The sequence below is a fragment of the Bos javanicus genome, chromosome 14 (assembly GCF_032452875.1).
Source record: "Bos javanicus breed banteng chromosome 14, ARS-OSU_banteng_1.0, whole genome shotgun sequence".
NCBI classification, from domain to species: domain Eukaryota; kingdom Metazoa; phylum Chordata; class Mammalia; order Artiodactyla; family Bovidae; genus Bos; species Bos javanicus.
Genome location: NC_083881.1, coordinates 69665285 through 69809463, shown reverse-complemented (window position 1 = coordinate 69809463; position 144179 = coordinate 69665285). Strand labels below are relative to the sequence as shown.

Genomic DNA, 144179 nt, shown 5'->3' with positions numbered 1-144179 from the left:
CTGACTATTTTTTTCTGTCATTCCTTTTCATTCTAGCTCCATAACTATTTGTTGGCAATTTTGTGGGGTTTTTCGGAAATATTTGACTGCAATAAACAGGTGAATTATGAATAAAGCTAAGTTAGGCTCCATTTCAGGCACGTGTGTGTGCTCAGTTGTGTCAGACTCTTTTGCGACCCCATAGACTGTGGCCTACCAGGCTCCTCTGTCCATGGAATTTTCCAGGCAAACATACTGGAGCAGGTGACCATTTCCTACTCCAGGGGATCTCCCTGACCTATGGATCAAACCTCAGTCTCCTACATTGGCAGGTGGATTCTTTTGCATTGAGCTACCTGGGAAGTCCTTCTCTAGTTCCTCAACCACCGATCAAACCTAGGAGTGTGGGGTCTTAGCCACTGGGCCACCAGGGAAGGTCCCTCAAGCCTCACTTTTACTTATGGTATTTGCCAGTGAAAGCTTTGTGAACCTGGATGTAGATGAAGCAGTATGACCGCTTTGATAAAAGGTTTAGGCGTTTCTTGTATGCAGTCCTGGTTCTTCCATTAGCACTTATTTTCCTCTCTTGTCTTTGTGTTGGTTCTAAAACCACTGCTAGAGTTAATGTTAGAGCCTCTCTGAGTGTTTCCAGCTGCAATTTTGTTACCTGCTTTTTTGAGTTATGCAGTCCTAAGTAAGAGAGAAGACCTCACTTAGCAAGTGAACTATGGCTGGCATTTTGTAATCAGGTGAAGTGGTAAGGGTGTGATGATAGGAATTGGGGCCCATGTAATTTTTTTTAAAGGAAGAAATTTATCATAGATTCCTTGGGAGAAATTAATTCTACTTGTCCCCTGCTGAAAGTCCATTTTGATTATGAGGCTGTTTGTATGACTTACCTGTTTTTTTGTTTGTTTGTTTGTTTTTTAAGAACAAACCTATTTCCCCCACAATCTTGAGTGGAATTACTTCCTCCTGGTTTCTTAACGTATTTTTTAGTTTTGCTATTCATGAGCTGATTTATTCTCGTTAATCGAGACCTTTACCACTGTTTATTTCATTTTACCAAGCCTTTACTGAGAACTCATTTTAAATGAAGTATGGCCTTTTCCAGAGAGCAGGTGAAAGTAGAGAACTGTCAATTGGAGTTTATTGTTTATCCCAGTAATAGCTTCCCAAGAGCCCAGTGGAGGAAGTATTGCCCGCTTTTTATAGCTAGGGAAACTGACACTTCGAGGTTTTGTGTTAAGTTAGAAATGGCAGCATTTGAACCTGAGTCTGATTGCAAACATCCTGCTTGTTAACTAGGGGATAAAATTCTAGAATTTGTAAAGATGATTTGAGCATGGGTTTGCCTATTTAAATAGGTTATCTCCCTTATAAATTTATATTCTGTTTCCTGAGACTATAATATTCAGGAGGAAAGAGAAGTTAATTTTGTAAAATTTCAATCCAGTTGTAGGGTATTACATCCGTATATGCTGTTTGACATTATTAGGAAATGCCATTTCACTAGTGCAGCTTTACAACATCACAGTAAAAAAAGAAAAATCACTAAACCACTCTTGTCTGTCCATCCAAGTGTTAGCAGGAGTGTGTCTTTCTGTGTGTGTGTTTCACCACTTCGTGATGAGAGTGAACCATACATGTTTGTGTGGGCGTGCTACTAACACGGTAACAGTGGCCTATTTTTCCCATATATTAAAGATGGACGTAATAGCCTTACTGGCAGAGTGCTAAGAACACGAGCTCTGGGGTCCGATTTCCTGGGGGTGAATTTACTGGACCTGCAGCCTCAGTTTCCCCACCTTGAAATGCACGTAACTATTGTAAGGAATAGTGCTGTGGTTCACTATTCAGACTGTGCCACTCAGCCACTGTCTGCCCAACCGTGCACTCTCCAGTGTAGGCTGGGTTGTTGAGAGTCGTGGAAAAGAAAGCCAGCTGCCAATGACTAAAAGGACTTCCTTATTGATTTAGGACCTTATTTAAACTATTTTACACCTAAATATTTTTTTCTAACCTTGTGTGAGACTGGGTATAGGCCTTTTAACATGTCAGCTACATGTTAGTACAGGTAAACTTAAGGGTTAATTTAGCTTCTCCATTGTAAAATTGTGTGAATGTGGTTCATTCTGCGCTTATGTGCTTGTTTTTATAGTATTTATTTTTAATTGATTGTTTTGCAATATTGATTTCTGTCATACATCAACATGAATAGCCATAGGTGTACTGATGTCGTCTCCCTCTTGAGTCTCCTCCCACCCATTCCCACCCCTCCAGGTTACCGCAGAGCCCCAGTCTGAGTTCCCTGAGTCATACAGCAAATTCCCATTGGCTCTTTATCGACTTATGTTAATTATGTGCAACCATGCTCCCCTCTCCATTTCTCTCTCCCTCCTCCCCCACCCTTCGTCCATAAGTCTGTTCTCCATGTGTGCATCTCCATCGCTGCTCTTTGAACAGGTTCGTCAGTGCCATCCTTTTAGATTCCATATATATGCATTCATATATGATATTTGATTTTTTGACTTCACTCTGTATAATAGGCTCTAGGTTCATCCACCTCATTAGAACTGACTCAAGTGCATTCCTTTTTTGGGCTGAGTAATATCCCCTTGTATATATGTACCACAACTTTATCCATTCATCTGGCGATGGACATCTAGGTTGCTTCCATGTTCCAGCTGTTGTAAATAGTGCTGCAATGAACATTGAAATACACATGTCTTTTTCAGTTTTGGTTTCTTCAGAGTCTATGCCCTAGAAGTGGTATTGCTGGGTAATATGGTGGCTTATTTGGTTTTTCATTTTAAAAAATGTTGTTTTGGTTTCGCTGGGTCTTCGTTGCTGCGAGAAGTCTTTCTCTAGTTGCGGTGTCTGGACTTCTCATTGTGGTCACTTGTTACAGAGTGTGGCCTCTGGAGCACAGGCTTGGTAGAGGCTCGGGGGCGTAGTTACTCTGATGCGTGTGGCATCTTCTAGAGCAGAACCTGTGTCCCCTGCATAAGCAGGCAGATTCTTAATCACTGGACTACCAGGGAAGTCCACTTGTTTGTTATGATTAGTTGAACTGGATCTTTGTGGTCGCACACACCTTCACACACCTTCGTTGCCCTTCTTAAAAAAATAGAGGCAAATGCTGAATCCTCCCTGCTATCTTTTTGCATATGAAAGGGATTTAAAATATCACCTAGGTAAGCTGGGTTACTAGTTGACCTTGTTAGCTGAAGTGGGGAAGAAATTATATTTGGCACCACACGGCCATGATGTGAGCCAAATCAGCCAGTAGTCTGGTTTGTGGTGTGTAATAAGTTAAAGTGACTGGAAATGCTGTATATTCTTGGCCAGCACTCAGAGTTGTTATGTTAATTTTATGTGGTTTATTTTGATTACAAAATAGTTTACTTTTAAAATGTGAGTTTGGGAATTCTAGGATAGTTGTTTTGTTGTAGAAGGCTTTGGAAAACATTATCATGGAGTCTGTCTTTCCTAATTTGTTTATCCCATATAAATGTCTTTTTCTAAGGTAGAAATTTTTCTTTTATTTTGCTTTGGCCCCTACTTCCAGCTTATTTCTTCAGAGGTATAATTGACTTGTCAGTTCTGTGCTTTTGTTAACAATAATACCTCCTGAAGTAATAGTTGTTAGGACGAATCTCATTTTTCTCTCCCTCTTAGAAAGTGTAGGCTTCTGCGGAAGAGTTAAAACTGCAGATATATGTTCCCCAGCATTTATTATAAAAAAAGTCTTTGTTGCTTTTAATCTTACATTATTTTATAGTGGCATTCTTATTTGCTTCTTTCAAAGCTTACTTTAAAATATAGCAGATTATTTATACAACCTGTTTCATTTTTTTATTTTATTTTATTTTGGCCACTCAGTGTGGCTTGAGGGATCTTAGTTCCCTGACCAGGGATTGAACTGTGCCCCCTGCAGTGGAAACACAGAGTCCTGTCCACTGGACTGCCAGGGAATTCCCTAGAACCCGTTTTTTTAAATTATGCGACTCATATAAGGGTAATTTATCACTTTCCCATTTTTCCTTCACATAATTATAGGAAATTCAGTTCTTATTTGGAGCACTGTTTCAACTTTTTTGTGGTCTATTCCTTTGTTCCTTTAGCACAGGAATTTTATTGAAAAATGTCTGGCAATATAGGCAGCTGTGTTAGACTATAAAAAAGTAAACAGTAGAAGGGGAAGAAGCAAACTTTGTCTTTGGGAGGAGGTGGGGGGCTACTGTTTAATGGCAATGAAAAATGGCTTTGAGTTGGAATTTTAAATTGTGATGAAATTTTAACATGGCTTAAATTTAGTTGCTCCACAATGCCTTTGTTTTATATGTGTGCTTTCTCTTCGAAACTAAAAACTTGTTTTAAACTAGTTTTAAAAAGATGCTATTTACCAGGGAAAATTGAGTGTTCTGAAATGAAATGTGTCGCCTTTCAGGCCATCAGAAAAGGGAACTTCTTTTGAATGGATCAATTGATACTGATGTGCTCTGTAAAATTCCTCTCTGAATTCTGCCTTCAGATAGTATAAGCATGGGTTAAGTCCTGAAATCTGTTTCATCGACGTGGCACCCTCTGTTCAACTACCAACGAGGTCTCCGAACGTCTCCGAGTTCTGTGTAAATGCAGCCCTAGCTCAGTTGTAGCCTGAAATGCTCGTTTTGTTCCCACATGTCTGGCTTTACCCTTCTGCGTTTCCTCACAGCGTGTCTAATTTGTAGAGCTGGCCAAGCCTGTTGGTGCTGTTGTGGCCGCCTCGAGGGCAGAATGACTAAGTTGCATGACGAACCATAAATCAGGAGGCACAGACTCATCTTTCCTTCCCTCAAGATCAGACGCGTAGCAGGTCATTCAGTATATAATTATGAATTGATAGGAGAAAGAATCGGTACTAAACGTGTTTTTCTCACTCTCCTGTATGTGTTATTCATGTTACATTCTGGTAAGAATTACTCAAAACTGAATGAATCTTCCGAAGACAGTGGTGTGGGTGAGTGGGTGGTTTGGGCATGCAGGAGGTTGGGTGACTTTTAAAACTTGCTAGGAGCTCAGAGCTGCTGATCTTCCTGGTGTGTGATGACTTGAAGGGAAACATGTTGGGACATGTTATGCGGAACCAGGTTAGCCAAATGTCTACAACACATTCTTAATTCAAAAAGTTGCGTTCGGTAAAATAATTCTTCAGGTGCAGATCTATTCTACACATACAGGGTATTCACGTTGTTACTTCTGATCTTTTTCACTTGGCTTTCATATATGTATTTGTTAATTATTATTTTGTTACATGTATTATTCCAAAAGTAGTTTCCATAGGTTGGTTTTAGACTTAAACTAGATAAAATGCCTTCTCAGCTTTAGTACAACTGAGAGGATGTCTGCTTACATGTAATCCAAGTATTCTCAGGTTCAGACTGTAGTTCAGACAGGATCATGACCCCTGCTAGAGAATTTAGTCACTTAGTCCTCTTTTCTGTTTGTTGGTTTTCAAACTTTAAATTTTTAATTTCGTATTGGAGCATAGCCTATCAGCAGTGTTGTGGTAGTTTCAGGTTAACAATGAAGGGACTCAGCCATACATATACATGTCATATATGCATTTAGAAAGCTTCTCACAAACTGTTGCTCAAAACAAATTAAACAGAGCTGCTTATCTCAGGGCGGCGAATTGCATACACATAGTCAAGTCAGAACTGTATGATAATTTCAGCTCCATCACCTGCCAGCTGGAAAACTTGAGTGAGTTACAGAACTGCTCTCCATCCTACTTTCGTCATCTGTTTGGTTTCACTGTTATCCACCTGGCAGGGGTACTGCAAACGTATAGGAGGAAATAGTGTTTGGCACAAAATGGTGTTTAATAAATATCACCATTTATGTCAGTAGAATCTTAGAAGTTAATAGGTGCTGTGGTAGATGGAAAGAGATCAGAGGAAAGGAAACCTGTGCTCAGGAAATGCAAAGTAGAGTTGACGAGAGTCATATTAATATTGTATAGAAATAGTATCTAATCAACTCAGATTGATGGTTGTGACCTCTAGCAGTTAAAGGAGGCTTTGGGGCTGAGTGGGAGTGACCCATGGTCTAATTTGGTTAAAGGATTATGAAGATAAGAGGATTTTATAGGGGAGTTACCTGAGCAAAGGTGAGAAGGCTTATGCCTCTTGTCATTTACAGAAGAGAAAAAACTGGTTTGAGTGGAACATACTCTCCCCAGCCAATTCCTTCAAAGTTTAATTTCCCCCCAAAATTCTGTTTAGGAATAGAAAGTTACAATGTGGCAAATATTTCTGCAGCATTCTCTATTTTTGGCACTTTTATTTTTCCAAATCAGAAGTTAGCAATCCTATTCACTCGAGGGCTAGAGAGGCCATGTTTTAGATTTTGGAGGCCACATACAATCTCTTCTCATTGTTTCTTTACAATCCCTTTAAAAACAGGAAAACCATACTTTTCTCTGGGCTGCCCCAAAATTGAGTGAGGGTCAAGGGCTGCCTTTTGCTGTGTTTTCATCCATGTTCCTTAAGGTATAGGGTGTGTGTCTGTGTGTCTCTGCTGATCGGAGTTTTGCCACAGCATCTAACTGCCTTATGCAGTGTTTCCTTGGTCACATATCTTCAAACTTTCTGTCCAGTAATGATCTCCTACATATAAAACTTTTCTCTGAATCAGTAGTAAGGGGTTAAGTTGCCACTCTTTGGAGCTGTTAGCTTTTAATGATGTTTTTCAACCGGGGCTAGATTTTGCCCACCTGGGGACACTTGGCAAAAATCTGGAGACTTCTGGGCGGGGGGAGACATTTTTAATTGTTAAAACTGGGAGTAGGTAGAGGTTGGCATGGTACTAAAAATCCTATAGTACCCAAGACACCATCCCCACTCCCAACAAAGATTTATCTGCCCTACATACCACTGATACTGAGGTTGAGAAACCCTGCCTTTATGGTGGATGGCATTGGTCTGTTTCTTGGATATGCTTCTCTTTACTTCATTGTAGGCCCTTACAAGAGGGAAAGTGTTATAAGAATTGCAGGGTTCCAGACAATTGGTGGCATAGTTTACATGATACATTATGGCTAGTCACAGCTCTTATTTCTTAGTTCTGTAAAGGCTCTTCAAGTCCCTCCCATCTCCCCAGAAAACTTAGGGCAGTTGTCTTCCTAAAGCATCTTCATCCTTTGGCTCCAGTTTTTCTGTCCTGTCATTACATTCTTTGAAAATGACCCAGAATTAATACATACAGTACAGTTTGCCAATGATGATCATTTTTTAAAAGCTTATTTTGCATTGGGGCGTAGACAAACAATGTTGTGATAGTCCCAGGTAGCAGGGAAGGGACTCGGCCACACACATACATGGATCCATTCTCCCCCAAACTGCCCTCCCATCCAGGCTTCCACGTAACATGGAGCAGAGTTCCCTATGCTATACAGTAGGCCCTTGTTGGTTATCCGTTTTAAATATAGTAGTGTATCCAGGCAACTGTAAGTTCATTCTCTAAGTGTGTGAGTCTTTCTGTTTTATAAGTTCATTTGTATCATTTCTTTTTAGATTCTGTATATAAGGGATGTCATCCGTAGATCTCCTTCTCTTACTTCATTCAGTATGACAGTCTCTAGGCCCCTCCACGTTGCTGCAAATGGCATTACTTCATTCTTTTAGTGGTCGAGGGATATTCCACGGTATAAATGTGCCACATCCTCTTTGTCCATTCCTCTGTTAAGGAGCATTTAGGCTGCTTCCAGGCTATCAGGTTGCTATTGTCAGCAGTGCTCCAGTGAACGTTGGGGTGCATGTATCCTTTCAGATCATGTTTTTCCTCAAATATACGTGCTCAGCGCTTCAACTGAGCACACACAACCACGTTCTGTTTGGGGGCTTCCCAGGTGGCGCTCGTGGTAAAGAACCCGCCTGCCAATGCAGGAGACGGACTCGGGTTTGATCCCTGGGTCGGGGAGCTCCCCTGGAGAAGAGAATGGCAACCCACTCCAGTATTCTCACCTGGAGAATCCCATGGACAGAGGAGCCTGGTAGGCTACAGTCCATAGGGTCACACAGGATCAGACGCAACTGAAGCGACTCAGTACGCACAAGCACGAACATAGGGCCAAGAGTGGGATTGCAGGGTCATGTGGTAGCACTGTTTCTTAGTTTTTTTTAAAGGAATCTCCCTACTGTTCTCCTTAGTGGCTGCATCAATTTACATTCCCACCAACAGTATAGGAGGGTCCTTCTCTCCACACCCTCTCCAGCATTTATTGTTTCTGGATTTTTTGATGATACCCGTTCTGGCTGGTGTGAGGTGATATCTCATTGTGGTTTTGTAGTTTTGATTCACATTTCTGTAATCATTAGTGATGTTGAACATCTTTTCGTGTGTCTCGGCCATCTGTATGTGTCCTTTGGCGAAATGTCTATTTAGGTCTTCTGCCCATTTGTTGATTGACTTGTTTGTTTTGATGTTGTTAAGCATCATGAGCTGTTTGTAAATTTTGGAAACCAGTCTGTTGACAGTCATATCATTTGCAAATTTTCTCTCCCAGTCTGTGGGTTGCCTTTTTGTTTTGTTGTTTCCTTTGCTGTGCAGAAGCTTTTGAGTTGAAGTAGGTCCCATTTCTTTACTTTTGTTTTTATTTCCATTATTCTGGTAGATGGGTCGAAAAATGATACTGCTGCAGTTTATGTCAGAAAGTGTTCTGCCAATGTTTTCCTCTTAAGAGTTTTATTGTGTCTTGTCTTATATTTAGGTCGTTAATCCATTTGGGGCTTCTTTTTGTGTATGGTGTTAAAGAATAATCTAATTTCATTTTTTTACAAGTAGTTGTCCAGTTTTCCCAGCACCATCTGTTGAAGAGACTGTTTCCAACATCGTGTAGTCTCGCCTCCTTTGTCATAGATTGACCAAGGACAATCATTTTAATGACCCCGGTCAGAGGTCATTACTCGGTTGCTTGAACATCTCCTGGGGATTGATTTTCTAATCCCTCGGTGGGCAGCACATTTATTTCATCACCCGGTGATTAATGTAAAGGGTGAGGCTACAGGGGGAATGCAGAAATTATCTACCATTTTAGCTTGATTATCCTATGAGTATACAAATAGGCATCTGATGAGCTCAGATGTTTTTTTAGTCATAAATGTGACCCTCTCAAAGTGTCCTTATCATGGGTTATGAAAGTTGGTCACCTAAAATCAGGGAGCTTCAAGTATTAAATGCCTGCTTTGTGTCCTCAGCTTGTTTTATCTCATTTAATTTTCACAAAAGTCCAGGAGGGTAAAGGTGATCACAGCTTTGGCTTTACAAATGGCATGAAGTTTAGTGGGGTTAAGTAATTTGCCAAGGAACATATGGTTGCCTTTCTACATGTAGTATTTTTAACTACAGAGAAATATAACTGGTGAGAGACAACAGAAAAATGAATTTGCCTAGTGTGGGGAAAAGCAATGCAATGTCTCTTTACTGGAGAAGGGAAAGAGGAAGCTGATGGGAATGAAATAGAAAAGGATGTTGAATTGAGAACAGAAAAGAATATTACCCATTCAGAAGACTGACTATGATTCTTGGTGGGAAAGACATCTCTGAGTTGTTTTTACATTGTATCCTCTTTGTTCACAGTTAAATGGTACCTACTTTTATTAATATTTGTCTTCATTTTTTACCCATATTACAAAATACCAGTCAGAAAACATTTTTATAAAACACTTTAACAACCACCACGCAGATGGCTGTTTTCATTTTAAACGTGAGAAAAGGTAGTCCTATAGTATTATTTGTTGTGTGCATTGTACTTCACTATAAAGCTTATAACAGTGAATTCATGACAAAGTGACTATAGCCCTGAAACTTGAAAATAAAAGAAACAAACCATTTTAATGACTGTTGGCTTTCTAAGGTAACTATTTTGACAAAGTCACATGCTTTAGACTGCAAATTCATAAAACCTGGCAGAAACCTCTTTTGGTTGCATCTTCAACACAGCTTGAGCCATGCATTTCCTAAAAGCCGTGTTTCCTGGCTTATCCAGACAGTGTACTCATTTGATCAGAAGTCACATTGGTCACTGTTGGCCCTGAGTACTTGAGTTGTTTCTACACATCTACTCTGAAAAGACAAGCATTTGTTGCCATCTAAGATAGCTGTGTTGTGGGACTCCAAAAATCTTGTAAAAAGGACTTCAGGATAAAAATAGTATCAGAGATACAATGTTGTCAGTAATCTGAAAAGTTTTTGAACATTAGGCTTAAAGCCATTCAATACCTTGTGATTTTGGTAGATGTAACTATATCTTTAGGTCAGCATGGTTGTTGCTGGTATGTGCTGTAAAGGTAAGGTAGGGATTCTGTTAATTTCACTGTGTACTTCATGGTTTGACAGTAAAGTGCTCATTATTCATGCATTCGCTACCCCTCAATAAACATTTTATTCCTGGTATTATTCCTCAGGACAGAGTTGATTTGGCCATCTTAGTCCAAAGGGGCAATTGGATACTTCAGGAACTGTGGGTGAAGTCCAGACTGATGGGAAGCAACTATTCTGAGATTTCAAAGAATTTTCAATCCAGATGCATTTTACTTCTTGGCTCCATGACAGTTTAATTTGGGGTTAAAAGCAAGCTCATTTTACCTCCCCAAAAGATTTCCTTAACTGAATTTCCCAGGTTTAAATTTTGAGAAGAATAGTTCAGCCTCCCGGTATGGAGCATCTCAAGTTGAAGATATGGGAAATATAATCTTAGCAATGATTTCAGACCCTTATAGTAAGTATTGGTGTTAAAACAATGGGGGCCTAGAATCTGATCCCATCCACTTATCCTCACCTGTGCTTCTGAGTCCTGTTCTGCCCCACCCACGCACTCATAGCTTTCTCTCCAGCTTAATGGATGACTTGTATGTTCTCATTTTAGATCACAGGTTTTCAGATCCAGAGAGAGTAAATTACAAATTTGAAAGTGGCACTTGGTAAGTACTTGCATACTACTCCATTGGAGTCTTTCAATGTGTTTGTATTCATATTGTGGTTTTAACTCCCCTTATATTTTAGTGACTTTACTGACCCTTTTGGCTATCCATTTTCTACTATTACATCATTCATTAAAGGAGATTGTGATTTAAAGTGTGCTTGGATGTTGGGATTAACATTTAATGAAATATTTGTATCCTTAGTCACTATGACCTTAGGGACCTCTTGTGTTCCTATCTGTGATTTTGATTTTAGCCTCTCTGAACTGTCCATCCTCACTGGAAAATTTCCAAGGGGAAAAAATCACAGGGCTTAAAAGAGTTCACAAGGTTTTTACTGAGATAATTTTAAGTATGTTCTATCAGCTCCTACTTTAAAGCACAGGAAATAATTGGGGAGAAGTATGAAATGGTGGCATCTCTGTTTGTGATCACAGGTAGACCTATTTGTACATCACTGCACTGGCTTGCATGAGATTACTTGGTGCCTGAAGTGAGCAGAAACTTCTGACATCTTTGCCCACTAGAGAGACACTGAGGCCTATTTAGTTGTGGGAAAAGTGACTCATTAAGAAAATGTCCTCAGAGTACTGAAAATAAAAATATGGGAGGAATAGAACATCAAAAGATGTCAAAATATAGAACAGGTGATTTACAAATGACTCATTAAGGTATGGGAACTCCCAAGCATTTTCATAAACACTCTGATGCCTCCCTGTTTGATAGGGGAGATATTTTAATGGCAGGCTTCTGACCACGTGCACGCATTACTGATGTGGGTTAATTACCAGCTTTATGGGAATCTTAAGTTTTTGTGGTCAAGCTGGATCTAAACCCCACTGGTGTACTGGCCAGATGAGAGAATGGATTTAAACCTATGCTTCTCAGCTCTAGGAAGTTACAGGCCATCAGGGTGTTGGGAGGATTGTTCTTCCTCTGAATTGATCTCGGGTTCTTGTGAGAACAAGGAAGCAGCAACTTAGCTGATAGGTGGTTTGCTGGGTGAGCAGGCCGTGCTGAACTTGCATAGGCAGTTGCCTTTGTGAAGTTACCCACCTAAAGAATACTTTGAACTATATACCCAGAGAATTTTTGAAGTTATGAAGTACAGTGGGCAGATGACAAGTCTGTCTGAACTCCAAATGAAGAATAGCTCAAGTGCAGATAGGCCAGTTGTCTTAGGAGGGGTAGTAGGTCAGACTGCCTAGTGTTAATCATGTGAGCTGAAGTTCTGCTTGATCCACAGCAGCAAGATGGAACTTATTGATGACAACACAGTAGTCAGGGCACGAGGTTTACCATGGCAGTCTTCGGATCAAGATATTGCAAGATTCTTCAAAGGACTCAATATTGCCAAGTTGGTTTTCCTTAATCTCTATTTGACTTAACAGTCCCAAGGGGATAAATAGATGTTGTGTCATTTTCCTCCTCACTGTTATTTTTTTTTCCCCCATTGTTTTCTGTTCGGTTATTTTTCAAAGGGGCGGTGCAGCACTTTGTCTGAATGCCCAGGGTCGGAGGAACGGAGAAGCCCTGGTTAGGTTTGTGAGCGAGGAGCACAGAGACCTAGCTCTGCAGAGACACAAGCACCACATGGGGAGCCGGTACATCGAGGTACGTGCTCAGCCTGACAGGTGATGCCTGACAAGCCTGGCGTCTTGAACAAGTGTGCACATCAGAAGGCTCAGAAACTGCATTTCATTTCCTTTTATCTTTCCTTAGGTTTACAAAGCAACAGGTGAAGATTTTCTTAAAATTGCTGGTGGTGAGTACCTTTTCATACAATGTGGCTGTGTTGAGAAGGATCTAAAATTTTGCTTATATACCAAAGGCAGATAAATATAATCGTGAATGTTTTTTTACTCCCAATGAAACATGGGAGTTGACTTTTATTCTTTTGATAGAAGGAAGAAATATCCAATAGTATCAGGTAGTGTACTGTGTAACACTTATCCTAAGGCTTAAGTCAACCAAATGTAGTTAAATAGCAATTAAACATACTTATACAAAGGCCAAAGGGTACATGTAAAGTCATGTACAAAGGGAAAGAGCAGTTCATGAAAGAAATTAAATAGTCTGAAAACTTTCAAACAGCCATAACGGCTGTACCCGAATACCTGGAATTGTTGCATATCTGCTTCTAATTTTTTTATCAACTTCATAACTCATCAGTGGCGAGGAACATGGTAGCTTTCTGGCTTCTAGTATTTTAGAATATGTGATGTTTGAAGTAACATGGTCAAAAAGAAGTAGGAATAGGAAGTCTTTATCTAATTCTGGAGTGATTTGTAACTGTAAAACCTAAAAATAATAGATACATATAAAGTATCAACTGTGGTTTGTCCAACAGATGTTTTTCTTTGCTCATATTGCTTTAATCTCCTTTCTCCTTTTAGTATATTATGAATATCTTCTTAAATATCTCAGTGTTCCTCAGTGCTCATTGCCAGGCTTCCCAGGTGGCGCTAGTGGTAAAGAATCCACCTGCCAATAAGGAGAGGCGCAAGATAAGGGGTTGATCCCTGGGTCAGGAAGATCCCCTGGAGAAGGAAATGGCAACCGACTGCAGTATTCTTGCCCAGAAAATCTCATGGACATAGGAGCCTGGTGGGCTACAGTCCATGGGGTCACAAAGAGTTGGACACGACTTAGCACGCACATGGAATTATATTTACCATAATTTTTTATGAAAACAATCGTATTGGAAACAAGCTCCCATTGCCCAACTTTTCACTCTATAAGTATGTTGCAGTGAATATGTTTGTATCTCTGTATGTGCCACTCATTAGGATAAATTCCTAAAAATGGGATAACTAGATCAAAGAATATGGACATCTTAAGGGTTTTTGACACATATTGCCAAAATATGCTAAGGTGGCTTTCACTTAAATACAGAGAACTTTTATACCCTTTCATTATAATTTTATTATTTATCCCTGATAAAAGTCTTTACAACTGTAAAACTTGTAGTAACAACATTCTGTTAATACAATTTGCTGATATATATCTTGCACTTATTTCTTGAAATAAACCAAGGCTTCCAAATTAAAAACTTCAAGTTTAATAGGGTTTCCAGTGTTTGATATTCATTGGGGATAAAGTATATTTGGAAGTCCTGACCATAAAGCTATGGTCCTGAGGTTCCATAGTAGGTAACATTGTACATCGCAGGTGGCAAAGTTGACTGAGTGTTTATTTGAGTATTTGCTACAAGGCAGCATTGTACAAAATGCTTCATGTTCAGCAGAGTATTGATAAATGTTGAAACTAGCTGCCATATGTGTTCATTATCCTCTCTACTTGAGTATGTTTGGACCTTTCCTAATAAGTAATTAGGAAAACAATAACAAAACTCACTAAATGCTTTGTATGTAATCACTTACTCTCATAATTTATGAGGTAGGTAATTTTACTCCCATTTTACAGATGAGCAAACTGAGGTACAGAGATTAAACTTGACTGAGGTCACAGCCTGGAAAATGATAAAGCCACAGTTGTACCCAGGCATTCTAGCTTCAGAGTCTGTGCCCTTAACCACCATGACTAGTTACTTCTTCAAGAATATGATTGTTGGTCCATGATTTAACTGCTACTTTCCTAAATTAAGAGAGGCAGTTTTTGAAAAGGGTGGAGGGGAAAGTTTCAAATTAATTGGAAGCTAGTTCTGATTCCTGGAATGTTACTATGAATTCTTTGGGTAGTGCAGGTCTTAATTATAAATTCAGGACATTGCCAAAGATTTCATCATTTTAATTTTGGTGAAGTTGATGTCTTTAACCGTTTGTCCCTGTGCTTCCTGCTGTTTGTGTTCCCAGGTACATCCAATGAGGTGGCCCAGTTTCTCTCCAAGGAAAACCAAGTCATTGTCCGCATGCGGGGGCTCCCCTTCACGGCCACGGCTGATGAAGTGGTGGCCTTCTTTGGACAGCATTGCCCCATCACTGGGGGGAAGGAAGGCATCCTCTTTGTTACCTACCCGGATGGTAGGCCCACAGGGGATGCTTTTGTCCTCTTCGCTTGCGAGGAATACGCACAGAACGCACTGAGGAAGCATAAAGACTTGTTGGGTAAAAGATACATCGAACTCTTCAGGAGCACAGCAGCTGAAGTTCAGCAGGTTGGTGGCTTTGCCTTATTTCTATCCTCTTTTTGTTTGATTTATTTTTTAACTGAAATATAGTTCATTTGCAATGTTTTAGGTATATAGCAAAGCAATTCAGTTATATATATATATATTCTTTTTCAGATTTTTTCCATTATAAGGTATTACAAGACATTGAATATAATTTCTATTCATTATTTCGGATCCTACATTATTTGGTGTGCTAAAATAAAACTTGGAAATAAAATTTGGAAATTACAGAAAGTAAAAGCACGTGAAAAAAGTCTTATTCTGTAACTAAATGAGAGCCACTATTATCTTAATATACACACAAAAAAATTCAGTCTTTAATTCTATGTCTAACAGCAGCATATAATTCATTTAGAAAGTCTATTGTGCCAGGGTTTTTTTTTTTCCTATCATTAGAAATTTCTAGGTAAACATGCTAATAAAACGGTCAGTTTCTGATTGATTTCTTTAGAACTGGATATAGGGAAATAAGGTTTTAATGTCTTGCCAAATTTATTTCCCAAAAGGCTTGATCACTTTCTTGCTGCTGGGAGAGTGCAAAGTGTCCTTTTGTCCTGCTGCTGTTCATCCCTTTCAGAATTGAGCACTCTTTTTGAGACACGGACGGAGCAGTCAATTCCTGAAAACATGCCAAGATCCGAGCATAAAACTGTCTCTAGGGTCTCAAGCCTTTCAGCTGTTCTTCTTGACTTACAAGCTGATCATTTCACTTCAGGGGTCAGTTAGCTTTGCACCTGAGATCATGTAGACTGTTTCACATGGCTCTTCAACTTATTCTACTTGATTCGATAGTAGGATATAGTCATTTCAGTGATTTTCTTTGGTCTTTTTTGCAAGCAGTTCAGACACTGACTCTACCGTTATTTCAGTGAGTTCCTAAAATGATTTTGTCTAGCTTCGCAAAGCCCATTGTAATGATTTAAAATAATTCTCCAAAGTTAAATAGAGCCATCATCTGCTAGAATATCAGACTGATTTTTGTGCTCAAATAAATGTAAGGGAAATGTTAAATTTACTCTGTGTTCTATTGTACTGGTGCTCTTGAATCTTAAACTATGAGCATACTTGTAGTATAATCAATTGTACTTGTTGAAAGTGAGTATCATAAATTCTGAATCTCTAAAATATGCTGAGCATGCTCAAGGCTTAAAACATCCTGCCCAAACTAGAGGGCGGGGGGTGAAATTTTTATTTTAGATCTTTAATTCAAAAGAACTGTTTCATGGAAATCATCCCCTAGAATGTATTACCCCAGAGCCTTGGCTGCTGCTGCTGCTACTGCTGCTAAGTCACTTCAGTCGTGTCCGACTCTGTGTGACCCCATAGATGGCAGCCCACCAGGCTTCCCCGTGCCTGGGATTCTCCAGGCAAGAACACTGGAGTGGGTTACCATTTCCTTCTCCAATGCATGAAAGTGAAAAGGGAAAGTGAAGTCGCTCAGTCGTGTCTGACCCTCAATGACCCCATGAACTGCAGCCCACCAGGCTCCTCCATCCATGGGATTTTCCAGGCAAGAGTACTGGAGTGGGGTGCCACTGTCTTCTCCAGCTACTGTTTGTTTATTGGCTTGGATGTAGAGTGTGCTATCTCTATGACTTTGCCATAGGTGGTTTTGAGTGTAGGGGGAAGTTTTCTCTTTCCTGCCTCCCATCTCTAATAATTTATTTTAATATGTACTGAAGTAGTCTTAGACTTTCTGCTTTCTTTGTTACTAATAATCACTTGGGAACTTTTTACTCTCCTTCTATTTGGCAGGTACTGTAGGTGCTAGACCATTTCCTGTCCCAAGTTTGTTTATAACCACATTTGTTTTCTATTCATGTTCTTCCCCCTAATGTTTGTACTGTGTCTGGATTGTTTGTATATTTTCTTAAAGTCTTGCTTTCTCTTTGGCTGTGTTGTGTTTACTTTTTATTATTGTCACCTCTTATTCACCTAGCAATTGGACAGGCTGTGAGTGAGGAAGTTAGGGCAGTCTGGGGGGAGTTCATGGATTGTCTTATATTTTTAGTTATGAGCTGGTAACTAGTTGGGCTTCTCTCATAGCTCAGTCGGTAAAGAATCTGCCTGCAATGCAGGAGACCTGGGTTCAATTCCTGGGTTGGGAAGATCCCCTGGAGAAGGAAATGGCAACCCACTCCAGTATTCTTGCCTGGAGAATCCCATGGACAGAGGAGCCTGGTGGGCTGCAGTCCATGGGGTCCCAAGAGTCAGACATGACTTAGCGAATAGACCACCACCACATGAGCTGATAAAGGCTACAGTGGTAAATGGCTCAGAAATCTTGGGGATTCCACACATGGCATTTAGGCATACGCTAAACTACAACAAAAGTAGACAACAACCTTGTAACATGAGTTTTGCCTGGGAGCAATTCTTTCTCCATTCCAAAATGTACCTGACCTCTCATCCATTCTCAAGAGAGCTGAATTCCATGAATTTAAAAGATAGGATCCTCTCTTTTGCCACTGTCTCGAATTCATATGGAAATTGACTTTTTATTTTCACTAATAGATTTTTTTTTCAGGTTTATGTTATCCAGGCATTCTGCTTTACATATCATTATAAATGTGACATATTTTAATGTAATTGAGTCACTATTTGACCTGTGGTTCCTCTACTGGGTCGTTTTCTTTATAGTCTTGGGTTTGGAGGTGGAATGTGAAGATAATATTGACAGCACTATTTAATGAAATGAAATCTAGTGGGTTGTCCATAAGTCCACATTTTAACAATATGTCCTGAAAAGCAGCAGACTTGAGTACTTTCTCAAAGCAGATAGTGATGCATTTGTCTGTGGGAGAGGATGAGGGTGGGATGATTTGGGAGAATGGCATTGAAACATGTATATTATCATATGTGAAACTAATCGCCAGTCCAGGTTCGATGCATGATACAGGGTGCTCAGGGCTGGTGCACTGAGATGACCCAGGAGGGTTGGTATGAGGAGGGAGGGGGAAAAAAAAAGTCCTTAATCTAAGTTCATTGTGTTGTGTGTGGCATATACCTCAGAATGCCTCTAACAAAAGTGGGCTCACAATCTCCCAGCTGAAAACCATGAACGACTTTCTCTATGAGTGCTTCTCAAACTTTATTATGCTGGTTGATCACCCGGGGATCTTGTTAAACTGCAGACCCATACGGACCAGGTTGGGGTGGAGCTGAGAGGATGCATTTCTAGCCATTCCCCAGGGACGCCAGCCCTGGCCTGCAGGCAGCATTGCAGTAACAAAGCTCTAAATGACTTCTGTTTTGCTTTGAGCACAGGTGCTGAATCGATTCTCCTCGGCTCCTCTCATTCCACTTCCAACCCCTCCCATTATTCCAGTACTACCTCAGCAGTTTGTGCCCCCTACAAACATTAGAGACTGTATACGCCTTCGAGGTCTTCCCTATGCAGCCACAATTGAGGATATCCTTGACTTCCTGGGGGAGTTTTCCACCGATATCCGAACTCATGGGGTCCACATGGTATTGAACCACCAGGTAAGAAAATCACTTACTGGAAAACTGATTTGCTGCTTCTTATTAAAGACACTCTTCAGTAAACAAGTAACAATTGTTCATCTGTTTGTATAGTAAGTTTTGCAGGAAAAATTTAACTATAAATGCAAGAGATCTTTTAAGATGAGCTCCAGAAAGAATGCTGGAGTTGGTACAGTAATTCAGATTCAGCTCTGATTTCATTATCACATACGTCCACCAAGTCATCAATAGCATCAGGTCGGAGAAAAAGACGTTATCAGCATTTTACTACTGCAACTACTGAATTCTGCTGGAGTGAGAAAGCAATCATAGACAACATTTAAAAGCAATGAACATGTCTGTGCTCCTAAGTATTTTGTATCCATAGATGATTTATAAATGGCTTATTTCATGTAGCTATCAAATCACATTTAGTAGAGTGCAAACTCAGAAAGAACTTGTGTCTATACCACTTGGAACAGTATGTGATCATAAAAGACATTCAAATGTGTTAGTGTATTTGCGTGTGTGCTAAGTCATTTCAGTCGTGTCCAACTCTTTGCAACCCACCCAACTTCAGCCCGCCAAGCTCCTATGTCCATGGGATTCTCCAGTCAAGAACACTGGAGCGAGTTGCCATGCCCTCCTCCAGGGGATCTTCCCGAGCCAGGGGTCAAACCTGCGTCTCTTACGTCTCCTGCTTTGGCAGGCGGGTCTTTACCATTGGCGCCATAGTTGTTGAGAATCCTCTGTGGAAAATCTAGCCAGATTCGTATAGTATGCAATATATATTCTAAGAGTATTAAAAATAGGTATCGGCTTGGTATCTCTTGCTCTTTAAATAAAATTAATTATATTAGTTGCTGGGCAATTTGCCAGTATGTTGTGTTATCATACAGAACTCTAAATACCCATATAGCATGTAATTCTAATGAACGTTTTGGAACTGTTTATTAAAAAGCCAAGTTGTATTAATTTTTGAAAATATGTTTTCTGTGCATTATAGTCTGAATATAGGTTTGTATTAGAAATACCCACTTTTTCTAAACTGCTAGTTTCCCACTTTCTGTTTTCTTATGAAGATGGGTCACATTCATAACCATAGTCCTGTCTCACTGGAAAGTGCCTGCCACTGGGTATAGGGAACCAGAAGATACTGAGTCCCTTGTTAATGCGCCACACTAACACGTGCTCACTCTCACGTCACTTTTGAGCTATGTAACTTTTTATCCAACTAGGACTCCTTTCAGCATGTTTCTCTGATGGGAGGCCTTTTGAATCAAATTCCCCACAATTCAGCATCACCAGAGAATTGTTTGGGTTCTGAGTCACCATTTCTAGTAATCTAGGGGCTGTTGTTACTCTTTGATTAATAACCGTGGACAGATTGGCCTCTCATTGACCCTTGTGACCTACTGTGATTGCACCTGGGAGAAGTGCTTCTTTGATGATGGACAAGCTCTTAGCTGCCTCAAAGATGTTAGTTTTCCATCTTGGACTGGGTTTCCCTGGTGTCCTTAATTTCCCTGGTATGGTAACTCTGATGGTAACTTGCATGGTAATCATTTGCCATAACTAGTCCCTTAGAGACTTTAAAGAAACCCATAAAATAAAAAAAGGAGTCTTATAAGCCAGTTGTATCTTTCTTTCTCTGCCATAAAATGTCTATGCTAAATAAGACTAAGGCATTCTGGTCCTGTGTCGCAGAGATCCACCAGCTTTGTTTTAAATAGGATTTTTAGGAAGCTGTTAGTAACAGAGGAAATGTCTGTAAATACCTGTTGGCCAAGGTTTAAAATGGAGATGCAAAGGAAGAGGTGAGAGAAGGGCCCCCGCGCAGTGCTGGTGCTCCAACTCTGGCCACCCTTCGCCATGCTCTGCAACCCCAGCTCCTCCCCTTCTTCCCTGTCTACAGGCCACACCCCAATCTAGACCGGCTTCAGGGAGGAGGAAAAGGGATGTTACAGGTCAGTGAGGGACAGACTTGAGAGCCCATAGAGAACACTGGTTTGTTCATTTTCATGTAGGAGGATGGGTAAGGCTCTAATACTGGTTCTGTTACTAGCTTTTCTCAGTTGAGTGAGATTTAATCAGATTTTTCAGAAAGGGAAAAACCCAGTGTACAATCCTATAGTTTGAAACCGCAGTCACAAGGAGACCCTTTCAAAAACCCATAAATCTAATTCTAGTTGATAAAAACCCAAAAAGGATCACTTTCAGCTATGAGCTCTCAAAACTTATTTCTTCAAGGTTTTGTGGGCAATTCTGTTGATTAGGTGATGAAACATAAGTCAGGTTTCAGTAGATCTTACTGTCACCCAGATTTTGTGGCTAAAATGTCTGTACCATGGGTGATTGTCACTGTGCATGTTTTGTAAGCAACCACTTCCTTGTTGAAGGAGACAGTCTCCTTTTGTTTTTATTCTTCCTTACGCGCTCAGGGCCGCCCGTCAGGAGATGCCTTTATCCAGATGAAGTCTGCGGACAGAGCATTTATGGCTGCACAGAAGTGTCATAAAAAAACCATGAAGGACAGATATGTTGAAGTCTTTCAGTGTTCAGCTGAGGAGATGAACTTTGTGTTAATGGGGGGCACTTTAAATCGAAATGGCTTATCCCCACCGCCATGTAAGTTACCATGTAAGTTTTTCTTGGGTCTTGGCGCTATTCTACGCTGTATGCTGGTAGGTGCTTAAGCTGCTTTCATAACTTTCTGTGCCCCTGGTTCTTTCTAAGGCAGGTGAGGTGGTTACATAAGGCTTTCCCATCTGGAATCGGTAGTATCTGGTAATCATTTAAGACCTTGGTTGTGGACACCCATAATTAGAGATGCTACATATACCTCCTTTCAAATTATATTCTTGCTTTTCCAGTGATAAGCACTTGATTTCTGGAGCTTAGTGTGCTCAAGATAAGCACTGACTCTGGGAGGCAACCTGGCTATGTAGATATTTTAATACGCATTTAAAGGTAAAATAAATATAACAGATCCTTTTTGTTTTTTTCCCGCAACATATTGTGGGTTTTGTTTTTTTTTTTTTTTAAAGCAAAGGGTGATTTGATGCCCATTTTGCATTTTTAATTTTTTGAGCATTAAGTATTTTGGGGGAAAGATAACCTGAAGAGCATCTCTCTTGCTCTCCGGGATATCTGGAATGAGCAGCTTAGTAAAAACTAAAATGCGTAAATGAATTAGCCAAAGTTACCATTGGATCACAGGATCAGTGCTTAAATCAGGCCGTGCTGTTGCTCACTGGCACCTGGGTGCAAGCCATCTGGAATCCTGTCTGAGAGGAATAAGCCCTTTAGCATGGAGACCAACTTCCGGTTCATGACTAAGGAACCTTTGGGGATCTGATGTTCAAAACTTGAATTTCCTGACAAAGTTTTCAGTTTTGAATAAGACTTTTTCTTAGGAAGTATGTTGGGTATGTTTAAAGAATGTAGCACTCAAAGTATAGTCCAAAGATAACTAAGAAAGTGAACTGGATGGTGTGCTTGATTCCAATAAAATGTGGAGTGTTAAGACATCACTTTCTAGTAAAGAGGAATCCATACCAATAAACCTATTTGATAAACTATTTTTCATAGAACATTTGGTAGGGCTTAATCCTTTATTGCCCTTGGAATTCCTAAATGCTAATATTCCATTTATCTGCTGCTTGCTGTTGGTGAATATCTAAGAATTGATCACTAATGACTATAAAGTTTAAAACATTCTTATTGGGCTGAAGTGGATATCTTAATGCAATCTGTTGTGTGTTTCCTGTCCATAAACCACTGATAATATCAGTAACTTTTACAGTTTCCTTTATTGCTAATCTATCAAGCATTGTAAGATAAGGGAAATTCTCCATCATGTATAACCCCAGTTCTTTTACTGTGATACATTTTTACTTCTCTCTTCCTAGTGGAAAAAAATGGTCATTACAGGCTCCATAAGACTTGCATTTCTCTTTCCCCCATCACAAACCCTAAAATAATAATTTTTCAAAATTTAAATGCATTTTTACATAAAAACTTACTTCCGTATTTTTACTAACTTCTAAAGATTTTAATTAAAATTCAGCTGTTTGTCATTTTAGTGGAAGAGTTTGCTACTTTAAAAAAATTAGAACCAATTTTTGCATCTCTTATGCTTGTTCTGGTGGTTGAGTCGCTTAGTCATGTCCGACTCTTGCGACCCGTTGGACTGTAGCCTGCTAGGCTCCTGTGTCCGTGGAAATTCTCCAGGCAAGAGTACTGGAGTGGGTTGCCATTTCTCTCTCCAGGGATGCCTGTTCTACTGCACTTATTTTTTTCTGCCAACTCACTTTAGATGACCCTCTCTTTATGACTTAGGCATCTCAGGTCTGTTTGCCCTTTCTCTGGACTTTTTAGGCCAGGGATCATACTTTTAAAATTATCTACACACTAGGTATCTAACATGTAACAGTTTTTGATGGATATGAAGGAGGCACCCCAAAATTGAATATGAGATCAATATGTTAGTCTTGGGTTTTTGGTTTGTTTGGAGGGGTTGGGGTTTTTTGGTTTTGTTTGTTTGTTTTTGGCTGCACTGCTTGGCTTGCGGGATCTCAGTTCCCCAGCCAGGGACTGACCCAGGCCACAGCAGTGAAAGCCCAGAATACTAACCACTAGGCCCCCAGGGCACTCTCAGGTCTCGGATTTGTGTACCCTTATTCAGCTAACTTACTCATCTCCATAGACATACAGAAACCTCTAAGAGCCAAAGACAGTAGAGATTTTCATGTGAAAAGTTATCCATTGGGCCTCAGCTGTTTGCAAAATATATTAGGTGATCCTAGGTTTGCAAAGTGAAGTCAGGGACCCCACATTCAGGCCACCGCTCGGTTATCTCTGCTGTTGGGTGCAGGTGTCCTGGAGAGTGGTGCTCATCCCATACATTAAAGCTAGGGACCAGCAAGTGGTCTGACTTAAGTGAGTTGCTGTCTTCAAAGACTTTGCATAGCCAGAAGACAAAAAATCCAGTCCTTTCTAATCTAATCTGAATCCACTTTTCATCAGCTGCCTCTCAGGAAGACTTACACATATTATTTCTTCAGGGTTCTTTTTCAAGGAATCTGACTTATTTCTTTTTTTTTTGCACTGGTCTGAAGATGTCGATTAGTTTTGAAAACCCATATTCTGGGTGCCTCGAAGGGTGCACAATACAGAGATAATCTGCTTGTTTTAGGTCACTTTGCTCTGTCACAGTCTATGCTTTGGCATAGCACACGGTCCTGATGAATAGTATTTTACCCTGACTGTCCTCATGCTGTGCTGTAGAGTCGAATTCTCTCCATACTGGCAGTATAGCTCTCAAAAGGGAAAAAAAAGAAAGCTTTTAGTTTGAAGCTACACGAGATGTCAGTCTGTCCCATGTTTCTTTCCTCAAAGAGTGAGTTTGTGGTTTCTTGCACTTAGGAGCAGGGTTAAAAAAAAAAAAATGTGTCATGAAATTTTGAGAAGACTTAAAAGTCCACTTGGAACTGTTTTTTTTCCCCCAAATTTCAAGCTAAGAACCATTCTTTAGGTAGATGGAGTGTGTGAGATTTGAGATTGCTCCTACATATTATCTATGTAATCAAAAGGCAGTTGCTTGGGATGGTATACAGAACTGGTCTCTTTCTTTCAAATGTGTGTATGGAAGGGCGACCTCATGGCCTCAGTGCTTCCATGTGTCAATATCACTAATATATCTCAAGGTCTCTCTCTGTTTGTTTAGGCCTGTCCCCTCCCTCCTACACATTTCCAGCTCCCGCAGCAGTTATTCCTACTGAAGCTGCCATTTACCAGCCCTCAGTGCTCCTGAACCCACGAGCGCTGCAGCCCTCCACAGCGTACTACCCCGCGGGCACCCAGCTCTTCATGAACTACACGGCGTACTACCCCAGGTAAGGCTCACAGGAACAAAGGACTCCTTTGACAGCCGCCGCCTGAGTCCACAAAAGAATGTTGCCCGCCACATGGAAGGTTAGCATGGCAGGCTGCAGTTTCTGGTCATACATATCTCTGTCCAAGAAGGTTGTTTCAAGACAACCAGAATGTTTATTTTTTTATCCATGTCTTATTGACAGCATAGTCTTTTAGATTACTTATGTATACAATTTCCCTTTTTCCTTTTGTTTTAGGGCTGTTCGTGAGTTAGCCCAGTAATCATTATAAAAGAGTGACAGTATCAAGTGAATGAATTACAAAACGAGAAAATCTGTGGTGAGGGCAGTTCATTTTTAAGAATTCATGTCAGCCCAAAATAGATGAAAGCTGTTTTAAATTTTGTAGGGCTTGTATTCTTTCCCCTCTAAGTCTTTACTAACAAGTCCAGAATGAGATTTTTCAGTACTTTCTTGGACTCAACATATTTTAAATCTGATTGCTTTTAGTTGTTCTCAATTTCTTGGAGGCAACAGGATATAATGGAGAGAGTTCGTCAGTCTCATCTCTTCTTCTACCTGCAGCAGTTCACTTAACCTTTCTGGTTCTTAAACAGTGATGGGATCAGCCATGTTTCTGGAGTCCCTGAGTCCTTCCCAGGTCTGATTGCCTGTGATTCTAACTTGGATATAGAATGTCCTCTCATTCTCAATCTTTTCAAAAAAAAATTTTTTTAAGTCTTGTGTTTAGTTACTAACCAGTTCACTTTATTAAAATAAAAATTTTACTTTGGCACAAGCAATATTGCTCACATTTTTTCCTAAGGTACATAAGGGCCTTGTTTTTGCCTTCTCAAGCTATTTAAAATAGATGCGTTGAATACATCCACCAATGTACCTGTGAGGTTTTGGCCTGGAACTTACCTGTCTGATCTCTAGAGTTATGTCACACTGTGGCTTTTTATTTTTGTTGCTTGTTTATTTGGCTGGGGAATTTCGTTGGCCTTGTGGCATGGCTTTCGGGATCTTAGTTTCCCGACTAGGGATCAAACCTGAGTCCCCTGCAGTGGGGTGTGGCGTCCTAGCCACTGGGCCACCAGGGGATTCCCTGTCCCGCTGTATTTCCGTGCCCTCTCCATCTACGGTTTCCTCAGAGGGAGCAAGAACATTGAGATCTTGGTAGCATTGAAGCTTGCAGCCAATAAATGTACTTTTTTAGGAATTTTAAAAACTTTCATTCTTGTTTTTAAATGGAAAATATTGAAAATTTTCTTTATTGGGGAAGAACAGTGAGAAAGCCATGATAATCATCAGCTGACCATCTGGAAAATTTGAAAAGGCCCAGAAGCGTGAGCAGTTGTTCTTGGTTGAGTACTGTGTCAGGCACCCACTCCAGTCCCAATCTGTCAGCTTCTCTGGAGCCTGTGACAGGCACTTGCTGGTAGCGGCTCTGGTTATAAGAAAGATCTTGGTCTTCCTTTCTCGTGCCATCAGAATGCCAGGAGTGGGGTGCTCCGTGCCCCTGGGTGTCGGGGGCACTTTCTTGTGCCTGTAATACACTTGGAGAGCCTCCAATTCCATCATTGCCTTGCTCTCTGGACACTGTTAAAAGAAGGAATCTCTTAGAAATAGTTTCCCATCATAGTGAGTTGGGAGCGTAAGTCTGGAACTGAAGCCCCAAAGGCAAGAGAAACTGATTTATGGCTTAATAGTTCCTGTAATTTTTTTCTACTAGTAGTTTTAAAGTTTGTAATGTCCTCCTTAGTAAGTCTAAGAGGATAGAAGTAGTGAGTAAAAGTAGATTCAGATTTTACATGACTCTAAGTCCAAAAGTAACCTCAGTTATCAATTTGAGAACATACACATTTATGTGCTTGTAAATAATGTGACATGCTAACATATGTTTGGTTGGTTTTTTTCAACTTGCCAGTATGTCACTGACTTCTTGCCTGAGGAATATCTGCAAATTTACCTCACTCTTGTAACTTCCCATAACTAACAAGTTACTTCGCATTCATGTAACTTTCTAAGAATGAAAATATGTCATAATTTTAAAATTCCTGTATTTTTATAGACATCTAATTGTATCTTTCTCTATTAAACCTCATACTGATCGTTAAATACTTCTTGGGAACAATTTCACAAAAGTGGGATTTTTAAATCATGCTTGTGTGTTGTATTTAAATTAATATTTCCAAATAACTCCTAGTATGTTTCATTATTTGAATTTTCATGTCCCTCATTCTAGGAAATTATATACACAAACAGTGTTCAAACATTGGAATGTTCTGTTAACCAGACTTAAAGTCTGATATAATCTAAAAAAATATTCCAAAAGCCATCAAATATTTCATAGTTTTGGGAGAACGCCACTAATTTCTAACCTCACATGACTGTAAGGCATTTGAGACTCTGTAATATAAATGTTGAAAGCATATTTTGGCTTATTTACTGATGTGTAGGAAAATGGGAGATAGTATACTTCAGGCTAAAACAGGATATTAAATCGGAAGCTCTGGAGTTTGTCTCTTTTCAAATTAGAAATAAATTTAAGTTCCCTCCACTTAAAAAAAAAAACTTTATTGACGTATAGTTGATTTACAGTGTTGTTTATCTCTGCTGTACGACAAAGTGATTAGTTATACACATTTTCTTTTTCTTGTTCTTTTCCATTATGGTTTATCATAGGATGTTGTCCCTCCACTTTTTAAATGAAAGCTGTCTGTCTGACTTCAAATTAATGCCATATGTTCATTACTTTAAAGATGCTAACATATTTTGCAAACTTTTAAAAGCAGGCCCCTCAGAAAATGATACTGATTTTTACCTGTTTTTAATTAATTTATCTGGGCAAGCTGTTATTCAGTACCTCTGTGTGCAACACATTTGGAATATTAGGGTTAATAAAATATGAACTCTTTCTGCCATAGGGTAGCTAACAGAATTCATCCCTGTGCAAAGTCAGTGACTTCAAAGGGCTCCTTCTGCTAGAGGGCATTTGTTCTTGTTTTACGTCCTCCTACTTGGTGTATCTTCCAGTGGGTATTGCTCTGAGAATATACTGATAGCATCTCTCACTGTAAGGATTTGGATTACTTGAGGAACATGTAAGGAAAAGAGCAATGAACCAGTTAATTGCTTTTTGTTTAACTAGATGAGTTTTTAGCAGTCTAAATGTGTGGCTGTGACAGCAGCATTTTGAAGAGCTAGTGAAATTAAAACAAGTGGTTCTGTTTGCTGCTTAAGAACATTGGTTTTTTCTTTCTCCACTTGAAAGAAGGTTTCAGGAACCCGGTATGCCAGAGCTTAGCCTAGGATACAAAAGAAGTGTTGATGCCCACCCTGCTTATCACTCAAAACTTCTCTCCCATTACACCTTTTCTCTCCTATTACATAAAGTCCTACCTTTTGTTCTGACCTCTCATTTTTCTTAGAAAAGAATATTCTCTTTTGCATCAGAGCTATAAGCACAGGTAAGAAACATGCTAGATCTTCAGCTAAATGTCATATAATTTAAAGAAAGATGGATTAACATAAATGTCTTGTGTATATCCATTGCCTCACCTTTTGTAGGACATATAACTAATAACATATTCACTTTGAACCAAAGTAGAGGGCAAGGGGGTGGTTGACATTTTTAATGAGGGATGCTTTATTTGCATGCCCACAAGAAAGGGTGGGGTTGGATGAGGGATCCTTTTATTTTGGGGGATAACCCATTATGTGAAACCAGCTCCTTTCTAGCCAAGCATTAAATACTAATAGTGAGACATTCTACAGTGCTTGGTTTGTCATGTCATTTTTGTATTCTCTCCTGAAATTCTTTGTACTTGAACCAAAAGAATACCAACCCTCTGAGAGATGCCTGCATTTGCTGTTTTGAAAAACTTGGCTTTCTTGTTCCAGTCTCCTTTGTTTTACTGAGATAAATGTAGGTTCACACGCCATGTAACAAACAGTACAGAGGCCTTCCATATACACCTGAACTTGTTTCGTCACTAAGTTGTGTCCGACTCTTCGTGACCCCATGGACTGTAGCCCACCAGGCTCCTCTGTCCATGGATTTCTCAGGAAAGAATACTAGAATGGGTTGCCATTTCCTTCTCCAGGGGATCTTCCTGACCCAGGGACTGAGCCATGTCTCCTGCTTGGCAGGAAGATTCTTCTCCACTGAGCCACTGGGGAAGCCAGATTTACTTGCTGAAAGCTTTCTGATAGGACCAAGAAAAAGAAAGAATTCTTGTTTTAAAAATGTCTTTTTATTTTATAACAAATACTTAGTGTCACAAATGCAAGCTGGAACTCAGCGTGCAATAAAATGACACTAGAATGTTGGAAAATGTGATATTCATGCAATATCAGGCAATGCAATAATAAAGAAGCACCAGATAATTTGCTGGTGGAAACAGCTTTGTTTTTCTTTCCCAATTTGAATGTCATTTCTAAATGACATAAGCAAGAACTGTTGTGGGCCATAGAGTATACTGTCAGTGCCTGAGAATTCAGTGTAGTTTCATGGAAGAAATAGTTGTTTACTAAAGACCTTATATAATGAGTAACTCAGGGAATTTAAAATATACTTAAAATTCTTAACTTCAAGGAAAAAACTTTACTCAGAACACTTAATTGATTTCAATATATAAAGTTTTTTTCCCCGATTCTTTTTCTTAAAAATGTTATTTTCAAGCATAGCTTTTAAAAAACCTATGACAGAAATTTTCAAACAAGTAATTTGGGAATATATCTATTACTCAATATTTTGCCAATCTGGTGTCGTCATATTGAGGACATTTTAAAGCACAGAAACCCAGACATCATTTCTTTCACGTGTCGCTGTTTATGTGCCCCGTGTATCTCTAAGCGCCTTATTCTTAAGTGTTAATGCTGTTGTTGCACTCATGCTCAGCTGTGTTCTACTCTTCTCAACCCCGTGGACTACAGCCCATCAGGCTCCTCTGTCCATGAGATTCTCCAGGCAAGAATCCTGGAGTAGGTTGCATTTCCTACTCCAGGGGATCTTCCTGACTCAGGGATCGAACCCATATCTCGTGTCTCCTGCGTTGGCAGGCAGATTCTTCATTACTGTGCCACCTGAGAAGCCCTTAAGTATTGATAACTTTAGTTAAAGCAGATAAACTTAACTAGAACACGTATGCCTATCTTGATAAACAAAATAAGCCTCTTTTGCCTCCCCTGCCCTATGTAAGCATTTCCTTGGTATATATTTACTGCACTGAAGTAGGGTTAAAGGAAAAACTGACATTTGTCTATGAATTTATTTAATAATAGAGTATTGACTTTTTATTTCATTTAAGTTCAAAATAAACCATAATAACCACAAAACTAGAATGGGATTGCTTCTAGACAGGGTGTGATTTGGGGGGAAAGAAGGTGGTGGAGCCCTCCTGCTTGCTTTTATTGTGCCTTTCAATGTTGTCCTCAGTTCCTATTCAAAAATAAGACAGAAGTGCATTTAAAAAACAAAAACCCAAAAGTAGTTTCCAAAATAATAGCTTTTGTAAATGTGCCTCTCTGGAAATTGTTGTAACATAGCATGGATCACAGTGTGTTTTGCTTGCTTCTTCAGCTACAGCTTTTCCTCAGAATACTACTTTTTAAACTGTCGTTCTCAAAATATGTAAGATCAGTTATCATTCTATGCTTTAAATCAAGCAAAAAGATTACTTTTAAAATAATTTCTGGTGTTGGATGTAGTTTTCAAATGTAAAAGGAAGCTTTGTGGGGACAATTCTTGTTTTGAGTAAGAAGTCTGTAACTTTACTATGTGTTTGGAACATATTATGATAAATGTAGTAGGGGGTTTAAATTTTTGTAATCTTTAACGTAATTGGAGTAAATTTAAGTTTAGCTACCAAACAATTTGACAGTACCTAAATTTGCTTACTATTTTGGTGAAATAGATTCTCAAAAGATTTCTTTATTCCTTCCAAAGTGTTTTTATATTTGTTGGTTACTTAAACTTTCTCCAGGAGGTAGATGCACTTGGAAAGAGAGACTTGTAGCCTTTAAGAAGAGCTAACAGAAATGGAGGATCCGTGTGTACTGCCCAGTCCATCTACATGAGTTTTTTTTTTTTTTTTTTAACATGAGTATTAAGCTCAAAAGAATGTTGCAAAGTCAGCCTTCTTGAGACTGTTCACTTCAGATGAACAAGTTAGTTCAGAAATTTCCAAATGAAAATTGATTCCAGCCTTTACACTTGCTAGGATTAAAACGTTGTTTCTCCAGTCACTTTCCAAATATAGGGTCTTTATGTCACTAGGGGCGTTCATAACTGTTAAACAAGACTCAGTGTGGTAATTTTGCAAGGAAGTAGAAACCAGATTTCTTTTTGTAAGACTCCTCAGGATGTTTTCTGTGTTAATGTGTTGATGTATTGTGACTCATTCAGAGGAGAGTATATTCTCTTCTCTAATTTTCTTTTCCCTTAACCTCTTTCTCTAATAAGGTAGGTAATGCTTTTGATCTCTGTCCTCTAGAGAAGTATGACGAGTCATCACATTGTTTTGTCATGCTATAACTACTTCTACTTTGGAATGCTATCCGTGTTGCCAATGTTTAGTAATTTGTAATTGTTAAATGAAAGAGTATTGTATTATGAGAACTGTTTTCAAAAGAGTATATAGTTTTCTTGGTTGTTAGACACCTTGGCCTTCACTGTTTTCATATATCTTTCCCTGTGCTGAAAAAGAATTTGCAGTGATGTATTAGGATACAGAGTATTTGAAAAAAAATTGTGATATAAATTAAGACTTGATTAAAAATATAAGATAGGAAATGTTTGATAGTCTGGCAATTAAATTAATCTTAGGCGATTAATATTGGCATAACAATCATGGGCTTTGGGCAGGAGGAAACTTGAATTGCACACTCATAATTTCAAAGGAAAGAAAGTCATAAATTTCTCAGGGAAATCAAGTTTTTCTCCACATTGAGTTTGAGAGTTATTACTCAAATCCATAGAACGTGGAGTGCTCCCATGGAGGAGATCTTCCACTTTATAACTCACGTGTTTGACTCCAGCCACAAGTATACATATATCCCCTCCCTCTGAGCCTCACTCCAGAAGGTTCTTAACACGATCTCAGGGTCACCTGCTGACTGAGTCTCAGCAGCAGTGTCTGCATAACTGTGATGCTCTAGTAGTCTTTTGAAAATAAACCTTCGAGGAGAACCCCCCACCATGCTGTTTTCTTTTTCTCTTCATTTCTTCTCACCTCCCCTCGGGTCTTTGCTGGTTCAGGCAGCCCCAGCAGGGTTTCTTAGCAGTTCAAGGTCAGTCTCCTTGTTAGTTTATACAGTCTCTGCATGCCCTGTAGGAACTCGGCGTTCAGTGTTAGGCTGACTCATTCATTTGGACCCTAACCCTTGGGTTCTTTTGTGGTTTTATCAGTTTTTTAATCTTGGCAGCTTTTGAGTACCGGTTACATTATTGGTACTATGTCCATCTGAGACTTTTTTTTTTTGCAGAGTGTTGGGATCTTAAGTTTCCCAACCAAGGGATTGATCCCATACCCCCCTGCAATGGAAACACAGTCTTAACCACTGAACCACTAGGGAAGTGCTTCTAACAATTTAATTTCAGAGTAACCGCTAGAAGAACCATGGTGTCCATTAGTAACAACTCAAGTTCACTTCCCTTCTACCCACTTTACTTGCCCCTTCTACATCCCTAAATAACTACTAATATATTTTCTGTTTCTATGAATTTGCCTGTTCAGATGTTTCATATAAACAGAATAACGCCATTTGTGGTCTTTCATGACTAGTTTCTTTGATTTAGCCTGTTTTTGAGGTTCATTCACGTTGTAATATGGATCAACAGTTTTCATTCCTTTTTATGGTTAAGCAGTATTCCATTGTAGGAGTATACAACATTGAGTTTATCATCAGCTGTCAGACACTTGGAGTTGTTTATTCTATTAATAATGCTGTATACATCTGCATTCAGGTTTTTGTGTGGACCTAGATTTTCAGCTTTCTTTAGTTAGGTATGTACATAGGAGTAGAATTGCTGGGTCATATGGTAACTTTACGTTTAACTTTTCAGAAACAGCCAAACTGTTTTCCAAAGGGGCTTCACCATCTTAACATTCCCATTAACAATGTTTTGGCATTTTTCCTTTCTTTACATCCTTTTCAGCTCTTTTAACTATTTTCATGGGTGTGGATTTGCTGTCTCATTATGGTTTTAATTTACATTTATTTAACTATTGATTTTGAGCAACTTTATACATGCTTACTAGCCATTCACACGTTTTCTTTGGAGAAAAGTTTATTGAAGTCCTTTGTACATTTTTTAATTGAGCAATTTTTCTTACTGTTTTTTAGTTGTAAAGTTTCTGTATATATTCTAAGTAGGACATCTTATATGACTTACAAATATTTTCTTCCAGTCTGTGGGTTGTCTTTTCATTTTCTTCATGATGTCCTTTAAAGCACAAAAGTTTTTAAGTTTTGGTGGGTTTTGTTTCTGGCCATGCCACATAGTAAAAGCATGGATTCCTAACAATTGGATCACCAGAATAAAAAAGTCAAAGTAGAAAGTGTTAGTTGCTCAGTCATGTCTGACTGTTTGTGACCCCTTGGTATGTCCATGGAATTCTCCAAGCCAGAATACTGGAGTAGGTAGCCTTTCCCTTCTCCAGGGGATCTTCCCAACCGATGGATCGAACCGAGGTCTCCTGCATTGCAGGCAGATTCTTTATCATCTGAACTACCAGGGACTAATTCCCCAAAAGTTTTAAATTTTGATGCAGTTCAACTTATTTCTTCTTTTCTCACTTGTACTTTTGTCATATAGAATGCAAGGTCATGAAAATGTATTACTACATATTCTTATAAGAGTTTTGTTGTGTTAGCTCTTGTACTTAGGTGTATTATCCATCTTGAATTAGTTTTTTATACAGAGTAAGGTAAAAGTCTAAATTCATCCTTTTGCATGTGAACATTTCACTGTTCAGCACCATTTACTGAAGAGAGTTATTTTCTCATCAAATTGTCTTAGAACTCTTGTCAAAAATCAGTTGACCAGGGACTTCGGTTGAGTCCTGTGGTTGACTCCATGCTTTCATTGCTGAGGGCCTTGGGTTCCATCCTTGGTCTGGGAACTGGGATCCCATGGGCAAACAAACGAGTAAATAAATTGACCATAAATGTAAGAGTTTATTTCTGGCCTCTCAAATTCTATTCCATTGATCTTTGCCTACCGTTATGGAGGTACCACACCAAAGTTTAGTAAAGTTTTTAGGAAATTCAAAATACTTTGCTCTTTTTCAAGAAAGTTTGGCTGTTCTTGGTCATTTGTAATTCCATATATGTTTTAGCTTCAGTTTTGTTGATGTCTGGGGGAAAAAAAAAGAATATGATAGCTATTACATCAAATCTATACAATTTAGAGTATTGCCATTTCAACAAAATTAAATGGTCTGTTTATGAACATGGACTGTCTTTCCATTTATTTTGATGACTTCTATTTTTTAACAGTGTTTCATAGTTTTTAGTGTGTAAGTCTTGCTGTTCCTTTGTCACTTTTTTTGTAATATTTTGTTCTTTTAATGCTGTTGTGAATGATTGCTTTCCTTATTTCATTTTTAGGTTGTTCATTGTAGTGTATGTATATATGTGAAAGTCGATCAGTCGTGTCCAACTCTTTGCAACCCCATAGACTGTATATATAGTCCACGGAATTTTCCAGGCCAGAATACTGGAGTGGGTAGCCTTTCCCTTCTCTAGGGCAACCCAGGGATTGAACCCAGGTCTCCCATATTGCAGGTGGATTCTTTACCAGCTGAGCCACAAGGGAAGCCCTATTGTAGTATACAGAAATGTAATTGATTTATTTTGTGCATTGATCTTATATTTCTAACCTTGCTGCTTTGAATGAATGCTGCCTGTATGGGGGGAAGCATTGAGCTAGGAGGTAAGAAGTCTGGGTAGTTCTTTGGTTTTGTGAAGAGCTAACTGGTTGTGTGACCTTCGGGAAATCATTTAACTCTTAGTTTCCGTTTCTACCTCTGTGAAAACAAGAAGGTGTGGCTGAATGATGGCTAAAGTCCCTCTCAGCCCTAAAGATCAGCATTCCCTCTCTGCTCTCACAGTTATACATGGATTGACTTTTGGTCTCTAAACAGACTCTCCTTGGAGAGAGTTGTAAAAATCTCTCCAAGTAACTCAAATATGCAGATGAGTTGAGAATTACTGTTTTAGAGACTTAGATTATGGGCAGCTTGATGTCAAGTAATATTTTCAGGCTTCCATATTTTAGATATGATGAAATGGAAGAATGGGGATGGAAATAGCAAGAGTGAGAATAATAACAGAACAACAAATTACTGCGTTTTATGGTTTGTGGAGTATTTCGATACGTTAAGTCATTGATGCTGAAGGACAATTCTGTGAAACTAGGAAATGTTTTCATTCCCATTTAAGAAATGATAAAATTAAGTGACTTGTTCAGGCTTACTGTGCTAGTAAAATGGAGGCTAGGATTGGATTCACCATCTGGTATCATTCCTGTTAACCCATCAGTTAGGATTATGTAGGCTAGATAATCTCAATTTTTAGTCCCTTTCATTATGTCTTTAGTCTTTGAAGTGGATAATTACCTACTTAGAATGATTTGTGTTAATAATCTAAAGCTGTGTATCTTTAGTGCTCTTTTAAGCTAATGACTTATAAAAAAAATCCCTATGCATATATGAGTATCGGGCAACTAATTGTGAAAAACAGATTGGTATGGGACATGGTGAAACTAATTTCATAATATGGTAATCATTTGAGTTACTACATAAAGAATGATTAGTTATTCACGTGGCTTGTGTTTCTTGGCGGTAATTGTTGCAGATACACTAAAAGGACCCACCATCAGTTTCCCCTCATGTTAATGGTGGTTAATGTAATTTGTTATGCATCCCTTCCAGTTTACCAATACACACTTTTTTTTTTTTCAGTTCAGTTGGGAGAAATAACTCATGGGTGCTATAGCACTTTGCTCTCACGTTGTTCTGTACTTAACTGTGTTGTGCATCTGCTGTATACAGGGATAGAACAGTGTGTGCTTTGGAGCAATCATTTTGTATACCTTTTGGTCTCTGGCTATGGTTTCTGTTATTCCTCTGCGTTCATGACTTTCCTTGCCTTAGTATTCCTGGTAACTAGCCAGTTAATCATCAGTGAGCTGGGCTTTGGAAGTGGTGCTTTGTGGTTGAGTGGCTGCAGAAGTTTCCTTCTCTCCTTCCTTCTCTAAGAATCTCAGACAGAACCGGATCTTTGGGGACACCTTGCATTTAACTCCGCATTAACCCTTCTGTCTTTCTTTCCAACTTTGGGCTTTTGTAGAAACGGGGGACAGAATAGTTGTGGTGTACTTACCTGCCTTGGGAGAGAGAACTGAGAATTCTAAGAAGGGTCACCTTGAGAAAGTGTTTCTTTAAGTAACTATTGTGTTTAGAGTAAATATTAGACATTGTCTGTTTCTATTGGTTCATTGTGCTTTCTCTCCCTTTAGCCCCCCAGGTTCGCCCAATAGTCTTGGCTACTTCCCTACAGCTGCTAATCTTAGCGGTGTCCCTCCACAGCCTGGCACGGTGGTCAGAATGCAGGGCCTGGCCTACAATACTGGAGTTAAGGAAATTCTTAACTTCTTCCAAGGTTACCAGGTCAGTACCTTGAAGAAGAAAAATACTCAGTGCCCTTATTACTTAAGCTGATGTGCCTAAAGAATGCAGCCAGGATATTCTCTGACACTCATGTGTACAAACGCTTTTAAATAGATTTGCTTTATGAAGAACCAGAGTCGGGGGATTCGTTATCTGAGTGCTTACTTCAAACTCATCTAGGGCTCTTCCATGCTATTTTAATTACTTCCACTTAATTTTAGGTGCTTTTCTTTTTCTCTCTTTCAGTTGGGCTACTTTGAGAAAGCTGTTTCTGCACACAGTGGTGTGGGTCTTTCCATCTAGAATAAGATTGGCTAAGAAGGAATTTTCTTCAAAGTCAAATTGTTGACTAACGAAAAAATAGAGTTTGAGTATTTAAAAAGTAGTCTGAGTCCTTTCTGCCTGGTATGGAAGAAACAAGGGTGACTCAATGAATCTTTAGATGGTAACTCTTTTGAAAAGAGCTGTAGGAAGTGTTTCTTTTATGATAACTAATGAAACTGATTTTTACTCTGTCCCATTTTTCTAACGCTACCTGTGTCCATCAGTTGTTCTTTGATTTTTGGTAAGAGCTTGTTAAAAGCAAGCAAAGTCTTCTCATTCTCATCTCACCTGAGAGGATACTTTTCCTTCCTTAAATCACATGGTTAGACCCAAACTCCTTCTTCCCTACAATGTCTAAAAATCAGTATCTTGCAGTCTTTACTTGCACTAAAAGCAAAAATGGTCTTTCCTCTTGGAGCTGAGCCTTGCTTGAGTCATTAGTTGAGAAGCACTTGTAGGCCTAATCATCAAGTCCTGAAGCGTTAACCGTACAACACGGTAAGGGTGTTGCCCGCAGGCGCAGTTACACTCACACTCCTAGAATAGGTTTACAAGGTTGGTATCCATGAACCATGGAGTCGCAAAGAGTTGGACATGACTTGGCGACTGAACAACAACAACAAATCCATAAATTGTGGAGGATTGTGGAGCTCAGCTAAAGCAATGTCAGTGGGGATGCCCCAAACCTACCAAGTTACCATCATGGGATATTTTTTGACAATTGAAGAAAATCTATGTCTGATAGTGAAAGACTGAATGAAATTGGACAAAAGTTATGTTTTGTTACTGCTTGGCTTAGCACATTCTTTGCAGACATAAGCTATTTTTCAGAGATCAGCAGATACTTTGCTTCTTCCCTACCTGTTGGAATCCTTTGGAATGGTAAATAGTTGCTTCCCAAACTTCATATCTGATTCACTAGATTACGAAGAGAGAATTTTACCAATGGCTATTGAAAAGATAAAATCACATGGAGAATACATTTGAGTTTTGTGTTTTCTCCCATGATTTTCCAGTTGTTTTGACTAATTTTTATTACATTCAAACTGAATAGCATTAAGTGGTCATACATATAAACTGTATGAGAGTAAACAAAACTGCTCTTCTTACGGGTATTCATTAAACCACAAACACATAATAGTAGTTATTTCTAGATTTATGGCTAAAAGATTTACAGGCTTCAAAATTAAGATAAACTACTACAGATTGAAGTTATTTTATCTTCTAGTAGCCTCTAGGGAATTATTCAGTGTTGGAGCAGACCTAGTATAATCAGAAGCAAAAAGATTCTGCAAAGCTATTTTGTCTCAAGGCATTTGCCTTCATTTCTGAAGTGCTTGGAATTTATGAACTGGATAGATAAATTAGGATTACATAGGAACCTCAGTTATCTAATTCAGCATATCAAATTATTCTTGAATAGTTTTAAGGTAGTTAAAATGCATACATTCAAAATCTTTTGTATATAATCTAATTTCATGTCACGCTTACATAAAAGTTTATATCTTCTGCTGTCTTTAAGAGTCCTTGCCTTCTTATTCTTTTTGCCTTTTCTCAGTTATTTTAGTAATGGCCACTCACCATGAAGCTCTAGGTTCTTTTAGATATGTCTTTGTCACAAAATAAAAATATCAATGGATGACTTTTTAAAAAAAATTGTTCTGAAGTGTAATCTTTATGTCTGTCTTTATATATGGGGCCTTTATTGCTGTTGCTTATTTATTGGGAGGTTTTCATTTGATTTCTGGTTACTTAAAATTTATCCTACATAATTACATAATTTATTTATGTAGGTAATAATACCAAATCCTTGGTAATAATTGTTTGAATGAATGAAATCTCTTTATGGTTTCTGATTCTGTCTTTTAAAACATACATATATATAATAATGGCATATGTCATTTTTATAAATGTTACTTTTAATTTTTAGATATATGGTTCCCCTTTCCTCAGCAAAATTCTTTCTATAAAACTACTCCCACTTAATTTTTCCTTAATTGATTTGGGGTTGAAGGGGCTGGAAAGGGCTGATTTACAAAAAGAGAAGAATTGTGATACTAAAGCAAGATGCAGGATATAGGTTCTGCTATCAAATCTGCATTTTTGTAAATTAACCTGAGTGAGGCCCATTTTGATAAGTGAAATTAATAGAATGAGAATTTATGAAGGCAAACTACTATAAAAATATTTAGTGATGAGGATATCATTCTGTTCGTGGAAATAAATCTTTGTCTTTACTTTAGTTGATGGACCTCTTATTCTGAAATGGGCTCTTAGGTATCCTTATATTAGTCCTTTAACTTTTTCATTTGCCCTTTGCATTAACCTTTGCTGTCAGTGGCTTTGCATTTTCAATAGTGCTAATTTTTTTTTCTCCTCCAAGTACTGACTTTAATCATTATCTCTTTGGGCCACTTACTGCTTTTAACTTGCTGCACTGCTGAGAGAACTAGATTGATATTACAAATATAGCTAATGCTTGTGGTGTCATGGAAACTGTATTGTTAACAAGATCTGAATTGTTTGGTAATGTTGTGGTACTCTGTTCTTTTTCTGTCTGCATGTTCATCTAACTTCCCGCTTAGAAGAGATTTATATGATATTTAGACATGTTAAGTAAGAAACGATTTGAGATTCACAGTTACGTAGATGTCTTGTATCAGCGTTGTTTCCTATGGTTTTAATGTCCTGTATATAATTCAGTTGGTAGAACTATTCAGTTGAAATACTAACCGTCTGTAGTGATAGTTTGTCCATCTTTTGATCCTGTTTGTTTTAACTTGCATTTTAGTATGCAACCGAGGATGGACTTGTACACACAAGTGACCAGGCCAGGACTCTATCCAAAGAATGGGTTTGTATTTAAGGGCCCCAGCAGTTAGATCATCCTCAGAAAAGAAGGTAAGGCTCCATGCTGTGGAAGTTAAATTATAAAGGGCCTAACAAACAGAGATCAAGAATCTTGATGTTTTTTAAGTCAGGTGGGACTTCTCTTCCCTTTATGTGATATAAGAAATGACAGAAATCTTGGAAGGAATGGAGACTGAAGTTAAGATTGTCGTCTAAGTGTAGTATCTAAGCAATATATATGGAAACGGTTGTATGTTATTTTGGCATAGGGAAAACTTTTCCATTTGGAAATTATTTTAAAGTATACAGTTAAATGATATTTAGTGTATTTGCAATATTGCGCGACCACTATTTCTGTCTAGTTCCAAAACATTTTTATCAACTCTGAAAGAAAATCCCATACCCATTAAGCAATAGCTCCCAGTTTTCCCTCCCAATAGACCCGGCAACCAATCTACTTCATTTCACATGTTTTTGAGGTTTATCCATGTTATAGTATGTATCAGTACTTCATTCCTATTTTTGTGACTGATTAATATTCCATTGTATCAGGTCAGAATTAATATTCTGGCTCGATGGACATGAGTTTCAGCAAGCTCCAAGAGTTGGTGATGGACAGGGAAGCCTGGCGTGCTGCAGTCCATGAGGTCACAAAAAGTCAGACACTACTGAGTGAACTGAATATTCCATTGTATGGCTATATGAGATTTTTTTTTTCCCCCATATATCTATTGATGGGTTTATGGGCTAATTCCACCTTCTGGGTATTGTAAATAGTGCTGATATGAATAATTATGTACAAATATTTGAATATTTTAAATTATTTTGGGTATATATTTAGGAATAGAAACACTGAGTCATATGATAACTCTATTAAGTTGGTTATACTTTTTTTCCTAGTTTCTCTTTTCTAAAGTTGTAGTAAAATAATATATAACATAATACGATTTTAATCATTTTTTAAGTGTACAGTTCATGGCATTAAGTACATCCACATTGTTTGCAACATCTAGCTCCTGAACTTTTTACCTTCTCATGCTGAACTCTAAATAACATTAAACATAATCTCCTATTCCTCTTTCCCTAGCTCCCTGGAAACCATTATTCTCTTTTATGTTTCTGTGCACTTGACTATTGTAGTTACCTTATAAATGGAATAACACAGTATTTGTTCTTTCATGGCTGACTTATTTCACTTAGCCTAATGTTTTTTAAAGTTCATCTGGGTATACTTTTAAGTATGCCTCATTCCAAAATGATTGCAAGGTTTTTGTTGCATGTCTTCCTCCTCTTCTAAAACTAAACCTAGAGGAAAAGGATTCTGATAGCTTTTTGAATAATTTTTTCTCCCTACTAATTCAGTTCAGTTCAGTCGCTCAGTCGTGTCTGACTCTTTGCAACCCCATGAATCGCAGCACGCCAGGCCTCCCTGTTCATCACCAACTCCTGGAGTTCACTCAAACTCATGTGCATCGAGTCAGTGATGTCATTCAGCCATCTCATCCTCTGTCATCCCCTTCTCCTCCTGCCCCCAATCCCTTCCAGCATCAGAGTCTTTTCCAATGAGTCAACTCTTCGCATGAGGTAGCCAAAGTATTGGAGTTTCAGCTTCAGCATCAGTTCTTCCAATGAACAACACCCAGGACTGATCTCCTTTAGGATGGACTGGTTGGATCTCCTTGCAGTCCAAGGGACTCTCAAGAGTCTTCTCCAACACCACAGTTCAAAAGCATCAATTCTTCAGTGCTCAGCTTTCTTCACAGTCCAACTCTAACACCCATACATGACCACTGGAAAAACCATAGCCTTGACTAGACGGACCTTTGTTGGCAAAGTAATGTCTCTGCTTTTGAATATGCTATCTAGGTTGATCATAACTTTCCTTCCAAGGAGTAAGCGTCTTTTAACTTCATGGCTGCAGTCACCATCTGCAGTGATTTTGGAGCCCAAAAAAATAAAGTCTGACACTGTTTCCACTGTTCTCCCCATCTATTTGCCATGAAGTGATGGGACCAGATGCCATGATCTTCATTTTCTAAATGTTGAGATTTAAGCCAACTTTTTCACTCTCCTCTTTCACTTTCATCAAGAAGCTTTTTAGTTCCTCTTCACTTTCTGCCATAAGGGTGGTGTCATCTGCATATCTGAGGTTATTGATATTTCTCCCAGCAATCTTGATTCCAGCTTGTGCTTCTTCCAGCCCAGCATTTCTCATGATGTACTCTGCATATAAGTTAAATTAACCTTCCCTTAAAAAATATTAACATTGTGTGTGAATCTCCTTAAAAGAGCTAGTTATAAGGAAGGACATGGTCAGGAATTAGTGCGGCTTCTTTCTTTTTTTTGTTGTTTTTTTTAATTGGGTTACTGAAATTGGTTTGTTGGCATGTCATTTTCAAATTTTTTGGTAACCATTTTCATGGCCAAAGACTATGTGGGCTTCAATCACATGGATTCTAAATTAGAAAAAAATGTTGTCATTGCAGTGTTGTGTTTGAGAAAATGACAGTTGGGGGTCTTAGTCTATCACTCTGAAGTTGTAGAAGCCCCAGTTCTGGATTGGAAGTGTTGATTCTCTGCCATTTTCAGTGAGGTTTCAAGATGCTGTCAAAGGGCCCACATCCATGGTAATGTGAATGAATTTTCTGGTCCACAGCCCAGCCCACTGCGTTTTCTAGCACACGGCGATGAGAGCACTTCAGGTGTTCTTTGTTCATCTCCCTGATGCTGCCTGTGAACTTGACCAGCATACTGTGCACAAAGTACGTGTTTTGAATAAGGAATGCCTAGAATTGGGGAATTCTCTGGTCGTCTAATGGTTAGGGCTTGACACTTGCACTGCCAGAACCCAAATTCGATCCCTGATCAGGGAGCTAGATCCCAGAAGCCTCACGACCAGAAAAAAACTGACTAGAAGTGCGACGTTTTGAAATATCCTAAATTGACTATGACCATTACTCAGTACCTCTAATTCTATCCTGCTGCTGCTAAGTCACTTCAGTCGTGTCCGACTCTGTGCAACCCCATAGACGGCAGCCCACCAGGCTCCCTTGTCCCCGGGATTCTCCAGGCAAGAACACTGGAGTGGGTTGCCATTTCCTTCTCCAAATTCTATCCTAATGTTTGTATATTTGGGGTCATGGTAGGATAACAAATCAGGTCCTTTGTTAAAGTCCAGGCTCTTGCATTTAACATCAGATTAATCTGCCTTTATATTGAGGATTTTTAAAAACTCACATGGAGTACTGTATGAAATACTTGGCATAAGTTATCTCATTTAATTATATCAACAACCTTGGGAAGTAAGGATCATAAAAGTATTTGTGCTCCTTGTAAAGAATTTGAAACATATAGACAGTTACAAGGAAATCAGTAATCATCCCACCGTCTAGAAATAGCTACAGTGAATGATTCTTTTCAAATTCTTTTTTTATATGCCCTCTAGGAATTTTGAACCTGTTTCTTTCCCCTTAACCTGTTACTGTGACTGTATATTTGTATATTTTTCTCCTCATCCACATGCATATTAAATTCATTATCATTAGTCATCTTTGACACCAATAGAGTGGCTTGTGCTCTGAGAGCACTTTTATATCTGCAGTCTCACTGGAGTTTCAGCACAGCCCTGTGAGGGCTCAGGACATGTACCTTGGCCCCATGTGTCAGAGGAGATGAAATCCAGAGGGATTAGACGATTTTCACAAGTCGTACAACTAGTGACCAAGCTGATCAAAGACCCACAGCTTCAGCTTCACTCTTGGTGCTCTGGGCAAATGAGAGCACAGCAGTGTTCGCGTTGAACTGAACAGTGATGCAGAATGTCTACATCCTAATTCCTGGAACCCGTGTCTTTTGCCTTACCTCCCAAAAGATGTAATTAAGGATCTCGAGAGGAGGAGTTTATTTTGGATTACCTGGGTGGACCCTAAGCGCGATTATAAGAAAGAGACAGACAGAGATCAGGTAGACACATGAGAGAGGAGGTGGAGGTATAACTACGAGAGATTACAATCAGGTGGATGCAAGGCACGGAACACCTGTAGTCAGCAGAACTTGGAAGAGGCCAAAAGTAGATTTTTTCCTGCACCCTACCCTCTGGAGGGTGTGCGGCCTGGCTGACACCTTCATTTCTGACCTCTGGCCTCCAGAATTGTTAAGAACAAATTTCCCCTTGTTTTAAGTAACCAGTTTGTAGTAATTTGTTACAGTAGCCACAGGAAACTAGTATGTTGCTGTAAAAATTCACTGAAAGAACAATGTCACTGCTGGTTATAGAATCAGATAAAGGTAACCAAAGCCCATGGTGAGGCCTGGTAAAGAAGTCACACTGTCTGTCTTTTCCTGTAGCCTTGTCATCTCAAAGGAGCCTATATTTGCAGACTGCCCCCCAAAAGATAATGCCTGCTTTTTTGGTCCTAGGAAACCCCTAAGGACAGCTCACAGGCTATTGAAGATGCCCAAGGGGCACTTCAGAGAAGGAGGTTGTGATGACTGGCTGGAAAAATGTCTCCTCACATGGCCAGAGTTCTTGTCGCCCCAACTTTCACTGTGAGCTTCAAGTCTCACACTCTTAGGATCTCAAAGGGCAGGGTCAGCTCATAAATTTAAATTTGTCAACAAGTGCTCCCTAACTATATTTACAACTACATTTTGCATACATAAGGAGATGATAATTCTTTAGAGGGGACAGTTCCCTTCTTTGTAAAAATTGGGGAAAAAAATAACTTCTACATATGTAACATTTTTGGGTGTTAAGAATCAGGTGGATTAATGAGTATAAAGTTACACAAACTAAGGTTCTTTCTGTATACAAGTACCTATTTTGTTGCTATGATCACAATAATCATTACAGGGGCAGACTACTATCTACATTGCAGACTTATTCAGGTTTTACTAGTGTTTTCGTTAATGTCCTTTTTCTACTCCAGGATCCAGTCTAAGATTTCACATTTAGTTGGTTGTCTCTTTGGTGTCCTCTGGCCTGTGTTAGTGTCCCAGTCTTAGGTTGTTTTCTTGGCCTTGACAGTTCTGCTTTATACTGCTCTTGAAGTCTTGTGGGCTGTCCTTTAGTTGGATTTAATTTTTTCTTGTGGTTAGACTGGGGTAGTAGGTGTTAAGACAGAGTACATGGAAGTGAAGATCCCTCCCATGAAGTTTCATGGCGACCTCCCTGCTGGTATCAATTTTGATCTCTTGGCAAATGGCTTCATCCATTCAGGCTGTCTTAACACAATTCTGTGGACTTGGCTGGCTTATAAACGACAAACGTTTAGTCTCTCACAGGGTTCTGAAAGCTGGAAAGTCCAAGATTAAGTGCTTCTAGTTTCCTTGTGTGTGTGTGTGTGTGTGTGAAAAGTTTTGTCTGTATACAAGGTATTTTTGGAAGCTCTTGTAATACATTAAGCCTGGTATTGTCACAGCCCCTAAGTTTTATGGAAAACAAAACAAAACAAATCTCAGTGTAGCTCTCATTTGAATAGGTGTGTGTTTTCTCTTTTTTTGGCTACACTGGGTCTTTGTTGCTGTACTCGGGCTTTCTCTGGTTGCAGTGATTAGAGGCTACTTTCCAGACTTCACGTTTCGGTGGCTTCCCTTGTGCTGAGCACAGGCTCCGTGCGCTCGGGCCTCAGCAGTTGCAATGGCAATCCCAGCAGTAGGGGCTGGCGGGCGGTAGCTGTGGCACATGGGCTTAGTCGCCCTGCAGCGTGTGGGATCTTCTGCAGCAGGGATCGAACCTGCGTCTCCTGCTTTACTTGGTGAATTCTTAACCATGGGGCCTCCAGGAAGTCCTGAAGGGTAGTTTTTTTATTTTTGGTCTCTTAAATATATAGTTTGGATTACTTTGTGGATTGAAAAAAAAGTTGTTTTTTTCTTTTGGATCAATATAGTGGCTGATATTTTAGTTTCTGGCCCAAAAATTCAAGATATCTTTTGAATAAAAAGAGCAGCTTTGAAAATTGGACAAAACTTCTCTCTTCCTCCTCCAACTAGGATTATAAAAATGGGCCAGAATGACAAATATTGATTCTTTTGACTCAACTGACAAACAGCCTTTCTTTGATTAAAGAATTTGAGTTACGGGTTTTATTTTATCTTAAAGGAAGAAGAAACTGTTCTTCTGTCCTAATAAAAGATCCCAACTATGAATTATACTTTTCAGAAGAGAGATGTCAAAATTACTGGGAGGAAATGAAATATTACAACTACACACAGTCCCCTACTTACGAACAAGTTCTGTTCCGAGAGTACTTTTTTTTAAGTCCAGTTTGTTAGTAAGTCCAACAAAGTTAGCCTAGATACCCAACTAACACAGTTAGCTATATAGTACGGTACTATAATAGGCTTATAATGCTTTTCACACAAATAATACATAAAAAACAAACATGAGAAATAAAACATTTTCTGTCTTACCATACAGTGCCTTGAAAAGTACAGCAGTACAGTAGGGCAGCTGGCACACGGGCTGGCGTGGAGTGAGCAGACAAGGGCAGCTACTGACCAGAGGAGGGACGGGAGGTGGGGCAGCCGAAGGACTGGCAGCAATAGGAGACGTAGGGCAAGCTGCAGCTTCCCTCGTACACCTGACGCTGATGGCACAGGATCTGGTTCTTTGCTGGATTAGCTTCTGTCTACCCTGTTGAAAAAAAACGATCCAGCGACGTCTGGCTACTAGCTGTTTTTTCTCGTCATAGATGACACAGTAGCGCTGGATTGCATTCTGAATGGCTGCTGCAAACTCCTGCTGTGCCTCAAAGACTAACGGTGCCTCCTCAAATAAACAAAATCCCCTCGCCACCTCCTGCGTCGTGAATCTCTTCAGTTCTCTGTTTACTTCTTCCCTCTTTTCTCTCTTTGTCCTTTCTCTGGGCTTCCAGTGCCATCAGGTCTCTAACACACGTTTGCATCTTTGAAAGTTTGCAATTTGAAGGTTCTTATGTAGGGGACTCAGTGTAATCAGAATTACAGGCATTTTTTTCTTTTTAAGGGATGTAGGTTCATTCCATAGGACATGACACCAGTTGGTGAAACCAAATATCTTAAAAGAATTCTTTGTAAATGTACATAGAACTTTTAATGACAACTTAGTGCAAAATACAGCATTATATGTTTTGACGCAGATCTTACTAGAAAGGAAAGACAAATATGCAGTTGTACCTTAAAAATTGTCTTTGCATAAGAGTATTTGCTTTTCTGCAGCTATAGAGGAATATGAAACATTTTCTCCTTATCCGTCTGAGATTTTCTTTTGTTGTTGTTGTTGTTGACAGCTAGGAATCTACAGTTGCATTGCTAAATTCTAAAATTCCATTGGATACCATGGGGATTAAAAGGCAGGTCTGAGAAAGTTAAGCTTTTAATTTTTTCAGAACTTGTCCACATTTTCACAAAACATGAAGGTATAACTTTCAGCATCTACAGTGATTTCCTACTGGAATACTAGTAGTCTGGGCTGAGAATGAGGAAGGTGAATTCATTGACTCTGATAACAGACAGGTCCATAGTTGACCAACTTGGCTGCGTCCAAGGCCTCTCTCAGCCCAGCTCTCTTTGTGCCACACTTGCAGCAAATCATGGCTGGCCACCATTCCATTGCTGAGTCCAGAGGAAGCCAGGGCTTAAGTGTCACTGGCCTCACCTTAAGTCCCTCTCTGAAACCATTGTGGCCAAGGACACACAGGACTCTAATGGGCTATATCTGGGTCACTTGTTGGGCTCAGTGGTAAAGTTGCCTCTTTATGGCCTTGAGATTGGGGGCGGGGCAGTCATTTAAGGAAAATCAGGTGCTATGGCCAAAAGATAGACAAAATAGATATTGGACAACAGTAATAATGTCGGGTCATTGATAGAGATTTTCGTATCCAAATTTAGTATCCAAAGAGCAGGTTTCAATGCATAGTATTTTAAAGCTAAGTGCTAAATTATGGTCCCTTTGAAAACCACATTTAAAAATGAATTCTAACAAAGAAACAAAAGTTTCTCTATTCTTAAGAGTACCTGAATCTAAATCTGTATTCCAGTTTTGAAATCTTTTTTTTTTTTTTTTGGTCTATATGCTGAGTCTTAGTTGTGGCACACAGGATTTTGATTTTCATTGCAGTGTGCAAACTCCTAATTGTGGCATGTGGGACCTGGTTCCCTGACCAGGGATCGAACCCCGGGCCCTCTGCATTGGGAGCACAGTCTTAGCCACTGGACTACCACGGAAGTCCCAGAATCTGCTTTTAAAACAAATCTAGGATTAACCACAATTACAAATTGGCCATATGAACAGAACTAAACTCTGAAGAACTGTATTTCTATCTTTATTTCTGTTTCTCATTTATATGTGAAAGTATACACATGCCTAGTTAGTTTTCATTTTAAAGATTGTGTGTGGGATATAAGTAAATAGCACAGAAGAACCAATTTGCATTCATATTCTAGATCTTCCAATTGGCTTAATTGCTCTGTGCCTCAGGTTTCCCATCTGTAAAATGGGGGTGACATGGCAATATAATAGGGTGGTTGTAAGGATGAAATAGTCCACATAAAGGTGGTTTTTATAGATTAGTCACTGACATATAGAACTTTTTTGCTACAGTGTCATTATTTAGTGCTTTTTTTTTTTCTTTCTTTTGGCCACACCATTTGACATGTGTGGTTAATTCTCCCACCAGCTATGAAACTGTGCCCCCTGCTTTGAAAGCATGGAGTCTTAACCACTGGACCACCAGGGGAGTCCCCTCTCGGTGCTTCTTACTGATACAAATATTCTTGTTTGAATTTTTTTGGAAATTTCTTACATTAGAATTTAATATCAAATTTTTGTCTTAATGGCTCGATTTATTTAAAAAATATTATTGAACCTCCACTATCACTAAAATGCTCGGATAACCTGGGGACCCAGAATAAGGAATGAAGAGAATAGTCTCCTCACAAAAGATTTAAGTGGGGAGGTAAAAACACACATTATTCCATGCATGATAATATGGCTAGGGTATTGTAGAAATGCCAGTTATCACATAAACTTCACTTGTCAGCAGTGTATTCCCTGAGAATTTGCTGTGTAAATACCAATTATGTCTGTGTAAAATAAAAATTTGGAATCCTTTTAAGACTTTTAGACCTTTTAGAATTCAGAATCTTTTTTACGGCAACTAAGAATTGTAAAATTGAGAAACTATAATTTTTTCTTTTGTTCTTTTTTTTTTTCAGTGTTTGAAAGATGTATGGGGATCTTGAAACCTTCAGACATAAGACAACTTCCAGCAACTTCAGGAGAAGTTTGTCTACACTCAGGCTGCAGTATTTTCAGCAAACATCATTGGACGGTGGGCGAATGCCCTGTCTTTTGGTGGAATGAAAAATTTGAGCCAGTGAAGCCAAATTCTCATTGCAAGCAGCATGCTTGGCTCCTTGCTCACTGCAAACAGGCATTTAAAATGTGAATTTGAAATCGGGTGTCTCCACTACTACCAGCTAATATGGCATCATAGGTGTTTCCTAAGTTTTAAGTCTTGGGGGAAAAAATACTCCACTGACATCTGCCATCTCCACCAGGAACTCTTTTATGGAAGCTCCATTTTTGTGTGTTCCCACTCTTCTTCCCATCTTCTGCACAATCATGTGCTCTTCTGAAGTAAGAATAAGGTCTTGGAGTATGTAAGTCCCAGACTTACAGCAAGAAATGGCTCTTGGCCATCACAATGTCTTACAGTTAAAAGCCACCAAAAACTATTTTTAAAACACCTTGGAAAAGTGAGAAGAAATGGCACACCCATCACAAAACATACATAGTTTAAAAGTTGCATTTTTTTTCTCAGTGGGTATCAGTTGTAAATAAAAATGAACTAGGGGCCAAAATATAAAACCAAAAATGAAGCAGCTATGTGTAGTTATTAATTTCTAGTTTGAACTGTAACTGAATACTGTGGCTTCGTATGTATTATTTTATACTGTACTTTTCCCGTTATTGATGCTTCGGACTTTAATAAGAAATTCCATAGTTTTTAATATCACAAATGAGAATATTTGAACAATGTATTCTAGAAAGCAATATACTAACTGAAGTGAATGCTTGTATATAATAAGATAGCCTTAATCCTTTTTCTCTAATGCCTTAACTGTCGAATAATTAAAACTTTTAAAAAGCCTAGGGTTATAGTCAGCATGCTAGACTGAGAGGTGAACACTGATGTGATGAGAACAGGTGCTGCTGTCGGTGTGTGGCACTGTGGTTTAGCTGTGTTTATGCTCCAGAAGTGCAATAGTAGACACTAGCTACGTAGTACTGCTGCCTCGTGTAACTCCAAAGAGAAAAACCGAATTTGATTAACCGAGTGCACATGTTCCTTTAAGTTCCTCTTAATGTCCTTAGCTTGAATGCAATGCCATACAGATTTATGTGGCTGCTATTTTTATTTACTTTGCATTATTTTGATTAATACCTTAAATGGAAAGCCAAACAGTCCCTCTTCACTGACCAGTAATGTCCATTTAACTGCAGTAGGAAAAATAAGAAAAACCATGTTGTGTGAAAATTGGTGATAACTGGCACTTAAGATCATAAAAATAGTTCTTTATACTTGGCTGCCTTAAGATGCTGTTTGCCCAGAGCTCTGAAAGACTTTAAGATAGGCAGTAATACTACAATACTACTGAATTTTTGTAGAATTGTTACATTTGATAATAAAACTTGCCTGTTTAATCTCAATGTTTGCATTCTGTTTTGTAATTAGAAGAGTTAAGGGTAACAGATGAAGGGTGTGGTGGGTAAAGCCATCTTTTCCTGAGGTGGTAGGATATTTCCTTAAGTTACTGTGAGTGTTTGTAGGTGTGCTCTGTCGTGTCTGATTCTTTGCGACCCCATGAACTGTAGCCCGCCAGGCTCCTCTGTCATGGAATTTTCCAGGGAAGAATACTGGATTGGGTCGCTATTTCCTTTTCCAGGGGATCCTCCTGACCCAGGGAATCGAACCTGCATATCCCGTACTTCCTGCATTACAGGCAGATTATTTATTGCTAAAACACAGGGGAAGCTATCAATGATTAATGCACTCCAGATACAGATTAAACAACCAGGCTTAGAGTATAAATCATTGAGACTTTGCTCCAAAAATTCTTAAAACTGTAGTCATACTTATTAATATGTGGTCCTTGTATCTTATTATTAGAACTCTGTTTGCTTGATAATTTGAAAACTTATTGGAGCCACATAAGACATTTCTTAAAAGCCATATAATAAAAGCTAGAACTCTAGTGTTTCTGAACCCCACATACTTCTTTATTCCAATTTCTCTATCTGCTAATTCTGAGTTCTCCAATATTCTCTCTAATCCAAATTTTATCCATTTTTTAGGAACTAGGTTAAGACTTCCACCATTTTAGAGTTACATATATTGACCATATCATAATTTGATGTATATACTCTTTATGGAGTTCAATTCCAGATCTAGTACATTTTTACACACATAATCTTGTTAAGTACTCATCAAGTGAAGTTTAATTCAACTGGGACACTTCTGCAATCTCGGTCCTTGCCGACATCATTTATAAGAATGAAGCAATTGCTTTCACGTTTGTGCTTCAGCTTTGAGTCTGTGAAGAGGGAGCAGAGCCCTCTGGGCAATCTAAGGTTCTGCTCCAGCTTCCTGTACCTTTATGTCTCTGGTAGGCATTTAATGTCCAGGCTATTCCTTGCCTTAAAGAAAAACAGGTTGCCTGGGCTAAGGAGATAGCTATTTACCTCCTTGAAATAGGACCTCATATAATTGCTCCTAAGGCAGAAAAAGAACATAGGTGATGGTATGAGATTAATAAAGGCTGGTGGGAAAGAATTGAGAATAGAGAGTATATAAAAAAAAATCTTAAAGTCCGTCTCATAGGTTTATAGTTGGTTACATAATTTCTCTTCCTCTCCCTGCTTCCCCCAGCTCTTTGGGGAAAATGTTTTTAACATATACAAAAATAGAATGATGGCCACCAAGCCTCTATCCAGTTTCAACAATTACAAACTCAAAGCCAATCTTGCCTATAGATGGATTATATTATCAATTGTAAAATCTATTACATATAGGATTATATGTAGTTATATTGTTCAGTCACTACGTTGTGTCTGACTGCGATCCCATGAACTGCAGCATGCCAGGCTTCTCTGACCTTCATTATCTCCCTGAGTGCTCAGACTCATGTCTATTGAGTCAGTGAGGCCATTCAACCATCTCGTCCTCTGTAGCTTCCTTCTCTCCCTCAATCTTTCCCAGTGTCAGGGTTTTTTCTAATGTGTCAGCTCTTCGCATCAGGTGGCCAAAGTATTGGAGCTTCAGCATCCGTCCTTCCAATGAATATTCAGAGTTGATCTCCTTTAGGATTGACTGATTTGATCTTGCTGTCCAAGGGACTCTCAAGAGTCTTCTCCAGCACCACAGATTGAAAGCATCAGTTCTTTGGCACACAGCCTTCTTTATGGTCCAACTCTCACATCCATACATGACTTGAAAAAACCATAGCTTTGACTATTCAGACCTTTGTCGGCAAACTGGTATCTACTTTTTAATACTGTCTAGGTTTGTCATAGCTATTCTTCCAAGGAGCAAGTGTCTTTTAATTGCATGGCTGCAGTCACCATCCACATTGACTTTGGAGCCCAAAATGAAATCTGACAGTTTCCACATTTTCCCCATCTATATGCCATGAAGTGATGGGATTGGATGCCATGATCTTAGTTTTTTGAATGCCGAATTTTAAGCCAGCTTTTTCACTCCTCTTTCACCTTCATCAAGAGGCTCTTTAGTTCCTCCTCACCTTCTGCCATTAAAGTGGCATCATCTGGATATCTGAGATTTGTTGATATTTCTCCTAGCAATCTTGATTCCAGCTTGTGATTCATCCAGCCCAGCATTTTTCATTATGTTCTCTGCATATAAGTTAAGTAAGCAGGGTGACAATATACATTCTTGAAGTATCCTTTCCCAGTTTAGAACAAGTCTGTTGTTCCATGTCCAGTTCTAACTTGCTTCTCATCCTGTATACAGGTTTCTCAGGAAGCAGGTAATGTGGTCTGGTATTCCCATCTCATTAAGAATATTCCACAGTTTGTTGTGATCTGCACATCCAAAGGCTTTAGCATAGTCCATAAAGCAGAAATAAAGATGATTTTTTTGGAATTCCTTTCCTTTTCCATGATCCACTGTATGTTGGCAATTTGATCTCTGGTTCCTCTACCTTTTCTAAATCCAGCTTGTACATCTGGAAGTTCTCAGTTTACATGCTGCTGAAGCCTATCTTGAAGGAATTTGAGCATAATCTTGCTGGCATGTGAAATGATTGCAACTGTTCAGCAATTTGAATATTCTTTGGCATTGCCTTTCTTTGGAATTGGAATGAAAACTGACCTTTTCCAGATTATATAGATTATCCATATATCTTTCCACTTTTCCCACTGTTGTATTATTTTGAAGCAAATTCTTAGGGCCAAGATTAAAATGGAACTCCAAGTATAAAACTGGGCCATGGTAGGAAGTGTTTTAATGAGAAGTGTGTGTGCTCAGTCATGTCTGACTCTTTGTGACCCCATGGATGGTAGCTCACAGGCTCCTCTGTCCAGGGAATTTTCCAGGCAAGAATACTGGAGCGGGGTGCCATTTCCGCCTCAGAGATAGAACCCAAGTCTCTTGGATCTCCTGCATTGGCAGGCAGATTCTTTACCACTGCACTACCTGGGTAGCTTCTTAGTGAGAAGAAGCAAAGGCTAAATAGGACTGAACTGGTAGAAATAATTCGGTTTCTGAATTTCTGCAATTGTGCTTTGTAATCCATTCCCTATCCCATGTGCCAATATGAGACACAGACTAGACAGGATATGGTGTAAACTGAGGACTGGAAGGCCACCAGGATGGAATTTGGGAATGAGAGCCCTGAATGAGTACCATAGGGAGAAATTGTTTTTCTACATTCTTGCTGCCTTTTTAAAGTGAGTTTTGAGGCCAAGAGCCTAAGGGATCAAAGGTTCAAAAACAAATGACTAGCTCCTAACTTAGAAAACTTAAAGGGAAATGTCCATATTTCAGTGTACTTCCCCTCAGTTACTTTATGTGGAAAGTGGAGGGATATTTCAAGCCAAAACCAAGCTGATAATCATTACCTTGGAAGAGTATACAACCAAACACTGAGAATATGTATAAATTATATTATATATATATATAAAGCACAATAAAAACCACTGTGTAGGTTAAATGAATCTTCACAATAACCTATTAGGTGGTGCTGGTGGTCGAGAACCACCTGCCGATGCAGGAGACATAAGAGGCTCAGGTTTTATCCCTCCGTCAGGAAGATCCCCTGCAGGAGGGCACAGCAACCCACTCCAGTATTCCTGCCTGACGTATCCCATGGATAGAGGAGTCTGGCAGGCGGCAGTCCATGGGGTGGCAAAGAACCGGACACTATAGAAGCGACTTAGCATTTATTAACAATAGCAACACTATTATTATTTTTACTGACCAGGAAATTAAGTGTAGGTTAAGTAGTATCTGTCTTGGCTGCCCAGAAAGTACAGGAAAGGATCTAGAAGATAAAGATTTGGACTCTAGTTGATGTGATTAGTGCTCTCATAACTGCTTCTTAGTAGTTCTGGCTCTTTTCCTAGCATTGCACAAATACAATCCATCATTACAGAGTCATAGAGTTGGGCTTCAAAATGTTCCTTTGGTCTGCCTTTTCACGTTATTACCACTGTGCCATCAGTTCAGCTGCTGAATTATTCAGCAGCTACATACTGTTGCTGTGCTAAAAGGCAATGTTGATAAATGAGTAACAAAGCTGCTGATTGCACACTCAAATTTGAGCCAGTGTTTTTTAACCCATATGAAACCAATATGATAGTGGCGTTAAACACTAGAAACATATTTTAAAAAATCAAAATGGAATTTTCATCTTGTTCTGGATGGTTCTCAGCTTGTATGTGTGTGTACGTGTGTGACAGAGACAGAGAGAGAAAGAGATTCATCCTTCCTTCCCTGATGGTGTTTCTCATGGTTTCTTCCTTAGCCACCTTCTCTCTTTTCTGGGCAAATTCAATAACTTACTTCTGCATTCTTGTTTGAAGCTACCAGCTTAAAAACCCAACAGTTCAATGGACATTTATTTCCATTTAAATATCTCTCTGGGCATTTCAAATGCAACATGCTAAAAACAAACGTATCTTCCTATGTTAGCAGGTCTGAAAACCTGCTCCATATGTTTTCTCTACTTCAGGAGCCAGCACCACATAGTACCAGGTATTAACGTTAAGAAAGCCATGTGTGACTTCCTCACCTCACCATCCTCACCATCAGCATCTCTCATCAGTGCTTTGCCCCAGTATTGAATCCGTGCTGCAAATTCTGCTTTCCTCTATTGCCAGAATGCTTTTCTATAAGAATAATATTTCAAATTATTACATTTTAAAATAAAAATGTTTATTTATTTGGCTGCACTGGTCTTTAGTTGCAGCATGCTGAATCCTTAGCTTCAGCATATGAACTCATAGTTGTAGTATCTAGTTCCCTAACCAGGGATCAAACCTGGGCCCTGGGCATTGGGAGTCCAGAGTCTTAGCCACTGGACCACCAGGGAAGTCCTTGATTACATGTTTTGAAACCACTTTATTGAAGTATTATTGAGATATAAAGACTGTACAACTTGGTGTGTGCAACTTGGTGAGTTGGATCATAGAAAAAGCAAGAAAGTTCCAGAAAAACATCTACTTCTGCTTCAATGACTACCCCAAAGCCTTTGACTATGTGGATCACTATAAACTGTGGAAAATTCTTAAAGAGATGGGAATACCAGAGTACCTTACCTGCCTCCTGAGAAACCTGTATGCAGGTCAAGAAGCAACAGTTATAACCAGACATGGAACAACAGACTGGTTCAAAGGAGTGACTTGGGAAAGGAGTGTGTCAAAGCTGAATATTGTTACCCTGCTTATTTAACTTAAATGCAGAGTACATCATGAGAAATGCCGGACTGGATGAAGCACAAGCTGAAATCAAGATTGCCGTGAGAAATATCAATAACCTCAGATATGCAGATGACACCACCCTTATGGCAGAAAGCGAAGAGGAACTAAAGAGCCTCTTGATGAAAGTGTAAGAGGAGAGTGAAGAAGTTGGCTTAACACTCAACATTCAAAAAACGAAGATCATGGCATCTGGTCCCATCACTTCATGGCAAAGAGATGGGGAAACAATGGAAACTGTGACAGACTTTATTTTTGGGGGCTCCAAAATCACTGCAGATGGTGACTGCAGCCATGAAATTAAAAGATGCTTCCTCCTTGGAAGGAAAGTTTTGACAAACCTGCTGCTGCTGCTGCTGCTGCTACGTTGCTTCACTCGTGTCCGACTCTGTGCAACCCCATAGACGGCAGCCCACCAGGCTCTCCTGTCCCTGGGATTCTCCAGGCAAGAACACTGGAATGGGTTGCCATTTCCTTCTCCAATGCATGAAAGTGAAAAGTGAAAGTGAAGTCACTCAGTCATTTCTGACTCTTCGATACCCCAGGGACTGCAGCCTACCAGGCTCCTCCGTCCATGGGATTTTCTAGGCAAGAATACTAGAGTGGGGTGCCATCGCCTTCTCCATGACAAACCTAGACAGTGTATTTAAAAGCAGAAATGTCACTTTGCTGACAAAGGTCTGTATAGTCAGAGCTATGGTTTTTCCAGTGGTCATGTATGGATGTGAGAGTTGGACCATGAAGAAGGCTGAGTGCCAAAGAATTGATGCTTTTGAACTGTGGTGTTGGAGAAGACTCTTGAGAGTCCCATGGACTGCAAGGAGATCAAACCAGTCAGTCCTAAAGGAAATCAACCCTGAACATTCATTGGAAGGATTGATGCTGAAGCTGAAACTCCAATACTTTGGCCATCTAATGCGAAGAGCCATCTCATTGGAAAAGATCTTGATGCTGGGAAAGATTGAGCGCAGGAGGAGAAGGGGACAACAGAGGAGAAGATCGTTGGATGGCATCCCCGACTCAATGGACATGAGTTTGAGCAAGCTCCAAGAGATGGTGAAGAACAGGGAAGCCTGGCGTGCTGCAGTCCATGGGGTCGCAGAGTCACTCAAGACTAAGTGACTTAACAGCATACTAGGTAAGCATATTAGTGAAACCATCACCAGAATCAATGCCACAAATATCACCTCCAAAAATTTCCTCCCACCCTCTTTAACTTTTGTGTGGGTGTGTGATAAGAACACAACAAAGTGATTATGTGTTCTTCACATCTTTTCTACTAAAGGTTTCCACTTGCTGTTTAAAATACCCAAACGTATTACTGCATGCTATTGGGTGAGCTGACGTCTGCCTACCTCTTGAGTTTTATTCAAGGCAGCCTTACTCTCATGCTCTATACTCTGTTGTCTTTTTTCCAGGTTGTTGCAGGAGTGATGCACTGTTTTTTTCTGTTATCTTTCTCTTCACTGACTAACTGCTATGCAGAATTCTTACCTTTCCATGGAAGGCCTTTCCTGACCCACTAGGCTCTGTAAATCTCTCTATAATCTGCTCCCCAGATTGTAAATTCAATCAAGGTAAAGTGTATCTTCTTCCCCACTGAATCCTTAGTGACTAGGCAGCACTTGGGATATATACAATAAGTATCTGTTGAATGAATAAGTGTATGTTCGTTCCTGCAGGTGAAAAGGAATGTGCTTTATGCAGTTTTCCTTTAAAGTTGTCTATAAATTTAAATCTTAAAAGTAAAAAATTGTTTTTCTTTAGCACCAGTTAAAATGTTAGTATAATCTAGTTATTAACAGTATGCTTTTTACACTAAAATGTAAAATCAGAGTCACCTTTCACATTGATGTACACATTCAAAGAGAAAGTTTGGTATGGAATTCACCCCAACATGATTTTGGATGCCTCTGCCATCTCCAGGACTCACAATGACTTTTCAGGGTCCTATTCTCAACCAGAGTGCTTATGTGGAACTGTAACAAAATTTTAAATATTTATCTATATTTAAATCATGTCATAATTGGTGAACAGATTTTTTCTTTTCTTTTTTTTTTTTACTGTATTAAGGAAAAAAAAAACCATGGCAATTACCCTGTTACACTTAAATTGTTATGGTGATACATCGTAATTTTGCTGGGAAAACTTTTCCTTCCACAATCACTGTATGCTTTTGGTTTTAAGATATATCCGTACTTTGGAGTGCGACTAGTCCTCCACACAGCTGGTCTAGATATACCCGATCAGTCACCTGCACTGACTGGCTGCCTGAGGAGTAGATCAGTGGTAGCTCTGGGGGGCACCAGGCCATCCAAGTTCTAGCTGGAACCATTTTCAGGGTGGGAAGACGGCATCAGCAGTTTCATGTTATCAGTGCTTGGGGAATGGCAGATTCTTTTCTGAATTAATAATTGATGTACTTAGAATCCACCTGCTATGCCTTCCCTCTATCGTGAGAAAGAATTTAATCTGTTATTTACATGGGTCCAGAATGCCAGAGAGTAATCAACGCTAGGGAGCTCCTCACGGGGCAATCTCAATCCATAAATAGGGTCAACAAAGGAACAAAAAGCCAAACCAAACCAAAAGCAGCATACTTAATTAAGTGGAAATTTCAAATAAATAACAAGTAATTTTTAGCTTACGCTGGCCCAAATATTGCATGGAGCATATTATACTAAAATGTCCTATATTACCTGGCAATTCTAATATTCAATTAAACTAAATTTCACAAATATTTACTTACTTAGTTACCTGAGGGCTTACTTACCTGAAAGAAGAGAGGATGAAATCTTGGTCTACTAAAATAGAAGCTTTGCCTGGAAAAATCTTAATAATAAGCCATTTAGTACCACTAATTTTTTTATTAATAAATGAAAGAACGTGTTTAATGAATTAATGATTTCTTATGACTAATCTGGTTAAAAAAAAAGTCTCTTCCTGGAGGAGTTTTAACTGTAGGAAAAAACTATACTTTAGAAGATGTCCTAGAGTTCAGTTGTCTATGTTCACATGTCCTGTGTTCAATTTAAAAATATTTAAATAGATACACATTGTTTAATGTTTTCCCACTGGGGAGGCTTATACAGTTTCCCAGTTTGACTATTGCTTTTTATGATTGTGATTCTTCCAGTTAGTGGAAGAGGAAGACAGCCGATCCTTGTGAGTGATAACAGAGCAAATACATTCAGGAGGCACCGAAGTACAGCTTCAAACAATGAGGAAAAAGTGAGGCCTGCTTGAGAAACAACTGCAGGAGCAACTGACAATATAGCCCTTTATTTCCTCTTTTACAGAAAAAGCTTAGAAAAAAATTAATTCATAATCACAAGAAGAACTAATGACAAGCTAAGACAAAACAGCGTCTAACCACAGTTTTCATGGTTAGTGTGAAACATACAACTTATCTAAGACATCCACAGCTCATACTATTATCAGCAACTTTTAAATTAATTACCAACATAGTCTACAACATGTTTCAAAGAGTTGAAAGAACAGGATAAAACATGACCAAAGTACAAGTCAGAATATAATGCTGGTAAGAGTGTTATGTGTTTTCAAGGACTAATTGATCATACCTGGTTCAGACTTCACAAAGGAGATGGTATTGAGGCTAACTTAAATATGTTACTTAATGGATAATTACAAATTTATGACATAATAAAGGTGAGAAAGAGTTCCATATCTTTAATAGAAGAAAAGCTGAACTAATGCAAAGATTTCACACTAATTATTCTATACGCTAAGATGGAGAGTTAGATAGAAGAGTATCCTTTAAAACAGTCTTTACTTGTATTTTTTTTCGTTTCAAGTAGGTGAGTTTTCTGGGGCTTTTGTTTTGTATTTGTCTCATGTTCTGGAAACAAACAGTACTTGGCACACAGAAGGCACATGATCAATTTTAAGATAGAAACCTTAACACTCATTCTCAGCTCATCATTTATCACATCCAGTTGGTCACTAGGCCCTGTAGATTTTACCTCCAGCATTTTTTGAATCCGTTCTCTTTGAACACTTTTATTTCCATTGTCTTATTTCAAGCCTTTATTTTTTAACCCAGTTACTACAATACCCTTCTAATCTACATTTTCTTAAAAGACTTAACTTCTTAAACAAAGCATTTCACATCAAGCCCTAAAAATATCCATTGCACACAAAAGGGGTCCTTAAGCTTCTAGGTGGTGGTTTAGCCTCTAAATCGTGTCCGACTCTTGCAGCCCCAGGGACTGTATCCCACCAAGCTCCTCTGTCCATGGGATTTCCCAGGCAAGAATACTGGAGTGGGTTGCTGTTTCCTTCTCCAGGGGATCTTCCCAACCCCGAGATGGAACCAGGGTCTCTTGCACTGCAGGCGGATTCTTTACCAATTGAGCCACCAGGGAAGCCAAACTTCTAGAGGTGGCAGCAAATCATACTGTTCTTTGAGTGTAGACTGTAAATGAAAGACCATTTGAGAAAATCTGAAGTGTTTAGGATTGGTCAAGATGAGGCAAAGGTTAATGAAACGACCCTTCAAATTCTGGATGGGAAACTAGCAGCCCATGGTTTGCAGTCATAAAATGGTCCATGAAGTCAGGATCAGAAGTTATCATTCTGATTATCACACATATTAGGATCACGTGTGCGCCTGGTTGTGTATATTACCATCTGGAATCACCTGGTCTTATCGAGTTATGGAGTGACCTAATGAAAGCTCAGCTATGCTGCTGCTGCTGCTAAGTCGCTTCAGTGTCCGACTCTGTGCAACCCCATAGACGGCAGCCCACCAGACTCCCCCGTCCCTGAGATTCTCCAGGCAAGAACACTGGAGTGGGTTGCCATTTCCTTGTCCAATGCATGAAAGTGAAAAGTGAAAGTGAAGTCGCTCAGTCGTGTCTGACCCTCAACGACCCCATGGACTGCAGCCTTCCAGGCTCCTCCATCCATGGGATTTTCCAGGCAAAGTACTGGAGTGGGGTGCCATTGCCTTCTCCGAAGCTCGGCTATACTGCCAGGTAAATGGCGACATCTTGAGCAGTCAGGGGTACATCTTTTTGAATGAAGTTGATATTTGGAACAAAAAACATGTTATTTTTCTCATAGGGAAATTACACTGGTTCAGGGATAAAATGATTCATTCTCAGTCTTATGGGAAGGTTTAGGGTTCAAGGGAAGAATGTTCCTATTAGGGAACACAATCACAATTCCACCAATTTGTATCTGAAGATTGAATAAGTATCTCTCCTTTCATATTCCTATTTAATTTCGAGAATCACTATTTTTTCTCTTTTTCTACTTCTGTGTAGCGCATATACGACCTGAGGAATGGTCATCACCTCAAGACCCTTGACATGGAAAACAGTGGCCCTCATGAAGTGGAGCTCTGCTTGTTTCTCATCTGATAAGCTGGGCACTGAAATCTGCTGCTTGTGTACATAGGTTCTTGTGGTTTTCAGTGACCAACAGTTTTGTTCTCTCTTAGTTTTGACTCAGGCCTTTTTGGGGCAACTAGTGTCTTCCCATAGAAACCCATGTTTCTAACTCTTGTCCAATGTTACTTGTCAGGCAAGAAATATTTACAGGTGACCAAAGGCATAAAAAGAGTTCCTGGAACTATTTTTGCATAGCACTGAAAGCTGATAGCTTCTCTCCAAATACCCTGACTTAATATAGGTGCTATTAGGAAGGAGACTCTTGCTGTCTGCTAAAAATGGGACAGCCATCATTACCCCATGACTTCAGTGAGTTCCTGTGCTTTTTTCCTCTCATTCTATAATGGGCATTTTATCAGTTCTTAAATTTACTTCTTCCTACTGTTGAAACGCATGAATGCAAAGTGCTATGACCCAGATAACCACGATAGTGTGGTCACTCACCTAGAACCAGACATCCTGGAGTGCGAAGTCAAGAAGGCCTTAGGAAGCCTTACCACAAAGCTAGTGGAGGCCATGGAATTTCAGCTGAGCTATTTAAAATTCTAAAGGATGATGCTGTTAAAGTGCTGCTCTCAATATGTCAGGAAATTTGGAAAACTCAGCAGTGGCCACAGGATTGGAAAATGTCAGCTTTCATTTCAATCCCAAAGAAGGGCAAAGCCAAAGTATGTTCAAATTACCATACAATGTGATGCTCAAAATCCTTCAAGCTAGGTGGCACTAGTGGTAAAGAAACCGCCTGCCAATGCTGGAGTTGTAAGAGATACAAGTTTGATCCCTGGGTGAGGGAAGATCCCCTGGAGAAGGAAATGACAACCCACTCCAGTATTCTTGCCTGGGAAATCCCATGGACAGAGGAGCTCAACGGGTCTCAGTTCATGGGGTCGCAAAAATTCAGAGAACACTGAAGCGACTTAGCACAGCACACAGGCTTCAGTAGTATGTGAACTGAGAACTTCCAGATGTACAAACTGAGTTTTCAAGAGGCAGAGGAACTAGAGATCAAATTGCCTACATTTGTCGGATCATAGAGAAAGCAAGGGAGCTCCAGAAAAATATCTGTTTTATTGACTGTGCTAAAGCCTTTGACTGTGTGGATCACAATAAACTGTGGAAAATTCTTCAAGAGATGGGAGTACCGGGTTACCCTACCTGTCTGCTGAGAAATCTGTAGGTAGGTCAAGAAGCAACAGTTAGAATTGGACATAGAACAACTGACTGGTTCAAAATTGGGAAAGCAGTATGACAATGCTGTATATTGTCATCCTGCTTATTTAGCTTATATGCAGAGTATTTCATGTGAAATGCCAGCCTGGGTGAGTCACAAGCTGAAATCAAGATTCCTGGGAGAAATTTCAACAACCTTAGATATGCAGATAATACCACTCTAACGACAGAAAGTGAAGAGGAACTAAAGAGCCTCTTTGATGAGGGTGAAAAGCTGACTTAAAACGCAGCATTCAAAAACCTAAGATCATGGCATCCAGTCCCATCAGTTAATGGCAAATAGAAAGGGAAAAAGTGGAAGCAGTGACAGATTTTATTTTCTTGGGTTCCAAAATCACTCCAGACAATGACTGCAGCCATGCAATTAAAAGATGCTTGCTCCTTGGAAGGAAAGCTATGACAAACCCAGCCAGTGTATTCAAAAGCAGAGGCATCTTTTTAATATGTGACAAAGTCAAAGCTAAGGTTTTTTAGTAGTCATGTACAGATGTGACAGGTGGACTGGAAAGAAGGCTGAGCGCCAAAGAATTGATGGTTTTGAACTGCCGTCCTAGAGAAGACTCTTGAGAATCCCTTGGAGAGCAAGGAGCTTAAACCGAAATCTAAAGGAAATCAACCCAAAATATTCATTTGAAGGACTGTTGCTAAAGTTGAACCTCCAATAGTTCCGCCCCCTGATGTGAAGAGCTGACTTACTGGGAAAGACTCTGACTCTGGGAAAGACTGAAGGCAGAAGGAGAAGGGCTGCATCAGAGGATAAGATGGTTAGAAAGTATCACTGACTCAATGGTCATGAATCTGAGTAAACTCCGGAAGGTAGTGAAGGACAGGAGAGCCTGTCATGCTGTAGTCCATGGGGACACAAATACAAGACTTAATGACTGAACGACAACAACACTGTTGAGGGGGAAAGATCCAGGTATATTTGGAGAATGCCTGATACAATAACAGTGAAGACAAACAGTATGACAAGTTAGAACTACGCTCCATTGCTGTGGAATACCTAAACTGCACCCTCTCCTCTACACTGGCCGTAGTATTACTGTTTGTAAAAGAATATTATGAAATGCAGATACATTTGTTTAACCATTTTGGGCGGTTAAGACACTTAAGTTGCAAGTACAAGCTTTTTTCTTGTAAATGTCTGCTGCTGCTGCTACTGCTGCTAAGTCGCTTCAGTCGGGTCCGACTCTGTGCGACCCCATAGACGGCAGCCCACCAGGCGCCCCCGTCCCTGGGATTCTCCAGGCAAGAACATTGGAGTGGGTTGCCATTTCCTTCTCCAATGCATGAAAGTGAAAAGTGAAAGTGAAGTCGCTCAGTCGTGTCCGACTCTTAGTGACCCCATGGACTGCAGCCTACAAAGGCTCCTCTGTCCATGGGATTTTCCAGGCAAGAGTACTGGAGTGGGTTGCCGTTGCCTTCTCCGTCTTGTAAATGTCTAGCGGGCTACTAAACCAATGTGCCAACAACCCAAAGGGGTTTTGCCGCGCTCTGAAGGCACTCTGAGGATTCAGGAGCCCTGGCTCAGACAAGCTTGGTGACTTAGACTCGCTGGACCTCCTTTTCCTCTCTGTAAAATGGAGCAGGTACGGGGGCTGGATCTGGATATTCTCTGGACTGTGCCGTGATTAGTCACTCAGTCGTGTCTGACTCTTTGCGACCCTATGGACTGCTGCCCACCAGGCTCCTATGTCCACTGGGGATTCTTCAGGCAAGAACACTGGAACGGGTTTCCATGGCCTTCTCCAGGGGATCTTCCCGACCCAGGGATCGAACTCAGGTCTCCCGCACTGCGGTCGGAGTCTTTACCGTCTGAGCCACCAGGAATACCTGAGTCCAGTCACAAAAGTGCCAGAACGGCCCTCGGGCACCCACCTTTACCGGTGAGGAGAAGTGGGGGGAGGGCCCCAGCGGGAGCCCCTGGGATTTGTCTCCTAGGGGTGTGGGAGGAAGGGCCCGGAGCGCCAGCCGTGGGCGGAGCCACCCCCGCCTGAGCCGCCTTCCTTCCTGCCCGCTCAGGCCCAGGCGCTCCCGCCATACACTCCGGCCAGCCCTCCGCTCCCAGCACTCTGGTTCCAGGGCGGCCCGGGGCGGGGGGACGCGGTTGGCGGCGACACCGGAGGGGGGTGAGTGGGCGGGTCAGGAAGTGGGGGCGCGGCGGCCCGGGAGCGGGCCTGAGGAGAGCCGCGGGGCTCGGCTACGCGGAGGCGGGAGACGCCGGGCGGCGCTGGAGCCACGAGGAAGCCTCCCCGGCCTCCGCGGGGACGATGGCGGAGGAAGAAGGTGACCGGCCCCGGGGTCCGGCGCGCGTACAGCCGCCAGAGGTCTCGGGGAAAAAAGGACCGGGAGACCGGGGCGGCGGGTGGCCGCGGCTGTCCGGCGGGAAGGAGCGGGACCGCGGCGAGGGGGGCGGGAGGTGTGCGGAGACATTGAGAGGGAGTGGAGTGGACGGCCTGAAGTCGTGCCGGCTCGAGTGGGAGGCAGAAGTGGAGCTTGAAGTTGGAAATCGGGTCGCGAGAGAGAACGCCGTGGGGGGAGTGGCTGAGAGGAAGGGCCGGGAGCCGCTGGTGAGCGGAGCGGGGGACGGACTCGGGTTGAGATGTCGGTGCGAGTGCTGAGTGTCTCTTCGGGAGTGAAAGTCGTGTAGCCGAGTGCCCCTCAGGCTGAGTGCGCTCCTGAGAGGTCTGTGGGTGCTGACCAGGTCACCCCCGGGTAAGAGGAGCCGCACGCCAAGTGGGGGGACAGAAAGAGGCTTGGGTTTGGGATGAAAGGGTAAGTGAGGTGGATTGGGAGGAGACGAAGAAGCAGAAACGGAAGAGTGAAGGTCAGCCAATTTCATTTACAGGTTTAGGGGGCGACGGCACAGGGAGAAGGAATGGGTGGCTTTGGGGGGGATCCGGAAGCCCGGAGTGCTTTGAGGGTGAAAGTAGGTGGGCTGGAGAAAGCTTTTCACGTCTTCAGGGCCACTGCCAAGACAACTCACTCAGTGTTGATCCACAGAAGTTGATAGGTATGAGAGAAAAATGGGGAGCTGGGCGGAACTTCGCCATCGAGAGAGGTTCTAGGAAATATTTGTGTCACATGTTCATAATAGGCACGGTACTTGCAGGCATAGATATAATGATATCGCCTGACTGAGCAGTTAGACTTTTCATTTTGGAAAATATGATTTTTAACCTTGTTGAGGAGGGTTGTGAACGTGATCTGTTTAGACTGAAACGTTGCTAAACCAGGAATGCAAGAAGGGAGTCTGAAGAATTCAGTGGAAAACAGTTAAAAAAAAAATTAATTTTAAGAATTGTTTGTTCTATGACTTGCTGCTCTGTTCCTGCTCTCACTCTTGCTTCATATTTGCCTCCTCCTCCTCTTTAAGTTTTCTGGGTTAAAACTGGTCTAATTTAAGACACTGTACCTAAAAACAGCTTCAAAACTAAACTCTTTGTAGTTGGTAAGGAAGAATGTATTTCTCTCTGTTGCCTTGGTTTTATCTTTGGTTCCAGTATATGTGATACATTTTTTCCTACTTTTTACTTTTCTAACTACCTGCAAATCTCTGGGGGTGGGTTGATAAGCTCACTTATATGTTTCCATGAGAACTTAAAGCATAAAAAAATTAAAACTGCAGTACTAAAAGTCTTCAATATTATATATCATGCTAATGAGAAATTGTTTTAACAGGTTAAAGTTAGACCTAACTAAACAGACATGATATGGAACCAGTTATGATTTCATAAGCCATACAAGTTTGTGAAATTTACTTCCGTGATATAAAGTGAAAAATGACTTTTGTTTGTAGAACCACAGATAATCCAAAGGAATGATATACATCTTACTTGGAATAATTAATGCATTGAAGTTTTGTTAAGTTATAGTTTCATTCAGCAGACTTTTAATTCCATAAATATTTGGCTATCTAATGTGTTAGCTGTGCTTCCCCAATGGCTCAGCAGGTAAAGAATACGCCTGCAATGCAGGACACAGGCGATACGGGTTTGATCTCTGGGTTGGGAAGATCCCCTGGAGGAGGAAATAACAATCCACTCCAATATTCTTGCCTGAAAAAATCCCATGGACAGAGGAGCCTGGAGGGCTACAGCCCAAAGGGTCGCAGAGAGTCAGACATGACTAAGCACAGCAACAACTAGTAATTAAATTCTTATTTATTGTAATCTAGTAATGTTATTTATAGTAAACCTGTCTGTGTGCTAGGCATTATTCTGAGTACTTTATGTTTATTAGGCACTCCATACTTTTTTTCAAAATGCATGTTATTTGTATTCACTGTATTAAAATTTGACTAAATGGTCTATTTTACTTGTATCCACATGTTTTCTATATTGCTTTTTTGCTTATCATTCACTTCACTTGGACCCTTTTCTTTGTCCCACGTTTTCTCTAAGTAAATACTCTTTGGGAATCTCATCTTCTCTTGATGCTGTAGAGAGTCATGGTATTACATTTGTATATCTTGGAACAAATGTTAGAGCAAAGAAAGTGACAGCCTTGAGTAAAGCAGTATCACACTTCTTTTGGAAATTGCTATGTATAGTCTAGATGGACATTTGAAAGCCTGTTTGTAGCCCTGTTAACTGTATGATGTGAAGATCACAGAGCCAGAGACTGAAATAGTAGGTTGTTCCTGTGGCTGTGTTATCATTTTTATTTACTGGACTTTTTCTTTACAATGCTAAAATTATAAGATAGCGAAAAGAAAACTTGAATTCTAACCCAGAGCTTTCCTATCAGAATGAATAATCTGGTTTATCCACTGCATTGGTCTTTGTTGCTTATCCACCTAGGGATTCTGGGCTTTGTTTGTCAATTATGAAGTTAAAAGGTCAGCATAAAGAAAATGAGGTAAAATTTGCATCCAGTCAGTTTTGTTTTATAGTCACAGGCAAAAAGTTTAGGAACAAGATGGAAGAGATTGGTTAAAAAGGTTACTGTATTTCCTAAGTAGTACTTTTTGCTCCTACAATTTAATGCCACTGAAATTGGCATGTCTTAAAATCAGGTATTTAATATGTTAGTGTTTTGTTTTGTTTTCCTCTTGAAAAACTTATAAATAGTGTCTTAAAATATATGACATTTTAGAATCAGGAAAATAGTACTGAAATTCCCTGGCGGTCCATTGCTTAGGACTCTGAGCGTCCACTTCAGGGGTAATGGGTTTGATCTCTAGAGAACTAAGATCCCGCATCCTGTGCAGCATGGATGAAAAAAACAAAACAAAAAACCCCATGTGTGTGCACACTCTATTAAAATCTCTGTAAAGTGATTCATTTTATAGAGAAATTTTTTTTTTTTAAGAAAAATGATAGCTCTTTGTGAAGAACACTTTTCTGTGAATATCCTCATCCTTGTTATCTTAAATGCATACTTTTAGACTCTGTAATTAAAAAAAAAAAGCCCCATCTAACCCATTGGTCATATATTTTGTTTGGCTTGCCTGGTTGCTCAGACAGTAAAGAATCAGCCTGCAGTGCAGGAGACCTGAGTTTGATCCCTGGGTCAGGAAGATACCCTGGAGAAGGAAATGGCAAAGCACTCCAGTATTCTTGCCTGGAGAATCCCATGGACAGAGGAACCTGGCGGGCTCTAGTCCACCATGCCGCAAAGCGTTGGATACAATGAGCGACTAACACTTTAACTTTCAGTAGAACAACACTTTAACTTTCAGTAGATTTATTTACTTGATTTCTGAAATTACCCAATTACATTTTTTAAAAAATCTAATACTATTAATGTGTTTAATCATGGATGTGTGTCTACTAAGTAAATGTCTTGTGGTTATAATTTTTTCTTATATTCTTTTTAAAATTTTTTATGTATTTATTGTATTTTTGGCTGTGTTGGTGCTTCGTTGCTGGGCTTTCTGTGGTTGTGGGGTGGAGGACTACTCTCCAGTTGTGGTGCACAGGCCTCTCATTGTGGTGGCTTCTCTTTGTTGCGGGGCACAGGCTGTACGGTGCTCAGGCTTCAGTAGTTGTGGTGCACGGCCTTAGTTACCTCGCGGCATGCGGAATCTTCCTGGACCAGGGACCAAACCCATGTCTCCTGCATTGGCAGGCAGATTCTTAACCACTGGACCACCAGGGAAGCCCTGTGTTCTTTTTCAATAAAATTTAAAATGATCGCTTGCATCAAAAGACTTTGTTTGGCTTTACATAAATTTTCATTCTTGTTGACTGCTTCTAACTTTTGCTTTAACCCATAGCAAAATTAAAAGGAAATCATAAATGAGGAACATAATAGTATTTATTAGTTGTCCCAGATTTGTATGCAAAAATGCTCAATATCCATGGTATGACTTTTCTAATAATGTCATTTTTCTGATCTGTTCACTGACTTTGCTACTTAACATGATTATAAAATAAAGAATAAATGATATAAAAATGGTTAAAATTTAGACAAGTCAGACAGAAGCCACTAAGTATATGGTATTTTTTTCCCTCAGTATGTCAGTGTTGAGAGACATTTTTTTTGTTTGTTGTTGAAAGACATTTTAACAAACATATGAATTTGCTTTGAAGCTCTTTTAAAATAAATTTTATTCATTTTCCACAGTAAGAATTAGCCACCTGATATCAGCAATAGTAGCTGATTCATTTCTCCTTTTTTGACTTCTCTTTTTAGACTCATTTTTCTATCCTTAAGCCATTATGAAGAGAAAAGAAAAAACCCTGCTTCTATAGAAAAGAGATAAATTCTTGTACCACCTTCATGATAGTGTTCTATACCTACACGACACAGTCTACCTCATAATTAACTAGGGAGGAAGAGTAATTAGGGAGAATAGTAAATTCTTGTTTAATTTGGAATTTGGTTTACTGATTTGAAAGTACTTTCTGCATTACATTTTTTTTAATCAGTTGTAGAAATAGTAGGTAGTGTAATGGAAAATTTTCTGAGAGCTTCCCAAATATAGGGATTTTTGTAGGTTCAGCCTATTTTCTGATACCTAAATCTCTAAGACTGTTGAATGATAATCATAACACAGCACTGTGAAATTCTGTAGAACCTTCAGGATTTTAAACAAATGAAGTATTATTTTATGATCAATTTATGTTATTATATTTTAATTTTTTAAAAATTGTTAATTCATGAATAATGCATATGATACTCTCAGGTAACTTGAAAAATAAGCCAATTTATTAAATAACACTTTGTTCTCCAGTCATTCTGGAAGAGAGTTTACTTATTTTAGGATGTTTTGAAAATAGCATCATCTCAAGAGAAGAGCTCAGTTTATCAATAAGACTCTGAAAGCATGGATTGGAGGCAGAACTTATATTGTCTTTTGGTTTGTAGGAATGTTTGTTTTGCAGGGAGTGCTAAAATAACTATGAAAAGAGTTATCTTTGGTACTAATAGTTCTTCATGGGACTTTTGCCTTAGTAAAATAAAGGTAAATCAGTTCAAGATACAGACAGAATAATTTGTTACACACATTGTAATAACATCTCAAATATTTTAAGGACCAACTATAGAACTGCGCCAAAGAAAAAAGCCAAAGTCTTCAGAAAATAAAGAATCTGCCAAAGAAGAAAAAATCAATGACGCTCCAGTTCCTGAAAGAGCTCCAAAATGTAAGTTAGATTTGGAGGTTTTTTTACTATTATAAAAATAGTTACGTTGGATAGTATATTTTACAGTAATATTTTAAATTATAAATTAATTTTGTCTTAAGTATGTGGTGATATCAGTCAGCTTTCATTAGGTTTTGCTGTAGAACAATTCCTAAGTGTCACTGGCTTACAGAAAGCGTTTATTTCTGATTAACTTGCATATTGTGGCTGTCAGTTGGCTGGTGAAGCTTCATGTGTCCTGAAGGAACAGTCTCTATTTGGGATGTGTTCTTGTGGCAGAGAACAAGAGCAGGAGATAGGCGGAGTCATGCAGTACCTCCTAAAGGTTTTGCTGAACTGCACACTGTCACTTGTACTTGCATTCTGTTGGCCCAAAGAAGTCATCCAGTCAGTCCAGGCAATGGGATGGAGAAGTTTATTCTGACTACAGGATGCATGGCAAGTCATGTGGTAATCGGCAGGGATGAAGAATCTTTACAGGAAAGGACAAAGTAGTTGGGAGTAATAATAATAGTCTACCACATTCTGGCCTTTTGGTCATAAATATTTATTTCTCTCCCTCAGACAAAATACACTTGGTACCTCCCTGACTCCAAGGAAGACACTCAGTCTTACCTAGTGAGGGCATCAGTCTTGAACCTAAGGTCATCTTATCAGGGTCTATTCAGGGTCAGCTCTGACTCATTCTGATCCAAAATAATTGAAAAAACAAGTTACTTGCTATGTGTCAGGGGTCCCCAAACCCAGTCCTATGTTCAGAGATTGAACAATATAAAACAAAATCAGCAGAGAGAAAAGGCATATGGGTGAAAAGAAACTGGGCAAAAGCTTCCAGGACACAGAGGACATGCATAATTCCTTCAGCCTCAATTTGTGGGATTTGTAGTTTTGTCTGCCTGGGAAGCTTATTAACAACTCTGCTCAGGATTTTTAGTGTGGCTGATCATGTAACCTCTGCTTAATACATGCAAAAGTTCTAGACTCCTAGAAAGAAAGCAGTAGATGTGAAGCATACTGTTTGCACTAAGTTAGACACAGTAAACCACTCATTAGAAAATGATGGGAAACCTAAAAAAAAAAAAAAGAAAAGAAAATGATGGGAAACCTTTGGAAATCCAGGTTCCCAAAGACCAAGAGCCTAGCTTTTAAGCAGGCTTTTCTTAGCAAAGCAGTTATAAGCCTGCTATGGTAATCTTTTCTGTACATGTCCCCTTTTCCGTTATACATTTTTGGTTGGAGACAGGATAACCAAAATAAATGCTTCCATTCAGAAAGAGGAAGAGTAAGAGACACATTAAACACTGGTCCACAGCAACTTTTAAATCCTACTAGGTAAATATGAGGTCTTCCTCCTCTGGGGAAGGGAATGTTTCTTGATTAGTTACTAGCTGTTTTTCTTGGGGGTAGTTGCCCAGCTCATTGTTCTTTGTGGATCTTGGCTTTATCCTCTGAAGGTCCTTTCTTTTCCATTATCCTCCTGAACCATATCTGAAAGTGGCTTTGGAGAATATGCGATCCTTAGGAGCTGAACAGCTTTTACAAATAGATTCTTCCCAAAGGGAGTTCAAAGCCAATTTATATAAATTTGTTAAAATAAGATAAACATTTTGGGAGATGGAAAATAATAATCTGTCATATGTGTGATAAATCATTTTATAAAACTGTTTCCTGTGAATAGTTGCAATTTTAGTACTAACTTTTGTTTTTATTACTTTAGATAACAGGATCACAAAAGAGATTATTACTAGAGTACCTTGATTATGAACTGCTTTGATTAGAACAGAACTGGCCCATTTGCCAGCAGACATGAAGAGGAAAATAGGAGTCCGAGCTGTAGTGTTGAAGTTAGTATTGTTAGTCTTTTCAACTGCTGCTGCTGCTGCTAAGTCGCTTCAGTCATGTCCAACTCTGTGCGACCCCAGAGACGGCAGCCCACCAGGCTCCCTCGTCCCTGGGATTCTCCTGGCAAGAATAGTGGAGTGGGTTGCCATTTCCTTCTCCAATGCATGAAAGTGAAAAGTGAAAGTCAAGTCGCTCAGTCGTGTCCTACTGGCAGCAACCCCATGGACTGTAGCCTACCAGGCTCCTCCGTCCATGGGATTTTCCAGGCAAGAGTACTGGAGTGGGGTGCCATTTGAGAAATACTTTAAGTAACAAAGGCTGATAAAGATGAATCCTTAGGGCAATGACCAAATCAAGGGCATGACTGGTCACATAGTCTGTTAAAACGTATGAGGTTTAAAGTAGTTCCTAGTAACTCCTTTCAGTTGAATAAAGCACTCAGGGGAAAAGAACAAAAGGTGTGGCTTTTGTAACAAATAAGCAAAGCTTGATTAGTTCAAAACGCATGTAGTTAAATCTCTGAGAGAAGCATATCTAGAAGAAAAGTTTGGGGTATAGTTATTGGAGAACAGAGCTGACTGGAATCAAGTAGGTAAAAAACCAATAAAATTGTTTTTTTCTTTGCAAAAATGAATGATTTAATTTTGTAAAATTAAGGTACAACTTACAATAAAATGCACAGAATCATAGGTATTAAGTGAATTTTAGTACTTGAATACAATTAACATACGTAACATTTCTCTTATCCCAGAAAGTTCTTTTGTATCCCTTTCCATTAGAGTTCCCCTGTGCCCCCTAAAACAACCACTCTTCTGATATTTTTCAATATTGATTAACTTTGCATGTTATAGAATTTCATGTAAATAGAATCACGCAACATACATGCCTTTGTGTCTGGATTCTTTTACTTAGTTCAGTGTTATTCTTAAAATGTAATCATTTTGAGATTCATTCATCTTGCTGTAAGAGTTTATTCCTGCTTTTCTAGTTGGATATTTGAGTAATTTCCAGGATTTAGCTATTATGAATAAGGCTGCTATGAAAACTTGTACCGGTCTTTTTGTGGATATCTATTTTTATTTCTCTTGGAGAAGGAAATGTCAAGCTACTCCAGTATTGTCTGGGAAATCCCATGGACAGAGTAGCCTGGTGGGTTACAGACTACGAGGTCACAAAGATTCAGACATGACTTAGCAACTAAACAACGCAACAATTTTTATTTCTCTTAGGTAAATACCTAGGCAAATTGTCAGCTAAGCTTAGAGAGAGACATACTGTCAACAGAGCTGCCAGCCTAGGTTAAGAAGAACCCAACTATTCATGTCAATGGTGTTTGAATTCCCAACTTTCTACATTCAGGAAGCAGGCTGAATAGGCTGCTCTTAGGGTATCTTTCTTGAGGAGTAAGTGTTTTTTGCCTTTGAAGGGAAGTAGATATTTGTGATGAACAGGGCAAACCCTGATGGATTCTTCAGTTCACAAATATTTTCTCCCTTCCCTGAAAATGCGTTATATGTTCTTTCCCATTACGGTGTTGATTCGGAGTGCCTCTCTGAAACAGAGTGTACTTCCCTACCCCATTGTCAGGTTTATATATGTGACTTGCCTGAGCCAATGGACTGTGAGTTAAAGTAGCAGTGTACTTGTTCTAATCAGAAATTGGAAGAGGCATTGTATGTTTTTGCCTGTTCTGATCTTTTCCTCTGTAATGAGAACAGCATGTCCCAAATAGGGACTGATTCCATTCTGGAACTCTGAAGATACAAGAAGAGCCATAGCTAATCTAAAATCTGGAATTGAGTGGAGAGTGACTGCTGATCCAAAATCCATAGTAACATAAGTGAGAAACAAATATTTGTTTTCTAAGCCATTGGAAGTATGGGGGTCACTTCTTTACTACAGCAAAGCCAACTAATACAGTGATCATTTAATGTTTTGGAAAATACAGTATAAGCAATTGTTCTATTAAGCAATTTAGAGATAGCTACTATAGAACAGTATTTTCCCCCAACTACAAAAATGTGTTTTTAGGATCAAAAATGTGGAAATAGAGAAAAGTATAATAAAAATAAAATATATGCATAATTCTACTAGATAATAGCTATTAAAATTTTGACAAGTACTGCTTATATTTTTTCAATGTATTTGTACTTTTTTCTTTTGTTTATTTTACTTTTTGTGAAATTGAATACTATGTTTCTTTTTTTTTTTTTTTTGGGCTGTGTGGCTTATGGGATCTCAGTTCCCTACAAGGGAGTTAATTTGGGGTTGAAACATACAGAAGTTTTTTGATTAGGCCTGTTTGTGACTAATGTAACTTAACTGGAAATCAGTCCTTTACTTTCCAGTTTTCCAATTTTAAATGGTAATTTTTTTTTTTTTTTTTTGGCCATGCTACACAGCTTGCTGGATCTCAGTTCCCTAACCAGGAATTGAACCCTGGTTGGGCCATGACAGTGAAAGCCCGGAATTCTAACCACTAGACCACCAGGGAACTCCCATGATAATTTTTAAATAAATAATTTCCAGGACCCAGAGCTCTTTATTTTCTCTAAAACATATATACTTATACATTGAACAGTGATAGCTTGATTCCAGCTTTGACTCTACAGAATCTTCACAAACAAAATAGTACGAAGGTAAGGCATTTATATGTAGGATTTGGTTGAATATATTTTTTGTAATAGCCCTTGATTATCAGGATTAATTTTCATTGTCCAGGAATTAATTTAAAAGATACAGGAAAAGATACATGTTTAGAAGCTGTATAGTACTTTTACCAAATTACCATGTTAGGTAAGTTTTCTTGTAGTCTTTTTATAGGTTACGTTGTGTCAACGCTGCTTTAATTAACTATCTTATATATTTTTGCAAGTATGTTTTTTAGCCCAATAATAATAACTGTTATTTACTGAGCTCTTGCTTTGTGCCAGGGCAAATGCTTTCCATTTGCTATTGGAAATAGTAATTGTAAAATAATTGTGTCATGCTGATTCTTTTTAAAAAACATTTATTTGCATATTTATTTTCATCTTTGGCCAAGTCAAATGACTTGTGGGATCTTGGTTCCCTGACTGGGGATTGAACCCTCGCCCTTGGCAGTGAAAACAAAGTCAACCACTGAATCGCCAGGAAATTCTCTGATTCTAATATTTGATTTATTGGGTAGTATCTTTCAAGCATTTTTAATATAGTTCTTATTAATTTACTGATATCTAGCTAGTATTTTGGCACCTCACTCCAGTTCTCTTGCCTGGAAAATCCCATGGATGGAAGAGCCTGGTAGGCTGCAGTCCATGGGGTTGCGAAGAGTCGGACACGACTGAGCGACTTCACTTTCACTTTTCACTTTCAGGCATTGGAGAAGGAAATGGCAACCCACTCCAGTGTTCTTGCCTGGAGAATCCCAGGGACGGGGGAGCCTGATGGGCTGCCGTCTCTGGGGTCTCACAGAGTCGGACACGACTGAAGCGACTTAGCAGCAGCAGCTAGTATTTAATGTCTCTGATGTGCTATGCATACCAGTATTTATTAAATAATTTATTAAGCTGCAGTTTTAGTTTAGCTAAATTCATAAGTTAACAGGTTTGTTTTTACAAACCTGTCAGTCATTCAGTAACATAACACTGGGCATTGGACCTTGAGGCCTGGGCTTAATTTACTGAATCTTTTTTTTTTCCCCTGTAGTTTTATTGAGATATAATTGACATACAGCACAGTATATGCATAATGATTTAACTTGCATACATCATGGAATAATTATCACAAAAGTTCATTAGATACAGAATTAAAGAAATAGAAATTACAGAATTAAATACAAAAAATTTTTTCATTGAGAACTCTTAAGCTTTACTGTCTTAACAGCTTTCATATATACCATAGCAATATTAATTATATTTACCATATAGTGCATTGCATCCCTAGTACTTATTTATCTTACAGCTGGAAGTTTGTACATTTTGACTACCTTCATTCAGTTCCCTCTTTCCCACCTCTCACCTCTGGTAACCACAAGTCTGATCTTTTTCTCTCTGAGTTTGTTTTTGAAGTGTAATTGACCTACAACAATATGTTAGTTCCTGTTACACAACATAGTGAATCGATAGTTCTGTAGATTTCAAGATGGTGACCACCGTAAGTTGCCTTGCCATCTGTTAGCATACAAAGATGTATTCTGTCTACCAGGGGGACAGTGGCCGGGAGGAATTGTTATCGAGTTTGAAATTGATGTGTACACACTGCTGTGTTTAAAACGAATAACCAACAAAGACCTACTGCATATCACTGGGAACCCTGCTCAGTGTTATGTGGCAGCCTGAATGGGAGGGGGGTTTGGGGGAGAGCAGATACATGTATATGTACAGCTGAGTTGCTTTGCTGTGTAACTGAAACCATCAAAGCATTGTTAATTGCCTATACTCCAAAGTAAAATTAAAAGTTTTTTTAAAAAAAGATATATAATTATTGACTATAGTCCCCGCACTGTACATTTCATACCTGTGATTCATTTATTTTGCAGCTAGAAGTTTGTATGTCATAATCCCCTTCATCTATTTCTTCATCCCCCCACTTCTCTGCTGTCTGGCAACCACCTGTTTGTTCTCTGTACCTGACTTTCTTTCTGCTTTGTTATGTTGTTCGTTTGGTTTTTTTAGATAACACATATAGATGAAATCATATAGTATTTATTATTATTATACTGAATCTTAATAGTTGTAGAAGGGTTAATCATCCTGTGTATAGAAAATTCACATGTGTTCTCTGCTTTTGACAAGAAGTATTTACATATATATATATAACAGTTGTGTATGATGTTTTAAATATATAATCATCAACAATCATTACCTTGTATAATTCAAAGAGCTATAATTTGTAGTATGTAAAGTATTCTTCAATACAAAATTACTTGATAAGGGAAAAAAATAACAATAGTAATTCTAAATGAACCTGAATTTTTTTCTCTAGATATTTGGTAGTACATTCCTTTTGCTCCTTTTTTTAAATTGATAGACTTATTTATTTTTTTAAACTTTTTCTTTTGTATTGGAGTATAGCCAATTAACAAACAATATTGTGATAGTTTCAGGTGAATACTGAAGAAATTCAGCCATAATATACATGAATCCATTGTGTATTATGTATATAATATGTATAATACACATGTGTCAATTCTACCCTGATAGACTTTAATTTTTAAAACTATTTTTAATTTATAGAAGAATTGAGTAGATAGTATAGTACAGAGTTCCTATCTTGCACACCCCCCATAAGAATTTTCCCTGTTAGTAACATTTTATATTAGTATGGTTCATTTGGTACAAATAATGAATCATTTTATTGATACATTATTTTTGTTTTAGCATCAATAATATATATTATTAATTTTATTAGAGTATAGTTGCTTTCAGTCGCTTTAGATACTTTTTTTTTTTAAGTGGTTGATAGAATATTCCATATACTATCTTGTGTGCTCAGTTACTCAGTTGTGTCTGACTCTCTGCAACTTAATGGACTGTAACCCACCAGGCTCTTCTGTCCATGAGATTTCCCAGGCAAGAATACTGGAGTGGCTTGCCATTTCCTCTTCTAGGAGATATTCCCAGCCAAGGGATCACAACCGCCTCTCTTGTGTTGGCAGGTGGATTCTTTACCACTGTGCTACCTGGGAAGCCCTCAATATATTAACTGAAGTCCATACTTTCTTTAGTGTTCACATAATGTCCTTTTCTGTTAAAAAATAAGGGATCACATTCAGGATACCACATTACATGTAGTTATAATGTCTCCGTAGACTTTTCTTGGCTGTGACAATTTCTCAGACTTCCCTTATTTTTGATGACCTTGACAGTTTGGCGGAGTACTGACCAGGTTTATTGTAGGATACCCCTGTATTGGAATTTGCTGTTTTTCTAGTGATTAGACTGGGATTATGTGTTTTGGGTAGGAAGACCACAGAGTTAGAATGCCATTTTTGTCAAACCACATCAAGGATGCATACTACCTTTGATTACTTTTTCTTTTTAATAGAATTACATACATATAAATGTCATCCATCACTGATTACTTTTAATATGCCGTTTCAGATATATTATTTCAGCGCTTTGCAAAGATATTTATTGGCTGTCTTGCAGCAGTTACTAGTGGTATGATGTATGCTCTCTATTTATCAGCGTATCATGAACGGAAATTCTGGTTTTCAAACAGGCAGGTAAGAAGAAAGAATTTTGAGCATATGAACATTTGCTACAGTATTTAATACTAATTTTAAAAATGTGTTTTCCAGGGAGCCAAAACATAAAAATGCATGGTAATATGACAAGTGTTTTCTTATGTTGTGGCTATAAGCCATTAGGAACAAAATGGTATAGAAGCTATTTTGAGTCATGGTATCAACCTGAAAGGTATAATAGATTGTATTTCAAGGTCATAGAATAGAAACAATGAGGGTGCTTTTCTTCATACAGTTGATTTATCAGGGACTTTTTAAAAAAAAATTTTAATTGAAGGATAATTGCCTTACAGAATTTTGTTGTTTTCTGTCATACATCAACATGAATCAGCCATAGATACACCCATGTCCCCTCCCTCCTGAACCTCTCTCCGTTCTCCCTCCCCATCCCACCCTTCAGCCTGTCTCAGAGTCCCTGTTTCTAAGTCACACAACAAATTTATCAGGAACTTTTTGATGACAGTGAAATGTTATAAAGTCTAGTCAGCTTTTTAGTAGTTTTGGTAGTTTACGTTTATATAACATTCTGTGGAGGTTTCAGCATCAAAATATTTTAATTTTTTGATTACATGATTAGAAAGAATGTCTGGAGGTACTGAAAATGATTAGCAGACATAATGGTATTTATTAAAATGTTGCCTCATATTAGTATGTTTTATGTTTGGTTTTAAATTGTGTGTAACCCACAGACATTTGCTATGGTTATATTCATAATTCATTTGGCCTTTGAATAAGTTTGTTTTCAGACTTATCTTTGCAGTCACATATATCTGTAATATGCATTGGCAAAGTTCACAGTGTTACTACTTGATTTTAAAGATTTTTTGTTTTTGTTTTAGGGGAAACTCTTTTGTTGGTGTTCTTATTTTTGAGCGAGTAGTCAAGCTGACTATATGTTTTTCAGACATTGATTTATCTAACAACACCTAAACATTTAACTGTATTGATTTGACCAAGACTTTTGCAAGGCCTATTTCCTTGAAAATAGTAGTTTTCAACACTGGATGTGCAGTAGATTCATCTGGGATGATTTACAAACTAACTCACAGATTCTTAGGTGAAGTGGAGAGAGTATCTGGGATCAATATTGCACAGAGTCTTTCCACGTGATTCTGTTATGTAGGCAGAATTGAGAACAACAAGGGTTTGGTAATCTAGAAGTCATTCATGAAGAACTGTTTTCCAGAGCATTGTGATGAGTCAGGGGTATTGGCATCATCTGGGAGCTTTTTCAGAGTTGCAGATTCTCAGGCCACACTTTAGAATCAGAATCTGTCTTTGAATAAGATCTTTAGGAATTTATATGCACATTTAATTTGAGAAGCACTGATTAAGAGTTTACATCTTTGAAATTGTACAAAGAAAATCCTGTATCCATTCATAAAAAATGATTTTCAGGAAATTTATTTAAACTAGTAAACTCTAAATGAGAAAAAAAGAGCTCGGAAAAAGGGCTCTAGATCTGGTCAAACAGATCTAGAAAAGATTTTATATGAGATTCACAGTGCATAATGACCACCTAAATTCTGAAGAGCCTTGCAATTAAGAAATTCATTTGACTTTCTTTAATCTAGCTTTTACACAACTTATTTAACCACAGAACTCTTTTGAGATAACACTCCTTTAATCTTAAGAAGTTCTATTGATCAAACTTTGGGGAAACTGCTCTGATATTGTTTGTATCATACAAACGATATGATACAATTTTATCAAATTATGATAAAATTATTCATGAAAATAACTGTTTCGTTTAAAAGATTATTGATTTGTGAAAGTTTGATTCAGCATGAAAAGCACAGATTTCAGTGTTTTTGACTACCTATATTCTTGGTTTGTTATAGTCCAGTTTAGAAATTTTAAGATTTATTTACTTTTCTGGAAGTTCATTTGAAAATCACAGATTAGTTATCTGCTGCTCTTCTAAACCCCTAATTATGGGCTTGCTTTTCTGGATACATAGGGAAATGGAATAGTAATAGAAAAATAATACTTTCTTCTTAAACTTATATTTTTATCATGGACTTGTAACACCTCAGCTGTCATTTTTCATTACCTGCCATACTATTCTTGTGCTCCTATGATAATACTTTGGGTTTTCCTTCTAGATTTTTCTTATATATAATAGGCAGGTAACTTATGAGTTACAATCCAGTTTAAACCTTAGGTGTTTCATTAAAGTGATTGCCAGATTATGGAAAAGTTTAACCTTATTAATATGGCCAATAGTGATTAAAGGAAAATTCAAATATGTCTTTGGATAAAAGGATAAATAAATAACTTTAATTTGGAATATGAGGAGAGAAAAAGATCGCAGTTGAAATTTAAGTCACTGAGTATTTAAATAATCATTTAATTTTTTTTTAGGAGCTTGAACGGGAAATCACATTTCAGGGTGATAGTGCCATTTATTACTCTTACTATAAAGATATGTTAAAAGCACCTTCATTTGAAAGAGGTATGATAACTACATTTGTATATTTAATAACAGTGTTTTCCTAAAATAAAGCATTGTTCTTCTGTGTGGGAGCTCTTGAATGTGGAGGTTTGTCTCAGAATATAGATACTGTGCTTTTTATGTAGTTAATTTAAAAATTGTAAAAAGAAGGCACAGAGTATTATATTTTGATATCCTTCTTGATAATAAAGTATTTAATGACCTCTGAATAACATGTTCAATTTTCATAAAAGCAGAATAAATAACCTGGAGAAAAATTTTTCTGACTTTAGGTGTGTACGAACTGACGCACAATAACAAAACTGTCTCTCTGAAGACTATAAATGCAGTTCAGCAAATGTCTCTATATCCAGAACTTATGGCCAGCGTTTTATATCAGGCAACTGGTAGCAGTGTATGTGTCTCTTTTGACTTTAATATTCATTTTCTCACATATTTATGAATATTCAAAATTATATACTGTCATCCTGTTGTCTCCTCTTTTTTTCCCCAATTAGGAGATTATTGAGCCAGTATATTTCTATATTGGCATTGTTTTTGGATTGCAAGGAATATATGTTACTGCTTTATTTGTTACAAGTTGGCTTATGAGTGGAACTTGGCTAGCAGGAATGCTAACAGTTGCATGGTTCATTATTAACAGGTAAGAAAGGTGTTTTTAATGAAACTTTACAATTTTTTGTGACTGCAGTAGTCAGAGTTCTAAAAATGGCTCCCCCCCTCCAAACTTTACACGCCCCTAATTCCTACCTGTGAATATGAGATATCATTCCTGTGGTTGGGTTATGTTGTACAGCAGAGTTGACCTTAAGGTGGGATGATTACCTGGTGGGCCTGTTCTAATCGTGTGAGCCTTTAAAAAGTGAGCAGCTTTCTGTAGCTGGTACAGAAGGGAAGTCAGAGATACTTGAAATGTGAGAATTTGATGCCTTGTTGCTGGATTGAGTGAGGAGGAAATGAATTCTGCCAACAACCAGTGAGCTTGTAGAAGGGCTACAAGGCCTGGGTGAGAACTATAGCCCCAATTGCTGCTTTGATTTTAGCCTTAGGAGACGGTAGTCTTAGCCTTAGCCTTAGCCTTAGCCTTAGGAGAACAGAGAATCCAGCCATACTGTGCTGGGTTTGTGAGCTAATAAATTTGTGTTCTTTCAGCCACTACATTTCTGGTCGTTTGTCATGCAACAGCTGAAAAATAAAACACTTATCTCTACCTCTCTTTTTTTTTCAAACATAGCAACATTGGCATACATGGATACACCTCCTCTTTCTTCATTTATTTAAAATTGATGACATGGCTTCATGAAAAGAGGAAGAGGCATCAGCTGTATCAGTTTTAAGCCAACCACTTTATTTATGAATTAATAAATCCATTAATTTGGATTAATGTGTGCTTTAGATTAATAACTCTATTCCTTTTGGTGATCAGAGGAGTACCACTTCTTTAATAGTGAAGTACAAAGAGAGAAGGGGATGGGGTTTCTTTGAATTAGAGGGCTGAAGTTTTCTTGGCATTGGTCAGTGTCAAAAACTTGTTTTTTCAATGACCCTTATTTTGCTTTTGAAAAGCACTTCCTCTACACAGCACAGCACTTTCTCCCCGTAACACTTAATGTGATTAAATTTTAGAATATGAGACATTTCTTTTGTTATACATTTTCCTTTGGCAACTGCCAAATGAAAAATATGATACTTCCATGTTATTGAGATTCAGATATGGGCTATATTTGTAACTGGGCTTTGTTTAGGGTCATATGCTGGCAACAGTTGATGTAAGGGATTTGAAAAATCTTCCTTAGAGCCTTCCCTGGTTGCTCAGTGGTAAAGAATCCGCCTACCAATGCAGGAGACATGGGTTTGATCCCTGATCTGGGAAGATCCCACATGCCGCCGAGCAACTAAGCCCTTGCACTGTAGCTACTGAGTTTGTGCTCAGGGCCAGGAGCTGAAACTACTGAGCCCATGTGTCCTGGAGCCCATGCTCCACAACAGGGAAGTGCTACCGCAGTGGAAGGCCCGTGCACCATCACTAGAGAGCAGCCCCTGCACACCACAGCTAGAGAAAGCCCATGCAGCAATGAAAGCCCAGCATAGCCAAAACCAAAACAACCTTCCTTAGTGGTTTTCAAGTATAGCTTGCCAGCTTTATGAGTCGGGTATGTTTCTTCTTAAAAGTACAGGGATGGGGGGCTTTCCTGGTGGCTCAGTGGTAAGAACCCACCTACTAATGCCAGAGTCCGGGGTTTGATCTTTGGGTCAGGAAGATCCTTTGGAGAAGGAAATGGGAACCCATTACAGTATCCTTGCCTGGGAAATCCCATGGACAGAGGAGCCCGGTGGGCCATGTAGTCCTTGGCATTGCAAAAGAATTGGATAGTTGGACACAACTTAGCAACAAAACAACAATTATTTAAAATAGAGACCTTCTAAAAGGATTGCTTTCTAGGCTATCTGATGTATAAATAGATCAGCCCCAAACTTAAGAACAACAGACATTCTGTCTCACCATTTCTGAGGGTCAGGAATCCAGAGCGGCTTATCTGGGTGGTTCTGGCTCAGGGTTCCATGTGAGATTGAGTCAGTAATTGGTTGGGGCTGTAGTAATCTGAAGGTTTGACCGGCCTGGACCATTTTTACTTTTCACTCATGTGGCTTTTGCAGGAAGCCTCAGTCCCTCACTGGGTGTTGTCTTGGAAGGCCTTAGTTTCTCATCATGTGGACCTCTGCAGAGGGCTGCTCACAACTTGGTTTAAGGTGAATGATGCAAGAAAGAGTGGGGTGAATGTGTCATAGTGGAAGCCAGGTGTCTTTTATAACCTAACCTCAGAAATGATAGAACATCATTCTGCCATATTCTGTTGGTCATATAGATTGACCATGGCACAATGTGGAAAGTGGCTACATGGGTTATTAATATCGGGTTGCTGTTCAGCCGCTAAGTTGTGTCTGACTATTGTGACACCATGGACTGTAGCCTGCCAGGCTCCTCTGTCCATAGGATTTCCCAGGCAAGAATAGTGAAGGAGGTTGCTATTTCCTTCTCCAGGGGATCTTCCCGACCTAGGAGGCAGGGGCTATTGTGAACCATGTTGGAGACTGGCTTTAATACTCATTTCATTTAATCCCTAGATCTTTCTTCATCACAAGTTCAAAGAGAAAGACCAGGCAACTTTTCCATGTAAAAATAACAGCAATTAAAAAATAAATAAGACTCCCTGTCAAAATATTTTAAAGATCTTAGTGAGAATTGTAACAAAATTACCTTATTATAATTTGGTTGCCTTATTTAATGACACAATAAATATATCCTGGGTAGCTGGAGCAGGACTTAGGTAGAAAAATTAATCTGATATATCTCTGTTAAAATGTATCTTTTAGCAATTTAGAAATTCTTAGCAAGTAGTTTTTCTATATGTTTGTTTTCCATTGTTTATTTTTTGGTATATATTTTTTTTCTGTTTTTTTGGCCACATGTTGCGTGGCTTTGGGATCTTAGTTCCCTGACCAGAGATTGAACCTACCTCCCCTGCAGTGGAAGCAGAGTCTTAACCACTGGACCACCAGGGAAGTCCCATGTTGGTATATATTTTATATGGCAAAATATATTTTAATGCCAAGAAAGAATATGCTATCTTTTTTATTCATCAGCTTTGGTTTATATATGATTGCCTGGAAAAGTATAAAAAGACACGAGTTATTCCATTTTGAGTATTAGTTGTGTTCTTAATGACATTTTGTGTTCCTTAATATTAGAATTAGAAGGCAGGATAGTAAAATAGCTCCTGTTTGTTCAAATTGAAGGATGTAGGCATACTAGAAAATTCAAGAAAATTTCAAGAAGTAGCACTGTGTATACAGTAGTGGGGAGAAGTAAAATGATTCCCTCTGAATAGTCTTATCACCAAAATGGGGTAATCTGAGTCCAGTCTTCATGTATAAGGAATACAGAAATTGCTCTTGGTCCTCACTGACCTTCTCATCTCAAATATATACCAGAAAATCACTTTCAGTGGACCCAACTTTGTATTTGAAGAGCAAAAAAATTATATATGATTAAAAGTCTATACTAAGTTTAATCTTTGGCCAAAAAAAGATTACTAAACACATTGGTGATTAATAAAAGGTAAAATGCAAGGAATGCACATGTTGCAGAGTTGACAGAAAACAGTGGTAACACGTGGTGCTGGATCTATAATAATCTTACTGGAATACTCCAGGTACTTGTGGAATTATAAGGTTTTCAATTTTAGATTCCGGTTTTTCTGAGGAATTTCATTTTATCCAAAAAAGTAATTTTAAAAATAAGGGAAGATTTCACTGCCTCAGTAGTAGTATTTGTAATAAAATGAAAGATTAGAAAACAACCTAAATATAATGGAACTAATAGGTAAACTATAATATGTTGATGCAAGAGAACATATAGCTATTTGAAATGATACTAATATTGCATAGGTATTTTTCAGCTTTCACACATGATACATAGACATGCCAGGCTGTTTTTCACATCTAATCTAAATCAGTGTTTGTGAGCTTCCCTTTTGGCTCAGTGGTAAAGAATCCACCTGCCAGTGCAGGAGACATGGGTTCCATCCCTGTCCAGGAAAAGCCGGTGGGCCACAGCTGTTGAGCCTGTGCTCCAGAGCCTGGAACCACAGCTGGTGAGCCCACCTGCTGCAACTGCCGGAGCCTGTTCATCCTAGAGTCTTTGCTCTCTAACAAGAAGTCCACACACCACACCTGGACAGTGGCCCCCACAACTAGAGAAAAGCCCATGCAGGCAAAGACCCAGCACAGCGAAAAGCAAATAAAAAAGTCAGTGTTTCTCAAGCTTCACATATGTATATTTAAAACTTTATAATCATGGATTTCATGTGTTGACTTAAATAATCTGAATGATGCGTGAATGTGTGCTCAGTCGCTTCAGTTGTTTCCGACTTGGTGACCCCATAGACTGCAGCCCGCCAGGCTCCTCTGTCTGTAGGATTCTCCAGGCAAGAATGCTGGAGTGGGTTGCCATGCCCTCCTCTAGGGGATCTTCTCGACCCAGGGATTGAACCCGTGTCTCCTGCATTGGCAGCTGGGTTCTTTACCACTAGCACCACCGGGAAACCCAATTTGAATGATGATGTTACTTAAATATAAAACATAAAACTATGTTTCCAACTCCTTGTGATGAAAACATTTATGATAGTATTGAAACCAATTTACTAATGAAGTAACAAACTAGTAAAATATTAACTAGAAACATTAATGTGAAAAATGATATTTTGCTAAAGCCAAATTTCTACTCAGCATGTATATAGTACCGGAGCTTCCCTGGTGGCTCAATGGTGAAGAATCCACCTGCTAATGTAGGAGATACGGGTTCAGTCGTGGGTCAGGAAGATCATCTGGAGACAGAAATGACAGTTCACGCCAGTATTCTTGCCTGGGAAATCCCATGGACAGAGTAGCCTAGCAGTCTACGGTCCATGGGGTTACAAAGAATCAGACACGACTGAATAACATATACCAGTTCACTAGGTTCTTTTGAGTATGGCAAACTTACATGACTGAGTACTGTGAGATGACTCAGATCTCATGTTGCTCTGTTATCCATTATGAAATTTTTTTTTTTTACCATAGTGATCTGTACATTTTGTTTTTACTTGGCAATACATCACTTACTATTAAGAAAACCATGTCATGTTTTTTTTTTTTTCTGATTAACCCAAGGCAGTTGAAGTAGTACTCTGTAACCAATTGGATTATTAACACAAACATGAAAGTGAGTCCTGATCTTTTGGCAATAATGAGTTACAAAGTGGTCATCCAGTTGATTCAGATTATGTTTATGCTATGATATATTTGAAATGAAAACACAAAAACTCAGAGTTGGCTGTCTCTGGGAATATATCCGTAGGCCTGGTTGATGAAAGTAGTTATTATTTGAACTGCTGGTTTGTGCTGCTCTCTGCTCGACACTGCCACTGGGGAGAAAAAGTAAGTCTCACTGGATTTTGTCACATCCCATTGTTATCCTTCTGGTGCTTACAGCCACCAGGGATGGTGGTGTGGGGAAGAACGTTGAGTAACGCAGGCATTCAGGACTGGGGCTGTGAGGAGGCTTGTTCATGTAGAGAATAACTGGCAGAGTTGCTCAGTTTTTGCTGCAGTGACTAAGAAGGTTCCCTCATCCCTTCCCAGATAGTGTTTCTGGTGCACAGTGTTGAGGTTTCACTGTACTAATCTGTGCGTTGGGTAGGGGTAGTGAATGAGTCTTTGGAATACAGGTTCAGCTTCCCAATTCTGGGCTGGTAGAGTGGTTGGCAAAGTCCTGACTTGAGAATAGACATCCTCTCCTTCCTGTTTGTTGACTAATGACATGGTGAATATCTTGTTTTGTGTTTTAGAAAGCCAACTTTCACAACAAATTTTCAGAAGTAATATTGTATGAGAATAGGTGGTCTTTAGAATACATGATATTCACAAAATGGTATTGAAGCAATCACATCTGAAGAAGAAATACTCCATACATAATAAAATAAATTCCAATTGGGTTAAAGAATTAAAAGTAAACAATGAGACCAATAATCTCTATACAAAACCATTGGTTCCTGTTTTTAAAAACTGTAGTAGGTAAAGTCAAAAACAAGGTAAGTATATAACAATAGGGAGGAACTGGTTAGATTATGATAAACATGTATAGTTATGTACCATGACCATTCAATGTTCTTGAAGTTTATGGGCGTATATATTATAGAAGGATGCTCATATTGTTAAGTAAAAATTGATCATACAGAGTTATAAAAGAGGAAAGATCTAATACTGTTGACTAGGTTCTAGAAAATGTATTGTTTTTCAACTTGTATTTCATTTGATCTTCATGTTTTAATATGTGTGTATATATATATATTTTCAATTACATATACATTCATAGAACACAGGTTATTTTCTAATACTTTCTAGCAGTTTTGAGGTATAATTGATATAGAATAAGCTGTACATATTTAAAATGTACCAGTTGATAATTTTAGATGTTTAGACACACTTGTGAAACCATCAACAAAATCAGTATAATGTTATCACCACCCAGAGTTTAGTTGTGCTATCTGGTAATCTCTCCCTTGTTCCTCTTCTTACCCCACCTCTACTGCTGTTCCACTGTCTTCAGGAAACTTATGATTTGCTTTCTGTCACTGTAAATAAGTTTGCAGTTTCTAGAAATTTATATAAATGGAGTCATACGGCGTATGTTTTTTGTTTTTTTTCTTCCACTCAGCTGAGTCATTTTGAGATTCACGTATGTTGAGTGTATCAATAGTTCATGCCTTTTTGTTGCTAAGTAGTAAGTAGCCTATTGTATGGCTGTGCCACATTAAAAAAAATGTTCCCCAGCCAGGGATTGAACCTGCCCACTCGGCAGTGAAACGGCAGAGTCCCACCCACTAGACTGCCAGGGAATTCCCTGTCAGTTCAGTTCAGTCGCTCAGTCGTGTCCGACTCTTTGCAACCCCATGAATCGCAGCATGCCAGGCCTCCCTGTCCATCACCAGCTCCCAGAGTTCACTCAGACTCAATGTCCATCGAGTCAGTGATGCCATCCAGCCATCTCATCCTCTGTCGTCCCCTTCTCCTCCTGCCCCCAATCCCTCCCAGCATCAAAGTCTTTTCTAATGAGTCAACTCTTCGCATGAGGTGGCCAAAGTACTGGAGTTTCAGCTTCAGCATCATTCCCTCCAAAGAAATCCCAGGGCTGATCTCCTTCAGAATGGACTGGTTGGATCTCCTTGCAGTCCAAGGGACTCTCAAGAGTCTTCTCCAAAACCACAGTTCAAAAGCATCAATTCTTCGGCGCTCAGCCTTCTTCACAGTCCAACTCTCACATCCATACATGACCACTGGAAAAACCATAGCCTTGATTAGACGGACCTTTGTTGGCAAAGTAATGTCTCTGCTTTTGAATATGCTATCTAGGTTGGTCATAACTTTCCTTCCAAGGAGTAAGCGTCTTTTAATTTCATGGCTGCAGTCACCATCTGCAGTGATTTTGGAGCCCAAAATCAAAGATTAAGTCTGACACTGTTTCCACTGTTTCCCCATCTATTTCCCATGAAGTGATGGGACCAGATGCCATGATCTTTGTTTTCTGAATGTTGAGGTTTAAGCCAACTTTTTCACTCTCCACTTTCACTTTCATCAAGAGGCTTTTTAGTTCCTCTTCACTTTCTGCCATAAGGGTGGTATCATCTGCATATCTGAGGTTATTGATATTTCTCCCGGCAATCTTGATTCCAGCTTGTGCTTCCTCCAGCCCAGCATTTCTCATGATGTACTCTGCATAGAAGTTAAATAAGCAGGGTGATAATATACAGCCTTGACGTACTCCTTTTCCTATTTGGAACCAGTCTGTTGTTCCATGTCCAGTTCTAACTGTTGCTTCCTGACCTGCATACAGATTTCTCAAGAGGCAGGTCAGGAGATCTGGTATTCCCATCTCTTTCAGAATTTTCTAGTTTATTGTGATCCACACAGTCAAAGGCTTTGGCATAGTCAATAAGCAGAAATAGATGTTTTTCTGGAACTCTCTTGCTTTTTCCATCATCCAGCGAATGTTGGCAATTTGATCTCTGGTTCCTCTGCCTTTTCTAAAACCAGCTTGAACATCAGGAAGTTCACGATTCACTTATTGCTGAAGCCTGGCTTGGAGAATCTTGAGCATTACTTTACTAGCATGTGAGATGAGTGCATTTGTGTGATAGTTTGAGCATTCTTTGGCATTGCCTTTCTTTGGGATTGGAATGAAAACTGACCTTTTCTAGTCCTGTAGCCACTGCTGAGTTTTCCAAATTTGCTGGCATATTGAGTGCAGCACTTTCACAGCATCATCTTTCAGGATTTGAAATAGCTCCACTGGAATTCCATCACCTCCACTAGCTTTGTTCGTAGTCATGCTTTCTAAGGCCCACTTGACTTCACATTCCAGGATGTCTGGCTCTACGTCAGTGATCACACCATCGTGATTATCTGGGTCGTGAAGATCTTTTTGTACAGTTCTTCTGTGTATTCTTGCCACCTCTTCTTAATATCTTCTGCTTCTGTTAGGTCCATACCATTTCTGTCCTTTATCGAGCCCATCTTTGCATGAAATGTCCCCTTGGTATCTCTAATTTTCTTGAAGAGATCTCTAGTCTTTCCCATTCTGTTGTTTTCCTCTATTTCTTTGCATTGATCGCTGAAGAAGGCTTTCTTATCTCTTCTTGCTATTCTTTGGAACTCTGCATTCAGATGCTTATATCTTTCCTTTTCTCCTTTGCTTTTCACTTCTCTTCTTTTCACAGCGATTCGTAAGGCCCCCCAGACAGCCATTTTGCTTTTTTGCATTTCTTTTCCATGGGGATGGTCTTGATCCCTGTCTCCTGTACAGTGTCACGAACCTCATTCCATAGTTCATCAGGCACTCTATCTATCAGATCTAGGCTCTTAAATCTATTTCTCACTTCCACTGTATAATCTTAAGGGATTTGATTAAGGTCATACCTGAATGGTCTAGTGGTTTTCCCTACTTTCTTCAATTTCAGTCTGAATTTGGCAATAAGCAGTTCACGATCTGAGCCACAGTCAGCTCCTGGTCTTGTTTTTGTTACTGTATAGAACTTCTCCATCTTCAGCTGCAAAGAATATAATCAATCTGATTTTGGTGTTGACCATCTGGTGATGTCCATGTGTAGAGTCTTCTCTTGTGTTGTTGGAAGAGGGTGTTTGATAGGACCAGTGCATTTTCTTGGCAAAACTCTTATTAGTCTTTGCCCTGCTTCATTCCATATTCCAAGGCCAAATTTGCCTGTTATTCCAAGTGTTTCTTGACTTCCTACTTTTGTATTCCAGTCCCCTATAATGAAAAGGACATCTTTTTTTGGCTGTTAGTTCTAAAAGGTCTTGTAGGTCTTCATAGAACCGTTCAACTTCAGCTTCTTCGTGTTACTGGTAGGGGCATAGACTTGGATTACTGTGATATTGAATGGTTTGCCTTGGAAATGAACAGAGATCATTCAGTCGTTTTTGAGATTGCATCCAAGTACTGCATTTCTGACTCTTTTGTTGACCATGATGGCTACTCCATTTCTTCTGAGGGATTCCTGCCCGCAGTAGTAGATATAATGGTCATCTGAGTTATTAAATTCACTCATTCCAGTCCATTTGAGTTCGCTGATTCCTAGAATGTCGACATTCACTCTTGCCATCTATTGTTTGACCACTTCCAATTTGCCTTGATTAATGGACCTGACATTCCAGGTTCCTATGCAATATTCCTCTTTATAGCATTGGACCTTGCTTCTATCACCAGTCACATCCACAGCTGGATATTCTTTTTGCTTTGGCTCCATCCCTTCATTCTTTCTGGAGTTATTTCTCCACTGATCTCCAGTAGCATATTGGGCACCTACTGACCTGGGGAGTTCCTCTTTCAGTATCCTATCATTTTGCCTTTTAATACTGTTCATGGGGTTCTCAAGGCAAGAATACTGAAGTGGTTTGCCATTCCCTTCTCCAGTGGACCACATTTTGTCAGATCTCTCCACCATGATCCGCCCGTCTTGGGTTGCCCCACAGGCATGGCTTAGTTACATTGAGTTAGACAAGGCTGTGGTCCTAGTGTGATTAGATTGACTAGTTTTCTGTGAGTATGGTTTCAGTGTGTCTGCCCTCTGATGCCCTCTTGCAACACCTACCGTCTTACTTGGGTTTCTCTTACCTGGAATTCCCTGTACCACAATTTTAAAAGAAATAATTTTACTTAGTTTTTTATGGCTGTGCTGGGTCTTCATTGCTTTGTGCGGCTTTTCTCTATTTGCGTGGAGAGGGGGTTCCTTTTCATTGCGGTGCTTGGGCTTCTCTTTGTGGTGGCTTCTCTAGTTGCAGAGCACAGACTCTAGGCATGTGGGCTTCAGTCCTTGCAGCCCACAGGCTCAGTAGTTGCTCGGGGCCCTGACAGCACTCGGGCTTGGTAGTTGAGGCTCACAGGCTCAGTAGTTGAGGTGCATGGGTTTAGTTGCTCTGCAGCATATGGCATCTTCCTGGACCAGGGATTGAACCCCTGTCCCCTGGATTGGCAGGTGGATTCTTAACCGCTCTGCCACCAGGGAAGTCCCTGTACCACAGTTTGATTGAACCAAAATAAATGCAAACATGTTTGTCTCCATTAGGAGAATTATGCAGCAATTTTCATGAAGTATTTTAAAGCAGTAGCACCATTGTGTTTGTGTGGGGGGCGGCGGGCGCAGAAATAGCCATTGAATTTATGGAGATCCAAATTTAATTGTTAGGAACGGAGTCCGTTATGTTAGAGGATATGCATAGGAGACAACACGCAATGAAGATTGATACAGGAGAAACTTAGGAGGCACCTCCGAAAACATTGTGTTTGTGATTCTGGAAATTTTCAGAGCTCTCTAGATCTATCATATACAGGGCTGTTGTAATGTTAATTCTGGAAGGAGTATTAAGTAGATATTAGAAGATATGCATTGTAATCCTAATTGTGTCATCTTCTAGCTAAATGACTTAAGTCACTACTTCTCTGAGCTTCTTATTCCTTTTACATAAGAGTTAGTATAAGAACTGCTAATTCCATAGTGCACACTGTGCTCTAGAGAGATAACCATGTCTAGAGATACCCCTCTAGAGAGGGATAACCATGTCTTTTCTAAGGGAAGGGAAGATGGGGGTTGAACTCCAGTGTACTTGCAACAAGTTGTGTGTTGTAGCATGAGGCTGTATTTGCCCCGAGCAGAGATGCCTTTTTCAAAATCTCACAAAGGCCCATCTATTCATCAAGCAGACACAGCAGCACTGAGTCTCCCTGGGTGGGAGGTCAGGTAGTAGTGAAACAATGAATTTGTTGTAAGATGCCGCATAGGTAATGATGGCTTTGTCCATGCCTACCTCACAGGATATGGAGGACAATGAGATGTGTGTGAAAGTGCCTTGAAAAGTGTAGTGTTACACAAATACAACGTCTTGCTCTTTTGCTGTTCATCTATGGTTTATTTTAGGGTAGATACAACAAGAATTGAACACTCCATTCCTTTAAGAGAAAACTGGGCACTACCGTACTTTGCATGCCAAGTTGCTGCACTGACAGGCTATTTAAAAAGCAACTTAAATTCTTATGGAGAGGTAAGATGCAAATTTATTTGTCACAATTCTGATATATTGCAAATGTGGTATATAATTTTAAAGCTATTCATATGAAAAGTTGTTATATTCAGTGAAATCTAGTTACTACATGATAATCTTGTTATAACTTTTTCTGTAGTCTGACAGTAAATTATATTTAGGAGAAGGGAGATGTTACTTGTTTTAGTGCAGTTACTTGACAAATATGAAGAATATTTTATTATGAAAATGAATGTTTCATTATTTTTCTATTTCTCTCACTTTTGGGACATTCATGGCCTTTAATCATCACGAGTTGAAGAATATTAATGAAGTTAGAAAGTGACCGCAAGTGAGAGCAGTGGTAGCAATGCACATTTTGTTTACATTTACATTTTACATTTTGTTTGCCTTTATGTTTTCTGTGACTGAGGTATAGGTAAGCTTCAGGAGACTGTCCTGGGTGGTTTAGATTCTTAACTTTTGTTGTTGTTACTGCTGTAAACCCTTCAGGAATCAGGTGAAGCTTAGATACTCCATCTCAGAATAATGATTTTAAATGCATAAAATAAAATAAATATGATTATAAAAGGCAACCAATTATATTGAACTTGACTTCAGTGTAGTAATCTTTTGATTGTCTGCCTGTCTTGGATTAAGAATTCTCAGCCTGAAAAAGGGACTGACTACAGGAACCTGGTTGGCTAGGAAATAGGATTCGCTTAAGGTTCCTTTGTGAAATCTCTGAAAAATACTCTATTCTTTCAGGGATGTCAGATGTCCTGAGCATAGCAAACTTTATTTCATTTTCTGTAGTACTAGAATTTCCTTTTTTATCTAAAATAATAACACATTTGAGATTTGTAATTTTTCTTTCCTGGGCTTGTGTAAAGACCTTTCTAAGGAGGAATATTTTCTATAATAGGAAGTCTTTAATTGAATGTTTTCCTGTTAGATTGTGCAGCCTTCTAGGGAAGAATAGTTCTTCAGTTTTTGTTTAAAAGTGTAACATAGCAAAATGAACTGCCTAAGCTTCTTTATATTTACCATTATTTTGAATTAAAGTGAAAATTTTGTTGCCACAAAAAAAGATGTGTTGGGTTTTTTTTGGCCATGCCTCAAGGCATCTTAGGTTCCCTAGCGGGGATGAAACCCGTGCCTTCTTTAGTGGTAGTGAAGTCCTAACCACTAGACTGCCAGGGAATTCCCTATCAAAGATAAAATGATTTTTAATAAAATCATTCTTCTGGAACTTCGCTGGTGGTACAGTGGTTTAGACTTCACCTTCCAAGTCAGGGTGCATGGTCTGGGAGCTAAGATCCCATGTACTTTGCTGCCAAAAAAATGAAAATACAAAACATAAGCAATATTGTAACAAATTCAATAAAAGACTTTAAAAATAGTCCACATCAGGGTTTCCCTTGTGGTCTAGTGGTTAAGAATCTGCCTGCCAAGCAAGGGACACGGGTTTGATCCTTGGTCCAGAAAGATCCCGCATGCCTTGGAACAACCAGGCCTGTGCACCTGAGAGCCTGAATGCTGCAACAAGAGAAACTACTACAATGAGACGCCCAGACTCCGCAAGGAAGAGCAGCCACCATTCTCTGAAACCAGAGAAAGCCCACACACAGCCACAAAGACCCAGTACAGCCAAAAAAAGTAAACAAAAATGAAAAAAATCATCAGGAAGTATATTACTAATAATAAACATTTTAAGAAATAGCCCATGTCAGAAAAGTTTCTTTAAAAAAAACATAAAATTATTTATTTTAAAAGGTGTTTCAGAAGAGGTAGAATAAAGTGTAAATTTATTTTTCCCTTCTATACCATATTCTATATTTTTGTGAATATCATTGTTTCATTGCCATGTTGTGTATTCTTCCTAGTACTTTAAAAAATTGTTTTAATTAAAAAAGGACTTCCCTGGTGGTCCAGTGGTTAAGAGTCCACCTGCCAAGGCAGAGGATACAGGTTCAATCCCTGGTCCAGGAAGATTCCACACAGTGCGGGGCAGCTAAGCCCGTGCACCACAGCTGCTGAGCCTGTGCTGTAAAGCCCGTGTGCTGTGAGAAGGGAGACCACCACGAAGAGATGCCTGTGCACTGCAGCTCGAGAGCAGCCCCGGCTCACTGCAAACAGAGGAGGCCTGTGCAGAGGCCGCGGGAACCCAGTGCAGCCGAAATGCCCTCATATATATAATAATAATAAAATACATACATTTAAAAAGTAATAAATACATCTACGTTATGCTGCTGCTGCTAAGTCGCTTCAGTCGTGTCCGACTCTGTGCGACCACATAGACGGCAGCCCACCAGGCTCCCCCGTCCCTGGGATTCTCCAGGCAAGAACACTGGAGTGGGTTGCCATTTCCTTCTCCAATGCATGAGAGTGAAAAGTGAAAGTGAAGTCGCTCAGTCGTTTTCGACTGGTAGCGACCCCATGGACTGCAGCCTGGACTGCAGCCTACCAGGCTCCTCCATCCATGGGATTTTCCAGGCAAGAGTACTGGAGTGGGGTGCCATTGCCTTCTCCGCATCTATGTTATACAGATGGTAAAAAAAAAAAAATATCAGTGTAAGTGGATAGATACACAGTGAAAAGTATATTTCCCTTCAGTTCATTATTGTTTACCAAAGACCTGGTGCTTTTTGTAGGGATATAAGAATAGCTTATACTCCTATTTTTGTTTACATATTTTTCTCCTTTTTTATTTAAGCGCAATTATTTTTCTGTATTTTGAAAGTATTCCATGAGTTTCTCCCTCCTCCTCTCCCATCCTCTTTCATTTTTTTCCTCTCAATATTAACGTAAAGGAAGTAAATTATGTTTAGCAGTTATTTGATTATGTGTAACCACTCATGTGGTACTGGGCTTCACTGGTGGCTCAGATAATAGATAGTCCACCCTGCAGTGCAGGAGATCCGAGTTTGATCTCTGGGTTGGGAAGATCTGCTGGAGAAGGCAATGGCAAACTACTCCAGTATTCTTGCCTGGAGAATCCCATGGAAAGAGGAACCTGGTGGGCTACAGTCTATAACGTCACAAAGAGTCGGACACAATTAAGCAACTGACACACACATCTGGTACTCCAGAGTACACAACAAGAGCAAAATATCTATTCAAATATTAAAGCAGTAGCAATATTAAGGATTGTATAAAAACATGGCGGTTAAAAAAGAGCAAGTTTTTACTGTGGTGTATTCTTAACCCTTCAGCTTAAAACTCAATTTTTTAAGAAAACAAAACTGCACTTTCTGCCGCCATGATGCCTGTGAAAAAGCTTATAGCATGGGGGAGCAAAGAAAGAAGAAGGTCCTGAAGTTTACTCGTGACTAGACACACCCTGTAGGGCTTCCCTCGTAGTTCAGTTGGTAAAGAAGCCGCCTGCAATGCAGGAAACCTGGGTTCAATCCCTGGGTTGGTTGGGAATATCCCCTGGAGAAGGGAATGGCTACCCACTCCATTATTCTGGCCTGGAGAATTCCGTGGACTGTATAGTCCGTGGGGTCGCAAAGAGTCAGAAACAACTGAGCGACTTTCACTTCACTATACCCACCCTGCAGAAGATGGAATCTTGGGTGCTGCCGATTTTGAGCAGTTTCTTCAGGAGAGAATTAAAGTGAATAGAAAAGCTGGAAATCTTGGAGGTGTTGTAATAGTTGAAAGAAGCAAAAGCAAGATTACTGTAACGTCTGAGGTACCTTTTTCCAAAATGTATTTGAAATACCTCACCAAAAAATATTTGAAGAATAACCTGTGTAGTTGCTAAGAGCAAAAAAAAAAAGTTACAAATTGTGTTGCTGCTAAGTAATTAATCAGGACAAGGAAGATAAAGATTAAAATTCAGTTATCTGGAGTATTTTGTATGTTGTTGCTCTTTTGTTGTGTCTGATTCTTTGTGACCCCATTGACTGTAGCCCGGCCCACCGGGCTCCTCTATCTGTGGGATTCTGCAGGCAAGAATACTGGAGTGGGTTGCCATTTCCTTCTCCAGGGGAACTTCCTGACCCAGGGGTTGAAACTGTATCTTCTGCATTGGCAGGTGGATTCTTTACCACCGAGCCACCTGGAAAGCCCAATTTTGTATGAGTTCTTCACTAAAATTTAGAAACCAAGTACATACATACATACATACATATATATATATATATATAAACTGTCATTCCATTATGTTTGCTTCCCCTTGAATTCACCCTATACATACACATTGTGTGTGTGTGTGTGTGTTTGAAAGAAGATTTGCGCCTGAATCAACCTGAATCAGTAGTAGTGACCACCCAGCAGTCAAGTCTAGTAAAAGCCACCATTTAAAAATACTTACTACCTTATCTCTTAGAATGAAAGAAAATTTTACTGAATTTTCTTCTTTTTTTTATCTTCCTGAGGTTCTCAATATGATGTTGAACATGAAGGGCAAGTGGTTGATTTCTTTGTAAAACGTTTGATTTAAGATCTTATTGTTTATGTAAAGATTTAATCATAATTATGTGATTTTTAAAAAAAGTTTTAAGAGTTGCTTTAAAATAGAACCAGTAAGGGCTGCAGAAGTTCAGGTAACAACCTTATGGGTTTGTATAGTAACAAAGCTGTTAACACTAATTTCTTGCTTTTCTTTTCCCTAGAGGTTTTGCTACTTGTTGATGAGTGCTTCAACTTACACCTTTATGATGGTGTGGGAGTACAGCCACTATCTCTTGTTTCTTCAAGCAATATCTCTCTTCTTGCTAGATAGTTTTTCACTGGAGCAGAGTGACAAGGTATTAATGGCATTTCAAAATTATGACTTTAAATCTGCAGAATTTTAAATCTAGTGTTTATAAGGTTGTATAAAAACCATTTAGCTTTTAAACTTATTTTGAAATGCTTTAATAGGCTCTGATTTATACTTCTACTTAAAAGATTGTTAAAACTCATTCTTCCCTAGTCCTTTTAGAAGCACTTTGAGAGTCCCTTAAGCCTGGGCTGTTTAACCAAAGTCACCCCTGTGCTTCCTCTCTATTTCTAGCCATTTCTCCATCTTCCCTGTTTCTTAAAAAAAAAAAAAAGTAAAATATAGGACATGTTCAAAAGAGTCTATGTATGCTATATATATCCCATGGGCTGAGTATCCAGGCCAAGGGGTCACAAAGAGTTGGACATGACTGAGCAACTGAGCACACATATAGTGTATAGAAAAAATATGAGTAATTGAACACCCAGGCCAAGAATTGGAGCATTTCAAACCCCTGAAAGCCCCTTTTTCCCAGTCATATCCTGCTCCCTCTCCAACAGAGGCTAACTGTCCTGAATTTTGTTAATCCTTTCCTTCTTTTTATTTTTTTTTTACCACCTATCTATGTATTCCTAAAAATACGTTGTTAAATTATAATGTATTGTTTACTTTTGCCTGATTTGCTTTTGAGATTCATCCATGGTGATATATAGAGCTATATTTCATTCATTTTTATTTATTAATATATTCTGCCGCTAAATAACATTTCAGCTTTTTTCCAGTTTATTGTTCATATGACCAGTGCTGCTATAAGCATTCATATACATATCACCCTGCTCAGAAGATTTTTCTAGAAGATATACCTCATAGTGGAATTAGAAGTCAAAGGATAGTGCATATTCAATCTAACTAGAGATACCAAGCCTTTCCCCAGAAGAGTTATATTGATTATACTCCTGTCAGCAGTAGTTTCCCATAGACATTCAGTTCCTTTGTTTATCTTTTTATTTTTTTGCTTTGTTATCTTTCTTTTCCTTATTTATAAACATTTATTGAGTTTTTAATATATTGTCTTATCTAGAAATTTGGGAATCTTCATGCTCATCCTTTTTCTTCCACTTGGTCCAGAATCCTGGTGATTAGGTTATTTAAATAATCATTAACCAAGTATAAAGTTGTTAACTTGTTAAGTGAAAGGGTAATAAGTACCTAAAAGTATTACAGAGGTAAAGCTTCAGGAAGCAGCTACCACCCTAGAAGCTGTGGAAGAACTGGAAATTATTAAAACTTAGAAGTTTAGAGGAGGGACCCCCATGGAGCTGAAATAGACCTCTGATAAAGAGCCACTGCTCCACTTTGCTGATATCTCTGTACTGGAAAGAAGGGCTCTCTGGAAAAGGGACCCAGACTTCTGAGAATGGTACTGTGGCCAGCTGATCCCATGGTCTCTGGGGTAAGAAGACATGATAAAGCTGCTTCTTGAAGCTTAAGAAAACTGCAGCTGCATGGAACTGCTGTTACAGGAAGGAATTACTCCGTTGGTGTGAAGAAGCCTTGCTAAGGTGATCCACCCAGGAACTGCAGGCCACAGGAAGGAATACATCCCTGCTCTGTCCTCCAACCTTACCTCTCAGGAACACAGATTGGCAGAACTTAATAGGGAGCCAAATGGAAAAGCAGAAATATAGATGATAAGGTTAGCCCCAGCATTATGAATCTGGGATAGAGGCATAGGTTTGGACTAAGAGAACCAGCAGCCAAAATGAAAAAATAGGATATTACTAGCACCCAGAAAATCAGTAGAGCCCTCTCCTTGTGACTGTGTCAGTCTCCCAACAGTGAGGTATTTTTTTTAAAAAATGGCTCTGGCCTTTTAGGGATGTTTTTTCTTTCTGTGTTTTTTTTTAAGATCACTCTACCTTTTGATTCCTCCCCCTCACCCCAACTAATGTCTATATTTTGTCTTAGTTCTCCCCTTTCTATTCAGTAAAAGGAATCTATTTTATGGTAGATTAAGTTATACTATTGAAGTTTAGAAAAGAAACCTAGTAAGACATAACTTTCTAGAAGAACTAGGAGGTCTTCTATTAGGAAATTAAATTTAGCTTTCTTATTGTCACTGTTAAATGGACCAAGTACAAAAATACTTTTCGCTGGTGCCGTATTTCATGGCAATGTATTTTCCTTGGGTAGGTTTTGGGGACTACTGCTAAAGATTACGATTTTTTACTTACATAGCTTGATGTTGCTCAGGTGGACAAGACAAACCGAGTGAAATGAAGTCAGAGCCTGGGATTAAAGAAGGTTCTTTTAGTTTGATTTAGACATCCATGATTTCAAAGCTTTTTACTTTGTTTCTGGAGAGTTCTTTCTAAAAAGAAAGAACTATATTCCATGACAATAAAAGTACAAATTGAATGGTTGTACAACACTGTCCAAAATTATAGTAGAGCATTTACTTTATAATTGTAGTCAAATTTTATCTAATGAAAAAAATGTACAGTAAAATTCATTTTATTCTCATTTTTGTCCCAACAGGTTCATGAAGTTTATAAAATCTATATATTTTCTCTCTTTCTGGGATATTTACTGCAGTTTGAGAATTCAGCTTTATTGGTGTCTCCTTTATTAAGTTTAGTAGTAGCCTTAATGCTTGCTAAGTGCCTTCAGGTAAGTAGAATTGACTATCATTCTTGGGGTGAATTTTTAAATTGTTAATTTTTTAAAAAAATCTCACTTATTTGTTCATATGGTTCCTCCTCCCTGTAGCTGAATGTGAAGAAAGGAACTTTTGTGGCTAAAATAATGAAAGTGATTAATTTTTACTTGGTGTGTACTCTGACAGTGACATTGAATATTATAATGAAGGTAAGTAACTCTGTGTTGGAGATTCATGTAGTAAAGCAATTTGAATAATTTAATTTTAATGAGAATAATGGGATAACAATAGAGTTTATACAGTAATATTTTTAGTTGAACAGTAATCATACCTAGTATATTAGGTGGGAAAATAGGATTCTGAATTTTTTCTATATATACTTTTAAAAATTCTACTTTATTTTTCATTTAATTTAAAATGTCATCATTACCCAAATTAGCATTAAGTAATATGTAGAATAAATTCAGATGAGTAAAAGACATTCACAAGAGTGGGTAAGTTGTTTATGCTAGGTGGAAAAAGGTTAAAATTTTCTTACCACCCCATTATACTTTTATGCTTAACTATAAGGTAATGTGATTGACTTATGCCAATAAGTCTCCTTGCTTCATAGTTATACCATGCATTTTTAATTCACATTTTTTGTTTCATAATCTTGCTATGTTTTCTAGTTCTAGTATTGGACAAAAGCATATTGTTATAAGCATAACTAATAGTTCTACAACTAATAGTTCTAACTAGTGTTTTTATCCTCCAGATGTTTGTCCCACACAAAGAAAATGGACATATGCTGAAGTTCCTTGAAGTAAAATTTGGACTAAATATGACTAAGTAAGTTTTAGATTATGTAAGTTTACCTAACGCTATACCACTTAGAAGATAAAGAGCAAAAATAATCAAAGGAGGTAGTAGGCACCTAATTACATACCACTCAGAAAATAATCTGGGATATTATAATATCTAGAAGAAATATGACATTAATACTTTTCTTATTCTAAAAAATATCTCATTTAGGTCTTTTAAAATTAGATATACTTAAACCTCAGTAGCATCACAGTAATTACTTTCTCCCTTAATGAGAAATGATGATACAATCTAAGGTCAGGATAAATTAAAGATTTAAAATGAATAAAGAACCAAGGAAATCTTAACCTCTAACCAGCAAAATGCTCATATTTAAAAGAACATGGGAATTTCCTTGGTGGCACAGTGGATGGGAATTTGCCTGCCAATGTAGGGGACACGGGTTTGATCCTTGGTCCAGGAAGATCCCACATGTTGCAGAACAACTAAGCCCACCTGCCACAGCTACTGAGCCTGCACTCTAGAACCCGAGCTACAACTACTGAGCCTGAGTGCTGCAGCTACGAAGCCCTCACACCTAGAGCCTGTGCTCCGCAGTAAGAGAAGCTGCCGCGATGAGAAGACTGCACACTGCAGCAGAGTAGCCCCTGCTCATGCAACTAGAGAAAGCCCACACAAAGCAACAAAGACCCAGTGCAGCCAAAAAAAGAGTATGAAGTCACTGTAATTCAATTAAAAAAAGGTTCATGGTGTATTACAAATCTGTGCGTTAATAAAAATGGGGTCTGGGCATAAAAATGAGGTAGTCAGTAAGATATTTATTTCTTAGCAAAGAATCTCACCTTTGGTCATAATAGTGGATTGCGCCAGAAGCTGACTTTTTAAATTCAAAAATAGTATACTTTTGTTTGTTGGTTAAGTGCATTTTTAAAATCTAAAATGAAATAAATGATTTTATATACTGATAGAATCCATTTGCATAACAGAAAACATATATTTACCTATGAAAGTGTTAGTCGCTCAGTCGTGCCTAACTCTTTGCAACCCATGGACTGCAGCCCACCAGGCTCTTCTGTCCATGGGATTTTCCAGGCAAGGATACAGGAATGGTTTGCCATTTCCTTCTCCAGGGGATCTTCCTGACCCAGGGATCAAACCTGGGTCTCCTGCACTGCAGGCAGGTTCTTTACCAACTGAGCTACCAGGGAAGCCCTTAATGCCAGGTTCATTCTAGAGTCTTCCAAGGTTACAGAGAAAGTCAGTGAAAAGGCCAGTCGATTATGGAGGTCTACAACCAACTTTTACTAGTTGCCTCCTGAGTTTCAGGCCTATGAATATACCTTATAAAGATATGGTCCCTAGCTTTATGAAGCACACAGCCTCCTAAAGGATTCTTTTATCTTAGTAAATAGATATGATTCAGAAGACTTCTGTAGTGTTTAATCCATGTCAAACACTTGGTTAACTAATACATCACAGCATGAAATTTCATGCACAGTATCTAAAATTCTATGTAATCTAGCGAAATGTATAGGTAAATATTCTCCAGGGGATCTGTTTGATCCCTCAGTCAGGAAGACTTCTCTAGTTCATAAGTAGACCCTAGAACCTTATCATCATTTGCTGTGATTACATGGGATTTTAGATACTATGCATAAAATTTAATGTTGTGATGTGTCAGTTAACCAAGCGTTTTACGTGGCTTAACCACTAGAGAAGTCTTCTGGAGCATGAATCATACATATCTACTAAGATAAAAGAATCCTTTAAGAGGCTGTGTGCTTGATAATTTAAGTCTGAATTTGGCAATAAGGAGTTCATGATCTGAGCCACAGTCAGCTCCTGGTCTTGTTTTTGCTGACTGTATAGAGCTTCTCCATCTTTGGCTGCAAAGAATATAATCTGATTTCGGTGTTGACCATCTGGTGATGTCCATGTGTAGAGTCTTCTCTTGTGTTGTTGGAAGAGGGTGTTTGATAGGACCAGTGCATTTTCTTGGCAAAACTCTATTAGTCTTTGCCCTGCTTCATTCCGTATTCCAAGGCCAAATTTGCCTGTTATTCCAAGTGTTTCTTGACTTCCTACTTTTGCATTCCAGTCCCCTATAATGAAAATGACATCTTTTTTGGCTGTTAGTTCTAAAAGGTCTTGTAGGTCTTCATAGAACCATTCAGCTTCTTCAGTGTTACTGGTAGGGGCATAGACTTGGATTACTGTGATATTGAATGGTTTGCCTTGGAAATGAACAGAGATCATTCAGTCGTTTTTGAGATTGCATCCAAGTACTGCATTTCTGACTCTTTTGTTGACCATGATAGCTACTCCATTTCTTCTGAGGGATTCCTGCCCGCAGTAGTAGATATAATGGTCATCTGAGTTATTAAATTCACCCATTCCAGTCCATTTGAGTTCGCTGATTGCTAGAATGTCGACATTCACTCTTGCCATCTATTGTTTGACCACTTCCAATGTACCTTGATTCATGGATCTGACATTCTAGGTTCGTATGCATTATTGCTGTTTACAGCATTGGACCTTGCTTCTATCACCAGTCACATCCACAACTGGGTATTCTTTTTGCTTTGGCTCCATCCCTTCATTCTTTCTGGAGTTATTTCTCCACTGATCTCCAGTAGCATATTGGGCACCTACTGACCTGGGGAGTTCCTCTTTCAGTATCCTATCATTTTGCCTTTTCATACTGTTCATGGAGTTCTCAAGGCAAGAATAGTGAAGTGGTTTGCCATTCCCTTCTTCAGTGGATGACATTCTGTCAGATATCTCCACCATGACCCGCCCGTCTTGGGTTGCCCCACGGGCATGGCTTACTTTCATTGAGTTAGACAAGGCTGTGGTCCTAGTGTGATTAAATTGACTAGTTTTCTGTGAGTATGGTTTCAGTGTGTCTGCCCTCTGATGCCCTCTTGCAACACCTACCATCTTACTTGGGCTGACTGTGGCTCAGATCATGAACTCCTTATTGCCAAGTTCAGACTTAAATTGAAGAAAGTAGGGAAAACCACTAGACCATTCAGGTATGACCTAAATCAAATCCCTTATCATTATACAGTGGAAGTGAGAAATAGATTTAAGGGCCTAGATCTGATAGAGTGCCTGATGAACTATGGAATGAGGTTCGTGACACTGTACAGGAGACAGGGATCAAGACCATCCCCATGGAAAAGAAATGCAAAAAAGCAAAATGGCTGTCTGGGGAGGCCTTACAAATCGCTGTGAAAAGAAGAGAAGTGAAAAGCAAAGGAGAAATGGAAAGATATAAGCATCTGAATGCAGAGTTCCAAAGAATAGCAAGAAGAGATAAGAAAGCCTTCTTCAGCGATCAATGCAAAGAAATAGAGGAAAACAACAGAATGGGAAAGACTAGAGATCTCTTCAAGAAAATTAGAGATACCAAGGGGACATTTCATGCAAAGATGGGCTCGATAAAGGACAGAAATGGTATGGACCTAACAGAAGCAGAAGATATTAAGAAGAGGTGGCAAGAATACACAGAAGAACTGTACAAAAAAGATCTTCACGACCCAGATAATCACGATGGTGTGATCACTGACGTAGAGCCAGACATCCTGGAATGTGAAGTCAAGTGGGCCTTAGAAAGCATGACTACGAACAAAGCTAGTGGAGGTGATGGAATTCCAGTGGAGCTATTTCAAATCCTGAAAGATGATGCTGTGAAAGTGCTGCACTCAATATGCCAGCAAATTTGGAAAACTCAGCAGTGGCTACAGGACTAGAAAAGGTCAGTTTTCATTCCAATCCCAAAGAAAGGCAATGCCAAGAATGCTCAAACTACCACACAATTGCCCTCATCTCACATGCTGGTAAAGTAATGCTCAAGATTCTCCAATCCAGGCTTCAGCAATACATGAACCATGAACTTCCTGATGTTCAAGCTGGTTTTAGAAAAGGCAGAGGAACCAGAGATCAAATTGCCAACATCTGCTGGATCATCGAAAAAGCAACAGAGTTCCAGAAAAACATCTATTTCTGCTTTATTGACTATGCCAAAGCCTTTGACTGTGTGGATCACAATAAACTATGGAAAATTCTGGAAGAGATGGGAATACCAGACCACCTGACCTGCCTGTTGAGAAACCTATATGCAGGTCAGAAAGCAACAGTTAGAACTGGACATGGAACAACAGACTGGTTCCAAATAGGAAAAGGAGTACGTTAAGGCTGTATACTGTCACCCTGCTTATTTAACTTCTATGCAGAGTACATCATGAGAAATGCTGGGCTGGAAGAAGCACAAGCTGGAATCAAGATTGCTGGGAGAAGTATCAACAATCTCAGATATGCAGATGACACCACCCTTGTGGCAGAAAGTGAAGAGGAACTAAAAAGCCTCTTGATGAAAGTGGAGAGTTAAAACGTTGGCTTAAAGCTCAACATTCAGAAAACTAAGATCATGGCATCCGGTCCCATCACTTCATGGGAAATAGATGGGGAAACAGTGGAAACAGTGTCAGACTTTATTTTTGGGGGCTCCAAAATCACTGCAGATGGTGACTGCAGCCATGAAATTACAAGACGCTTAGTCCTTGGAAGGAAAGTTATGACCAACCTAGATAGCATATTCAAAAGCAGAGACATTACTTTGCCAACAAAGGTCTGTCGAGTCAAGGCTCTGGTTTTTCCTGTGGTCATGTATGGATGTGAGAGTTGGACTGTGAAGAAGGCTGAGCGCTGAAGAACTGATGCTTTTGAACTGTGGTGTTGGAGAAGACTCTTGAGAGTCCATTGGACTGCAAGGAGGTCCAACCAGTCCATTCTGAAGGAGATCAGCCCTGGGATTTCTTTGGAAGGAATGATGCTAACGCTGAAACTCCCGTACTTTGGCCACCTCATGCGAAGAGTTGACTCATTGGAAAAGACTCTGATGCTGGGAGGGATTGGGGGTGGGAGGAAAAGGGGACGACAGAGGATGAGATGGCTGGATGGCATCACTGACCCGATGGACGTGAGTCTGAGTGAACTCTGGGAGTTGATGATGAACAGGGAGGCCTGGCGTGCTGCGATTCAAGTGGTCACGAAGAGTCGGACACGACTGAGCAACTGAACTGAACTGAACTGTGCTTGATAAAGCTAGGGACCATGTCTTTTTAAGGTATATTTGTAGGCCTGAAACTCAGCAGGCAACTAGTAAAAATTGGTTGTAGACATCCGTAATCGACTGGCATTTTCATTGACTTCCTCTGTCACTTGGAAGACAATAGAATGAACCTGGCATTAAGGGCTGCTTTGTTCAGTGTTTCTTAGTTTATCTTGTATAGTGCTCCTTTGTTCTGCATGTCAAGTACTAGATTTGCTTCACAAGGTAATGCACTTGGTATTTTAATATTAAAACTTAGTCCTTGTCCTTAAGGATATTGCCAGCTCATTAGGTAGTTTTTATACAATTAATGGCATATAGGTGGTACAAATTGTTAAGTGCCTTATATTCAGATATACCAGTTGGATATCAGGGTTTGTAATGTTGATCAGAATTTCAGGAAGCATTTCTGTTGAGAGAAACTTTTAAGAATCACTAAAGAAGTGTTAATAAATATTTATTTAATGTGCAAGATACTGGGCCAGGTACTCTTTGGGATACAAAAATGTCTACAGTCTGACACATGCGTTCTCAGTTGCTTCAGTTGTGTCTGACTCCTTGTGACCCTATGAACTGTAGCGCTCCAGGCCCCTCTGTCCATGGGATTTCCCAGGCAAGAATACTGGAGTGGGTTGCCATTTTCTTCTCTAGGGGATCTTCCTGACCCAGGGATCGAACAGTGTCTCTTATGTCTCCTGCATTGGCAGGCGGGTTCTTTATCTAGTGCCACCTGGGAAGCCAATCTGACACATAGCAGATTGCATTAAGCACTATAATAAAGCAATAATTAAACTGCCATGGGAATATGGGGAAGGAAAGATTGAGATTAGGATTATGGAAAGAAGATCATTAAATAGGGAATTTGAATTAGATCTTAAAGAATTAGTAGGTTTAATAGGCGTATTTAAAAACAAGATGCATTTGTCCTGGGTACAAAAGATTTCGATGACAGCCTCTTTGATACAGTTTTATTGCTATTTGGCGCATTGAGAAACTTGAATCTTTTAGTTTAAACCCAGTGATTTGTGAAGCATTCTTGGTCCATCTATGTGCATTCCTGAACATCACTTTATCACTTACCTCCTTCCCTCGAGCTGGGAATTTAAGGATTAAATGGAAGTTAGAGATGATTTGGGAGTGAGAATGCTGATAAATCTACCCATAACTAGGAGTCTTGGTTATATTTAGTGTGGATTAAAAAAAGCAGTTTATCTGATAGAGCTATCTAATATAAAACAAGAGTGTCCAATAACAATGTAACATTAGTTGCATACATAATTTTCTAGTAGTCACATTAAAAAAAAGTAAAAAGAAACAAGTGAATTTAATTAATGTGTAAACAGTATAAAATTACTGAGATATATTTTGTATTTTTTAAATTCCTTTTTTCAGCTGTTTTTATCTTTGAAGTGCAGTGTATATTTTGTGCCTGAAGAGTATTTTCACTTGCCACGTTGCATGTGCTGATAGCTACATGTAGCTAGTGACTATCATATTGGACTGTGCTGGTTGAGGCTAGACAGCTGAATTTTTTGTTTTCTTCCAGGTAAAAATAGAAAATAAAACTACCTTAAAGCTATATTGAGTCCTATATATATTGGACTGTATATATATATTGTCACATTGCTGTATCATAAAAAAGTAGCAAGTTTAAATTTTTTAGGGCAGTTTGTTGAGGAGGGTTACTACTGCTGTTATTTTCATTTGTAAAGGGGATGACCTTGTTGTAAGTTAGTAGACTAAAGAAATGTGTTTTGTCTTAGTTTTTACTGAGATAAAAAATAACTTTTATATTCAGTATTTTAAAACATCTGTAATTTTAATATGCTTTTTGTTTTCTGTAGGAATTTTACAATGAATTGGCTCCTATGTCAAGAATCCCTTCAGGCACCATCTCAAGATTTTTTTTTGCGATTGACACAGTCTTCTTTACTACCTTTCTATATTTTAGTGTTAATTATTTGTTTTCTTTCTATGATTCAAGTTATTTTTAGGAGAATTAAGTAAGTACCTAAGAAAACCAATCATATTACTAATTAATAAATTATGAAATACATAAAACATTTAATATCTTTCCAATATTTATGTATTTGTTTTATAGCTTCTAATTTAATTCTTTTTGTCACTATGTAAAATATCGTTATAAGTTGACCAGATAAAATTCAGATTTAAGCATATATATCTAAATATGTAATGTCCATTTTTAATGCAGGAATAATATTAAATAATCAGTTAAACTTTTAAAGACTCATTCACTACTCAAGATTTTTAGTTATTGTAAGAATAATCTCTTCTAAATAAATGAAACTAGTAGTAAAAGTGATTTTAAATTATAAAGTTTGACTATTTAAAAGTATTGTTATACTGTTTGAAAGGAGGTTGTATATAGTATCTTAATTTTGAGAACTTACTCTAATTATGATTTAACTATATTGATTTATCAACCACTAGTTCAGTGATAATGGACAAGGAACCTAAGTATCTAAGTCTCTTTTTTATTACAGTCTTGAACTTTCATGTTTCATCTTCTTTGAGTCAGTTGTCTTCCAAATTTGAAAAAGCCTCTTTCAAAGACTTGGAGATATATAAGTTAGGTGTTTGACCAGCAGAAAGTACTTTCAAATTTTAAAAACTACCTATGTGTTTTTTATGAGGATACTAAAGATATTTGATTTTTCAAAGTAGTGAAAAACACATTTCTTTCGGTAGTGATAAGTCCCTGAAAGAGACTGTCACGCTTGAAGATGGACGAATTGGAGAAAGGCCAGAAATAATTTATCATGTGATTCACACTATTTTACTGGGTTCTCTTGCAATGATTATAGAAGGGTAAGTGTGTATTTGATCCATTTGTTTTAACAAAGAATTGTCCTTTACAATGGTAGTTAGTGTATACTTTCCAGAATACATTTATAAAACACTACAAAAACTCAAAAAACCTTAATATAACTGGGGTTTAGAGAGCTATTTATAATGAACCAGTATTTACTTATGCATTAATTTGTTCAAAAACTATTCAATGTCTTCAAAGGATCCAGCATTGTGCTCACTGCTAGGGGTACACTGGTGAACAAAAGTAGACAGCAAAAGTCTCTAACCTTCTGTGATTTATGGCCTAGTAAAGGTGACAGACACTAACCACACAAAAATAAAATCACAACTTTGCTAAGTGAAGGAGAGGTAAATGGTGTTTTGAGAGTGAGGGTTCAATAAATGATACCCTTTTCTTTGAAGTTTGACTTAGGTGAAAAATAAGACATAAGAGTGTAAAAGGGTTCTGAGCACTCGGTTTCAATGTAGGTAGGAGGTTTCTTTATACCAGCAGACAATTCTCTGGACACCAGCTGGGTATCCTCCAGTTCAGCTCAGTTTTGACACTTCTCTGCCAGGACCATTAGAATCCACAGGTGTAGGGTTCAGTCCTACAAGACTCCCTTGTTACCTCTTCAGACACCAATTAGAAGTCCAGGTTATTACCTGTTTCTGATGAACTGACCAGAGTGTTCCAAACTCTGGCTGGAACACTAGTCACTTCAAGAAGTAGTAGGAGAAAAACTGAAAAGGTGTGTCAGGGCCATATCTTGGCCTTGAAAACCATTTAGATGAGTTTCCATTTACCTCTGTAGGTACTGGGAAACTAAAGATTTTTAAACAGAACATGTCTTCTCATGGTTATGTTTGAAAAGGATTCATCTGGCATCTCTTTGAATTGGAAGAAAATTTAAAGGTTGAAATGTTAATTAGCTGGCTAGGTGAAATAAATGGTAAGGAAGGGTTGGATACTAAGAAGTCAGTGGATTGGCATAATGGTACAGTGTCTCCAGTAGAGTTTGTGTTCCAAGGGATGTCATATACATGTTATTCAGCGTGAATCAATGTTTCTTCAAGTTACAAATTAGACTTCAGTGTTGATTCCGGCTGACTGGAACAACTGGTTTGGTATTCTGAAATGGGGTTGTTAGGAGGAAATATTAGTTAACTGGGGAAACTAATACGATTCCTCTGTCCTAACAAAATGTACTCTGTATGCATCCACTACTTCTCTCAGAGCCTGATTCAGTATTCATTTTTTTAAACCTTAAATACAATACAGTCTCAAATCGATCATTTTGCTTTCACATAACCTTGCTGCTGCAAGTCACTTCAGTCGTGTCCGACTCTGTGCGACCCCATAGACGGCAGCCCACCAGGCTCCCCTGTCCCTGGGATTCTTTAGGCAAGAACACTGGAGTGGGTTGCCATTTCCTTCTACAATGCATGAAAGTAAAAAGTGAAAGTGAAGTCGCTCAGGCGTGTCCGACCCTCAGCGACCCCATGGACTGCAGCCCTCCAGGCTCCTCCGTCCATGGGATTTTCCAGGCAAGAGTACTGGAGTGGGATGCCATTGCCTTCTCTGCACATAACCCTAGACCATATAAAAAATTTTTTTATTACTTATTTTCTAATGGTTTCCCATGTGTTCAAGTGCCACATTAGCTGCTTCCCAGGTGGCTCAGTGGTAAAGAACCCACCTGCCAATGCAGGAGATGCAAGAGATGTGGGTTCGATCCCTGGGTCAGGAAGGCCTCCTGGAGTAGGAAATGGCAACCTACTCCAGTATTCTTGCCTGTAAAATTCCATGGACAGAGGAGCCTGGCAGGCTACAATCCATGGGGTAACAGAGTCAGACACAACTGAGCATCCATGCAAGAAATGCATATGTTCACTTTTATTCCATCTTGATAAAGACTTCCTTGAGAGCTGTAGCCATGTCTTGTCTTTTTCCTCTCTAGTACTTTGGTCACCCTGAAGTGCATGATCAATAACTCATCAGATGAATGAATGTTATTTTGTTTTCCCCATTTCATAGCTTTGCTATTTTGTAAAACCAAAATAGTTCACATTTATACTCTGGCCTCATACTCTTCTAGTCTCTTTAGAGTTTGTCATCAAAGAATATTGCTTGGAAAGGTATTTTTGATTTCCTAGTATTAACTACAAAAGTTATCCTTTGAGATGTTGTTTTTCTTTGATAATCTGTTTGAAGCAATGATGTCCACAAATTTTTCTCAACTCTTCCTCTTCTGTCTTCAGCTTTTACCATTACCTCTTACAACTACAAGTTACAACTTACAGTAATGTTCTGTCTTTTATTTATGCAAGTTGATTTTTCTGTACACCTGGAATTTTAATACTTTTAAGTTAAAAGCCCCAGGTTTTCAATCCTGTTTTTAAAAAGTTAATCTCAAAAGTAATACACTGCAGACCATGTAACAAACACAAGTATAGAAATGTATAAATTAAAAAATTAAAATCCTTCCATCTCACTCCTCAAAGGCCACAACTGTCAGCAGTATCTTTCCAGATGTTATCTTTTGACTATACTATATATAGGTACATTAGGGGAAAAAAGTCACCAAAAAACTAGGGTAACAGTATACATAAAATTTTGTAGTTCACTTTTTTGTTTTTCATAAAGATTTGTTTAATCAGTACATATTAAAGGATAGTTAGGTTTCTATTATTTTTGTAATTAAAACAACATATTTTTAACATTTATGCTAATGTATCTATAAACTAGATTACTAGAAATGGCTTTGTCTTGGGCTGTGTAAAATTTTTATAGGTTCTGCCACATTGCCTTCTGAGAAAGTGAAACAGTTTATATTCTCTCCAAGAGTACAGTTTTACTACACCTCATCTATATTAATGTCTAATCTTCATTTTAGTAACCCACATGTCTCTTGATTATTTAAGAAGTAACTATCTGTTGCTGAAAATTAGAGGGTAAGCTTTTTCATTCTGCCTTAACATTGTGATGTTTTCATGAGTGTTAGGAAACAACTCAGAATAGAGAAATCATATAATAATGATGTTCATAGAATAGCTAATGTATGACTCTTTTTTGTCTTTTCCAGCTTGAAATACCTGTGGACTCCTTACGTGTGCATGTTAGCAGCGTTTGGTGTGTGTTCTCCTGAACTTTGGATGACACTTTTCAAGTGGCTTCGATTACGAACTGTACACCCAGTATTGTTGGTGAGTCATTGTTTTGTGATAAGTTCTTGTTTCTCTTTCAAGTATATGAATGGAAATCGTGTTGAATACAATTGAAATAGCGTGAGTAGATCATATTATGTATGATTTATAGGTAGAGAAAAAGATTCTGTGGAAAAATTTTTTTTGTACTTTCTGATTATAAAAGCAGTGTGTTTCAATGCAAAATCCTTAAAAAATAGAAGGTAAAAATATTAAGTGAATCAATAATTTGAGAGGCTATCAAAAATTAATTTTTATAACATTTTTCTTGGTTTGACTAGAACTATGGGATGTTTTCAGTGTGAATGGAACATTTACATTGTACCTGCTATGAATAACGTGCTTGAAATAAAAAGATAAATAAAACATGATTCGGGGCCTTCCCTGATGGTTCAGTGGTTAGGACCCCAAGCTTTCACTGCAGGGGGCATGGGTTCGATTGCTGGTTGGGGAACTAAGATTTTGCATATTGTGCAGTATAGTTAAAAAAAAAAAAAGATTAATTTCCTTAAGTGGATTACCATTTTCTGGTCATAAAAAGAGATAATAAGAAGCATTAATAGGGTACTGCTGGAACAGAGAAGGCCTGCTTTAATTCAGTTTTTTAGGGATTCAAAGAGAACTTCGGTTCTGAGATTTGAAAGATGAGGTATTAGTCAAATAAAGGGTAAAAAAGGGAGAGTAGAGGGAAGAAACACAGGTTGCAAAGCACATGACAGTCAAAGGGAGTAAAATCAGAGGCAAAGAAAAAGCATGAAATATTTAATTTTGTTGGCACATAAAATGTGAGGTAGGGGTGGTTAAGAAATGAGACTGGAGAAATCAAGGAGGGTAAGCTCATTGAGGCCTTTGAGTGTTCTGCTGAACTTGGTGTTATCCCACAGGCAGTCGGAACACATTGACATGTTTGTGCAGAGGTGGGAGAAAGTCAGCCTTACCTTTTCTCTCAGCCCACCCTTAAAGTTCTATGAAGGATAGGCTTAAGGGTGATAGACTTGAACCAGGAAGGAGGATTGAACCTCCTTGAACCAGGTACAGGCCACGGAGGAGGAAGCCATGAGAGCTTGCTATGTGTCAGGTACTATTTGAAGCACTTCATATGCTATTCAAAGTTTACAAAGACCTTGTTAGCTAAGTTTCATTATCTGTATTTTATAGACAAGGAAACGAAGGCTTAAAAAATGATTGAATAACTTGCCTAATATTGTATAACTTTATAAGTGCAATAAAATCATGATTCACACCCACTTTGGGGTTCTTTTAGCTCCAAAGCCCATTTAATTAATACTGTTCTGTACTGAAGTAAAAAAAATAGAAAATTTGGTGCCTCATAAAGTATGGGTAAATGAAGAATAGGGAGAAATCATAGATGTTTCCTAGGTTTGGAGTTTGCATGACTAGATTGTGGGGTCACCAATCGCCATGGGATGGTACAAAGAACAGGTTTTGGCAGAAAGCTGATAAATTATTATCTCTACTAGTAGTCTTGTATGTTGCCAACCTTTTTCCAGAGGAATTTATATATTCTTAGCATAGTAGTATACTGGTATTAAAGAACCTGCCTGCCAGTGCAGGCTAGAGACACAGAAGATGCAAGTTCAGTCCCTGGGTCAGGAAGATCCCCTGGAGAAGGAAATGGCAACCCACTCCAGTATTCTTGCCTGGAAAATTCCATGGACAGAGGAGCCTGGCGGGCTACAGTCCATGGAGTCGCAAAGAGTTGAACACAACTGAGCACACACACATACTGGTATGTATTGACTATCTTTCCTGTGTTCATTCATTGTCTTTTTGCTGTTGTTAGCTATTCACATAGCTATTTATTTATTTACAGTTCAGTGTTTTTTATAAGCTCTTCCTAAGTTAGATTCCTGGGGAAATTATCAGATACTACCTTGCTGTTTGAAATGTTGTGATGAGCATTATGTTCTGCCTTAAATTTGTATAGTAGATATGTATGTCTCACTTTGCTGCCAGCTTGTTATGTTTTAAATCTGTTGTTTTTCTGGTAGTCCCTCAATTGTGTCTGACTCTTTGCAACCCATGGACTATAGCCCACCAGGCTCTCTGTCCATGGAACTCTTCAGGCAAGATTGCTGGAGTAGGTTACCATTCCTTTTTCCGGGGGATCTTCCCTACCCAGGGATCAAACCCAGGTCTCCTGCACTGAAGGCAGAGGCTTTACCGTCTATGCCACCATTAGTCATCACCATCTTACTCTGTGAACTAGGTTCCATGCTGACTCCAATTTCTCTGAAATTGTTACAACTGTGAGAATATTTGATTGGTCATTGAGTCATTGTCTAGTATCTCTAAGGTATATTTATCCATAACCCTTTTTGCTTTAACATTTTAGGCTCTTATTTTGAGCATGGCTGTGCCCACTATAATAGGTCTCAGCTTATGGAAAGAGGTAAGAAAGTTAGATTTTTCATAAGGTTAAAATATATGTTGTTTATAAGGTAGTGATAAATTATGTGTGTGTAGGATACTTACATTGGGACAGTATTTTAACAAAATGTGATATACTAAATAATACTTAATTTTCTACCAATAGGACCATGATAAAACATTTTTAGAGTGCCATTTTCTATAGTCTAGTGCAATTTTCTATAGTCTAATATTGTTAGACTATTACAATTGACAAAGGAAATAGCTGAATAAATAGTATTTACTAGTAAAGAGTAAAAAGCATTTTGGCAATCCCAAAATTTAAATATTTACAAAGTAATATAAATTCTTTACCTTATCATAATGTAACATGAAATTAATTGCCAGTAAACCTGTGAATTATTTGACTTAACCTGAAATTTGTTTACGTATTTTTTCAGTGTGTATGTGCATGAAAGATACAACTAATGATTAATTGGTGATGCTAAAATTATGTATTGAGTATAGGTAGTAAATTAACCAAACAGTAGTTTATTTGGACTGAGAAGAATGAACAAGAAACTAAAAGAAAGTAAAGTGATCCGTGCCATTTTTTCTGTGAGAACAGTGTTGTAATATTGTTTGTCACAAGTAGGTCTGTTAGTCTTTGGAAATACTTTGAAAGAGCTTTAAACTTTGTAAATACTTACACACAGGTTTCGGGGATTTTGTTTTATATTTTAGTTTTTTCCAAGATTAATGACAGAACTAATGGAACTACAAGAATTTTATGACCCAGATACGGTGGAACTTATGACCTGGATAAAGTAAGAACTGAATTGCCTGAGACTATTGTTAAGCTATTAATTAATCATTGCATGCTATTTAATGGATTCAGGGGGAATAATAAGGTAATCCTTTTCCCATGAAACTCAGGAATTTTACCCTGTATTTTTAGGGACAGTTTTTTAATTAGACATATAATTCTAATTTTCTAATTGAACTCATTTCCATCAAAAGTACAGTATTGATAAGTTGAAATATGAAACTCTAGTTATTAAGCATCTAGAAATGTGGAATAAAAAGGAACCAGTGTCCTTTTATTTAGATTGTCAAGAGATGCCTCTTTTAACCAGAGTTGGAGGTGAATGAACAGTGGGTTTCTAGTATGGATAACCAAGGTTAACATGATTTTTAATTTTGATACTCACACACATTTTAATATGACAGGAGATGTGCTCTTCGACCTATGCAAATGGGGACTTGTAATTGAAACACCCTATTTCCTCCTGTAACATATTAATACATACAGAACTAAGGGACCCTCAAAGGGCCATACTGTCAGTGAAAGGATGAACTCAAAATATCCAGCAAGTGGTAGAAAAAGATGATGAGAAAGCATGTCTTCCTTGGCCTCAGTTCTTGGTCAAAAATAAGGTGTTTCCTCTGAATTTGTAGCAGTCCATCTGAAATCACATGGCTGTAGCTTGAAATTACACTTGTTTAATCCAGGGAATCCTGTATCAAGAAATTAGCATAAAAAGTATTTCTGGGATGGTCTGGAGTGCCTAATATAATCTTCAACCCAGGCTACCCAGGATTTCACAAATAAAGCTTCATGGAGATAAGTTCTAAAGTTACAAAACACATGAAGAAACAGTTTGACACAGCAAGACATATTGCTGTCATTTATGATAAACAATAGAACTAGACCTCTAGCAATTTCTGGTAATAAAATTTGTGTCAGGTTTTGCTGCACAGTGGACTCTCAGAAAACTTAGTGACTTACAAGCAATAAACATTTGTTATTTTGCACCACTTCCATGATCAGCTGAGTGGAAGCAATGGGTAGGATCCTTCTGGTCTGGGCCAGCTCATGTGAAACTGGGTAGTCTGGCCTAGCCTCTCCCACATGTCTGTGGCTGGGTAGTGTCAGCTGAGGGCATGGAATTGACTTAGCCACTTGCTTCTTGTCATCCAGCCCAGGTGAGACTGGGCTCATTCACAAGGTGGTGGTTGTAGAGCTCCCTAGAGCTGCATGAGAGGACAAGTCTCAGTGTAAGCATGTTTTAAGTCTGTTCACGTTGTGTTTGCTAATGTCCTATTGGCCAAAGCAAGTCACATGATGGGAACTAGAGTTTCCTCCAAGAGAATGACTATGAGAAAAGAATCATTGCAACCATTTTTTTCAGCCAGTCTACCCCATGAATAGAGACTGATAAATAATATGAAAAAATTTAAACACATAGATAAAGAAACTAATACTTGAAAAGGGAATAAAATACTATCAGAAAAGACCAGGAGAAAAGGGAGAAAAAGATTTAAACTATTTCTAGAAATGAAGAATTAATTTCATAGAATAGGTGAATAGAAGTGAGAATTGTTATTATTGTTCAGCTGCTAAGTCGTGTCCAACTCTTTGCGACCCCATGAACTGCAGCATGCCAGGCTTCTCTGTCCATCACTATCTCCCTGAATTTCCTCAAACTCATGACCATTGAGTCAGTCATGCCATCCAACCATCTCAACCTCTGTCACACTCTTCTCTTGCCCTCAATTTTCCCAGCATCAGGGTCTTTTCAGGCTCTTAGCTTGTGGCCAAAGTGTTGGAGCTTCAGCATCAGTCTTTCTAGTGAATATTCAGGGTTGATTTCCTTTAGGATTAACAGTTTGATCTCCTTGCAGCCCAAGGGACTCTCAAGAGTCTTCTCCAACACCACAATTTGAAAGTGAGAATAGGTCTTATGTAAGGTCAAAGATCATGGCATCCGGTCCCATCACTTCATGGCAAATAGATGGGGAAACAGTGGAAACAGTGTCAGACTTTATTTTTGGGGCCCCAAAATCACTGCAGATGGTGACTGCAGCCATGAAATTAAAAGATGCTTACTCCTTGAAAGGAAAATTATGTCCAACCTAGATAGCATATTAAAAAGCAGAGAGATTACTTTGCCAACAAAGGTCTGTCTAGTCAAGGCTATGGTTTTTCCTGTGGTCATGTATGGATGTGAGAGTTGGACTGTGAAGAAAGCTGAGTGCCAAAGAATTGATGCTTTTGAACTGTGGTGTTGGAGAAGACTCTTGAGAGTCCCTTGGACTGCAAGGAGATCCAACCAGTCCATTCGGAAGGAGATCAGCCCTGGGATTTCTTTGGAAGGAATGATGCTAAAGCTGAAACTCCAATACTTTGGCCACCTCATGCGAAGAGTTGACTCATTGGAAAAGACTGATGCTGGGAGGGATTGGGAGCGGGAGGAGAAGGGGACAACAGAGGATGAGATGGCTGGATGGCATCACCAACTCAATGGATGTGAGTTTTGAGTGAACTCCGGGAGTTGGTGATGGACAGGGAGGCCTGGCGTGCTGCGATTCATGGGGTTGCAAAGAGTCGGACACAACTGAGCGACTTAAGTGAACTGAACTGAAGGTCTCATTATTATGATGACACCTCTTGTATGTATAAAGATTATTATTTTAGATCATCCTTAACTACTGCCTATTAATATTTTTTTGTGAATTATATTTACCTTTGTGGAACACTGACCAGTATAGCCTTCTGTTGTTAATAAAAGAGGAAGTCACGTTTACATGTATGATTTACCACAATATTTTCAAAAACAGCAAAGGCCTAACCATTGGACCTTTTACATCAAATGATTGGGCATTTATATTACTGTGATGTGATTTTTCTGTTTCATTTTTGTTTCCCCATTACTGGGTGCTCCTTGAGGACAGTGGCTGTGTCCTCTTTACTTTCAGAGTTTGACACAGTAGGTGGATGCTGAATATTGAATACAGGGAGGGAATAAATAAGTCAGGACATTAGAGCAGCCCTTTGGGATCTGTCTTGTGAGGGGAATCTATCTGGGACTTTGGAATTATGATTTAGAGAAGAGAAGTTCTTCATGTGTTAACTGGAGACAGACACACGGGTAAAGGCAGGGAAGGAGCAGGAGGATAGGTGGATCTGGGAGGAGCTGGGTTATGGTGGTTAGTATTTGCCAAAGATGAATTTGAGAATTCACAGCATCACCATTGAACTGTCACTGTCCCATTACCCTGCATTATCGCCACCTGACCTAGATGGCAATAGGAGATGTGTTTATCCTCTCCCCTTCTCTGTCTTGAAAGCAGTGACCTTCTCCTCCCACCTCTCTTTTTAAAATATTTATCTTTAGCACTCTAAACAATTTCTGGCACATAGTAATTGCTCATTTTTTTTAATGGATCCAAAAATGAAATGAAATTAGAACTGACATTAAAACTTAAGTGTACAACCCATTTTAAGTTCCTTGGTATTTCAGAATTGATATAAATCGGTGAACTAAATAGTATACTTACCTTTTCAGTGTGTGAATCTTTGTGGTTCTTTGCAGAAGGCAAGCTCCAGTTGCAGCTGTGTTTGCAGGAAGTCCACAATTAATGGGTGTGATTAAATTATGCACCGGATGGATGGTGACAAGCTTGCCTCTTTACAATGATGATGATCTTCTCAAGAGAAATGAAAACGTAAGGCATTTTATGTTCTACATTAGGATCTTTTTTATGACTTTTTAGTATAGTATTATAATGATGTATATGTTCCTTGGGTTAGCTAGGAAAATCCAGACAATTTTAGAAGAGTCAATTAGTTTTAAGTTTTTAAAAAGCTGTATAGTACATTTAACCACAAGGGACCAACATTAGAATATGAAATTCTTTATGAAAAGTATTGATATATTTCTAGGAGAAACATTTTATTTCCCACAAGGCTCCAAGGGACTAATATGTAATCATTTACAAAGGGAAACATTCTCTTTTAGAATATCATTATTCTCAATCAAATTATTGAAGGAAGGCTTTCAGTTACTATCTTTATACACTTTGTATTTCTAAACCAAAATTCTGTTATTGCTTATAAAGCACTGATTTAGTTTTCAGTATGGGCTGTTGTTAATAACTTAGAATATATAACATTTGTATGGTATCTAATTGCTTCTCTTTCAGAGAATTTATAATTTTGAATGTTTTGTTTGGATGTAAATGTAACTTCATATCTGAAGGTAATAACCAGTTGAACCTGAATTGTAAATATTCTGTTTTTCAATTGGAGAGAATTTCACATAGTTTTTAAGTATACTCTATGCTAAGTGGGAAGTATAGCAGTATAGAAGTTAGACTTCAATACAGAGGTTAGACTCTAAGAATCCAGTCTCTAGAATTAGAGTATCTGGACTCAAATGATACCTCTGCCATGTACTAGCTTTGTGACCTTGAACAAGTTTTTGAATCTGGAAATAATAGTTCTGACCCTCTACTTAGGAGAATTAAATAAGATAATACACTCTGTCTGAAACAGTAAAATTTAAATGTTAGCTATTATTATAATTATGTACTATTACTATTATAATTCTTTGTGTACACACACATTCACATATAATCACAGAAAGTACAGAGAGGAGTTCAAAAGCAGAAACAAGTCAGTTCTGCCTACAAAAATCCAAGTCTTCATAAAGGGCATTCCTTTGATCACAGATTTGAAGGATGACTTAGAAACTTGTTTGGAAAAAGAACACAATTCCAGATTGAAAAAGTCACAGAAGCCATGAAATTTGTTTGGCCATGAAACTAGAAAATAAGAGGCCAAATTCTGAGGGACCTGGAAGGTCATACTTAAAATTTAGACTTACCCTCAAGGCATTTGGGAGTTATCAAAGACCTTTTATAAACCTAGGAATGGAATGCTTAGGAGTTATTAAGGTCATAGAACAGTTGAAGCAAGGGAGAGGTCAGAGATGGGGAGGTCTACCTGGGAGTGATTTATCTAAGGGACAACAGCCACCTCTGATTAATATTTGTTGCACTTGAAAAGGTAGTGCTGCTTAGAAGATGTATCACAGCATATTCCTAAATTTAGTGTATGTTCAGTTGCTCAGTCGTGTCTGACTCTGCAGCCCCATGGACTGGGGCCTGCCAGGCTCCTCTGTCCATGGAATTTTTCCAGGCAAGAATACTGGAGTGGATTGCCATTTCGTACTCCAGGGATCAAACCTGTGTCTCTTAGGTCTCCTGTATTGGCAGGCAGATTCTTTACCACTAGTGCCACCTGGGAAGCTCCTTCCTAAACTTTATTTTTTGTGGATGTAAACCAACAGACTCTAACATGTCTTTGTTTTCTTTGTTGTTTTTTTATTGTTTTTTAACAATTTTGATTATTTTTTGAATTCTAATATAGAATTTCAGAATCACATGTAATTAGGTCAGAGTTCAAATTACATTCTAGTTCGAATTAAATTTAAACATTTTAGAGTTTTCATTTTTATATGAGTAGGAACCAGTTTTTTCCCAAAACTTCATCTTTCTCTGTGGTGTCTGCTGCTGCTGCGTCACTTGAGTCGTGTCCGACTCTGTGCGACCCCATAGACGGCAGCCCACCCCTGGGATTCTCCAGGCAAGAACATTGGAATGGGTTGCCATTTCCTTCTCCAATGCATGAAAGTGAAAAGTGAAAGTGAAGTCACTCAGTCGTGTCCGACTCTAGCAACCCCATGGACTGTAGCCTACCAGGCTCCTCTGTCCATGGGATTTTCTAGGCAAAAGTACTGGAGTGGGGTGCCATTGCCTTCTCCTCTGTGGTGTCTAGTACAGAGCAAAGTACTGAATAAATTTGTTTTTAAATTAAAATTCAAATTGAAGTCCATAAATGAGATCATATCATTTGAATTAGACACCACAATCTATAATTCATAACATGTGACTAATCTTTGTATAATCTCCTAGACCACTGATTCTCAAACCTGGAATGACGGCGCCCCCAGAGGACATTTGGCAGTGTAGTATTAAACTGAATAGGATAGAACCATTCACATGAACTTACTTAGCAGGTGAAGTGAGTGAGAAACTTCTTGTTGTAGTCACATTCTGTATCCCACAGAATGAGTATCTAGCATGTCAGTGGACATTGGACCTGAAATTGCTGGATAGACAACAACCAAAACATGTCGTCAGCAGCTGCAGTCAGACTGGAATCTTGTCCAGTCTAGATTACAAGCCTCAGGATTTTCAGGACAGTCCGTGATACTTTTGGCCTAACTTTTATGGCTTTTCCAAGTTTCGCATTTCAGAAAAACTGAAAAAAATGTAATATCTGTTGTAATAAGAGCTTATTATCTAATAAGGTCAGCAAAATTATAATGAAAAACACCATGTGATCAAGGCATGGGTTTTAAGCATGCCTATTCTTTCAGTCATCTCACACGCTAGTAAAGTAACGCTCAAAATTCTCCAAGCCAGGCTTCAGCAATACGTGAACCATGAACTTCCAGATGTTCAAGCTGGTTTTAGAAAAGGCAGAGGAACCAGAGATCAAATTGCCAACATCTGCTGGATCATCGAAAAAGCAACAGAGTTCCAGAAAAACATCTATTTTTGCTTTGTTGACTATGCCAAAGCCTTTGACTCTGTGGATCACGATAAACTGTGGAAAATTCTTCAAGAGATGGGAATACCAGACCACCTGACCTGCCTGTTGAGAAACCTATATGCAGGTCAGGAAGCAACAGTTAGAACTGGACATGGAACAACAGACTGGTTCCAAATAGGAAAAGGAGTACATCAAGGCTGTATACTGTCACCCTGCTTATTTAACTTCTATGCAGAGTACATCATGAGAAACGCTGGGCTGGAGGAAGCACAAGCTGGAATCAAGATTGCCGGGAGAATTATCAATAACCTCAGATATGCAGATGATACCACCCTTATGGCAGAAAGTGAAGAGGAACTAAAAAGCCTCTTGATGAAAGTAAAAGAGAGTGAAAAAGTTGGCTTAAAGCTCAACATTCAGAAAACTAAGATCATGGCATTTGGTCCCATCACTTCATGGGAAATAGATGGAAAAACAATGGAAACAGTGGCTGACTTTATTTTTTTGGTTTCCAAAATCACTGCAGATGCTGACTGCAGCCATGAAATTAAAAGACGCTTACTCCTTGGAAGGAAAGTTATGACCAACCTAGATAGCATATTAAAAAGCAGAGACATTACTTTGTCAACAAAGGTCCATCTAGTCAAGGCTATGGTTTTTCCTGTGGTCATGTATGGATGTGAGAGTTGGACTGTGAAGAAAGCTGAGCACCGAAGAATTGATGCTTTTGAACTGTGGTGTTGGAGAAGACTCTTGAGAGTCCCTTGGACTGCAAGGAGATCCAACCAGTCCATCCTAAAGGAGATCAGTCCTGGGTGTTCATTGGAAGGACTGATGCTGAAGCTGAAACTCCAATACTTTGGCACCTCATGCGAAGAGTTGACTCATTGGAATAGACCCTGATGCTGGGAGGAATTGGGGGCTGGAGGAGAAGGGGATAACAGAGGATGAGATGGCTGGGTGGCATCACCAACTCGATGGACATGAGTTTGCGTAAACTCCAGGAGTTGTTGATGGACAGGGAGGCCTGGCGTGCTGCCATTCATGGGGTCGCAAAGAGTCAGACACGACTGAGTGACTGAACTGAACTGATTGTTTCAGTATTGTGACAAGGGTCAAGTTATTTTTAACCTCACTGACTTTATCTCATGTATAAAATGAGTATTAAATACTTTGATACATGGTAATAAAAATATTAAAGGAAGTACTACAACTCACTAATAAAAAGACCACCCAATTAAAAAGTGGACAAAGGCCATTTGCAACAACATGGATAAACATTGAGGGCATTATGCTAAGTGAAGTAAGTCAGATAGAAAAAGGTAAATACAGTATGATATCACTTATTTATGGAATCTAAAAATGCTGACCTCATAGAAATAGAGGAGAGTTGTGGTTGCCAGGGGTTGAGAGACCTCAAGAAAGAAGGAGATATTGGTCAAAGAGTACAAACTTCTAGTTGAAATATGAATAAATTTTAGGGATCTAATGTACAGCATGGTGAATGGAGTTAATAATACTGTATTGTAGATTTGAAAGTTGTTGGGAATAGATCTTAGATGTTTTCCCCCCACACACACAAAAAATGGTGATTATGTAACATACAAATATTAGCTAAAGCTATGGTGCTAAATTATTTTGCAGCATATGAGCTTATCAAATAAACATGTTGTATACCTTAAACTCATACACAATACTATATGTCAATTATATCTCAGTAGCATTGGAGGAAAATGGACAAAGGACTTGAATGTATATTTCTGTAAAGAAGATACGCAAGTAGCCAAGAGCAGATGAACATAAGCTTGCTGAGGACAGGAATCAAGCCTTAGTGAATAGCTTTATTTTGCACAGATAGTACTAAGAACATAGTAGATGCTCAGTGTTTGATAAATAGAAGTTTTAAATGTCTTTTAAAGTTGTTGTTTTAATTATTTTCTTTCAGATCTATCAAATCTATTCAAAGCGATCTGCTGAGGATATTTATAAAATACTGACATCATACAAGGCTAGTTACCTAATAGTAGAAGATGCTATCTGCAATGAAGTGGGAACCATGAGAGGCTGTCGGGTTAAAGATTTATTAGACATTGCGAATGGCCATGTAAGTAACCATTTGTAAAGTTTTAATTATTGTTTTGAGAAAAATGACTTTATTTAAACTTGTAATAGTAACAGTGTGTGCGTGTGCTCAGTCATGCCCGACTTTGCAACCCTGTGGACTGTAGCCCACCAGGCTCCTCTGTCCATGGGATTTCCAGGCAAGAATACTGCCATTTCCTTCTCTAGAGATGTAACAGTGGGGGAACTTATTAAAAGTAGTTTGAAGTGTTTTTGCAATGTACAAAAGAAAAGTTGGACAATTTTACAAAAAAAAACAACCAATTTTATCAATACCTGGACCATTAGTTGCCTGTGCTTGTACATGTTCTACATTCATGAACAAAAGATAATTTGTTTTGAATTATGATTTTAACATTGTAATATAAAGAGCAGCTGATTGTTATATTCTTATGTTGAGAAATTTCTTATAATTTGATTCATATCTAGAAAAATTGTTTATTGAATTAACATAGTCTTGTACATTGAGCCTCTGTTATCCACAAAATTAGTGTATTCAGAACTACTTTAGTTGTTAGGATTTAACTGTATTTTCAGTTTTATTTGATTTTCTATTTTACCAAGCTGTGTTAATTCTCAGCCTGCAGTGTATATACTATATACGTGGCAACTAAGACTGACAGGGGAATTTGTTAATATTTAGTAATTAGTGTTTGTATATCTGGTAATGAGGCACTAGAAAGGGTACCTGTACTCCTGGGAAGGTTGGGGGTGGAGGATCTTAAAGTTTAGTAGGTCATTCTTATTTAGATTGCATATTCTATTCAGACTGCAGCCAAGACTTCTTTGTCTCTTCCTAATTAAATAGCTTTGTCATAATCATCCCAGACCAGTTTGGAGGTGAGAAAGTAGTTTGTTGCTCTGGGGGTTTTTTGGCCATGCTGCGAGGCATGTGGGATCTTAGTTCCCCACATACCAAACCTGCGCCCTTGCCAGGAGAGTCTAGAGAAATGACCTCTTAATCTTATAAACTTATTCTGTTTTCTGCTACATGTATTTTGAATTTTCTCTCTTGGTACTTGACATCTGTGATCTTTGGCTTAATTGGTGACAAAATGGAATTTTATTAAACATCAGATATTTGGTAATAAGAGTAGGAGATGGCAACCCACTCCAGTATCCTTGCCTGAAAAATCCCATGGACAGAGGAGCCTGGCAGGCAACAGTCCGTGGGGTTGCAAAGAGTCAGACACGACTGAGCACGCACGCATTTAGTAATTAAATGACACCCCACTCCAGTACTCTTGCCTGGAAAATCCCATGGGTGGAGGAGCCTGGTGGGCTACAGTCCATGGGGTCGCACAGAGTCGGACATGACTGAGCAACTTCACTTTCACTTTTCACTTTCATGCATTGTAGAAGGAAATGGCAACCCACTCCAGTGTTCTTGCCTGGAGAATCCCAGGGACGGGGGAGCCTGGTGGGCTGCCGTCTATGGGGTCGCACAGAGTCGGACACGACTGGAGCGACTTAGCAGCAGCAGCAGCAGCAGCTGTATTGCTGTCTGCTGTCTACTGTCTAGAGTTTTATTCTGCTCTTGGACACCCTCTTGGTCCATTTTGAAGGTCAGGTTACTACTTTCATGTAATTCCAGGCACAGGCTTAAAGCTAATCTCTTCTTTGATTCTTAAAGTTGATTCTCTGACATCTCTCCAAAGCATTAGCATAATATTTAGTGTTTTTATTGTAGAAAACTCTTTGAGCTAGCTAAGCTATCTTAGTGAACCTCGTTAAAGTGAAAATGTAAAGGATTTACTGATTAGTCACAGAAACTTACTGTTGTGAGTCAGTCCTGCACAAGGAAAAGAATATGAACATACATTAAGAATATATGTCCATTTCTTAGCTTCAGTAGGCTCCATAAGATTCTTCAGATGAATGATAATAGACTATGGAGATATAGCCTTCTAAATTTTAGGATTAAATCTTTAAAAAATTGGAAAATGCTTTATGCTGGTTTCTTAATCTCAGTGGGAAGCTCAAGAATTTAGTGAACATGGTAACTCTTATGAAGAGGCTTTTATTTGCTGAACAATATGAGATGTTTGCTAACCAATGTGAAATACTCCATATTTAACAAAAAAATATATATTTTATATAAATATAGTCACTTGTACCTTGATTGCATTTCTCTTAAAACTTTTTTAACATTATGTTCATATCATTTGCTAGGTGGTTTGTGAAGAAGGTGACAAGTTAACCTACTCAAAACATGGACGATTTTGTCATGAGGTCAAAATTAACTATTCTCCCTATGTGAATTATTTCACCAGAGTATACTGGAACAGATCCTACTTTGTATATAAAATCAACACTGTGATATCCTTTCAGTCTTGAAAAATAGCAGAGCCTTCATGTCAAAGACATATACAACCTGAAGTAAAATACAATTTGCTCCTACCTACGTGGTATCTTTTGGAAATCAGAGTGTGGACATTGAAATGTTGCTGCTGATTTTCCCTCCTGCTGTTAACTGGATCTAGAGTTCTGTGGAGGAAAGAAGATCAAACATTACTGTCCTTTGGTAAAATGTCAAATCTGCCACTCTGCAGTATTCCAGCCAGGTGTCTTCCTTATTGCTATAATTTTACCTTCCAAACTGTTATAAAATTTTCCTCATAAATCTTTCCATCATAACATTAGTCTTGAATTTGAATATGTTCAGGGTCAGAGTATGTCTCAAACATAACATTTAACAAATACTTAATGTGATATAATTACAAAATAGAAGGAAAGAATTACCTCCTCAAGGCAGTTTCTGAAGGTATTTCATGATGTATAATAGAGCTGAAGTGAAAAACTAATTTAAATGTTCACTGAGAATTTGTGGCATTTAAATTAAAATGGAAATTATATAAAGGAAAGTGATTTTTAAGGATATACATTAAGATATATCCAGAGTTTCCATGGTATAGCTCTCATCATCTGCTGCTTATATATGAGCACTTTCTTAATAATATATAGTGCTTGATATTGCATTTCACTACATTATGACTATTAAGTGGTTAGTTTTTTCACTTATGCCCATAAATTTGATACCAACTTAATCATGATAAAACAGTTAACTCTTGTTACCTATGTATTTTTTTAAAACAGACATTTAAAAGAATGTTGCTTTAAGTTAAAAAATAAGGAAAAAAACAAAAGAAGGTTCAAGGTTTTTAAAAATATGGATATGGAGTATATAATCTACTCATGTGTTTTCTATTGAAGTATGAAGTAAAAACTTAAATCTTTATCGGAATGAGAGTATGTCCACTAAAGTGAGCAGCAGTTTCTGGAGATGTGTGTAGATGCTGTTCAGCATATGCCTCTGCGTAGAAGCGTTTGTGGTAAAACACAGGTGCTGTTCCTTGTGAAGTGCTGACACGGTTTTCAGCGTTACGAACAAAATGACGATTATCATAAAATGCACAGCACAGTTCCACAGTCTGTGTTCCTTTTCGTATTTTTAATTATATTTAAAAGAAGTTCTAAAATGATTCATTTGGCTTTATAAAGAGTTTCAGGATGGGTGTATCACTTTAATAAGATAGGATGCAGGTTTAGTTTTACCTTATACACCTGTTAAGTGAACAAATTTAAAATATTTTCACTGGTTAGAGTGCTGCAAAAATTGCAGTTTCATCACTCTAAATTACTATATTAGAAAGGAACATCTTTCCATTATCTTTATGTTCTGTAATATGTCTTTTAAAACCACAAGAGCTCATGCATTCTTAGACTAACTCAGATGTTTTGTTCTTTTGGAGCTTAAGAATTGTTTGATGGCAGTATCATATGTCTGGTGCATTAGTTTTATTGGTTCTCATGTCATGCTTTTATGTAATGTTTAGCAACTATATTAAGATAGCTACAGGCAGGCTATTTCAGCTTCTCTGAACATCTTAATAGTCACTAGTATTTAGCTTCAAGCCTTATAAAAATATTACCATAGTTACCTAAGTACACAGTGTACAAAAGTACATGGTAGTACTTATGATTAGATGCAGCATGTAAAACAATGCAATTGAAAAGATGGCTTGCATATTTTGAAAGGGAAATAGAACAACCTACTTTCTATGTAGCATGAAATACTTAATTTAATTTTTACTGATTTATGATCAAATATGCTGAATTTTGATTGTTGTGTGTTTTTTATTTTTGACATTAGTAAGTTGCTTTTGCTTCTATCAACTTATTCTTAAATAAAATAGGTTTGGAGCAGCTTTTAATTGAATTTTTTAAATAATGAATTTTTCATTTAGCATCAGTTGAAAAGAAAAATGTGAGCTTTATTATAGAAATAATAATACTGGGTATGGAAGATAAGCTTATTTGCTTCTATTTTAGCTCTACTTAGAACAGTAGTGCTAGAAAACTTGAGCATTTAACTAATTTCCTTACTTATTTGTAGAGTAACAAATGATTAGAATTCTGCAAGTAATTCTATTTGGTTTGACAGTAGAGATCTACTGTGAAAGGGGCAAAGTTTATGGGCTTGGGGTCGAAAGAATTTCTCAAAGAAATACAAAACATACTTTGCCCTTGATGTTGCAACACCATGGAAATAAGTGCCTGAACCTTATTTCAAAGTTTACTTTTTACTATTAAAAAATTACCCATTTCTTTCATTTTCATAAAAAAATTTTGGTACCTTTTCCCTCATCATTAAGCACAGAGAAAGAATCCTCAGTATGCTATTTTCACTGTTAACTTTAATTCATTAGTAACCAAATCTTTGTTAAAGGTAGTGATGGGATTTCTAGCCTACTAAATTAATTAAATAAATAAATTAAGCTAAATAAGCTTCCCAAATGCCAAACAATCCAACAGATAAAACTTACTTGATAAGATGTATGACATTGACTGTGCTGGTTTATATGTTTTCCGACTTTGGCAACTGTGTTAGACTGGTAGAGTTTTACAACCTAGGGAGTATGCATTGCACTTATAAATTTTTTTCTTCATTACTTTCTGAGGATATAAACAGCATGTTTTTGGGGACATTAACTCAAATTGCTAAAAAGCCTAATATGACACTCTTCCATACAGTCTAGATTGACTAAAGGAAAAGTAGAAATGGAGGTCAAAGTCTGTTACAAGTTGGGGCTGAAAAATATGCTTTAAAAGATAGGCTATTAATTTATTGAACAGCAAATAGCCATCTTATTAAACTTTGTCATTTTGGGGAAATCAATTGCTTTTTGCCTTTTTCTATTTTTGAGCTGTTAAAACATTTTGATGCCTTTTGGGGGTAAAAGTAGTGTCTCTGTAAAATTACTGGGTTTTTAAAAGTTGTAGGTTAATCAGTTTTATTTGTAAATTTACTTAAGTGTATGAATGTTTAAAGGGCATTTAAATGAACTATTCTGTGCATTTAAGAACCTATTGTAAAGCAAAATGACTACTGCATCTCAATCTATTTTCTCATTTGTCCCAGTTTTTAAAATATACTTTCTCGATTATTACTGTTTGCTGATAGTTTTAGATCCCAATATATATTAAAATTAGAGCCCTGAAAAGTTGCAATTAAAATTGAACAATTTCTTATTGAAATAATAGCTCATTATTTAGTTTTTGAATGTATAAAATTAATAATTTAAATAAAATTAAATGTGAAAATTGCAAAGAAATATATTTGATTCAACTATTTTCCATCCGTTAAGATTTCTAAACAATATATTTGTTTACCATAATTTTAAAAAAGGACACTTTAGAACCAGATTTGCTGAATTTAGCATAAAGGACTTTCTGAGTAATTTCTGTTTTGTAAGTCTCTTAGAATTTGCACATTCTAATTTTGGCAAATATAATCTTATGTGCAGTTTTATAAGAGATACATTGAACATCTGACCACTATATTTAGTGGAATAATAGTATCAAAAAGAAACATGCATTCCATACTTCTAATGTACGATATCTCATAAATAACCCTTTCGTATTTTAAATTAATAGCTTTGTACAGCTATTTAACAAAGATGAATACAACTGAATTTTTTTTCTTTTTTTTAAATTTACTTTTAATTGGAGGATAATTGCTTTAGAATGCTGTGTTGGTTTCTGCTGTACAGCATCATGAATCAATCATAGGTACACATATATCCCTCCTTCTTAAACTGCCCTCCCACCTTCCACCCCATCCCACCCCTCTAGGTTGTCACAGAGCATTGGGTTGAGTTCCCTGCATCATACAGCAAATTCCCACTGGCTGTCTGTTTTGGTGGCTCAGATGGTAAAGAATCTACTTGCAATGCGGGAGACCTGGGCTGGGTAAATCCCCTGGAGAAGGGAACGGCTACCCACTCCAGTATTCTGGCCTGGAGAATTCCACGGACTGTATAGTCCATGGTGTGGCCAAAAGTCAGACATTACTGAGCAACTTTCACTTTTCATCTGTTTTACATGTGGTAATGGGTATGTTTCAATGCTTCTCTTAATTTTCCACCCTCTCCTTCCCCTGCTGTGTGCATACATCTGTCCCCTGTGTCTGCACCTCTATTGCTGTACTACAAACAGGTTCATCAGTGCCGTCTTGCTAGATTCCCTGTATATCATTCATGTGCTGTATTTGTTTTTCTCACTTATACTTCACTCTGTATAACGGGCTCTGGGTTCATCCACCTCTCTAGAACGAACCCAAATGTGTTCCTTTTTATTTATATATTCCATTATATATATATATCTCACAACTTCTTTATCCATTCATCTCTCAGTGAACATCTAGGTTGCTTCCATGTCCCAGGTAATCTGTCTAGTGCTGCAGTGAACCTTAGGGTACATGTGTCTTTTAGAATTGTGGTTTTCTCAGGGTAGATGCCCAGTAGTGGGATTTCTGAGTCATTTCTGGTCATTCCTAGTTTTTAAAGAAATCTCCGTACCATTCTGTGTAGCCACTGTTCTCCAGAGTGGCTGTATCAATTTACATTCCTGCCAGCAGTGCAAGAGTTCCCTTTTCTCCACATCCTCCTCAGCATTTATTGTTTGTGGATTTTTTGATGATGGCCATTCTGACCAGTCTGAGGTGATACCTCATTGTCGTTTTGATTTGCATTTCTCTAATAATTACCATTGTTGAGCATGTTTTTCATGTGTTTATTAGCCATCTAATACAATTGATTTTGTGTATGTTGACTTTTGAATGGTGTCTACAACAATGTATATTTAGATTGTATTCTTCCTGTAACTAAGGATACATCTTCACAAAAGAATAAAAGTTAATTTCAGTAAACATAAATCCTTTAAGAAAGTTGGGTTATAAACTAGTTTATAATATTAAATACTTTCATCAAGAATGAAATTATTTCATGCTTAATTATACTCCTTATTTTGTTTCTATAATAAAATTCTTAGAATTTTAAATTGTCTTTTATTTATATATTAATCTTTTTTAGTTACAGCTTTGAGACATATTATATACCATACAGCTCACCATTTAAAGTGTACCATTGAACAGTTTTTAGTATAATCAGAGTTGTGCAACTGTCATCACAGTCAATTTTAGAATATTTTCATCACTCCAAAATGAAACCTCACACCTTCTGTCTGCCACCCCCAACCACTTTGTCATCAGATAACTTCTACTAATTTACTTTCCATCTCTGGACAGAATGTTCTACTTTTAACATTTCACATAAATGGAATCATATAACGTGGTCTTTTAACATAGTGTTTTCAAAATTCATTCATGTTGTTGCGTGTATCCTTTTTCATTGCCAAACAATATTCCACTGTATGGGTATACATCTATCCATTTTGTGCATCCATCCATTGATGGACATTTGGGTGGTTTCCACTTTTTTTGGCTGTTATGAATTGTGCTCTGTGAATATTCATATACAAGTTTTTAGATGGACATATGTTTTCTTTTTTTTGGATATATGTCTAGAATTTCTTAGTCGTGATAACTGTGGTAACTGAGGAACTGCCAGACTTATTATCAAAGTGGCTGTATCATTTTACAATTCTGACAATGTATAAGGTTTCCAATTTCTCTGCATCCTCGCCATCACTTGCTATTATCTTTCTTCTTGATTATAGGCATTCTAGTAAGGTGTGAAGTGGGGCATATCATTCTATTTTTAATCTGCATTTTCATCATATCTAATGATTTTGAACATCTTTTCTTGTGTTTACTGGTCATCTGAATATCTTCTTTGGAGTAATGTTTATTTAGAAATTGCCCTTTTTAAAATTGGGTTGTCTTTTTATTATTGAATTGTAAAGGTGTTTATAATTCTAGATTATAAATCACTTAACAGATACGAAATTTGGGAATACAGTTGTCCCTTGGTATCCATGAGGGTTTTGTGCCAGGACCTCACCCTCTCCCCTCATTACCCATGTGTATCTGAATCTGTGGACAGATCCAGGAGACCTGTAGGTTTCCTTATCCTCAGGTTCTGCATCTATGGATTCAGCTAACTGCAGAACATAAACATAGTACTATAGTTATTGAAAATAAAATCTGCATATAAATGGACCTGCATAATTCAGACTCATGTTTTCAACGGTCGAGTGTATAGTTGTTCCTTGATATCCACTGGGGAATTGGTTCCAGGAACCGTGCAGATACCCAAATCCACAGATGCTCAAGTAAGTCCCTTATATAAAATAGCATAAAACAGTCAGCCTTGTGTATCTGGGGATCTAGCATCTGCATACTCAGTCAATCACGGCTTGGTTGAATCCAGGGATGAGGAGCCTGTAGATATGGAGGGCCAGTTGTATTTCCTTCCGATCAGTGGGTTCATTTCTCTACACTGATAGTGCACAAATACTTTTCATTTTGATTGCATTATTTTCACACTTGTTACTGATCATAGCATTTTTACTTTGATGTGTTTGAAGTAGATCTCCTTGCATGTATCTTATTTGGAATTTGTCGAGCTTCTTGGTTATATACATTAAGAGTTTTTTTTTTTTTTTTTAATCAAAGTTGTTAAGATGAAGCTAAAAAAAATTGAAACTCTGAGGTGGTGGTGATGTTAACTAACCTTATTGTGGTAATCATTTTTGCAACATGTACTTATATAACATCACTACATTATGCACTTTAAACTCACACAGTGTTGTCAATTACATCTTAATAAAGCTGGAAGAAAAAAAAAAGTTGGAACTTCTTATACTCCCATTATACATATGTTGGTGTGTTTAATGGTGACCTATGTTTCTCTGAGGTTCTGTTCAATTTTCTTCAATTTGTTTTTCTCTCTGTTCTTTGGATGCATAATCTCTATTGTTTTTTATTTCTTCTGTCAGTTCAAATCTACTGTGAGCCCCTCTGCTGTGTTTTTCATTTCAGTTATTGTATTTTTCAACTTCAGAATTTTCATTTGGTTCTTTCTAAAGGTAACTTCTTTCTCTTTGATAAGCTTTGTTTATAGCAACTCTGGAAATTGACATCCCCCTGTCTCCTGGTAAGGGCTCAGCTGGTAAAGAATCCGCCTGCAATGCGGGAGGACTGGGTTCAATCCCTGGGTTGGGAAGATCCCCTGGAGAAGGGAAAGGCTACCCACTCCAGTATTCTGGCCTGGAGAATCCCATGGAATATATAGTCCATGGGGTTGCAAAGAGTCGGACACGACTGAGTGACTTTCACTTCACTCACTGTCCCTTGGAGCTTGTTGATTATAAATGGCTTGTTTATTTCTTTATTGTTAGCTGGACTGTTTTAATGATGTCTGTTTCCTCCACATAGTGGAGTCTGTTACTGGTCTCACGTGTCACTGCCTTGAGCATGTACACAGATAGTCTTGTATAACATTGATTTTTGTAGGGCTCCTTACAAAGAGATGTCTTTCCTTGACCGTATCCAGCTGTTAAGTTCCCCTCGTCATCTAAATAGAGCTGATTACTGTATTTAGTTTTCAACAATTCCTGGGGTATAAATCTCCACAACCAATTAAATCCTGGCTCTTTGAAGGATAATGTTAGAGGACCAAAAACAAAGCAAAGGAGAAAAGGAAAGATATAAGCGTCTGAATGCAGAGTTCCAAAGAATAGCAAGAAAAGAAAGCCTTCCTCAGCCATCAATGAAAAGAAATAGAGGAAAACAACAGAATGTGAAAGACTAGAGATCTCTTAAAGAAAATTAGAGATACCAAGGGAACATTTCATGCAAAGATGGGCTCGATAAAGGACAGAAATGGTATGGACCTAACAGAAGCAGAAGATATTAAGAAGAGGTGGCAAGAATACACAGAAGAACTGTACAAAAAAGATCTTCATGACCCAGATATTCACGATGGTGTGATCACTGACCTAGAGTCAGACATCCTGGAATGTGAAGTCAAGTAGGCCTTAGAAAGCATCACTATGAACAAAGTTAGTGGAGGTGATGGAATTCCAGTTGAGCTATTTCAGTCCTGAAAGATGATGCTGTGAAAGTGCTGCACTCAATATACCAGCAAATTTGGAAAACTCAGCTGCCTAGGTCCAGCCCCAGCTGATCCAGGGTATTCAAAGGGGAGACGGCGTCGGTGACCTATTCAAATGTTAATTAGAGATATGAAGAGTAATAGAATGAGGATAGCTCAGTAGGAAAATTTGGTGGAGAAAAGAGGCTGAGTGGCTTGGTTTACGCAGAAAATCAATATAATCTGTGACACCAGGTTAGCTCTGACCACGGAGGCCGCAGGCGCCCTCTCGAATAGCGGAAGGTGCCCCACCTTAAGACACCTCAAGTGAGTCTTAGAAGCCCAGGCAAATAAATGGTCGCAGAGGACCTCCGTGCTCCAGATGGAGACTTCAGCCAGAATGTGAAAAGAAAGAATGACATGGGGAGACCAAGCTCTGGTGAGCAAGGCCCATAGCTTTATTTTCAACAGGGGCTTTTATACCCTAAGTTACACATAGAGGATAATAGGGGATGCAAAGTCAGCAGTTTTTGATCCTTATCAAAAACCAGGTTTTCTTTCCTGCAAATTTATCATATACAAATGGTTTAGGTGATTTACATCATCTTCTGGCCAGAAGGCCTATTAACATTTTATGACTCTTGACAAAGACTTACCAACAAAGACTTATTTTCTCTAAGAGTAATTATTTTAAGGTTTGGAGCCATCTTCTGAAGATAAAATTGCATTCCTATAGGGCGGATGTGTAATGGGTTTACAACAAAGGAAAGAATTTATTACCTTAAGGGTCTAAAGTTACTAACACCAAGGCCACTACTTATTTTTTCTACATACCAACTATATTAATTAATACACATTCAAGGATACAACTCAGGGGATGTGAAAACTTGGCAACAAACATTGGTTCATCAATGAAATCTTTTACTGGTTTTATTCTGACAGTTTCTAACTCTCTGAGAGGCTCTAAGCTATTTGAATATCTTAAGCCTCTCGAGGCTGGGAGACTAAACAATCGTATGCATAGCTGTAGGAGTCTGGGTAAACTTGTCAGGCGAGTTAGAGAGCCATCTGAGGGGTTTGGATTTAAACACTCCTAATTGTCCAGGATCTTTATTAATTGGAGCTGTAAGTTAACTCTTTGACAGAGCGAGATGGTGGTGGGGGACAGCCCCCAGTAAAGTCAGAGGTGAGCGCACAAAGCAATAAAGTAGGCAGACTCTGGTTTTTTGGGGGGTAGATGCTCGAGAATATCCGGGGGGACTCCTAAGGCTCGATCCCGCCTTTGCGTATGCCGAGCCTCCTTCCTCATGACCTTTGTCACGAGTGGAATGCCTCACCGGCTCCTGGCACTCAGCAGTGGCCACAGGACTGGAAAAGGTCAGTTTTCATTCCAATCCCAAAGAAAGGCAATGCCAAAGAACGCTCAAACAACCACACAATTGCCCTCATCTCACATGCTGGTAAAGTAATGCTCAAAATTCTCCAAGCCAGGCTTCAGCAATACGTGAACCGTGAACTTCCTGATGTTCAAGCTGGTTTTAGAAAAGGCAGAGGAACCAGAGATCAAATTGCCAACATCCGCTGGATCATGGAAAAAGCAAGAGAGTTCCAGAAAAACATCTATTTCTGCTTTATTGACTATGCCAAAGCCTTTGACTGTGTGGATCACAATAAACTGTGGAAAATTCTGAAAGAGATGGGACTACCAGACCACCTGACCTGCCTCTTGAGAAATCTGTATGCAGGACAGGAAGCAACAGTTAGAACTGGACATGGAACAACAGACTGGTTCCAAATAGGAAAAGGAGTACATCAAGGCTGTATATTGTCACCCTGCTTATTTAACTTCTATGCAGAGTACATCATGAGAAACGCTGGACTGGAAGAAACACAAGTTGGAATCAAGACTGCTAGGAGAATTATCAATAACCTCAGATATGCAGATGATACCACCCTTATGGCAGAAAGTGAAGAGGAACTAAAAAGCCTCTTGATGAAAGTGAAAGTGGAGAGTGAAAAAGTTGGCTTAAAGCTCAATATTCAGAAAACAAAGATCATGGCATCCGGTCCCATCACTTCATGGGAAATAGATGGGGAAACAGTGGAAACAGTGTCAGACTTTATTTTGGGGGGCTCCAAAATCCCTGCAGATGGTGACTGCAGCCATGAAATTAAAAGACGCTTACTCCTTGGAAGGAAAGTTATGACCAACCTAGATAGCATATTCAAAAGCAGAGACATTACTTTGCCAACAAAGGTCCGTCGAGTCAAGGCTATGGTTTTTCCTGTGGTCATGTATGGATGTGAGAGTTGGACTGTAAAGAAGGCCGAGCACCGAAGAATTGATGCTTTTGAACTGTGGTGTTGGAGAAGACTCTTGAGAGTCCCTTGGACTGCAAGGGGATCCAACCAGTCCATTCTGAAGGAGATCAGCCCTGGGATTTCTTTGGAAGGAATGATGCTAAAGCTGAAACTCCAGTACTTTTTTGGCCACCTCATGCGAAGAGTTGACTCATTGGAAAAGACCCTGATGCTGGGAGGGATTGGGGGCAGGAGGAGAAGGGGACAACAGAGGACGAGATGGCTGGATGGCATCACTGACTTGATGGCCTGAGTCTGAGTGAACTCCGGGAGTTGGTGATGGACAGGGAGGCCTGGTGTGCTGTGGTTCATGGTGTCGCAAAGAGCTGGACAGGACTGAGCAACTGAACTGAACTGAACTGAACTGTTAGAGGACAAGGTGGGTTTATTCTTTTACTTATTTATTTTTATTTTTGGCTGCACGGAGTCTTCGATGCTCTACACAGGCTTTCTCTAGTTGTGGCAAGAAGAAGCTACTGTCTAGCTGCCGTGCATGGGCTTCTCTCTGCGGTGGCTTCTCTTGTTGCAGAGCACAGGCTTTAGGATGTGTGAGCTTCAGTGAGTTAAAGTTGTTTACTCATATCTGACTCTTTGCGACCCCATGGACTGTACATGGAATTCTCCAGGCCAGGACACTGGAGTGGCTAGCCTTTCCTTTCTCCAGGGGATCTTCCCAAGCCAGGGATCAAATCCAGGTCTACCGCATTGCTGGCGGATTCTCTCCCAGCTGAGCCACAAGGGTATCAGTAGTTGAGGCTTATCAGCTCTAGAGCATGGGTTCAGTAGTCGAGGCTTCTTGACATGCGTTTCCCAATTTGAAACTCTTGTCTTACAAACTCTTGTTTTGGCTCTCGATGAAAGTGAAAGAGGAGAGTGAAAAAGTTGGCTTAAAACTCAACATTCAGCAAACTAAGATCATGGCATCCGATCCCATCATTTAATGGCAAATAGATGGAGAAGCAATGGAAACAGTGACAGACTTTATTTTTGGGGGCTCCAAAATCATTGCAGATGGTGACTGCAACCATGAAGTTAAAAGATGCTTGCTCCTTGGAAGAAAAGCTGTGACCAACCTAGACAGCATATTAAAAAGCGGAGACATTTCTTTGCTGACAAAGGTCCATAGCCAAATGATGGTTTTTCCAGTAGTCATGCATGGATATGAGAGTTGGACTATAAAGAAAGCTGAGCACTGAAGAATTGATGCTTTTGAACTATGATGTTGGAGAAGACTCTTGAGAGCCCCTTGGACTGCAAGGAGATCCAACCAGTCAATCCTAAAGGAAATCAGTCCTAAATATTCATTGGAGGGACTGATGCTGAAGCTGGAACTCCAATACTTTGGCTACCTGATGCGAAGAACTGACCTCATTGGAAAAGACCCTGATGCTGGGAAAGATTGAAGGCAGGGGGAGAAGGGGACGACAGAGGACAAGATGGTTGGGTGGCATCACCGACTCAAAGGACATGAGTTTGAGCAAGCTCTGTGAGATGGTGAAGGACAGGGAAGCCTGGCGTGCTGCAGTCCATGGGGTCGCAAAGAGTCGGACGCGACTGAGCGACTGAACTGAAGTGAACTAACAGAGAGAGAGTGGGGGCCGCCGCCCACCGAGGGGGGCGGACTGGCTGCTGAGGGTCAGGGACGGAGTCCTCTCCTGGCACCCCGGAGCCACGGCTCCCCAGCCTGCCGCCCCCCGGCCCCTGCCCCGGGCGCTGCTGCTTCCTTCCCACCTGGGCTTCAGAGACCCCCGCACCCCACTAGAAGGCTTCGCAGGGCCGCGGCCCCACGCCTCCTCGTCGCCTCCACGGAACCCTTGGAGGGCGTGCAGATGGCCTCGGGAGCTCAGCCTGGCGACCAGCTGCTCGCGGTGCCCCCGGGTCCGCGCTGTTCGGGGCGCGCCGGGTTTGAATTGCTCGGTCGGCAGCGGCTCCGCGGCGGCCCCGGGGGCGCCAAAGTGCGCGAGGAGGTGCCCCCGCCAGGTGGACACTGTAATCCCGCCGGCGGGAGGAGCAGATGGCGCACCGTTCCCCGCGCGGGCCCCGGCGTCCCAGCTCCGCGACTCCGATCCGTCCCCCAGGCTGCAGCCTGCGCCGCCGCCGCCCGGGGAGTGGAGGTGGTTGACCGTGTAGCTCGATGTTGGGGCGCCGGGGATGCCGAGAGGGAGAGAGCCTGGGGCCTCGGGATGAGGGTTCTGGGGTCCTGTGGGTGATGCTCGTCCCCTTTCTCGAGTCAGTCCAGAGGCACTAATGTTCGCTCGCCTTGTTTTTTATTGTATGAGGCAGGTGCAAGTAGCCAGCAATTCGGGGCAGAGCTGCAAAGACAAATGGAGTAAAACATGCCGCGGGAGGCGTCAGGGACTCTGGCTCTAGGGTGCAATTACTTATTGCAGTGACAAAGGTAGACTGCGTATTAAAAAGCAGAGATATCAGATGCAAGTACTTTAGCCGGGCACATGGTTACCCACAAACATGTCTACATTTTCCAGCCTCCCTTGCAGCCTGGCACAGCAGCCAAATAACTAAGTGCTGGCCAATGGGATGTGAGTAGAAGTGGTGTGTGCAACTTCTTAGTATGTCCTCAAATGAAGTGGAATGCATCCTGCTGTGTCCCACTTACCGCCCCCCTTCCCGCTTCTGGTAGCTGGAATGTGAACAGGATGGTTGGAGATGGAGCAGGCATTCTGTACCAGGAGGTGAATACCGGACGCTGAGGATAAGCAGAGCTACAAAGACAAAAGGAGCCTGGGTTTCTGACATATTACCTCTGGGTCTCTTTCCTGCAAGAGCTATATGGACTTCATCTCTCTTTTATTAAGTCTCTTAATTTTTAATTTTTGACCAGCATATGGTCAGTGTAGTTAATGTGAAAGAAATCCCTATCTGGAAGAGATATCTGCACCCCTGTGTCCATTGCAGCCTTATTCACAATAGGCAAGACATGGAAACAGTCTAACTGTCCATCATGTGGTGTATATATACAATTGAATATTATTCAGCCATAAAAAAGAAGGAAATCCTGTCATTTTTGACAACATGGATCGACCTTGAGGGCATTATGCTGAGTGAAACAAGTCAGACATGGACAAATACTGCAAGATCTGACTTATATGTGGAATCTTCAAAAGTCATACTCATAAAAACAATAGAAATGTGGTTGCCAGGGATGGGGTGGGTGAGACATATGAGGAAATGTTGACCAAACTTTCATCAGAAGATAAATAAGCTCTAAGGATCTTACTACAGCATGGTGACTGCAACTAACAATATTTCCTTGAAATTATATATGTTGTTGAAATTTGTTGAAAGGCTAAGTCTTAAAACCCCATAAACAGAAAAGGTAACTATGTGAGCTAATGGATGTGTCAACTAACTTCACTGTGGTAATCATTTCACAAATATATATGGATCAGATCATCATATTATACATTTTAAATTTATACAGTTTTGTCAATTATATCTCAAAGCTGGAGGGAAAAAAGCCAGCGTGATATAACTGAGAAGAACCCACAGAAAATAAACATATATGTATTTTGCATTCCTGAGACTCTTCCATTGCACTCTCTCTAAACATTAAGTGTTAAATGTTTTTGTCTTAAAAAAAAAAAAAAACACCTCTGAGAACTGTTGAAAAATAGGCAAGTTATAATTAACAGCTATGATTCCACATCTAAACCCATCCTTTTTAAGTCTGTGGGGGTAGTTTATTCTGGGATCTGACTTTCCTCTTGAGGGGGCAAGGTGTGATTTAAAGTGGCTGGCTGCTCCAGTGCCATTGTCATAACTGACTGGCTGCTATTTCCTGGAACCTGGAGTGTGTGGCTAGCAGCCAGGCCACTGACAAGATCGGCAGCAGAGGCCCGATTGCACCCCTCTCCACCCAGGCTTCCCCATTTAAGAGTGTGGTTCACAGAGTTCTTCCTCCAGAAAGCACTCCAGCAAAGGAGCCGTAAGCAGAAAATAGATAACAGATGAGCAGCACATTCCGAGAGATGTGGGCGGCCACGAGGGGTCCACGAAGGATGGGGAATCACCCGGGGCTGCTGCTCTTAGTCCTGAAGAGGCCAAAGGGGCAGGGGACTTATTGGAATCAGGGGCGAGCTATACCCTTGAAGAGGGGTCACTGGACAGGAGCCACTGCCCAAAGCGAGGTTCCGTCGGTATGGGCAGGAAGGGGGTTCTTGACCTCTCCCCATTCGCGCTCTCCTCTCCTGCCCAGCTTCCCACTGAGTGAATCTAACTGGAAGCCAAGGGCAAGGGCATCCAGGTCGAAACCACCCCTTAGCACTTAGTTTGTTTTCTTAGTGATGGAGCAGTGGGCCTCCCCCGACCTCCGCACAGATAGGTACCACCTCCTCCCAGTTCTTTTAGGCCAATGTGGATGATGAAATGCCATCTTTTCTCAGGCAGTGTGAGTTCCTGACAGTATGCTGTTGCTAGGCAACCTGTTACCCTGCGTAAGAAAAGCCAGCTCCTATAATTTAATGAAATGTAAAGCACCACTTGCCCACAGTAGTAGATATAATGGTCGTCTGAGTTAAATTCACCCATTCCAGCCCATCTTAGTTCGCTGATTCCTAGATTGTCGATGTTCACTCTTGCCATCTCCTGTTTAACCACTTCCAATTTGCCTTGATTCATGGACCTGACATTCCAGGTTCCTATGCAATATTGCTCTTTACAGCATCAGACCTTGCTTCTATCACCAGTCACATCCACAACTGGGTACTGTTTTTGCTTTGGCTCCATCCCTTCTGGAGTTATTTCTCCACTGATCTCCAGTAGCATATTGGGCTCCTACCGACCTGGGGAGTTCCCCTTTCAGTATCTTATCATTTTGCCTTTTCATACTGTTCATGGGGTTCTTCTGGGTGTTCATTGGAAGGACTGATGCTGAAGCTGAAACTCCAATACTTTGGGCACCTCATGCGAAGAGTTAACTCATTGGAAAAGACCCTGATGCTGGGAGGGATTGGGGGCAGGAGGAGAAGGGGACGACAGAGGATGAGATGGTTGGATGGCATCACCGACTCAATGGACGTGAGTTTGAGTGAACTCCGGGAGTTGGTGATGAACAGGGAGGCCTGGCGTGCTGCGATTCATGGGGTCGCAAAGAGTCAGACACGACTGAGCGACTGAACTGAACTGAACTGAACTGAAAGCACTACTTGCAAGAGGGATATGGACTTGGGAAATGGCAGCAATGAGCTCAATATTGCTGATTATCTCTCAGACCCCGGTGGTCAGTCCCCTTGAACACAAGGGATCCTCAAGGTGGTATCGTGGTGGTGGAGGTGGTGATGGGGGCATAGCTGTAGCACAGGCAGTCCTGGAGCCAGTGAGAGGCAGGTAAGTTGTGTTCATCTCTGGTGCCCCATTTCAGTCTTTTTTTCTAAAACTTGATTCAAAATTTTTTTGCCCTTGTTGTTTTCTCTCTCCCATTTTTAGACATGTTTGCATTGTGTATAATTCTATCAGTTCAGCTCAGTTCAGTCATTCAGTCGTGTCCGACTCTTTGCAGCCCCATGGACTGCAGCACGCCAGGCCTCCCTGTCCATCACCAACTCCTGGAGTTCACCCAAACTCGTGTCCATTGAGTCGGTGATGCCATCCAACCATCTCATCCTCTGTCATCCCCTTCTCCTCCTGCCCTCAATCTTTCCCAGTATCAGGGTCTTTTCAAATGAGTCACATCAGGTGGCCAAAGTATTGGAGTTTCAGCTTCAACATCAGTCCTTCTAATGAACACCCAGGACTGATCTCCTTCAGAATGAACTGGTTGGATCTCCTTGCAGTCAGTTCAAGGGACTCTCAAGAGTCTTCTCCAACACCACAGTTCAAAAGCATCAGTTCTTCGGCACTCAGCTTTCTTCACAGTCCAACTCTCACATCCATACACGACCACTGGAAAAACCATAGCCTTGACTAGACGGACCTTTGTTGGCAAAGTAATGTCTCTGCTTTTCAATATGCTATCTAAGTTGGTCATAACTTGTCTTCCAAGGAGTAAGTGTCTTTTAATTTCATGGCTGCAATCACCATCTGCAGTGATTTTGGAGCCCCCAAAAATAAAGTCAGCCACTGTTTCCACTGATTCCCCATCTATTTCCCATGAAGTCATGGGACTGGATGCCATGATCTTCGTTTTCTGAATGTTGAGATTTAAGCCAACTTTTTCACTCTCCTCGTTCATTTTCATCAAGAGACTCTTTAGTTCTTCTTCACTTTCTGCCATAATGGTGGTGTCATCTGCATATCTGAGGTTATTTGCTTATATTAGTTAGCAAATATTTATTGGGTGCCTGTCGTGTGCCAGGGACTGTACTAGGTAAACAGTGCAACCACTGTCCTGCTCCTTCCCACCTACCTTCACGAGCGTAGTCTTAGCAGCAAAGTTAGCCTGTTCAGGAATTGCAAGGAGATGAAGTGAGTGCCTCGATGGGGATGCACAGTGCTATGGCAGCAGGGAACAGGGCTCAGGGAAGGCCTCGGAGAAAGTCAATGTAAGCATCAGGAATTTGTTAGGTAGCTATAGGACTCACTTCGTATCTCTCCAGAGTTCTGTTTTTGGAAGCCTCTATGAAGATGTGATTCAGTTAATTGTAGCAGGATAGCTTATGTAAAGAACAGATGACCTCCAATCACCAGCCTCGTGTTACATGCCTTCTTCCTCACAGCAAAGCATCAGAAGCCGGGGGATCTACGCCACTGGTAGACGTACTACCCACAAACGGCCACAAGATGGCAGTGCATCCATCAGCAAAATACTTAACTGAATACTTAAATATGCATTCATAATTGAACCATATTGTGTTGGAGAAGGCAATGGCACCCCACTCCAGAACTCTTGCTTGGAAAATCCCATGGACGGAGGAGCCTGGTAGGCTGCAGTCCATGGGGTCGCTAAGAGTCGGACACGACTGAGCAACTTCACTTTCACCTTTCACTCTCATGCATTGGAGAAGGCAATGGCAACCCACTCCAGTCTTGCCTGGAGAATCCCAGGGATGGCGGAGCCTGGTGGGCTGCTGTCAATGGGGTCTCACAGAGTTGGACACGACTGAAGCGACTTAGCAGTGTTGGCTTTTTAAAAATTTTCAGATAAATATGAACTGAATTTAAATGTATTTAAATTTATATGATTTTTTAGAGACCCTTTATGAAAAAATCTTTAGGGTACACTGCATGTGTGCTCAGTCGTGTCTGACTCTTTGGGACCCCAGGGTCTGTAGCCCACCAGGCTACTCTGTCCATGGTATTCTCCAGGCAAGAATACTGGAGTGGGTTGCCATTTCCTCCTCCAGGGGATCTTCCCAAACCAGGGATCGAATCCACGTCTCTTGCATTTCCTAGATTGGCAGGCCGATTGTTTACCACTAGTGCCGCCTGGGTACAAAGTAGTAATAATATCTCTATGCATTTTTTTTCCCATTATAACTCTATTTTCCTAGTGGGGAGAACTGATTTCAGAAGGGAAATGTTAATAATTTACTGGAAAACCAAGAATGCTGGGAGGATATAAGAGAAAATATTTTAAGCTCTCGTGAAGCCTTCATGATATAAGTATCATGAAGCTTTCGTGGGGAGACTATGACCAGCTACTGCTGTTTACCATCAGCATAAAACAGAAACTCCTACTTGAGTCACTGTTGAGCACCTACAGAATGCTACCCTTGCAAGATACTCTGTAACAGGTAACCATCATTGTAACAATGTTTGCTAGGATTCCACTTACTCTCCTGATATTGCTACATCTGGTACCATCTCTTTCCTGAATTTTTTTCTTGACATAAAGTTAAGCACTCCAGTGCCTTTCAGGCCCTGTGACAGCCTTTAGGCCCTTTTATTAACAATTACTACAAGCTTCCCGTCCCATCTTCCTTTCCCTTCCCGTATTCCTTCTCGAAGGGGAGATGTAGCATCCAGCATCCGGGCACAGCGAGGGGCTGTTGCATCCACATTGACTTACCTACTGTTACGGTTTGCCGGGAAGGGGGCGGGCCTTGTTAGGTTGCAGGACTTCACTTTAAAACTGGGACAGTCCCAGCCAAACCAGGAGAAGTTGGTCCTTCTACTGGTGTCCAAAGGAAACAGGGTAATCCAAGAAGGTGTTGTGGAGAGAGAATAATG

The 144179-nt window shown here is 39.1% G+C and overlaps 2 protein-coding genes across 9 annotated transcripts in view; both read left to right on the top strand.

The window, feature by feature from the left end:
• The window catches only part of ESRP1 (epithelial splicing regulatory protein 1), a 58517-nt gene extending 8553 nt beyond the window's left edge, over positions 1-49964 (top strand). Inside the window, exons 5-16 of one of the 6 annotated variants that reach the window (XM_061439349.1) lie at positions 10649-10747; positions 10895-10949; positions 12196-12306; positions 12431-12563; positions 12672-12714; positions 14765-15066; positions 18349-18567; positions 20988-21186; positions 24275-24443; positions 35953-36103; positions 39219-39328; positions 48473-49964. In XM_061439349.1, coding sequence (XP_061295333.1) covers positions 10649-10747; positions 10895-10949; positions 12196-12306; positions 12431-12563; positions 12672-12714; positions 14765-15066; positions 18349-18567; positions 20988-21186; positions 24275-24443; positions 35953-36103; positions 39219-39293 — 1556 coding nt within the window. In that variant the 3' untranslated portion in view covers positions 39294-39328; positions 48473-49964. The remainder of the gene's footprint in view (positions 1-10648; positions 10748-10894; positions 10950-12195; positions 12307-12430; positions 12564-12671; positions 12715-14764; positions 15067-18348; positions 18568-20987; positions 21187-24274; positions 24444-35952; positions 36104-39218; positions 39329-48472) is intronic. The other 5 variants (XM_061439344.1, XM_061439345.1, XM_061439346.1 and 2 more) reach the window with 5 other exon arrangements.
• Positions 49965-64032: 14068 nt separating this feature from the next.
• DPY19L4 (dpy-19 like 4) lies at positions 64033-132460 on the top strand. 3 transcript variants are annotated; one of them, XM_061439343.1, is made up of 20 exons: positions 64264-64615; positions 69382-69492; positions 71210-71336; positions 77418-77542; positions 79928-80018; positions 80291-80412; positions 80516-80661; positions 92051-92174; positions 96776-96910; positions 99403-99534; positions 99634-99732; positions 100281-100354; positions 107288-107446; positions 108153-108272; positions 111341-111461; positions 113818-113874; positions 114576-114658; positions 118208-118340; positions 123179-123337; positions 125527-132460. In XM_061439343.1, exons 4-20 carry the CDS (start codon positions 77480-77482, stop codon positions 125689-125691), a joined length of 1983 nt encoding a protein of 660 aa, XP_061295327.1. In that variant the 5' UTR covers positions 64264-64615; positions 69382-69492; positions 71210-71336; positions 77418-77479; the 3' UTR covers positions 125692-132460. The 3 variants fall into 3 exon arrangements, with proteins under 3 accessions (XP_061295325.1, XP_061295327.1, XP_061295326.1); XM_061439341.1 differs by lacking the exons at positions 64264-64615; positions 71210-71336 and adding an exon at positions 64033-64186; XM_061439342.1 differs by lacking the exon at positions 71210-71336 and having other exon boundaries at positions 64266-64615.
• Positions 132461-144179: the final 11719 nt, after the last annotated feature.

Excerpts from the sequence above, each read along its gene's own strand:
- DPY19L4 (XM_061439341.1), top strand. Across the intron at positions 80,413-80,515 it reads ATCAGGCAACTGGTAGCAGT|GAGATTATTGAGCCAGTATA; the intron begins GTATGTGTCTCT and ends TTCCCCAATTAG. Across the intron at positions 111,462-113,817 it reads CTGTACACCCAGTATTGTTG|GCTCTTATTTTGAGCATGGC; the intron begins GTGAGTCATTGT and ends TTAACATTTTAG.